General features: G+C 40.1%; 3 protein-coding genes and 1 long non-coding RNA gene across 11 annotated transcripts; all 4 read right to left on the reverse strand.

The window, feature by feature from the left end:
* Positions 1-249: 249 nt before the first annotated feature.
* LOC112431117 (nuclear GTPase SLIP-GC-like) lies at positions 250-31,775 on the reverse strand. Of its 2 annotated transcripts, XM_076883166.1 has the most exons (22): positions 31,629-31,775; positions 31,423-31,504; positions 31,020-31,132; positions 29,119-29,163; positions 28,974-29,003; positions 28,680-28,704; positions 28,478-28,549; positions 28,093-28,186; positions 27,451-27,667; positions 27,141-27,335; positions 23,126-23,332; positions 22,863-23,029; positions 16,251-16,320; positions 16,084-16,171; positions 15,810-15,931; positions 2,546-2,719; positions 2,307-2,455; positions 2,045-2,162; positions 1,733-1,841; positions 1,497-1,627; positions 918-999; positions 250-833 (listed from the first exon to the last, which is right to left on the reverse strand). In XM_076883166.1, exons 2-22 carry the CDS (start codon positions 31,487-31,489, stop codon positions 751-753), a joined length of 2,358 nt encoding a protein of 785 aa, XP_076739281.1. In that variant the 5' UTR covers positions 31,490-31,504; positions 31,629-31,775; the 3' UTR covers positions 250-750. The 2 variants fall into 2 exon arrangements, with proteins under 2 accessions (XP_076739281.1, XP_076739282.1); XM_076883167.1 differs by lacking the exon at positions 28,974-29,003.
* Positions 31,776-54,329: 22,554 nt separating this feature from the next.
* On the reverse strand, positions 54,330-74,354 carry LOC112431571 (nuclear GTPase SLIP-GC). 3 transcript variants are annotated; one of them, XM_076883168.1, is made up of 21 exons: positions 74,060-74,354; positions 68,060-68,610; positions 67,325-67,519; positions 65,257-65,281; positions 65,017-65,100; positions 63,932-64,019; positions 63,440-63,653; positions 63,122-63,343; positions 61,724-61,924; positions 61,474-61,646; positions 60,801-60,855; positions 60,625-60,712; positions 60,414-60,535; positions 58,468-58,644; positions 58,221-58,375; positions 57,985-58,102; positions 57,746-57,854; positions 56,339-56,469; positions 56,133-56,214; positions 55,976-56,045; positions 54,330-55,498 (listed from the first exon to the last, which is right to left on the reverse strand). In XM_076883168.1, the coding sequence occupies exons 2-21, from the start codon at positions 68,561-68,563 to the stop codon at positions 55,489-55,491; spliced, it is 2,823 nt and encodes a 940-aa protein (XP_076739283.1). In that variant the 5' UTR covers positions 68,564-68,610; positions 74,060-74,354; the 3' UTR covers positions 54,330-55,488. The 3 variants fall into 3 exon arrangements, with proteins under 3 accessions (XP_076739283.1, XP_076739285.1, XP_076739284.1); XM_076883170.1 differs by having other exon boundaries at positions 55,963-56,045; XM_076883169.1 differs by lacking the exon at positions 74,060-74,354 and having other exon boundaries at positions 68,060-68,665.
* Positions 74,355-87,492: 13,138 nt separating this feature from the next.
* LOC143418372 (nuclear GTPase SLIP-GC-like) lies at positions 87,493-114,455 on the reverse strand. Of its 5 annotated transcripts, none has more exons than XM_076883171.1 (20): positions 114,316-114,455; positions 114,156-114,200; positions 112,761-112,785; positions 112,459-112,545; positions 111,233-111,320; positions 106,054-106,273; positions 105,665-105,910; positions 102,255-102,461; positions 101,972-102,147; positions 101,173-101,257; positions 101,006-101,093; positions 100,742-100,863; positions 100,270-100,440; positions 100,029-100,177; positions 99,424-99,474; positions 96,586-96,685; positions 96,333-96,441; positions 90,084-90,214; positions 89,862-89,943; positions 87,493-89,732 (listed from the first exon to the last, which is right to left on the reverse strand). In XM_076883171.1, the coding sequence occupies exons 1-20, from the start codon at positions 114,316-114,318 to the stop codon at positions 89,668-89,670; spliced, it is 2,250 nt and encodes a 749-aa protein (XP_076739286.1). In that variant the 5' UTR covers positions 114,319-114,455; the 3' UTR covers positions 87,493-89,667. The 5 variants fall into 5 exon arrangements, 2 of the variants coding, with proteins under 2 accessions (XP_076739286.1, XP_076739287.1); XM_076883172.1 differs by having other exon boundaries at positions 114,156-114,232; positions 114,316-114,447; XR_013098356.1 differs by lacking the exon at positions 87,493-89,732 and adding an exon at positions 96,043-96,085.
* Positions 114,456-120,062: 5,607 nt separating this feature from the next.
* LOC143418514 (uncharacterized) lies at positions 120,063-122,877 on the reverse strand. Its single transcript, XR_013098504.1, has 3 exons — positions 122,727-122,877; positions 122,410-122,478; positions 120,063-122,318 (listed from the first exon to the last, which is right to left on the reverse strand). It is a non-coding gene; the product is annotated as an uncharacterized LOC143418514 (long non-coding RNA).
* Positions 122,878-129,510: the final 6,633 nt, after the last annotated feature.

The raw sequence follows: 129,510 nt of genomic DNA on the forward strand, positions 1-129,510 counted from the left end.
AGGGCTATCTTATCACACTGCAGTTGCCCAGGAGATACACAGGAGAAGGAAGGGGGACTCCCAGCAGTTGACAGCAGTGGCCGTATGTGTATATAGTGTTTAGTTTTAGTTTAAAATGCATATCTCAGATTGTGATTTAGTGTTAGTTGAAGCTTGCAACCTGTAAGTAGTTTTTATCAAGCAGCTTAGTTTTAGGGCAAGTAAAGGACAAGAACAAGGTTTGAAAAACATTTTCATCTTACAAAAACACTTAAATCAAGGTTTATTGAACTGTATACAAAATCAAATGTTTGCATGCATATACAGATTAGAAACAACAAAAAATAAAATTATAAACTAGTAGCTGAAGTAGAAGCTGATAGTAATGCTGGTGTATTATTATTCATGACACCCAAAGAAACCAATGTAATGCAGGAAAAAAATTCTGATTCTGAAATTGCAATAAAAAATATTGTGCTATATAAGGCTCAAAGATAAAACTGAAAAACATATCCATAAACTAATGGCTCTCATTTCAATGAACTAAGACTTAACACATGCAATTAAAACATTAGAATATACTATAAGATGCTAAAATGTGAAGCAGAAATAAATCAATGTCTTCTTCTGATTATCCAAATCAGGCTTGCCAGGGATATAAGTTCTAGTTTAGTAAAAGCAATATTTATGTAATTAAACACAAAACAGGTAATCAAAGCTGATTAATTTAAGTATTACAAAAATAATAATACCATTTTTATTTTTACCCAGCTACTGTTGTAACATTTCTTCATCTTGACCACCTTGAAGTTGATTATAATGTGTTGTCAAAGTCTCAAGATACTCTGAAACATCTAAAACAACAAAGTGATTTTATTAATAATACATACAGGATTCCTAGTACTCAACATGAAAGATTTACTTTATATTCTGTTTACCTGGGAGTGAGTAGGCAGCAGTCTTCAGTGAGAATTCAATGGCTTCCTTCATGATTTTCTGGAGCGTGAACAGCATGACTTTCTAATTTAACATAAGAGCCTTTATTAGTTTTCACAGTGCCAAATTATGAGTTAAAAAAAAGACTTGAATTACTGATTACATGTTTGTTTAGAGTGAGAATTATTAAAGTGCTGAAAGTAGCCTTTTTCAGTTTAAACTCTTCTATTGGAGTCCTAATTGTAACGCCCAGTACAAATTTAACAGCCACCTCACTAATGTTTTAAAAAAACAAAAAACAACAAATAGAAGAACTTGGTTTACATTCTCCTTAGACGGGGCAATAGTACTGATTCTGATATATATGTATTACAGAAATATAAAAGAAGCCTTTATGTGAACGAAGAACATTTTGCAAGATAACCTTAGACTATGTTTTTTTCTAATTTTCTATTTTGAACAAGTTTGATTCTTTTTTCAGTTTATGCTATTTGTATATGTACAGCACTTTGGGAACCCTGGTTTAATTTAAAGTGCTTTATAAATAAAGGTGGTATGGTATGTTATATAATGTGACAAACCTTCAATGCATCCATCTTCATCAACATGGTCTTTTTTGCCTCCTCATACATTTTCTTATTTGAGTACACATGTCTCTCAATAGTCTTCCTCATGTTTTCCAGTGCTCCAGTTCCCTCAACTTCTTTTACTTCTACAAGAAGACACAAGGTTTTGCAACAAAAAAGAACCCAAAACTTTTTATGCATAATTGCGATGAATGCCTACATTCACAATAAATGCAAATGTGTCAACTTACCAATGTAACATTTTGTCATGTTTTCCTTAACTGTCTCTGTTAGACTGGTGTAGATTTTCTTCTTCTGCTTCAGGATGAATTTCTCCATTTGAGCCTTCATTTTGTCCTCCTTAGAAATAGGAAACATTGGTAAAAATGTATTTAAAAAAAACAAAACAAGAGATCAGGGTAATAGAGATGATTCTATTTTTTTCTCCAAAAGTTAATTAGAGCAGAACATATTAATATTTACACATTCTATTTTTTTGTGTAAATATTAATCTTGATGGTAATGGAATCATAAACAGGAGAATTTACAATTAGACAGTGTACCTGTGTCTGAAGAAATATCAGCTGTAGTTCGACATCATTGTATTTTTGAATCAGTGAATTGGTGCCAAGTGAAAACCTGCTTATGACTCCTTTGAATGATCCACATTTAATGTCATTTCTGAAAAATGTGTTTCAGAATAATAGTGTTGATGGCAGCATTGACAAGTGAATAATGTGTATGATGTATATGAGAGAGAGAGAAAGAGAGAGAGAAAAACACTTAATATGATAACACTTTATTATTTATTCTGTTTATTCTTACGGGAAGGTCTCTCTGAACTTTTTATCAATGCTGTCAGTCAGGCATGAAGCCAACATCATGTTGAGGTCTATTTGCTCCCCGCGTTTTGTTGTGTGGATGCCGTCCTTCTTAACTACAGCCTGTAGTGTGCTGAAAAAACTGGGCTCTTTCTAAAACAAATCAGGAAAACATTTTTAAACGCATGCTCATAAAGAGTGCAAAATCTGCTGCTTTGATTTAATTATAATTAAGATACATACACGATCCAAAAAGGTCTTCAGTTTTTTTTCAGAGGTTATGAAATTTTTAATCCCTTCTGCGAGACACTGTTCAAAGTCCTTGGTTGCTTCTTCAACTGCTGTTTTTACTGTATTAAGTTGTTCCCTCATGTTTTTCTCAAGGACTTTACATACATCATCTGCTTTTCCAACACCCTGAAATAAAAAACAAATATGTATGTATGTATGTATGTATGTATGTATGTATATGTATATATATATATATATATATATATATATATATATATATATATATATATATATATATATATATATATATTGTTACACCCCGGCCTAGGCAACCGGGGTGCAACGTAGAAAAACAAAGATAAGGAAAATAAAACCACGAAGGCTCTCCACCAAAATCCCAAAACGAAAGTATCGACAAATCTATTTACAGCTATTTACAACAAACTATTTATTTACAACAAAACACCAAACTATTTACAACACGGGGGAGATCGCGACCATGACACACTGAAACACAGGGTTTAAATACATAGAGGGAGCAATCAGGAAATGGACCACAGGAGGGAAACACAGCTGGGGCAAATTAGACCTGACGAGACAGGGAAACGTAAACTGAAAACACTAAGATAACACAGACTTTCAAAGTAAACAGGAAACACATAACAGTCACGCCAAAAACAACACACTGACAACACCGAAACGTAACAGTTCCCCCCACCCAAAAATCAAACATTTAACACCAAGTGAAAAGTTTGATCCAGACAGATGAAGCCGATGAAGGCTGGAGCGGTCCCACTGACCCTCCAGCAGACGACGAAGGCTGGAGCGGTCCCTCGGACCCTCCAGCGAAGGCGGATGAAGGCTGGAGTGGTCCCTCGGACCCTTCAGCGAAGGCGAATGAAGGCTGGAGCGGTCCCACGGACCCTCCAGCAGACGACAAAGGCTGGGGCGGTCCCCGGACCCCCCAGCGAAGGCAATCCCGGACGAGGCCCCATATGTTACACCCCGGCCTAGGCAACCGGAGTGCAACACGAAAAAAGTAAAAATAAGGCAACAACACCCGAGAAAAACTAATACGGGCTTCCACAAATCATCCCAAAACGAAAGTATCAACCACTATTTTCCTTAAAGCAAAATATGATATTTATTTACAACACACCACAAGGCGCCAAACTATTTACAACGGGGGGGGGGAAGATCGCGACCATGACACACTGAAACACAGGGTTTAAATACATAGAGGGAGCAATCAGGAAATGGACCACAGGAGGGAAACACAGCTGGGGCAAATTAGACCTGACGAGACAGGGAAACGTAAACTGAAAACACTAAGATAACACAGACTTTCAAAGTAAACAGGAAACACATAACAGTCACGCCAAAAACAACACACTGACAACACCGAAACGTAACAGTTCCCCCCTACCCAAAAATCAAACATTTAAAACATGTAACCCCAAAGAAAATGTTTGATTCATGACCAGCGCATACGGCACCGGCTGCTGTTCTGCAGGCGACGCTGATGGCTGGACGGGCCCCTTGGATCCTCCAGTGGAAATGGAAGGCTGGAGCGGTCCCTCGGACCCTCCAGCGAAGGCGGACGAAGGCTGGAGCGGTCCCTTGGACCCTCCAGCGAAGACAGACGGACGGCTGAAGCGGTCCTCAGACCCTCCATCGAAGACAGACGAAGGCTGGAGCGGTCCCTCGGACCCTCCAGCGAAGACAGACGAAGGCTGGAGCTGTCCCTCGGACCCCCCAGCGAAGACTGACGAAGGCTGGAGCGGTCCCTCGGACCCCCCAGCGAAGGCGGACGAAGGCTGGAGCGGTCCCTCGGACCCTCCAGCGAAGACAGACGAAGGCTGGAGCGGTCCCTCGGACCCTCCAGCGAAGGCGGACGAAGGCTGGAGCGGTCCCTCGGACCCTCCAGCGAAGACAGACGGAGGCTGGAGCGGTCCTCGGACCCTCCAGCGAAGACAGACGGACGGCTGAAGCGGTCCTCGGACCCTCCAGCGAAGACAGACGAAGGCTCGAGCGGTCCCTCGGACCCCCCAGCGAAGGCAGACGAAGGCTGGAGCGGTCCCTCGGACCCTCCAGCGACGGCAGACGAAGGCTGGAGCGGGCCCTCGGACCCTCCAGCGAAGGCGGACGAAGGCTGGAGCGGTCCCTCGGACCCTCCAGCGGATCCCGGACGAGCCCCCATATGTTACACCCCGGCCTAGGCAACCGGAGTGCAACACGAAAAAAAGTAAAAATAAAGAAAAAAAAAACACACACACAAAAAACCCCACTAAAGCTCACCACCAACCTCCAGCGGAGACGGACGGCGGAAGCGAAGGCAGACGAAGCTGATGAAGGCTGGAGCGGCCCCACCGACCCTCCAGCAGACGACGAAGGCTGGAGCGGTCCCACAGACCCTCCAGCGAAGGCGGATGAAGGATGGAGCGGTCCCTCGGACCCTCCAGCAGACGACAAAGGCTAGGGCGGTCCCCGGACCCCCCCAGCGAAGGCAATCCCGGACGAGCCCCCATATGTTACACCCCGGCCTAGGCAACCGGGGTGCAACGTAGAAAAACAAAGATAAGGGGTCAGTGGGACCGCTCCAGCCTTCATCGGCTTCATCTGTCTGGATCAAACTTTTCACTTGGTGTTAAATGTTTGATTTTTGGGTGGGGGGAAATGTTACGTTTCGGTGTGTCAGTGTTTTGTTTTTGCGTGACTGTTATGTATTTCCTGCTTTACTTTGAAAGTCTGTGTTATCTTAGTGTGTTCAGATACGTTTTCCCTGTCTCGTCAGTTCTAATTTGCCCCAGCTGTGTTTCCCTCCTGTGGTCCATTTTCTGATTGCTCCCTCTATGTATTTAAACCCTGTGTTTCAGTGTGTCATGGTCGCGATCTCCCCCGTGTTGTAAATAGTTTGGTGTTTTGTTGTGAATAAATAGTCTGTTGTAAATAGCTGTAAATGGGTTTTGTCAATACTTTCGTTTTGAGACACTTTCGTTTTGGGATTTTGGTGGAGAGCCTTCGTGGTTTTATTTTCCTTATCTTTGTTTTTCTACGTTGCACCCCGGTTGCCTAGGCCGGGGTGTAACATATGGGGGCTCGTCCAATCGCTGGGGGGTCCGAGGACCACTTCAGCCGTCCGCCGTCGCTGGAGGGTCCGAGGGAGGGACCGCTTCAGCCGTCTGTCTTCGCTGGAGGGTCCGGGATCGCTGGAGGGTCCGAAGGGGGGACAGCTTCGGCCTTCTGTCTTCGCTGGAGGATCCGAGGGACCGCTCCAGCCTTCTGCAGCTGGTGGGCTGCGTGTCCGTGTGTGCAGCTGGTGGGCTGCGTGTCCGTGTGTGCAGCTGGTGGGCTGCGTGTCCGTCTGTGCAGCTGGTGGGCTGCTCATCCGCCTTCGCTGGAGGGTCCGAGGGACCGCTCCAGCCTTCATCCGCCTTCGCTGGAGGGTCCGAGGGACCGCTCCAGCCTTCGTCGTCTGCTGGAGGGTCAGTGGGACCGCTCCAGCCTCCATCAGCTTCGTCTGCCTTCATCCGCCTTCGCTGGGGGGAGGGTCCGTGGGACCGCCCCAGCCTTTGTCGTCGCTGGAGGGTCCGAGGGACCGCTCCAGCCTTCATCCGCCTTCGCTGGAGGGTCCGAGGGACCGCTCCAGCCTTCGTCGTCTGCTGGAGGGTCAGTGGGACCGCTCCAGCCTCCATCAGCTTCGTCTGCCTTCGTCTTCAGCCTTCGTTTGTCTGAATCAAACTTTTCACTTGGGGTTACATGTTTGATTTTTGGGTAGGGGGAAATGTTACGTTTCGGTGTGTCAGTGTTTTGTTTTTGCGTGACTGTTATGTATTTCCTGCTTTACTTTGAAAGTCTGTGTTATCTTAGTGTGTTCAGATACGTTTTCCCTGTCTCGTCAGTTCTAATTTGCCCCAGCTGTGTTTCCCTCCTGTGGTCCATTTCCTGATTGCTCCCTCTATGTATTTAAACCCTGTGTTTCAGTGTGTCATGGTCGCGATCTCCCCCGTGTTGTAAATAGTTTGGTGTTTTGTTGTGAATAAATAGTCTGTTGTAAATAGCTGTAAATGGGTTTTGTCAATACTTTTGTTTTGAGACACTTTCGTTTTGGGATTTTGGTGGAGAGCCTTCGTGGTTTTATTTTCCTTATCTTTGTTTTTCTACGTTGCACCCCGGTTGCCTAGGCCGGGGTGTAACAATATATATATATATATATATCTATATATATATATATATATATATATATATATATATATATATATATATATCACTTTTTTAATATTTTTTTTTTTTTTACATATTTTTTTTAGGTGTCAGAGTTATGCAGACATTTCAAGTTATACATTTTGTCATTATTACACTGAATAAAAATATAAACGCAACACTTTTGCTTTTGCTCCCATTTTTCATGAGCTGAACTCAAACATCTGAAAATTGTTCTATATACACAAAAGACCCATGATTCTCAAATATTGTTTTCAAATCTTTATAAATCTGTGTTAGTGAGCACTTTTCCTTTACCAAGATAATGCATCCCACCTCACAGGCGTGGTATATCAAGGGGCTGATTAGACAGCATGAATAATGTACAGGTGTGCCTTAGACTGCCCACAATAAAAAGCCACTCTAAAATGTGCACAGTTTTGCTTTATAGGGGTGGAGGGGCAGAAAACCAGTCAGTATCTTCAACACCATTCTTCCCTCGGTTCTAAAGGACAAGCTGGTGAACTCTGGAGTGGACCATCACCTCACCACCTGGATTTTGGACTACCTCACCGACCGACCACAGTATGTGAGGACTCAGGGCTGTGTGTCGGACAGGGTCATCTGCAGTACGGGGGCCCCACAGGGAACGGTTCTGGCTCCGTTCCTCTTCACCATCTACACTGCAGACTTCTCCCACAATTCCACCCAGTGCTTCCTGCAGAAGTTCTCTGATGACTCTGCAATAGTCGGCCTCATCACTGATGGGGACGACAAGGAGTACAGAGGTCTGACCCAAGACTTTGTGGACTGGTGCCAGCTGAACTACCTCCAGATCAACGCCAGTAAAACCAAGGAACTGGTGGTAGACTTCCGCAGGCACAAGCATTCTCCACTGCAACCACTGAACATCCAAGGTATGGACATTGAGGCTGTGGACAGCTACAGATACCTTGGTGTTCATCTGAACAATAGACTGGACTGGACTCATAACTCAGACGCCCTCTACAGGAAAGGGCAGAGCAGGCTGTACCTGCTGCGGAGACTCAGGTCATTTGGAGTGGAGGGCCCACTCCTGAAGACCTTCTATGACTCTGTCGTGGCTTCTGCTATCTTTTATGGTGTGGTCTGCTGGGGCGGCAGCATCTCTGCTGGGGACAGGAAGAGACTGAACAGGGTGATCCGAAGGGCCAGCTCTGTTCTAGGATGCCCTCTGGACCCAGTGGAGGTGGTGAGTGACAGGAGAATGGTGGCTAAGCTGTCATCACTGTTGGACAACATCTCCCACCCCATGCAGCAGACTGTGACAGCACTGAGCAGCTCCTTCAGTGGGAGACTGCGGCACCCACGGTGTGGGACGGAGAGATTTCGCAGGTCTTTCCTCCCCACTGCTGTCAGACTCCATAATAAAGACTTTAACTGATCAAACACACACATCCATACATGTGCAATAACACTAAGTGCAATAATCCTTTCTGTCATCGTTGTATTTTTACTCAGTTGTATATAGCATTTGTATTTGTATTCTATTTTTATCTTATTGTATATTTATTTTATTTTATTCTACTGTATATAGTATTTTATTTTATTCTATTCTGTACAGTTGTGTACTGTATTTATTCTTATTGTATCCTAATTTTTGCCTCATAACTTTTGCACTGTCCACTTCCTGCTGTGACAAAACAAATTTCCCACGTGTGGGACTAATAAAGGTTATCTTATCTTATCTGGTGTGGCCACCATTTGCCTCACGCAGGGCAACACCTCCATCGCATAGAGTTGATCAGGTTGCTGATCGTGGCCTGTGGAATGTTGGTCCACTCCTCTTCAATAGCCGTACGAAGCTGCTGAATATTGGCAGGAACTGGAACACGCTGTCGTATACGCCAATCCAGAGCATCCCAGAACATGCTCAATGGGTGACACGTCTGGTGAGTATGCGGGCCATGTGAGAACTGGGATGTTTTCAGCTTCCAGGAATTGTGTACAGATCCTTGCAATATGGGGCCGTGCGTTATCATGCTGCAACATAAGGTTTATGGTTGTGGATAAATGGCACAACAATGGGCCTCAGGATCTTGTCACAGTACCTCTGTGCATTCAAAATGACATCAATAAAATGCACCTGTGTTTGTTGTCCATAGCATACGCCTGCCCATATCAGAACCCCACCGCCACCATTGGCCACTCGATCCACAACGTTGACATCAGCAAACCGCTCACCCACACGACGCCACACACGCTGGCTGTGTCCCAATTCAGGGTCTGCACGCTTGAAGTACGCATTTTAAGTGCGATTACGTCACCGCCACGCGACGACGGCTGTCCCAATTCGAAGTGTACTTCAAATGCATACTCCAAATGCGCCGTCGATTTCCCCAAACAAGTTTAATGTTGAGAAACCTAAAGGACCTAAAAATAAATGTTTGTTTCAGTTCTATGAAGCTTTGAGTAATTTGGATTAGTAGTACTGCTTTGTTTGTTGCATCATTTTGCTGGAATTGTTTATATGCTTTATATATTCTGAGGTAGGTTGATCTATAGTGTTACATCATATTCTATAAGGATGTTATGTGTTTGTATACTTTCTGCCCAGTTTGACCCATTTAGCAGAAGTCAGCCTGTTTAAGGCTCTGATATCTATTCTGTATGACTTAAAGCAGTTATGACATGGTCTGATTTTCTCACCCAATACAGGAATATTTAATATATCAGTCTACTCTTCATTCTATGATAATAATAATGGATTGGATTTATATAGCACTTTTCAAGGCACCCAAAGCGCTTTACAATGCCACTATTCATTCACTCTCAGATTCACACACTGATGGAGGCAACTACGGTTGTAGCCACAGCTGCCCTGGGGCAGACTGACAGAAGCAAGGCTGCCATATCGCGCCATCGGCCCCTCTGGCCAACACCAGTAGGCTGTAGGGTAGAGTGTCTTGCCCAAGGACACAACAACCAGGACAGAGAGCCCGGGGATCGAACCGGCGACCTTCCGGTGACAGATACACTTCCCATATATGTGTATATATATACATATACACACATATATATATATATATATAGCAGCTGGATAGCATAGTGGTTAGACTACACGCCTTTGGAACAGAGGATCGCAAGTTCGATTCCTGCCTGGAACTGACCTGAAAAATAGGATCATGGCCAAGCTTGAAACCTGGATCCCCCGTAGCCGGTTACCAAGATTACGTGAAGTACCCTCAGAAGGTCTGCTAGATGATGTTAATGCAGCACTACGGACGATACCTACAACCACGATTACCGACACTAACAAGCTGATCTACAATACGGCAGCAGTGATCAGTGAGATGCTTGGCTACAAGTTGAACAGCCACAAGGGGCAGTACCCTCCATGGAGAAGGAGGCTAGAGGGCAAGATCAAAGTAGCACGGAGAGAGGTTAGCCAACTAACAGAGTTGCAGAAAGGTGCGACGAATAAGGTGCCTAAGAAATACAGCAAGCTGTCCATACCTGAGGCCTTGGAGACTGCCAAGCAAAGACTCACAGCCTTGGCCAGCCCCTTGAGGAGGTACACCAGAGAGATAGAAGGGAGAATAAACCAGCTGTTCTCCACAGAACCAGCAAAGGTGTACTCTCAGTGGCAAGGGAACAATAATAAGAGAACAGCACCACCAAGGCTGGAGACGGAGCAATACTGGAAGAGCATATGGGAGAAGGATGCAACCCATAACGGCAATGCTCAGTGGCTAGAGGATCTGAGGGCAGACCACAGCGACCTCCCTGAACAGGGTCCAGTAACCATCACAGTGGCAGATATCCAAGAAAGGGTCTCCAGTATGAAGAGTTGGACAGCACCAGGGCCCGACATGGTTCACGCCTACTGGCTGAAGAAGCTAACTGCACTCCACGAGCGTCTGGCAGCACAAATGAACCAGCTGCTAGTTAACGAGATACACCCGGAATGGCTAACTGAAGGCCGGACGGTCCTGATCCCCAAGGACCCCAAGAAGGGACCGGTCCCCTCCAACTACCGACCAATAACCTGCCTCAGTACTACATGGAAGCTCCTGTCAGGCATCATATCGGCTAAGATGAACAGGCACATGGGTCAATACATGAGCGGGACACAGAAAGGAATTGGCAAGAATACCAGAGGCGCAAAACACCAGCTACTGGTAGACAGAACAATCAGCCGAGACTGCAAGACCAGACTGACCAACCTGTGCACTGCCTGGATTGATTACAAGAAGGCCTATGACTCAATGCCCCACAGCTGGATACTGGAATGCCTAGAATTGTACAAGATCAATGGGACCCTAAGAGCCTTCATCAGGAATTCAATGGGGATGTGGCGTACAACACTAGAGGCCAACTCCAAGCCCATAGCACAAGTCACCATCAAGTGCGGGATCTACCAAGGAGATGCTCTGTCCCCACTGCTGTTCTGCATAGGCCTGAACCCCCTCAGTGAGATCATTAACAAGACTGGCTATGGATACTGGCTATGGAACGGAGCAGTTGTCAGCCACCTCCTGTACATGGATGACATCAAGCTGTATGCCAAGAGTGAACGAGACATCGATTCACTGATCCACACTACCAGGCTATACAGCAATGACATTGGAATGTCGTTCGGACTGGAGAAGTGTAGTCGGATGGTAACAAAGAGAGGGAAGGTAGTCAGAACTGAGGGGATTGAACTACCAGAAGGCAACATTGCAGACATAGAGGACAGTTACAAGTACTTGGGGATCCCGCAGGCGAATGGGAACCATGAAGAGGCCGCTAGAAAAGCTGCAACCACCAAGTACCTGCAGAGGGTCAGGCAAGTCCTGAGGAGTCAGCTGAACGGTAAGAACAAGATCCGGGCCATCAACACGTACGCCCTGCCCGTGATCAGGTACCCTGCTGGGGTAATAGGCTGGCCAAAGGAGGAGATAGAAGCCACTGACATAAAGACAAGAAAGCTCCTTACCATGCATGGAGGGTTTCACCCCAAGTCCAGCACCCTGAGGCTGTACGCTAAGCGGAAGGAAGGGGGCCGGGGACTGGTGAGTGTCAGCACCACAGTCCAGGATGAGACAACGAACATCCAAGAATACATTGGGAAGATGGCCCCAACTGACCGAGTGCTCAGTGAATACCTCAGGCAGCAGAAACCCAAGAAAGAGGAGGGAGACGAGGAACCAGCATGGAAGGACAGGCCCCTGCACGGTATGTACCACCGGCAGATAGAGGAGGTGGCTGATATCCAGAAATCCTACCAGTGGCTGGACAAAGCTGGACTGAAAGACAGCACAGAGGCACTAATCATGGCAGCACAAGAACAAGCTCTGAGCACAAGATCCATAGAGGCTGGGGTCTATCACACCAGGCAAGACCCCAGGTGCAGGCTGTGTAAAGATGCCCCAGAGACAATCCAGCACATAACAGCAGGGTGCAAGATGCTAGCAGGCAAGGCATACATGGAACGCCATAACCAAGTGGCCGGCATAGTGTACAGGAACATCTGTGCCGAGTATAACCTGGAAGTCCCGAGGTCAAAATGGGAGATGCCCCCAAGGGTGGTGGAGAATGACCGAGCTAAGATCCTGTGGGACTTCCAGATACAGACGATCAAAATGGTGGTGGCTAACCAACCAGACATAGTGGTGGTAGACAAACAGAAGAAGACGGCCATAGTGATCGATGTAGCGGTTCCGAATGACAGCAATATCAGGAAGAAGGAACACGAGAAGCTGGAGAAATACCAAGGGCTCAGAGAAGAGCTCGAGAGGATGTGGAGGGTGAAGGTAACGGTGGTCCCCGTGGTAATCGGAGCACTAGGTGCGGTGACTCCCAAGATAGGCGAGTGGCTCCAGCAGATCCCGGGAACAACATCGGAGATCTCTGTCCAGAAGAGCGCAGTCCTGGGAACAGCTAAGATACTGCGCAGGACCCTCAAGCTCCCAGGCCTCTGGTAGAGGACCCGAGCTTGAAGGATAAACCGCCCGCAGGGGCGTGCTGGGTGGTTTTTTTTTTTTTATATATACATATACATATATATATATATACACACATATATATATATATATATGTACATATATATATTAGGGGTGCAATGATACACAAAATTCACGGTTCGGTTCGATACTTTGGTGTCACGGTTCGATATTTTTTCGATACAAAATAAAATGTTCATGCCTTTTTAATTTGTCATTTATTAAAATTATAAATATATATTTTAACTCAAAAGTACAGTTTTTAAATTTAACCCTAACCCTTGTGCGTGTTTTTTATTTTGACAGCGAATGCGCACCTGTGGACCACTTATGTGCAGCCCTGGTTATATAGCTCGTCATATTGTAGCCACAGAAATTCTTTGTCCATGAAACCATAAAGCTGCACTTTCTTTTTGCCTTATAGTCTGATTTGTCATAACTTTTCCGTTTTGTGGTAAGCTTTTCTTTGGCTGTCACTTCTTCACCCTGACCTGTCTTATTTGGCTCAGCAGAACTAAAATATATATCCTGCTGCTTTTACACACGCACTCACATAAGCTCAGCGATTCTCTGCGCGATCAACCTCTCACATGTTTAAGCTTGCTGCGGGAGATTTCACTTGTCATGTTTGCGTAGTAAGCTAACGATTAATAAGACAATGTCAGAGGAATTGGTGCACAAATTATCATCACTCACCAATCAGTGCTGTCGCTCTCTATACACAGTTCACGCGATTGCAAAGTGAAAGCAAAAAACAAGCGCAAATTCAAACGCGATTTCAATATGTCACATATTGACAGTGGCTCACCGATGCCAATGACATAATTACCCAGCTACATTTCCGAAAGAATGCAAAAGCATTGACATATATTTTTCCTTCCTACAATAGCCGGACGGGCAGGGCAGAGATAGATTTTGGTAGCCCGACTGGAAAAATCTCTAGCCCCAGGACGTCGGGCTAGCGATTTTGCGAGCCCTGTATCTGATTGAGGAATCCCTCATCTTTGGAAAAGAGAGTTTATTACAGAGAAACGTCTCTTTCCAAAATAAAAGCTATACTATCCGCTTCTTCTGGGCTATATTCTCAGGAGCATATTAAACATATCAGGTCCCCATAAGGAGAATCATGTGCTAACGGCTGTCTAAATGACTCGGGTAAAGTTTGTAGCATGCATGCTTGTTGTTTTTGTCTTTGCACTAGGATGATGTCGGCGTAAATGTGCAGTCATATTCGTTGTGTTCCCACTAGTGCTTTCAGGTTAACCTCGTTAAAATGACCTTAACGCCACAACACCGCAAATCTCCGTTAACGAGCTACCCCTGATAGCCCCGTGCATGGGGCTAGACAGCCAACACGTTAACGAGCTAACTGCGCTAACACACTAGCTCCCACCCATGTAATTGAGCATTGCGTGGCACATCCAACATACTGTTTTACTTTAGTCCATGACGCGCTTACCTCCAGGGTCATACGTCACATGAAAACCAAAATAATTCCAAACGCCAGATCTGAATGAGGGTGGGGGAGGTTCAATTTGCCATGTTGCAAGGAGAGCTTAACTTCTGTCTCGCTAGCTTGCCCTGCGCTCTTCCTTCTGACTATGCTGTCTGTGTGGAGCGCTCAGTGGATCTGCGCTCGACAGTGCAGCCTAGGCGGAGTAGTCGAACGCAGATTCACTGAGCACTCCACACAGACAGCATCGTCAGAAGGAAAGTTGATAAAATAAATTACAAATGTTGTATTGTTCGATACATATGCGTACCGAACCGAAAGCACTGTATCGAACGGTTCAATATCGATACGAATATCGTTGCACCCCTAATATATATATATATATATATCATAATAATCTGACAATACATATAATATTGGCCATATTATATTTACATTACCACAGTGAGATGATTTTAGTCTCATGAAAAACATTAGCTAATTGTTATTTACTAACTACTCTTGAAATGACTGTTCAGTACAGAAATGAAGCCCAACAATCATGTTTTACAGTCCTGTGGTCTCAGCCTCAGATACTCAACTAATCACAGTGATGTCATGACAAAAATGAATGACCAACAAAACATTTTTTCTCCTTCATTTCTGTCAAACAATGCTGTATGTAACGTTTCTCGCGGTTAGTATCATGGTTGCTAGGCAACCTGAACAGCGTGACGAAGGCTAGACCGTCCCATTTCACAAGCCTCTCACTTCCGCACTTCTCGTACTTATAGTACGCACCGTACGTAGTACGCGTAGTGCACGTACTTCAAGCGTGCGGTCTCTTAATTGGGACACAGCCCCTGTCTGCCTAAACAGTGAAAACCGTGACTCATCTGTGAATAGAACACCTCTCCAACGTGCCAAACGCCATCAAATGTGAGTGTTTGCCCACTCAAGTCGGTTACAACGACAAACTGCAGTCAGGGCCAGACCCAGATGAGGACGACAAGCATGCAGATAAGCTTCCCTGAGACGGTTTCTGACAGTTTGTGCAGAAATTCTTTGGTTATGCAAACTGATTGTTGCTGCAGCTGCCTGGGTGGCTGGTCTCAGGCGACCCTGGAGGTGAACATGCTGGATGTTAAGGTCCTGGGCATGTGGGGTCACACGTGGTCTGTGGTTGTGAGGCCGGTTGGATGTACTGCCAAATTCTCTTAAACGCCTTTTGAGACGGCTTATGATAGAGAAATGAACATTCATTTCATGGGCAACAGCTCTGGTAGACATTCCTGCAGTCAGCATGCCAGTTGCACACTCCCTCAAAGGTTGCGACACCTGTGGCATCGTGCTACTTGATCAAACTGCACATTTCATGGTCGCCTTTTATTGTGGGCAGTCTAAGGCACACCTGTGCAATATTCATGCTGTCTAATCAGCCCCTTGATATGCCACACCTGTGAGGTGGGATGGATTATCTCGGCAAAGGAGAAGTGCTCACTAACACACGCAGACAGATTTGTGAACAATATTTGAGAATCATGGGTCTTTTGTGTATGTAGATAATTTTTCAGATGTTTGAGTTCAGCTCATGAAAAATTGGAGCAAAAACAAAAGTGTTGCGTTTATATTTTTGTTCAGTGTATATTTTCACACGTATATAACTTGATTTTACCTCTTTTCTGCGCCTGGCTCCTTCAATCAAAGACAGAATCCCATAAGCTCCAGTCACATAGTTACATGTCTCAGAGTGACAATCATTGCAATTTTGCAAGAAGTCTTGAAGTTTGGCTATTTCTGTAAATAAAAGTAAATTGAATATTGAATTAGATACTTTGGTTTTAATCTTACAATCCATTTCTGATTTATGAGGAAAAATAAAACAACATATGCACCGAACAATATATTTTCTTTGAATCACAAAACATCTTGAGATTCTGACTGCCTACCATTGACATCTTCTTTTACACCTTTTCTTTCTAGGAACTCTTCAGCACTCACTGTGAACACTTTGAAGCAGTCCTCACTGAAGTGGTCCTGAAAAATAAAAGAAAGAGTTTTAATCTTAAAGAAGCTTTGGCTCGCCAAACAATTTTTGGAATGTTATAAAACTCACACTCAGACTCTCATTCAGTTCCCGGAATTCACTCGTCACTTCTTTCTTGGCTTCCTTGTTTTTTATATCTCTTAAATGGGCAGGAAGGGAAATAGGATCAACATATAGCTTAATCACAAAGCAACATATCAAGAAAACAGCTGAGAGGTTTTGTTTTTGAGGATTTGCACATGGAGGGCAACATACCATGAAAAACTTTGAAAACCTTTACCACTTTCAACATGATCAACATTATTAAAGGACTGACCATTTCAGGCCCTGCCCTCCTGCTTTCTTTTTATGTTCTGATGGATCTTGCTTTCTATCCTGTAGATTTCTGTTTTCCTCATAATCTAACATCATACAGTGTAACAGCAGTCTGGCGAGGAAGGAGCGGCTAGCAGGTCCAGCGAGCATGTGGTGTGGAGGTTAGCCAGATAACTCGAAGCCAGTTGGTTAAATCAAACAACAGACCTTTATTCAGTGTCAGCAACATTACACCTTACGAGCCAGGTCTCCACGGCTGTACTCGTCCGTGCATACATGAATGGAGATCGGTATCGTACAACAGTACGGTTTTCTGAGAACAGAACACGAGCGGCATGTAATGGCTGCTGCTAAAAACACACACCCACTAGGAGACTCCCACAACTATTATAATAGTAGGGCAACCCCCCCCCAAGTGGTGCTATAACCCAATAAGGGTTGTTACAACAGCTCTGCCTCATCTGAACCTGCTCCACACAGAACAACTAGACTAGTACAGCAAAAAAGTCTGCTACAACAGATAGAGGTTAGTGTGAAGTAATTCAAATTAATTTGAAGTAATGTGAATTAACAATTATTTAATCTTATTGAAGTTTAATTAATTTGTCCTTGTATTAATTGGAAAAGTTAAAGGTAAAACCCAGATTTTATGTCTCAGTATTACCTAAAGATTGAATGTGCAATTAGAAAATTAAGTATTACAGTTTTTCTTTTGCGTAATTATCAAAGCAGAAAAGTAATTTTCCCTACTGAACTCCCAACCCGTAGTTCTCAAATCAGTAACACACTTCCTCACTCACTTTTGACATTCTCATTGTTTTTTCTACACATACTTTACTACTAAAAATATTTGTCACTATGTTGATATTTCCTACTTAAATCTGACAGCTTATAAAAAGAGTTATTTTTTCTTATATTTCGTGAATCTGTGCAAAATGTAGCCCCAGTTTCCTGTTTATAGCTAACAAGAGTTGTCTCAAATGTGGTCTTCTTTTGTTTTGTTATGTTTAGCGGGAAAATCCCAGTCCATCAACAACGCCTGAAATAATGACACCAGCCCATCTGACATCAACAACAGCGTAGTGTTCAATCATCTTTCTTTCTTATTCTAATGTTCAGTTTGAACTTTGCTTTTCTCAATTTAATAAATTTTGTACCATTACCAGAAGTTCCATGACTTTATTTTTTGTGTCTTTAAAGAGTAGTGAATGGTTTTTATGCAGTCATGGGTTTTTTTTTAAGCTATTTGGTCAAAGCTCACATACCTTATACTAAAAAACATGGTTCATTGATTGATTCATTATCATACAACTGTTAAATCTTAAGATAAAAAGTAATTACTGTAACAACTGTGTTGGGTTTAAAGAGCCTTTTAAAAAGTTGAAAATCCCTGCCCATGAAGTAACAACAAACACACATGTGACAGGGTGTGGCTCGAGGCTAAGATGCAGGGAAAGGGTGTAGCAGCCGATTGAGGGGGCAGGGAAGAGTGGATGTCACAGCTGGTTTGTATTAATTCCATCATGTGTCCTCTATTTGGAAGCATGCTGGGGCCCGGGCAAGAGAAGTTAAAGTGGACTGAGTAAGCTGTAAAGAGTGTGAGCACACCGAGAAGCTGAAAGGCCACACAACTGTTGCTGTACATAAAAGCACTGTGAATATGTAAGTTTTTTTTGTTTGTTTTAAAAAAAAGAAAAGCAGCTGGATAGTGCAGTGGTAAGTCTACTCACCTTTGGAGTGGGAATCGCAAGTTTGATTCCCACCTGGTATCCCGTAAGGGTCCTGGATAGACCCCCAATGCTAAAAAAAACAAGCCATAGAATGGCGTGGCTACGTCCGCAGCTTGGACACAAGCATTTCACTACATGTTGTACTCTCTATAATTGTGTATGTGATGGGAAGAACGGTGTTAATTTTTTCAGCAACAAGTAATCTAACTAATTACTATTTCTATCGGTACAACGCCGTTACCGTTATTAACAAGAAAATGCGCTTTACTATTTTTCAACAAACAGACGGTTGAAGCTGTCTTCAGCTTACCGCACCTTATATCATTTGCACGGAAGTAGCTGTCTGCGTAAGTAATCTGGGCGCTACAGTTTTAAGCAGTTGCGCGCGCTCCCGCGGACGGCAATCACTTTCTGCCAGACAATCACTTTTTGGCACCTAGAGCTAGGGGGCAAAACAATCTCGTGAGTGCTGCTGTTTGGCTGAGGAAGAATAAAGTAGTAGTGGTAAACCAATCACATGACCACTTCAAGATGCCAAAGTAACAAGGTGCTATATCACAGTTTTTAAATTGTGTTGATAGCCACGTAAAACCAGAGTCATGATAAACAATATATACGTGGTGTTTTTTCCTGAATACTTTCCTCATGTTTACTGTCCAAGGACAGCGCTAGCAAGCACTCTCTGCTTATGACCAAAAAATAAAACAAAACGAAAAACACCCATTTCGTGTTTGTGGAAAAATGTACAATGTCGACCAATTAAAAATGACATGGCAGCATGACATTTGGTTGTTTAGGAAGAGGGTGAGTTTTAGGAGTGACGGCGAGAGAGAGAAAGAGAAAGAAAGAGAGCTGAAAAAAAGAGAGCAAGTTTTGAGATGTGAGAGATTTGTGACGTTTAGCGTGTTTGGAGTGTGTAGTTAGTGTGTTGTCTTGTGTAGTTAGTGCGTAGTGTTGTGGATAGTTGTGTGTTAGAACAATGAGGTGACTGCTGAATGTTACAGGTGCTGCAAAAAAGGCAACAAAGGCAGATTGCAGTGTTAATGGTGTCTCCAGGTAGAAAAAAGGGGGAGTGATACATCTCCTCTTGTCAGACCTGCAGGTATCAGGCTTGTGATATTCTTCTTTATAGTGGACAGAAATTATTTTTGCAGTGGCCCAAATAATTTGTGTGGCATCTTCTTTAATGTAGAACACCTGATTGTTATGTAAATAGTTTGAAATGGTTATTTAAAAAAAAAAAAAAAAGGTAAATGGCTGCAAATTTGCAGCTAACTTGTGTCATGGTCCTGGGTCGGTGACCCAGTATTTTGAGTTTTGTGTCATTATTGAATTTTGATTTTGTCATAGTTTATCTTTTCTAGTCTTTCGGTTCCTGTGTTCCAGGGTCTGCTGTATTCCCTAGTCAAGTCTGCGTCTGTTATGTTTCCTGTTTTACTTTGGAAGTCTGTGTCCAATGTCAGTGTCTTTAGTTTCACTTCCCCTGTCCCGTCTTTAGGTTCATGTGTGTCAGCTGTGCTCCCATGTGTGACCACTTCCCTTGATCATCCCTTATGTGTATTTAGTCTCTGTGTTTCATTCAGTCTGTGTCGCGTCGTCTGTGTTCCATGCCCTATGTCATGTCAGGTTTCAAGTCTCTGTGCAGGTCATGGCTCATGATGCTTATTCTTATATTTCACAGTTCCCTCATGATCCGGCACAGTCTTGTTCATAGCCTCACTGTTATTAGTTTCTTCCCAGTTTAGGTTCCTGTTTAGTTGTTGTCCCTGTTCAGTTCTCGTTTAGTTTAGTTCATGTACTCCAGCCTCAAATAAAGGCTCTCCTTGTTTAAACATGCACCATGGTGTGGTCTTTCTTTGCTTGTGACTTCTTGATGTTGGTAAATACAATAATTGAAAAATACCACGTTACATATAATATATACATATAATAATGTACAACACATTATGGAGTATGCTTCTGCTGTGAGGTCTTGCCTCCATGCACGTATGCATTTAATCGCTAGACGGGTGTATTTATAAATAATATTATATTAGGGAAATTTTCCCAGACATATTTTTGACCTGGGGGTAGAATTGATTGAGAAATGGAAACGGAAAATGCTTATGAACTTGCAAATTAAAAACATGATGCATTTAAGGTAACCCTTTTCCATTTTTATTTAAAAAGAGAATTTGTTCTAGTGTGCGATGGCCGAACCTGTTCCTTTTCGTGGAGATAATTTCTCCTGCCTTAAGGAAATTCCCTTCACATGGCACAGAAGAGGCTGGAGTGCAGAGAAACTGGTAGAGATGCAGTTATACAGTCTACCTGGGCCCCACAAACTATCAGCTAAAGAGAATAAATAAATTCAATTGCTGCACATTTGGCAGACTAACATTTTCAGATTAATTAAACAATAAAATATATATTTTTACAACATTACATGTAAAGAATCAAGTGGAAGTTTTTCTAAAGTTATTTAATGATATTTATATTATGGAAGCAGATGTTTGACATTTTACCTTTTTCCCATTTTCAGATATAATAAACACGCACAAAACAAAAGCAAACAGCCAGAACACAAAGCTGGAAAACCCACCCGATTGACAAAAATCAACTCAAAATTCTCCCACACAAGAGAACCTCCTCTATTTCTCGCTGGCTCCAAATCTCTCAGTAGAATGATCAGTGGTTCGCTATCTGTCACCAGTGTTGGGGAGTAACGGAATACATGTACCGCCGTTACGTATTTAAAATACAAAATATGAGTAACTGTATTCCGTTACAGTTACCGTTTAAAAAGGTGGTATTCAGAATACAGTTACTTTGTTGAAATAAATGGATTACACTGCGGTACTTTCCTGTTTCATTTTGTCGCGGGTCAGGACTGTTTGGGTTTTGTTTGACAGCTACGTTCTGTTGTTCCAGGCGGCAGCGTTACGGTTGCCATGGTTACAGGGTGACGCTCTCTCTCTCTCTCTCTGCGACTGTGTGTTTCCTGGGTGAGAGAGCGCCTTTTCGTTGTTGTTGTTGTTGTGCTAAGCTAACAGGCAGAATGCTACAAGCATAGCTCTAAAGAATGTAGCATCATGGGCAGTGTAGTCCGTGTTGCAGGGAGAATGGACTGCCATACACGTTATGTGTCTGTGAGCGCGAGGAGGGAGAAAAAGGGGAGTGGAAAGGTACGAGTTGTCATCGAGGAAAAACGGGAGCTGGAAGCATGTAAATATAATAATAACCACTGCAGCCAAGAAGAGTGCCTGACGAGCCCAGTTGTAAGTAAGCTATTAAGACTCGACTGTACACCGTGTTCGTGTTTTCCTCCGAAAATAATAAGTTCCGTTGGAGCAGCATTTCAACGCCTCTCTCTGTCTCTCGCAAGAAAAGTTGACCCACACAACAAAGTAAAGCTATTTTTTGGCTACGAGCCGACAGGGACCCCGCCGTATTAGTCAGAGGTCCCTTTACTACAGTTCGGAGTCGCGGACCTTCAGTAATAGTAATAAATCACACAGCAATAGTACATTCACGTTGTTGTAAAAAGCATGATAATATATTAAGTAATCCAAAGTATTCAGAATACGTTACTCTCATTGAGTAACGTAACGGAATACGTTACAGAATACATTTTGGGGCATGTATTCTGTATTCTGTAATGGAATACATTTTAAAAGTAACCTTCCCAACACTGTCTGTCACCATCAAAACACTCCACAAATCCCGCGAATGATTCACCTGCTTATAAACCATTGAATCAGACACCGAAGCAGTTAGGTTCTAAATGAAGCTTCGGACGTCACTGATCACGTGACTCTGGCCAAACGAATCAAGCTTCGACACAGTGCTTCTGAAGCAGTGTGTTGATTTTTTTGACACACGCACCGGAGCTTCAGCTTCAAGCGGGCCATCACTACTCCACACGGTCAGCCACTGCGAACCGTTACAATTTGTGCATGGGATTTTAAGATTTACAATTTATATTTGTATTTAAGTTATGAAATATGATTCATTTAACATGTTTGTGGTTGTTACAGCATAAAATATGACTTTTTCTACTCAGATTTTATGTTTGGTTTTTTTTGTCTGATTTTTAGATCAGTTGTATTAATAGAGTATGTCAAAATGCAAACATAACTGTAAATTCAGATATGTGAGGCTGTACTGAAAAGAATGACACCAAACAAGGCAAAGTAAATAGTTTTTAATGGTGATATGTAAAGGTCAAATTAAAAGTAGTCGAAAATGGTCAATTATACCCGGGACCCCAGAAGGTTAAAATTTTTTTTTAAAGTAATGCAATAGTTACTTTTCCCAGTAATTAATTACTTTTAGAAACTCAGTTACTAATTTGGTTACTTTTTGAAAAATAACTAGTAACTATAATTAATTACTTTTTCAAAGTAACTTGCCCAACACTGGTGACAAATAAAGGTTGTTTGTTTTGTTTTGTTTTTTTAAAAATACACCATTATTCGCTGTGAGTTGGGTACTGACTTCACAAAGAATTTTACCAGTACTGTGTTAGTGTTGAGAATATTATGTGTTTTTAGTAAATATCTGAATGCAACTATTAAATATTTCTCCAACAAGATTGATCAGTATGTGATTTTAAATTTTTTTTAAATTATGCACTTTGACATCTTAATTCACTTACCGATTGTCTGAAGGATCAGACTTGGTGCAGATAAAGTGAATTTGCTCACACTGACCACCATTTCCAATGAGGCCATGTGCACTTTTTAGAATCTCCCAGGCCTCATTCTCTGATGCTGCCCGAGTAATTTCAGCCACAATCCACACAGTAGAACAATCTCCAACAATCTGAAATAAATTATAGCACGTCAATTATAAATAATTAATACAAAAGATGTTAAAACAACACCAGAAAAACAACAAGAAGTTGATGTGAAAAATTACTTGTCTCCACATTTCGTTCCTGCTCTTGTTGCGATCGCCATTTCCAGGAAGGTCCACAAGTGTGACATGCTGGAGAAACTTATTGTTTGGCACCCTGACAGTCACACACTTTACTAGTGGCCAGTACCACTGCTGTGCTTTATATCCATCTTCCTGCTTTGGAACATACTTTGTATATTTAAAAAGTTCTTCAGATAGCTTTTCAGCCTGCAATAAACAAGATAAATAAGATTAATACATTTACAATTAAATCGGTAAATTTAAAAAAGAAACCCAAATTGTAGACTAAATTTTTATCTTGGGAAACATTTTAGATTTTTTTTAATGTTTAGATTTAAGGATGATCAAACTTAGGCACATATATGCACACAGCATCACAGACGCATTTGTTAATGCAGCTTCCCTAGTGTTTTATGTTTACAGCTAACAGACGCCCTGTTTGCAGACCTATAGTCTTGTGATATCCAATGCAAATTGTTAACTTATTTGCACGAGCAGTTGAAACTGTTCCTGTTATACCCTTAAACTTTTACATTCATACATTTCTATCATCATACAGGCCTGAGAATTACAGTAAAGTGACAGAGCGTTGTGGTAATGGCTCCTAGACTCTGGAGCTCTCACCCACTGAGACGTGTGATTTGCGTTAAAAAGCAGCTAAAAACTCAACTTTTAAATTTTGGTTTTGTGTAGCTTTCTCTCTTTATGCTGCCAGCACTTTGGTTCTGAACTACATTGTAATATTTATTTCAAAAGTTGTAAAAAGGCTTACTTTTTACTTAACATTACAAAAAGTTATTACTTATGAAAAATTGACATTCTTCTGGAGAAAAAGTATAGGATTGACATCAGTAGCTAGTATTGACCCCTTTAATCCTAAACTAGAGATGGTACGATACCACTTTTTTATGACCGATACCGATATCATAAATTTGGATATCTGCCGATACCGATATGAATCCGATATAGTGTTTTTTAATCAATAAAAATGTTTTTTAATATCTTGTTGCATTTTGTATAAGTTCATACTCAAGTTTAAATAAACAACAACACTAAAGCTATTCTGTTATACCTGTATGTAAAAAAATACACTGCACCCAAAATATTTCATAGTTCAGCAATAGTGATCAATCTAATAAACTTAAACCTACACCATCCTTCCTATTCTGGTATTTTAAAGAGTACTTAGCAGAAAAATTAAGCAACCTAACTAATAGGGTTGCAAACTCCCAGCAAAAAAATAGGGAACCACCCTCCACCTCATGATGCTTAATCGAAGTAATCAACTTTAATTTGATGCAGTGTGAAAAAAAATGCACAGAATTAAATTATTTTTCAAGAATAATTAAATAGATTCAACATCTTTCTTCAACAAAAATGCAGACTGCACAGATGGTATCTTCCCAAAGGAAAAAGTAGTATAGCTTACTTGGTATATTAGACTTCACAGTTACTATATACAGTAATGAACTTCTATACATTTTTCATCAGATTAAAACTTTGGGTGTAAGATTCAGATAATTATTTATTAAAAGCTAGACATTTTAAATGAGAATAAGAAAGAAAAGTATGTCTTTGTGCCCCCTTTTCCCTGTTCATGCCCTATCGGCCCCCCCTGGCTAAACTTTGCTAGATCCGCCCCTGCACAGTTACCAGCCGTCAGCTGCGTAGAAAAGGATCCTGGTGTAGAAAGTAATATTAAATAAATTCTAACAACAGCTTATCAAGGTTAAACGTGCTGCTGTTGTTCAGCCGCTGGTTTCCTTTTTCTGGCGCGAAGTGGGCCAAAAACAAAGAAGAGAAACGGGAGTCGCGACAGAAAAGCCGATCAGCTGATCATTGATCAGTTTCATGATTGAAGTAGCAACAGGAGAGGGAGGAAGAGAGAAGAGGCAGTCCTCCATATATCGGTTGTTAAGCTTAACATGGGAATGCTTTACAAACATTCAGAGATAAACTTACACACTTGCTTTACTTCTCTCGGGGATAACATCCTCTGAGATGAAATGCTGGTTTGGTAGCGAGGCTACAATACACAAAGCCGCTCTATCACGTGACGCACACTGCTCTGACGTGCAACAATTATGAGGCGAGTTATGCCGTGTCGCAAGTTTTGTGAGGTGCTTTTTTGATATTTAATGGATCGGATTACATTTTTGCCCTATGACAGCTGGGATAGGCTCCAGCGCCCCCCGCGACCCTGAAAAGGATAAGTGGAAGCGAATGGATGGATGGATGGATTACATTTTTTATTTCTCTCCGATATCCGATCCAGTAATTTACGTCAGTATCGCACCGATACCGATACGTAATATCAGATCGGTCCATCTCTACCCTAAACCCAGCAACTTATGTCTTTTAAAATTATCCACCAATCTCTGACATTAACCTATTGAGAGATTTAACTACTCTGTTGTGCAAATATCTTTACAGCCATAAAATACTTGATTATTTTCTCAGTTACTGTTACAGTTACTGTGTGATTCAAATTTCAGTAGGATTCAATATTCACTAATAATAATAATAATAAGGCGGCACGGTGGTTGGCGCTGTTGCAAGAAGGTCCTGAGTTCAATTCCACCATCAGGCCGGGGTCTTTCTGTGTGGAGTTTGCATGTTCTCCCCGTGTTTGCGTGGGTTCCCTCCGGCTTCCTCCCACCGTCCAAAGACATGCAGCTTGTGGGGATAGGTTAATTGGATAATCCAAATTGTCACTAGGTGTGAATGTGCGAATGAATGTGAGTGCGAATGGTTGTCTGTCCCTGTGTGTTGGCCCTGCGACAGACTGGCGACCTGTCCAGGGTGTACCCTGCCTCTCGCCCTATGACAGCTGGGATGGGCTCCAGCGACACCCCCCCGCGACCCTGAAAAGGATAAGCGGAAGCGAATGGATGGATGGAATAATAATAATAATGGATTGCATTTATATATCGCTTTTCGAGACCGTCAAAGCGCTTTACAATCCCACTATTCATTCACTCTCACATTCACACACTGGTGGAGGCAGCTACAGTTGTAGCCACAGCTTCTTCGGGGCAGACTGACAGAAGCAAGGCTGCCATATCGCAAACTAAATGCTGTGGCCCCAGAAACGGAAACACTAGGAAACGTGGAACACGGAACCAGGAACGATTGAATAGGGACATATGGAGAAATTTAAACCACATGGGACAAGGCGACAGTGGGCAGAGGAAAACACAGGGCTTAAATACACAAGGGAGTAACAAGGGATTGAGACACAACAGGAGAGCACAGCTGGGAGTATTCAAACATGACGAGACAAAGGGGAAGCATAACTCAAAACACTGAACACAGGACATGAGGCTATCAAAGTAAAACAGGAAACACAAGACAGGCATGGAGAAGCAGACTTGACAAGGAGGTATGGCTGACAGGGAAGACAAAGCAAACATAGAGCACAGAAACAAGAGTAACAAAACATGGAAAACAGGGAAAGAAAGGTAACAGAAACCTAAAGACTAAAACTAAGAATATATTTTAATGTGTCTGGGAAAGCTGACCAACACAGCTAATCTCCATCAACTAATCATGCATCTGGGGTGCCTTCAGCACACGAGGTAGAACCAGTTGTCCAATAATCATAAGGTTGGTGGCTAGATCCCTCTAACTTGGGGCAACATACGCCAAGTTAGAGCTATATACGAATCAATCTCTCCTATTTAAGTAGGATGCTGGGACCTGACAAGGGAGCTCAGCTGCAGGAGGCAGCTGGAAAATGTAAATAAACATCCACGTGCCTTGGGTCCTTTTTCCACATCTAGTTTTCAAACCAGTCAAAAGCAGCACTGAAGTTTGATAAGGCAAGAACAGATTTGTTTTAATATTTTGGTCTGTACATTCTACTTTCCTTTTATATTGTTTTTTTCTTATTTTTTTAATAACAGAATAGGCTGTCTATAAATTATATCATATTATATCAATGCAAGCAAATTCCACTCATTGAAACAACAAACATGGAAAAAAAATGAAGTAATAGAATAGTATTTGAACTTACTGTGTCACAATGCAAAAATTTCCTCTTGGAATCTAAAAATTCTAGAATATTTTTGAAATACTTTTTTTCCAAGAGGTTTTCAGGGGATTTGTCTTTCCATTCTTCTCCATACAGGGCTGACAGCTTTTTAACCATGTCCCGATAATCATCACCTTTCTTAAGAGTCTTCAGTGACCATAATTCATCATGCCACTCCTAAAAGACAAAAATCATTGCATTTTAGTTTTATAAATTGTAATGTAAAGCAAATACCTGCTGTATTTTTGTAAATACATATACTGTAGCTTTAAATAAAATATTTAATTCTCACCTCCTTCGTAATGAACTCAATTTCTGCCTCATACTTTGGGCTGCAAGTGTTAGCCTCCACCTTTATCATGACTGTGGTGCATGCACTGATTATTCCAGTGGCCAAAAGATTCTTCTCATTAATGATGGTATTGATTAAAGAGCTCTTTCCAGCCCCAGTTCTTCCAAAGACACCAACAAGCTCTCTCTTGTCGGTTTCCAAATCATTAATTTTGTTCCTGTTGTACAAGTGGGTTAATTTATTCAACCATGAAATGTGTTGCAAAATGAGGAAGACACCTTTCTGTGCCCAGATTGTTAAATAATAATTTAAAAGTCATTATATTATTATATTATTATTATATTATACTTTTAAACGAACAGTAAGATGAGCTATGTACATATGTAATGTACATATGTACAGTATGTAAATGCTCACTGGAATTAGTTGGCTTGGTGGTTCATTCTTCTTGTGTGTTTAAAGTTTTACGATACAATATTTAACCTATTAATACTACAACAGTTTGGAATGAATGCTTTTGTTCTAATTATCTTTGTTCTAATAAAATCTGTATATGATTTTCTTTCACCATGATTGTTACTAAACTAAAATGTTTTTTACCCAGATGTTTATGTAACAGAATAAGGGAACGTTGATACTCACTTTAGGAAAGTACTTAGCTTGTCTTGGCCATGGAGACTGTTACTGACATCTTTCATGATGCCTTTCACTTCAGATAATATTCTTGTTTCTGTCACTGTGAGAGTAAAGAAGTGTTTAGCAGGCACCAGTTTAATGCACAATGTTATACACGGATAATGAAAAACTGGACTATATCACTTATTAAAGGAGCAGTGCATGGCAGTAGGTTGATTACTTCATTTAAATATTATTTTTGTGTATGCCAGACACCAGCAAACCAATAAGAAAGTATTTTCTGTTTCTCTGGTAAAGTCAGACACATGCAATACAGCAAAAGATTCACTGCATAGAAGTTTTACCATACAGTGCAGTGAAACTGTCATTCTTTGGAAACAAATGTAAAAACCTGAGTCACGTTGTCTTTTAGTTGGTGATTGCCATTTGTTGGATTGCCCCTGAAGATCTGATTTTCTTTTTCCTTATTAGATTAGAAAACACAAAAGGTTAGGTTTATTGTCTCTGTCAGTGGAGGTATTTGGTCAAAATCAAAGTGTTTCTGTCTTAAAAGATGAATATTATAAGTAATTCATATGTGACATCTGTCTCACCTTTTGAACTTGTGGATGGTGGAACCTGGAAATTAAAATGGACATTTAGTTTTTTTTTTTTAATGCAAAGAAATGAAAGCTCTTCACACAGGTATCATTTAACCGCATTTTTAAGAACATATGTCTGAACACATACTTCCGCAATCCACGCAGTGAAATGCAAATTTACTTTCTGTCTCATCTGGGATTAGAAATATTAACCCTTAAAAGCTAAATACAGAAAATGGACAATGTACATCAGCTGTATATGCATGAAGAATAAAGGCGTGTCTTGAAATTTAACATAATTCTGACCTGAACCAATTTTGTTGTTTCTTCATTCTCCTGTTTACAATAAAGATTAAACACACAGGTGCAAGATCATGTAAAATTTTGAGCAAACAGTGAAAGTATGACTCCTGGTAAAAAATCATAGCCAATCAGAAACTTCTTAACTTACCTGAGTGGAAAAATCGGGTGTTTCTTGCCTTATGCTTTGTTTACTCTAGCAAAAAGAAAATCCATAACTGTAAATGAGTGATACAATTCTAGAAAATGCTATTGTTGTCACAAAGATATAATCTCAAAAAGCTGAACGCAATTATTTATGAGGGCTAGAAGGATCACGTGAAATGAAGCATTTTGTGCTTTAATTAAATGTGCAGTTTATTATGGTTAGTAAATGTATTTGCAAATCCTTTTTTAAATTCTTTTATTTATTTAAACATTGCTAAACTCAAGTTTATAGAAAATTAAAAGGGTAATTGTAAATCCACACTTAACTGACTTATTAATTAATTAACAAATACTTAAAACTACAAGTGGATTTCACAAAATACAATTAAACCCTTTTTGAATTGAACCTTTTTTTGCCTCTAAAGAACACCTACCTGCCTGGTCTTCATGGTAATTATAAAATGTTCTCTAATAGTCATTGATTCATATGATCTGTTTCACAATGTCTATAGGTTTTACAGTTAAGCACCAAAAGTCACTACATGATTGAAGTACAAACTTCATGTCTCATTAATATATATTATACATTTATGCACACCTCACGCTTTTATTGAGCAAAAACAAACAGTTCATCTTATTTTTTTATTTTAGTAGACAACGCCGACACTTTATAATAGACAGCCAGTTAGCTGTTTAAAAATTTTTTATGTGAATTTTAATTCAGAAATGAGTATGGCATTCTGAAATTGATGCATCCTCAGGTTTTATTGCTGTTAGAGTAGCAGGAAGTGGCATTTTCAAAAAAGTTGGAGGTTTTTTTAACAACATTTGCGCCTAAAAAAAAGTTAATTTTGTGTAATAGAAATAGCAATCCTTTTTTTTTTACAGTTTAAAGTTATCTGCCATTGCTGCTTTGTGACTTTCGTATGAAATGCATTGTGGGACAATTGGCTGCACCAAGAAGTGTGGGTGCTTGTACCAAGGCTATTTGTTCTTGGGATTCACATCTTGGGATTTTTAGCTGCTGTAAGAAAGCAACTAAAAACTGTAAGAATCAGCACTGAGCCCTCTTAGAGCAACCTACAACCTTTAAAACATGTTTAAAATGCTGTCTGTAAACACATCAGTAGAGATGTTACCACATTGATTTTTAAAACTCTGAGTTAAAAGAATTGAGACAAAAAATCTTTTAAATAGATCATCAATTTTAGATATGAAGTCTTTATTTTTTCCAGACTTCTATCTGAGTTGGCCTGACAACATGCAGACGAATAAAGGTCATGTGTTAAGCTTATAACAGTTTCTTTAATACTGGTTTTAGCATCTTTGCATTCAACGTCTTTTATCAGTAAGAACGCAATCACTTCACTTTTTTCTTTTCTTGTATAAGCTGCTAAAATAAGAAGTGTTTCCCCCCTCTTTAATCCACCTTGCTCTGGATCAGGTCGAGAAATATCAGATTACCAGTGCAGTGTTCATGGCATCTAACAAAAGCACTTCTTACTTTCTTTGCATACATATAATCTAATTTGGATTGTAAACTGTCTTTATCTTGATAATTTAATACGATTTTATCACCGAATTTCACACGAATCACAGATCACATAATTTCTTGTAACAATAAAGCTTTCTTTGTTTTTTTTACTTTAAACATTTTTTTAGTTAACAATATTTAAAATAGACTTTTTTTAATTTCAGAAATTCCCATTTATTATACAAAGACATATAGAATAAAAAATAATTTGGAAATAAATTGACCAATGTTTATTTTGTTGCACAATTTATTATTAAACCACAAAACGCTTTATGTTGATGCATGTGACTCTTCTGCTCCTCCATATTTATATGAGATTTTTAAGACCAAATGTAAAATTACATAAGCAGACTTTTTTTTTTTTTAATTACCTTTAAGTCCTCAAGTCTCTTTCTGAATCTTGACCTTAGACCAACTTCAGGGATTAACTCAGTTATGTCTTCATTGGTAAGACAGAAAAGGCTTTCCTCTGTAACTTTGTTAGCTGTAATTAAATATTAAATCTCAGTTATAGAGATGCACACAATTTCCAATTTCATTAGAAATCCACTTCATGAAATAAAGTGAAATAGGCATGGTTATTTATTTTAAATGCCATTGAGCCTTTTTTGTAATACATTTTCTGTGATGACGGTGTAGAAGTGGCTACAGCTCTCTTTAAACACAGCGTAAAATACAAAATATTAGTGTTGTACAGCACAACCATATCAAGAGATTTTTAGTTTCAGAGATATTAAAATCTTTGTTTATGAAGAATTAGTTATTATAATTTACCTTCAAATCGTTCCTCCAACTCTCTTAGCCCCCATTCAAGCAGTTTGTTTCTTATGAAATCGGCCATGATCAAGAAATGAAACTGAAAAACGTAACATTTAACCAGACAGTACTGCTTTACAGATTAGACCTTCGTGATCACCTTCTGCCTCAATGCATATATAATCAGAGAGGCTAACATTAAATTTAAAGTTCAAACTGCTCACCTTTTGTTGAAAGTAATGCAGGAAAAGGCTGGTGAGGGAGATGCGAAGTAAGCAGTGAGACACAAACAGGTGGGAAAAAAAGAAGTCAAATTGCAAAAAAACCCAACACCACAAAAACACTGTATCCAAGGACAGATACGGTTAAAAACAAACTGGAACTGAGTGGCGAACTGAGAGAGAAAGGCAGGAAGAGCTGGTTTTGTGCAGGGCAGATGGGAGTGGCTGAGAGAGGGGTAACAACCTGCCCCGCAGCAAGTGTAACAAAAGTACTTGTGTTGTTCCCTTATTAACTAAAGGTCATCACAACAGACAGCTCCACATGTTAGGAATTTGTGCTGTGAACCAGGATAAAAACAGGAATCACTTGTTTCTTAGGAAAACAGAAAAAACATTACATTGTGGAGCGATTAACATTAGGCCAAGGCTAAGCTGGACTGGCCATCGGGCATACCGGGCATTTGCCCAGTGGACTGATGGTATTTTTTTGTTTTTATGAGCCGATGTTTTTTTGTTTTGTTTTTCGGTAACGGTATAAACAACGAAAGGTGGTGGATTGGCCAATTTGTCATGATAGACTCTGGGCTGGACCAGTTACAGCCGAGGTGGTTGGCTGCACCCTCCCCATTGCTTGGGCAAGAGCTCTGAAAGCAATCTTATCACAGACAAACAAAGAAAATGGTATTGAGGTGAAAAGAAACACAACTTGTCCAGTAGTTTAGCTAGAATAAAAAAAAAGAAAGACACAAAGCTGGAGTTATTCTGCATCTTTACGCTGTCAGCTGCCTCTTCTTCTTCTCTCATTCTCTCACCCTCCCTCTCCTGTTGATACTTCTTGAAACATGAAGTATCTCTCATGAAACTGTTCAATGATCAGATGATTGACTTTTCTCTCTTGTTTGTTTATCTTCTTTGTTTATCACTTTGCCGCAGAAAGAGGAAACCAGCGGATGTCGCGCTAAACAACAGCAGCACGTTTAACCTTGATAAGCTGTTGTTAGAATTTATTTAATATTACTTTCTAGTATCAGCTGATATTTGCTGGAGCCACAGCTGTAAAAGCTACAGGAGCACGTTCCGTGAGAGACTGAGATTACCAAAAAGCACCACTGAACAACACAGGAAGTCCTTCCTGCCCATGGCCATCTCCCTGTACAAGTCCTCCATCTAATACACTATATACACTGTAAACACTGCAATAGTTACAGCCTTTTTTGCACACGCTCTTTTCTACTCAGTAATGTTGCTGTCAACATTCACTTTGTTTTATAATCACCTCTGTCAATCCTTGAGATTTATTCAGTGATTTGTATATATTGTGCTATTTCTTAAAATCTGTAAATCTGTAACATATTGTATTGTTAAATAGTGTTGTTTGTTGTTTCTGTTACTGTATTGGAGCAACTGTAACCTACATAATATACTTAGGGATTAATAAAGTATTCTGATTTTGATTAGCGAGATAGCAAAAGAGAACGAGAACAGCACCATAAAACACAACCACCTGGGAAGGTGAGAAAATGAGTGACAGAAACACAGTAAACATTTGCACTGATCATACAAAGATGGGCTTAAACTGTTACCTGGATTCAGATTTTTTTTCTTTTTGTTTTACATATTTCAATTTGTATTTTCTTGTTTGATGTTGTTTCACTGTAATAGTTTAAAAGGCCGGGAGAAGGTGATTAGACTAGACCAGTGGTGACACAAACTGCTTGAAAGCATGGGAGTGATGCTTGCCATTGTAAAAATATACACTTTCTCAAAAAAAGTCCCACCAAGATGCACAAATTTACATAGTTAAAGACCAAATCATTGCACGTGTAACCCTGGTAAGATTTACAGCAATCAGAAGTACAGGGTTCTTTGAATGCATCGTAGTCCTTGTCTGATAGTTTAATTTCCGGGCTTGCCCTGAAGGCACCATCTGCAGCTCCGTGCGCGTGAAGGTGTGGTGTAGAGGAAAAAGGACGGCAAGGAAAAACTCCATGCTGCCGCGGAGCACGGTTTTTTCCAGTTGAAAGAGAGGAAAGAGGTTTAATTAACATTTGTGAGAGAGCTGTCGTTAGCGGTGAACCACAGACGGGTACCTACCTGAAAGGAGCCGGAGTATTTCTTCGAACTTTTTTGAACTATTCTGGTGAGTTAGCCTAGCTCACTTAGCACCGCTATTGCAGTTCAATGCACTGGAAAAAAATAACTAACCAGTCAGAATAGTAGTAAATGTGTTTAATGATGTTTAAGATGTGTTTTCATAGTATTGCAACGTTGTGACAGTTTTGTTTATTATGAGTGTCTAATGTTTTTACTTTCTTGGGCCTGCTAGTTCAGCCGCGGCCAGCTAAGTGGTTATGCGCAGTTCACGTGCAATAGCTGTGCTGTTACTGTAACTGCGGGTGATGCACAGTAATACGGTGTATTTACTTTTAATGTGTCACAAGATGCAGATTTATTTTAATATTTCAAAAGAACCAAGGACATTAGGAACAAGGACATTTAAGGAATGTGGACATCTAACATTCTGCGTATTTGTGTGCAGACTGGTTTTTTTTTTGAGGTACAGTTCCATGGGTGCCAAGTGAGGAGCTGGTATCGTGGGTCTAAGACACTGTTGCTGCTGTGGAGGCCTTCTCTGTGTCAGGACGCCGACACGTTGATGCCTGCCGTACCAGGAGGGCGGTAGGGAAAAAAACAAAAGGAAGCCCACCTGAGAGATACCTTATCATTTTCTTTGCTACTTTTTCTCCGCCTGAGATTCAGGTCGTTTTCAGTTCTTAACCCAGGACAGTGGGTAACTGAATAAACTGACACCATAAGGAACTGGACACTCACGTGCTATTTTCTTTTCTTTTTCCTTTTCTTTGGGGTGTTGAAATATTGTGTTTCTTGTCTTACATCTATTTTGATTGTTTCAATTATTTTTGTGATGCATTTGAGATGGTTACTGCATTTGAAGGTATCCCTACATTGAGGATGAGCAAAGGGAACTGATCCAAAAGGAAATATATAAAGCAAACTTTGTTTCATAAACCTGTGGTCGTGCGTGTTATGTGGGTTGGAAGTCTCATTGCTCTTACAGAGTTGCTACCGCCAATCTCCTTCCCAAACCTAGATTCGGATATTGTAGACATTGCACTTGGGCGAGCAGTATAGATCATCTCTTTATAGATAGAGGGACACACGTCCAGGTTACATAAAAAGTGGCGAGCCAGCCAGGAGATTGGTTAATAGTAGCTTTCTGATCTTCCACCCCACACTACGCACGTTTGAGATTTTTGACATTTGTTCCACCGAGTCAGGTATGGATATTTGCAACCGTTTTGAGGTTAATGGTCAAAACTCCCTGTATGTAACAGGTATAGGACCAGAATACACAGATGAGGAAATAACTGCTGTGTTCAAAGTTAATGGAGATATTTCTAAATTAGTGAGGATCCCTGACGAATCAGGACAACCAGAGGGTAGAGCCCTGGTCCAGTATGCATCTGACAGGTCTATCTCTAGAATCGACCCCATTACTTTGGGTACCGTACCAAGTCCAAAGGACCCAGCTGTGATGTGGTTTGCGAGGACCATTAGAGATGTTTGTCAGGAAGTGGTGGGGAGGGAGATAGCTTGCAGATACCTGGACGAACTAAAGTCTGTCGCAGGCAGTGGCAGGAAAGGTTTCTTGAATGTGCTTCAGGAGGAACTGCATGGGAACCAGGGCACATCACATGACGTACACAGTAATGCTACACAGCCCTATGCAGCTCAAAATGCTAACATACCTAATAATGATCAAAATGAGCCTGCAGAGCCCACACATGTTTATAGTGCATCTGCTAGTTTACCAACGAGCCCAGTCCACATCAGTGAGGATGTTTTTAACCCCCCCCAGATCCAGAGAGTGATTGTGGAGCATGTCATCCGAAGTGAGTCCACCACTTCACCATCCCCACAAATAAGGTTGCGCACCTTCTCTGGGCGGATGCCAAGGCCAAACGGTGAGGTGGACTACGAAACATGGCACACCCAAGTTGATCTTCTCCTTAACGATCCTTCCTTGAATGATGCTCACAAGGTGAGAAGGATTCTTGAGAGCTTGCTGAGTCCAGCAGCTGATGTTGTGAAGTCTCTTGGCATCTCTTCACCACCAAGTGTCTACATCACTCAACTTGATTCTGCTTTTGGTGTTGTGGAGGATGGAGAGGAGTTGTTTGCGGCATTTCTCGGCTCTAACCAAGATAGTGGAGAGAAGCCATCAACATACTTGAACAGGCTCCATAGCCTCCTCACAAGAGCAATTTCTAGAGGGGGAGCCTCAGCTGGAAATTCCAATGATCATTTGCTCAGACAGTTTTGTAGGGGCTGTTGGGATCAGAGCATCATCATCGGCTTACAGTTAGAGTGCAAAAAGGGAAATCCACCAACATTTCCTGAATTCCTCCTCATGCTGAGGACTGAGGAAGACCGCCGTTCCACAAAGCTAGATAGGATGAAAAAGCATTTAGGTGCTTCGAAAGCTAACATGTATGCCCACCATGTTTTTGATATGCCCTCTTATGACTGTGAGCCTGTCCCACTGCCTAACTCAAAGCCGAATGAGACATCAAAGCTTGAAAAGAAAGTAAATGAGCTAACTAAACAGTTGGAAAAGCTAAACAAAAAGCCACCGAGCCTCACTCATGATAGTAATCCTCCCCTAGTGGTAAAAGCAAAGCGAGATGAAACCTCTGATATTGAGAACAAGATAGCTGAACTGACAAAGCAAGTTGAAAAACTAGCACAAAATCAGAGAGAGAGTACTGAAAAGACCGTCTGCTTTGCAATCAGTAGTAGTAACATGAAGAGGGGCCTTAAGGTGCCTGGAATGCCGAGGCCGTGGTTTTGTTTTAAGTGTGGGGAAGACAACCACATTGCTGCTCACTGCTCCAATGAACCCAACCCCGCACTGGTTCGCAAGAAAAATGCAGAACTCCGGGAGAGGCAGGATAAGTTTTTAGCTCAGCAGGCTGCTTCCCCATTCACTTTAAACTAGTAGCAGCTCCTGTTGTGGGACGTCCAGGAGCTGCAGTTGATGATAACCCCTGTCCCAACAGATCAGTTGATGGTGCTGGAACACAGAAGAAAGTCATAACCCACACAATGACTGAAACCTACCGTTGCACAGAGCGATCTATACCTGCAGGGCTTGTAGGTCCTCGTTGTGCGGCTTCTGTCTTTCTTGAGGGTGTACAGTGTGAGTCCATAATGGACACCGGCTCACAAGTTACAACAGTGTCCGAGTGTTTCCATAAGAACCATCTGTCTCACTTACCTATACATCCAATTCATGCCCTTCTTGAAATCGAAGGAGCAGGTGGACAGCAGGTCCCCTATCTTGGTTACATAGAAGCGCGTGTCACTTTCCCGCTGTCTGTTCCTGGCAGGAAAGAGGAGCTAGTCGTGTTAGCACTTGTGGTGCCAGAGTGTCAGTTCAACAGCAGGACCCCCCTGTTGATTGGTACCAATGTGTTATTACGACTTTATGAACAAGTACTTGAACAGGATGGTCCAGAGGTTGTTTGCAAACTCTTCTCTAGAGATTTTGCAGTGATCTTCCAGCATATTGCCCAGATCCATGACCTCAACAACCATGCTCATCCTGTCAGGTTACATGGTGGAAACCCCATCACCATCCCTGCAAAACAAAAGTGCTGCATCACAGGTGATGTCAGGTTGAAAAGGAACAGTCAGACCACATTTGTGCTTGAACCCAATGAACATCACAGGTTGCCAGGTGGCGTGTTCCTTGAAGCTGCTCTGATGGACATTCCATTTAAGTCTAGCTGCAAGATCCCGGTCGTCCTGCGCAATCTTAGTGACCATGATGTTACGCTGCAGCCAAAATGCATCATTGCTCAAATATGTGCAGCTCAGCAGGTCACATCACTTGGACCAGTGAAAGGTGACTCTCATCACAATAAGCCTGACAGTGACAACCTCGAGTTCAATCTTGATGATTCACCAATATCTGAACAATGGAAAGATCGTATCACCACCAAGCTTAGATCTATTCCAGAAGTCTTTGCTGTGGATGACCTGTCATATGGTCACACCACTGCAGTGAAACATCACATCAGGCTACATGACGAGACTCCTTTTAAGGAGAGGCCAAGGCCTATTCATCCCAGTGACAGGGAGGCAGTCAAGGAGCATCTTAAAGAACTGCTTGATGCAGGAATCATTAAAGAGTCACAGAGCCCTTTTGCATCCCCAGTGGTCTTGGTCCGGAAGAAGAATGGTTCTATCAGGTTATGCATTGACTACAGGAAGCTAAATGCTCGAACCATCAGAGATGCATACGCTCTTCCGAACATTGAGGAGACCTTTGCTGCCCTTAGCGGTGCTAAATGGTTCTCCGTCATGGACCTTAAATCTGGTTATTACCAGGTTGAGATGGCCGAAGAAGACAAGCCTAAAACCGCTTTCACGTGTCCCCTCGGCTTCTTTGAATTCAATCGCATGCCTCAGGGTGTCACGAACGCACCAAGCACTTTTCAGCGCCTTATGGAAAGGTGTGTCGGTGACTTGCATCTCAATGAGGTATTGGTGTTTCTGGACGACTTGATTGTCTTTTCAGACACATTGGAAGAACATGAAGCACGACTCATGAAGGTGCTGAACCGTCTTAAAGATTTCGGTCTAAAGCTTTCTCCGGAGAAATGTCACTTCTTTAAGACGTCAGTAAAGTATCTTGGTCATGTCGTGGATGCACGAGGAGTTCATACTGACCCTGACAAGATATCCGCCTTGAGAGACTGGCCTCGTCCTTCAAATAGGAAAGAGCTTAAATGTTTCTTAGGCTTCGCTGGGTATTATCGGCGGTTTGTCGAAGGATATTCCCAGATAGCCAAACCTCTTAATAGCCTGACAGCAGGCTACTATCCACCAAAGAAAAGGGGCAAAGTGTACAAGAGGGAACGCTTCACGACTCTTGTGAGCCCTAATGCACCGCTCGGTGAGGAGTGGACTTCGGAGTGTGAGAGTGCATTCAGAACCCTGATCAAGAAACTGACGTCTGCGCCCATCCTTGCTTTTGCGAATCCACAACTACCATATGTTGTACATACTGACGCTTGTCGCGATGGATTGGGGGCAGCGCTCTATCAAGAGCAGGAGGGGAAGCTCAGAGTTGTCGCGTATGCCAGTCGAGGTCTTTCCAAGAGCGAGAGAAACTACCCTACGCACAAACTCGAATTCTTGGCCTTAAAGTGGGCCGTTTGTGAAAAGTTCAGTGATTTCCTTTATGGGTCAAGTTTCACTGTGCTTACCGACAACAACCCCCTCACATACGTCTTGACATCTGCGAAGTTAGATGCTGCTGGTCATCGCTGGTTAGCCGCTCTTTCTACTTACCAGTTTACCATCAAGTACAGAGCAGGGCAGGCCAACCGCGATGCAGATGGGTTATCCCGGCGGCCTCAAGGTCCGCCTCTTGAGGATGAAGCTTTCACTAAAGAAAGAGAGAGAATAGAGGACATGAAAAAACGGTTCATGGAAGCAGGAGATGACATGGATCATGAGGTGTTCTCTGCATTATGTCAACGTCATCTTGTGATGGTTAAAGATGAACGTCACCCTCATTCAGAGCAGCCTGTCATTGCGGAGTCTCTTGTTGTCGACCCTTCTGTAGTGCCTGATGTTTTCGATGAGGACACTTTACCATCCATGGCTAACTCTGACTGGTGTAATGCTCAAAATAATGATCCGTCTCTCTCACGTGTCATCACCTTTGTGAGGAGAGCTGTAAAACCCAGTTTCAGAGAGACAAACCTTGAACATCCCGATGTCAAACTTCTTTTTAGGGAGTGGAAAAAACTTGAACTCAGGGATGGTGTCCTGTACAGGAAGTGGTCTGAGCGAGGCGAACTGGTGTATCAGTTGGTCTTACCCGAACAGTTCAGAGAGAGGGCACTGCAAGGAGTGCATGATGATGTTGGCCATCTCGGTTCTGAGCGTGCACTTCAGCTTGCTCGTGCCAGGTTCTACTGGCCGAGAATGGCCAGAGACATCGAGGAGAAGTGCAAAAAGTGCGAACGCTGTTTCAGGCGGAAGGCTGTGCCTCAGAGGGCCGCGCCTTTGGAAAACATTTCTGCTACTTATCCACTTGAACTTCTTTGTATGGATTATCTATCCCTTGAGCCGGATGATAGAGACACGAGAAACATTTTAGTCATCACCGACCACTTTACAAAATTTGCTGTGGCGGTGCCGACTAGGGATCAGAAAGCCAGAACTGTTGCGAAGGCTTTATGGGAGAACTTTATTGTTCACTACGGGTTCCCCAGTCGTCTGCTCAGCGACCAGGGCAGGGACTTTGAGTCTAAGACGATCAGAGAACTCTGCACACTGATTGGAGCAGACAAAGTTCGTACCACCCCGTACCATCCCCGGGGAAACCCAGTGGAACGATTTAACCGGACCCTCCTTGGTATGCTAGGGACCCTGGAAGAAAGAGACAAATATCATTGGAGAGATTTTGTCAAACCTCTGGTCCACGCATACAATTGCACGAGAAACAGTACAACAGGCTATTCGCCTTACGAACTAATGTTTGGTAGGCAGCCCAGACTGCCGATTGATCTTGTCCTGGGAATCCAACCTGATATGGCAAGTCACAAGACCCACTCAGAGTATGTCAAGGGCCTTCGTCAACGCCTACAGGAGAGCTACTCATTAGCTGCTAAAAATGCCAAGAAGATGGGAGAGAAGAACAAGGCTAGGTTTGACAGGGAGGTCAGGGCAGCTGAACTCTTAGAAGGGGATAGGGTCTTAGTGAGAAACGTGAATATCAGGGGGAAACACAAACTGGCAGATCGGTGGGAACAGAAAATCCATGTTGTTGTCAGACGGATTAGCGACAGTCCTGTTTATGTAGTCAAACCTGAGACAGGGGAGGGGCCACACCGTACGTTGCATAGAGACCTTCTTTTGCCGTGCGGGTTCCTACCTGTAACTGAGATCAGAGAGCAAAGTTCTTCCACTGACGCATCGAGGAAAATGAGACTGAGGGGCAAAACAACAAAAGGCGTGCAAGGGGACACTGATTGTCAGGAGGACGAGTCGTACAGTGATGAAGATGAACTGTATCCTAATACATGGATGCCAGAAATCATCACGAAGGGTCCTTTCCTGCAGAGGGAAGGAGGCTTCAATGAGCCTCAGCCAGATTCCAGGGTATTAAACCCAGACACCCCTTCTTTTGTGCCCCAAAGTTCCGCACACTTACCTGAAAGACCTACTCACGAGCTTCAACCAGGAACTCCTTATGTTAGCTCTGAGAATAGTGGTTCAGTTACACATCCTACTTCACACTGTAGGACTCCGGACCATATTGTCATTGATATTCCTGAACCTGATGTGACACAAATCTCACCTGATGAAGAGAACACAGATCTCATCACCACAGACCCTGTAGTTGCAGACACTGACAATGTAGTATCTGAGAGTCAAGAGTCCGAGAACGCAAGTGTCCGGCATTCTACTAGGGAGAGACGTCCGCCTCGGAAACTCACCTACGATGAGCTGGGGGAGCCTTTAACCTTGGCCATTAGTTCATTCTTTCAGGCTTTAGGGGCTGCTATTTCACATGTGTCTGTACCGGTAGGGGCAGGTATGCATGCTGGGACTCATGCAGTCTAGAGGGGGAGAATGTAACCCTGGTAAGATTTACAGCAATCAGAAGTACAGGGTTCTTTGAATGCATCGTAGTCCTTGTCTGATAGTTTAATTTCCGGGCTTGCCCTGAAGGCACCATCTGCAGCTCCGTGCGCGTGAAGGTGTGGTGTAGAGGAAAAAGGACGGCAAGGAAAAACTCCATGCTGCCGCGGAGCACGGTTTTTTCCAGTTGAAAGAGAGGAAAGAGGTTTAATTAACATTTGTGAGAGAGCTGTCGTTAGCGGTGAACCACAGACGGGTACCTACCTGAAAGGAGCCGGAGTATTTCTTCGAACTTTTTTGAACTATTCTGGTGAGTTAGCCTAGCTCACTTAGCACCGCTATTGCAGTTCAATGCACTGGAAAAAAATAACTAACCAGTCAGAATAGTAGTAAATGTGTTTAATGATGTTTAAGATGTGTTTTCATAGTATTGCAACGTTGTGACAGTTTTGTTTATTATGAGTGTCTAATGTTTTTACTTTCTTGGGCCTGCTAGTTCAGCCGCGGCCAGCTAAGTGGTTATGCGCAGTTCACGTGCAATAGCTGTGCTGTTACTGTAACTGCGGGTGATGCACAGTAATACGGTGTATTTACTTTTAATGTGTCACAAGATGCAGATTTATTTTAATATTTCAAAAGAACCAAGGACATTAGGAACAAGGACATTTAAGGAATGTGGACATCTAACATTCTGCGTATTTGTGTGCAGACTGGTTTTTTTTTTGAGGTACAGTTCCATGGGTGCCAAGTGAGGAGCTGGTATCGTGGGTCTAAGACACTGTTGCTGCTGTGGAGGCCTTCTCTGTGTCAGGACGCCGACACGTTGATGCCTGCCGTACCAGGAGGGCGGTAGGGAAAAAAACAAAAGGAAGCCCACCTGAGAGATACCTTATCATTTTCTTTGCTACTTTTTCTCCGCCTGAGATTCAGGTCGTTTTCAGTTCTTAACCCAGGACAGTGGGTAACTGAATAAACTGACACCATAAGGAACTGGACACTCACGTGCTATTTTCTTTTCTTTTTCCTTTTCTTTGGGGTGTTGAAATATTGTGTTTCTTGTCTTACATCTATTTTGATTGTTTCAATTATTTTTGTGATGCATTTGAGATGGTTACTGCATTTGAAGGTATCCCTACATTGAGGATGAGCAAAGGGAACTGATCCAAAAGGAAATATATAAAGCAAACTTTGTTTCATAAACCTGTGGTCGTGCGTGTTATGTGGGTTGGAAGTCTCATTGCTCTTACAGAGTTGCTACCGCCAATCTCCTTCCCAAACCTAGATTCGGATATTGTAGACATTGCACTTGGGCGAGCAGTATAGATCATCTCTTTATAGATAGAGGGACACACGTCCAGGTTACACACGGCCTAGGGAAATAAAGGATGTGGCATTTTGAGATGGCACATCTCAGCTGTGGTAATAAGGCAGACCTGAAACATAGGATGAGAAAGAGCTCTCTCACATGAGGTGAGCACCTAGAGGTAGAGCTGGGTGATATGAGATTTTTTCATATCACGATATGTTTTTTTCATTTCAGGCGATAACGATATCTATCACGATATAAGCCAAATAACTATATTTGTAAGATTTAAATGTGCCGTTGCTCACAAGTAAAATGTGAAATAATCAGCAGCTTGTTTTTATTTAAATATTTATTTCCCATAATAAGTTCAACAGGGTAGATGTACTTAAGGAACATGAGACTTTTTCAGATAAATAAAGGCAAATATTGCAAACTACACAAAAGGCAGCCGCTAAAGCGTTTAAGTTTCAAAATAGAACAAATGAAACAGACTACTAAATTGTCAATTCCACTTAGAAACAAAGTATTAATTCTAAAAATAAATCTTAGTTTGTTTTGCAGAAGAACAGACAAAACTGACTAACTTTTGTCAATATCAAATAAACTGAGAACTAAAAGGAAATTCTCAATCTCTCCTTGTTGTATAGCTTAGCTTTTCAAACAGTTTTAACAGTTACTTTAGTCTGACAAAAGCCGAATGACGAATTAGCGCTTCCAGTCAGAGACTGAGGCTACGTCCACACGTACACGGGTATTTTTGAAAACGGAGATTTTCCGTTTTTGTTTTAAAAAATAATCCCGTCCACACATAAAGGCAGAAATGAAGGAAAACGCTGCTATGAACATGCCAAAGCAGCAGGTGGCGCTAGATTCCTAACCGTGCAGAAATGTTGGCCAATCAGAAGTCTAGAAGCCTCGGTGGGAAAAAGTAAACAAAGCTGGGGCATAGAAGCAGAACAGAGTCGTATGTGTGGACGGACAGTAACTGTGTGTATATGTAAGCATTTAAACACTGCAGAGAGTAGAATTAACAGTAACAGTATTGTAGAAATTCATTTCACCGAAACAATAACGTGGCGCACAGTGTGACGCATGCACCAGTTTATTGTATTTCCAGACTTGCTTTCGGCACAATTTACAGTGCACGCTACTCTGTTTTTTGTCAGACATGAAATAGCCGAAATACCTTCACACTACGGAACTTCTTTGGCTCTTCCGTTCGACAATCTCTCCGGCATTGGAACCATCATCTGTTTTCTCTTCGGTCACGCTCGGTTGATTTTTCTAGTCGGCACACTCATTTCCTCCATTACGCGCTGGCTCCATTACCCGCTGGCTGCTTCCCAAACAAACACACGTGCGGCTTGGCACTTGTGCTGTACGTAACAAGTCACGCGACGTGACGCTGATGGTTCGGCTCTGCGCTACTTAATTTGGATCGGCTGACCTTTTTTTTAAGAGGACAAGAGCGGCGAGGTCTATCGCGATAGCTTAATTTCTCTATCGAGTAAAAGTTATATCGCGATACATATCGTTATCGTTCTATCGCCCAGCTCTACCTAGAGGTCAGCAACTTTAACACCCTTCTTGTACACAGCATCACTGTTGGTCCTCCAGTCCAGTCTGTCATTCAGGTGAACACCCAAGTATCTGTTGTTGTCCACCGTTTCCAGAAATTTACCCCTGATGCTGATGGGCCTAATTGCAGTTTATTTTTCTACGGATGTCAGCCACCATCTGTTTTGACTTATATTTAGAAAGAGGAGATTTCTTCCAGACTATTCAACAAAGTTCCTTACCAGCTGCCTGAACTCTGACTTCTGCACCTCATAATACACCCAACAACTGCAGTGTCATTAGAGAACTCCTTCAGCTGGCATGTTTCACTGTTGTACTGGAAATCTGAGCTGTACGAGGTAAACAGGACTAGAAATAGGACAATCCTTAGTGGTGCCCAGTACTACTAAGCACCACATGAGAGAAGGTGTTCCCCAGTCATGCAAACTGAGGCCTCTCTGAGAGAGAGTCAGCAATCCAGGAGACAGTAGACGTGGTGACGCCTATCCTGAGCAGCTTCTCACTCAGCACAAGTGGTTGGATGGTATAAAAGGCATTGGAAGAATTAAAAAACATGATTCTGACAAAGCTAGCAGTGTCATCCAGGTGAGAGTGAACACACTGCAACAGTGAAACCAGCATCATCTACCCCTACATGAGGCTGGTAAACAAACATGAAGAGTGTCAAAGCCATGCTTCACCTACAAACTAAACCGAGCAAGAACCACCTCGGGCACCTTCATGACATGTGACATCAGTCAACAGGTTTGAAGTAGGCAGACTCTGGTGCTACGGCCAGGCAGGCCAGTGTGTTTAAAGTGGAGTGTGTTTAAAGTGCCATTTATTTAGGCTGTGTTGTGGAAGTTTTCCATTAAATAAAGCCTGCAGACGAGCGGTGAGTGGTAGCTAACATTCTTTAATCAAAACACAAAGAACAGACAACCAAGTTGGTGGAGAGCCTGCATGACCGCGGGGCAGACGGTCAGCATAGTCTCTCTGAGCTTAGCATGGCTCTCAGTTAAATACCTTCCACAGGAACAAAAGGCAGTACACAGCTGTTTCACACCTTAAGGTTCACACTCCCTTGCTGCCTCAAAGAGACAAAAGACTCTTCCTGTGGAGTTGTCTGCTTTCCCCAACTTCCTTACCCCCACCATTTGTCTTACTGTATGAGTGTGAGACATGTTAAAATCCAGTGGCACCAAGGCATTATACAATAAAATAATGTGATTAATACATAAGTAAAAGAAATTCCTATACAGCTGATAGCAAAACAAAACAGGGCGAGGCGAACTGAGGCAAAACTAAACCAAAATCTAAACTGGGAAGAGGTAAGATTACCTACGAAGACTGTGACATAAAAAATGATCATGAATCTCAACTGGAGCATGCAAAACCAAGACTTGAGGCAGTCAAAACATGAACCTGAACAGAAACATGAAAAACCCTGAGACCTGAAATGACATGAATCAAGACAAACAGATAAACCAACACTGAGCAGGGGGAGAGAGGACTTAAATGCACAAAAGGGTAATGAGGAAAGTGAAAACACCTGGGGAAACAGAGCTGACACAAATGAACCTGACGCCACAGGGGGTGCAAAACTAAACACTTCGAAACACAAGACTTTCAAATTAAAACAAGGAAAGGAGCATGAGAATGGGTAAGGGAGAGGCACGAGCACAACTAAAAGTTATACGTAGAGGACAAAACAAACTTACACAGAAAACAGGAAAAGACTCATAAACAAGCAGACATGGACGATGACATTGACTTGACTAAACCCCAACTAATATTAACACAATAACTTAACATAAATACAAAATAAACTCAAAATGCTGGGTCACAGACCCAGCCCCCTGATATCAGGTTGAAGAGAGACTGTAGGATGGGGTAGTGCAGTAGTAGATTGTTTGATGGATAAGGAGGTGTTTAGATTCTTGGTATGTGAGGAGGGCCAAGAGTGGGTCCTGTACTTGTATTTCATTATTTTTTAACAGATTTTGTGTTTTGTGTGTTTTTTCACTCAATGTAGCTTCCAGATGATGATTGTTCCCATGGCTATTTACATACATTCAATATTTCTTTCCTAGAGTGTTGAAGCAAAGCCAAAGAAAAAAGGTTTCTCCCCCAGGACAGTTTAACCATCAGGGGCAAGTCTGTACTGGTACATACTGTAAAACACCTTATAGGGCACACCCATTGCTAGGGATGGGTATCGAAACCCGGTTCTTGTTGAGAACCGGTTCCCACTGTTTCAATTCCTTGGAATTGTTTGCCATTTTTGCAAACGATTCCCTTATCAGTTCCAGTCGCCCCGAATGACGTCACCACGTTGCGGAGCGTCATTTACCTAGCAGGGCGCCTAAGCGGCTCAAACGCTAAAAAGTTTGGTTATACTTTACGAGAACGGATGACAACAGGGCAACTTGCAATACTTGCAAAGTAGATATTTCATTTAAGGGAGGAAACACTACGAATATGCAAAAGCATTTGCTCACAAAACACGCGATGACCTTAAATGAATGTTGTGTTTTTTATTCCACTCCTGACTCGTGAATCTCAACCAAGCAGCAGCGGTAACGTTTGCACGTCCTCTCCCGGTAATGCGGCAGATAAATAGCGCGATCTGCCTTATTACAAAACCTGCCATTACTGTGCGCTGCATTTAGGTGACCATGATGAGAGAGACAGACAGAGTCTGGCTGGCTCAGATGCTGGTAGTTCTCGCTGCAGTCTACTGTTAGCGTCTCCTTTCAGGCCAGGATAGACGAATGTCACCGAACAGTGACTAAGTTTGTGGTAAAAGGCTTGCACCCATTTGCCACAGCAGATGCCCCTGATTTTCGGTAAGTGAATGTGTTTAATTGTAGACAGGGACATTACTGGATATTCTTGTGTAATTGCTACAGTAGAATATTTATTTTATTATTTTACATTTACAATTTTTTTTCCTGGGGACCCTGTGAAACCCCATTGAAGAGCCATAGGCTGTGGATGTCTTAAGGTCTCACTGTTGGGTTTGTAAGGCCATGTTACTCCTAAATTTCTATCTTGTTCAAAGAGAAGATATAAAACAAAGTTTTAAGCTAATCGACCTTGGTGTTCTCCTTTTTTAAAAAGAATCGATAAAGAATCGATAAAGAATCGAATGGTTAAACAGAATCAAAAATGGAATCTGAATCGTGAAAATCTTATCAATACCCATCCGTTTCAGTTTTATTTATCATTATGTAAGTTAGCACAGGGTAAACATTGCAATGTCACTCAGCAGAATGGTACAGTAGAAAAAAATTAATAAAATAAAATAATAAAAAATAAATAGAAAAATACTAAAGAGCAAAATATTAATAAGATGTAGTAAAAGAAAAGAGATTTTCAGTTAACTGACTAAATATATATATATGTATATATAAATATATGTACACACTAGTGATTAAATAAAGAAAATCTTAAATAGGAATGTGAGGGGGGCGGGGGGCAGATGGGATATTGCACAGGAATTAGCAGCAATACAAACTAAACAGTACAAAAGTTTTTTTTGTGGCAGTTGTTACAGTATTGCACTTTTTAAAATATAAATATCAATAAAGTGGAGTGACCAGTGCAGATTGTACAGAGTACTTGTGAAGCTGCAGGGTAGCTTCTGAGTGCGTCCTGTGTAGTGTGCTGTGTGTGTTTAAGTGTTGTGGTTGAGGTGTCGTATGGCTTGATGGTAGAAACTGTTTTTAAGTCTTGTAGTCCGAGCAGACAGACTCCTGTAATGTCTGCCAGATGGTAAAAAGGAGAACAGCTGATGTGCTGGGTGGCTGTGGTCCTTGATGATGTTGTGTGCTTTACGGAGGCATCGCTGAAGATAAATGTCCTGAGTGGCAGGAAGCCTCATACCAGTGATGTGCTCTGCTGCCTTCACCACTCTCTGTAGTGATTTACGGCTGCTGGCAGAGCAGCTTCTGTACCAAACTGTAATGCAGCTCGTCAGCAAGCTCTCGATTGCACACCTGTAGAAATTTGAGGTGATGTTGGCGTTCATGCCAAACTTCCTCAGCCTCCACAGGAAGTAAAGCCGCTGGCGAGCCTTCCTGATAGCAGCGTCTGTGTGAAGGGTCCAGGAGAAGTCCTCGGTGATGTTGACTCCAAGGAATTTGAGGCTGCTGACCCTTCTGACCTTGACACTGTTGATGTGGATGGGCTGGTGTTCCCTGACTGGTCGTTTCCGGTAGTCCACTATCATTTCTCTAGTTTTGCTGATGTTGAGAGTCAGGTTATTTTCCAGACACCACTCGTACAGTGCCATCACCTCCTCTCTATAGGCCGTCTCATCATTGTCTGTGATGAGGCCTATGATGGTTGTGTCATCCGCAAACTTGATGATGATGTTGGACACGTGTTTAGAAACACAGTCGTGTGTGAACAGGGAATATAGGAGGGGGCTAAGCACACAACCCTGTGGCGTACCTGTGTTTAGGATGAGTGGTGAGGAGGTATGCTTACCAACTCTCACCACCTGGGGCCTGTTTGTGAGGAAGTTTAGAATCCATCTGCAGATCGGTGTTCCCAGCCCAAGGTCGACGAGCTTTGTGGCAAGTTTTGAGGGGATGATGGTGTTAAATGCCGAGCTGTAGTCGATGAAGAGCATCCTTGCATATGTATTCACTTTTTGCAGGTGAGTGAAGGTGGTGTGCGTTGCCAGGGCGATGGCATCCTCTGTGGCTCTGTTTGTCCGATAGGCAAACTGAAGAGGGTCCAGTGTGTCAGGGAGGGAGGAGCAGATGTGACCTTTGACCAGCTGCTTGAGGCACTTCATGATGACGGATGTCAGTGCAACAGGACGGTAGTCATTCGGACAGGAGACCACTGATTTTTTGGGAACAGGAATGATGGTGGATGCTTGGAGGGATGTGGGGACCACTGACTGCCTCAGGGAGAGGTTGAAGATGTTGGTGAACACCTCTGCCAGCTGGTCGGCACACACTCTGAGAAGCCGCCCTGGGATGCCGTCCAGTCCTGGAGCTTTGTGAGGATTGACCTTTTTAAAAGTCCATCTCACAGCTTCTGTTTTCAAGTTAAAGTTACAGCCTCACTGTCCTCCTGAGGGTAGAGGATCTGCTCTCTGTTGTCTGCGTCAAAACGAGCATAGAAGTTATTGAGCTCATCTGCGAGAGATGCAATGGGCTGAACACTGCCTGTGTTGTCCTTCTTTTAGTCAGTGATGCAGCGCAGTCCATTCCACAGTCGCCTGGTGTCAAAGCTGTGGTAGCTGGACTCCATTTTGTCCCTGCAGTCCTTTCTGGCCTTTTTTATGAACTTTCGGGGGTCATACCTGGCTGCTTTATATGCATCAGCATCCCCGGAGTTAAAGGCAGAGGTCTGCACTTTTAGCTTGGCGCGAACATCTTTATTTACCCAGGGTTTCTGATTTGGATATATGCAGACAGTGGTTTTTGTGATGGTATGATCCATGCACTTTCCAATATATCCAATGACAGAGTCTGTGAGTTCATTGATGTTGCCATCAGCTGCATCCACAAAATCTGCTGCATCCCTCCCCATTGCTTGATGTAATTTTCTGGATAACCATTCTTTCCCAGCTCAGTTTCCACAAAGCTTTAAATGTTTCTTTTTTGTTGCTGTTTGATAATTAATTACAAATCTAACAACATCTTAATCACATATTAATAAAAGTAGCAGTCTTTAGACAAACCTGTTTTCGACATATAAATAAAGATATTTGTTTACACACTGGCATCCTGTTACATTAATGTAGCTTCACACAAACACAGATGTACAGCAGGCCTTCAGTGTGGACTTTGTTTCAGAAATGGTCATGATATCGGTTTGGATATGTGGTGAGAGGGAAACATGAAGATGAAACCAGGAGGTGTCCTTACTGAATCATCAGAGCTGAACAGGTGATGGAGAAACAAGTTTACCTTTTAGGTGACATGAATGAGTTGAAGGGAAGTTGTGAACTGTTTCTGAGAGACAAATAACACCAGGATCCTCTGTAGCTGACAACTGGTAACTGTGCAGAGGCAGCTCTACCAAAGTTTTGCCATTGGGGACAGGTAATGCATTAACAGGGAAAAGGGAGCAAAAAGAAATACTTTTCTTTCTTATTCTCATTTAAAATGTCAAGCTTTTAATAAATAATTACCTGAACCTTACAACCAATGTTTTCATCAGTTGTAAAATGTATAGATATCCATTATTGTACATAGTCATTTTTTTCAGGGTCCCATTATAATTTCTTCAGAAGTAAGTACTGTATATGTTGTATATGTCCCACATTTTCTAGATTCTGTACCAGTACTGTGTGTAAAATGCCATCAAAAAGTCAATGAAGTGTTATTCTTCCTCACCTTCTGTCTCCTTTCACTTTTTAAAGGTTGCCATGTTAGAAAAAACATTTTGCCCTGCCATGCTGTTAATTGATGTGGTAAATAAATAGTTTATGAAAATATCACTAAATCTGTCAGTTATTATTTTTAATATTCAGTAATGATCATGTCTCACCTCTTAGTCTCCTCTGTCTTAATTTCAGGTTTCCACCATGTGTTGTAGATAGTTCAAGAGGTTAACGCGACCAAGCAGGCTTCGGGTTTCAGCGAAGTACTGTTTCGAATACCAGAATAGGGAGGATGGTGTAGGTTTAAGTTTATTAGACTGATACATATATACCAACAAGACAGTGTACATCACTGTGACAACGGTGTTTGTTTTCATTCAAAGGTTTTTATTATAGTGGTGGGCTGGTCTCTAATCAAAATGCCCAGGCTGATTTTTTGTCCCAGTCCAGCCCTGTATGCAGCTCATCTGCAGTCTGGAGTTACCTACATCTTCCTACTCGGAAGGCAGAATTTCCGAGTACCGAGTACAATCAAAAGTACCACGACTGCAGTTTCCGTGTTGGACGTAAAAAGCACACGTGATGCTGTGACGTAGGCTAGAATCATGGCAGAAGTCGACGACGGTCCAGGCCTGGGATTTCTCTCGTGGTAATATGCACATTATTTTTTCCTTTCTGTTGGTAGGTGGCACAGTGCAATTGTGGCTAGACAGTGCTAACATGTAAGCAAGCTAGAAGACTGGCATCCTTGCTGGGTATCCAGTTAGGGAAGCAACACATCAATACAAGAATTCTGAGTAAAACCAAAGTTACTTTCCCTAGTAACTAGTTACTTTGAAAGTACCGAGTAACTTGAAGTAACTGAGTTACTTTTGATAGAAGTAACTAGTAATGTAACTAAGTTATTAATTTAAAATAACTTACCCAACACTGGTTTTCAGTTCTTTGAGTCATATCAAAGTGTTTTAGTATTTGGTTAAAATGCCTTATGAAAAGGAAAAAAGATAAGATCACTGACATCTTCAGTATTCTGAATATTTTTTCATGAACTATAAACTACATTCACTCCTACAGGAGAAAGCCAAGTGCACCAAAGAGAGAGTGGCTCTTTCTGCTACCACACAGAGGTCTCTAGACAGGAAAAAGTAGTAAGACATAGAAATAGAAACACATGTTTTACATTAATGCTGCTGAGATCCAGTGATCAGTGGTGCATGTGGTACTTCTTTAGGGTTGGTGAATCTCCAGCACAGACTAGAAAGATGCAGCAGAAGCCAGATGCCCCGCTACCAACAGGTGTGGGACACGGCTGTGGGATTTTATTACTTTTTAATTCATTTTGTGTTTCCCTCTATGTAATTTCTGGATTATATTCCCCAGAAGTTATTTACATACATTTAGTATCCCTTTCCTGGAATCTTGAAGCCAAGCCAAGGACAAACAGTTTGTGCCCCCAGGACAACTTAACCGTCAGGGGCAAGTCTGTACTGGTCCAGATTGTAAAACAACTTTATAACACAACCATTTCCTGAAGTCATTTTCTAGATAATCATTCTTTCTCAGTGCATTGGACACCAAGATTTAAACGTTTTTTTCTATTAATTAATTAGAATTGTAAAATCATTTGTCACATATTAATAAAAGTAGCAGTCTTCAGACACACCCTGCTTTTGACGTATTTAAAGTCACCACAGTGTGACTTTTTTCTCTTAGGAGCTGGTACAGAAAGACCCCAGAGGAGAGGGTGAAGCGCACAGAGAACCTGAAGAAGCAACACTCGCTGGGCTAAAGCATGACACAACATGCCCCGACCTGTGACCTGCTAACCACATGATTGTCCTTCAGTTAGCTTTGGAAATTCACACGAATGTATTCACACACAAAAACACGATCACAGCGCTGTTGGTTTCTGTTGGTCACTGTTGCTACTCACCGAAATTATTAGTTTCAACAGCTGATTGTTATGATGAAGAAAAGAATAAGTAGCTGTAGTTAAATGTAAGCCACAAGAAGCTCAATTGAAAACACGTAAAAACATTTCTGTGCCTGAGTACTCTGCCTTTGTTGTCTGTCATGTTTTAGCATGCATATATTTAATATCAAGTGCTTATAGCTGTAAGTTGCACACAGACAGTCACATAATGTAGTTGTTCTGAAAATACAATATTTTAATGTATATGATTTATTCCTTCAAGGGCTTTAATTACCAGTTCGTGCATTGTTTTGTTCTTTATGCTAAGTGTACTATAAAATGTATAGTACTCCAAGTCTGAGTCGTATCAGGGTGTTTTAGTATTTGGTTTAAATGCCTAATGAAACGGAAAAAAGATAAATATCTGTGTTTACACTCTGGCATGCTGTTACATTAATGTAGCTTCACACGACCACAGATGCACAGCCGGCATTCAGTGTGGACTTTGTTTCAGAAATGACTGTAGAAAAATAAATTTACAAGACCAAGACATTTGGTCTTGTAAATGGACATTTTAATGAAATAGTATTTCTGAAATATTGTGTGAACTGATGCGTTCACTGCAGCACCACGCTGACTTCATATTTGTGCACTTGTAGCATTCAGCATTGATGTTTTTCTCCCACATTGCTGTGTGTGTCTTTTAAAGGATGATTTATTTCATTTAAAATGTCAGATTGTCTTTTTTCTTCAATGTCCAGAATAAAATCTGAAATTATTTAAATTTTCATTGAATTTAATTCACAATACAGTTAAATTATAACCTAGCTAAACTAACCTAACTATAACTTAGCCATAAGTTTTTGACATGAGCTTCTTTTCTGTTGTTTGCTTTACCGATGTTTCATGACCCAGTAAATACGTTCAGCATGGTTTCAAACAAGGATCCTACTTAGATATTAAATTCTCGCCTATGATAAGGTAATAAAGCCAAATATGAACAGCGGTTATGTTTATTTTTCAAAAATCTCTAAAAATAATTTACTGTATTTACACAAACTATGTAAAACATCATAAATAAAATATAATAAGGACAAAAATAAAATACTAATATACAGAAAAGGTCCTTAGTTTTAGATTGTAGAATAATTTTTGTGTAGTGTTTAAAACTACAGTAGTGTGAAAACGTATTTGTCACCTACCTGATTTTCTTTTTTTTTTTCTTGTATGTTTGTCACATTTTAATGTTTCAAATCCTCAAACGGGGGATTTAGGAAGGAACGCTGGTTTGAATGGGGAGTCGAGGAGGGCATTTACGTGAAAAGGCAAAGATCATCTCTGAATCGAGGAGGGGGAATAAGGGTACATCTTTTGCCATCTTACAATGCTGTGATTGTAGACATTCCCAAAGTCTGTGATTGGTACTCAAGGCAACTAATCAATGGTCATGACAATTTGCATATTAATGATCAAGAAACTGACCTCGCAGTCCATTGTTTATTCAGTGGGCTAGTTTCAGTCCTTGTGCAATGTGCTGTTTATAAGGTTGGAGAAACCTGCAGTCAGCTGAGACTGAAGAAGTCACTTGGATAAGGATGTTTCTCCCTCTGACGCTACGTCCAGATGAACAGAATCAACCTTTTGGGACCTTCATTTAGAAACTCCATTTTGTCTTTACTAGTATTATTTTTGTTTGATTTGTAAATTTGTTTGCTGTTCTGAAACACTGAAGTATGACAAACACAAAAATAGGAAATCAGGAAAGGAGTAAACACTTTTTCACACCACTGTATGTTTGTCACGCAATGCAATCAATTTTTTGGTGATTTTAGGGTAAAAAGATCTGGGTTAAAAACAAATTTCCTATCTAATGATTACAATAAATATTTGCTTGCACGTAAGATTTATTGAACAGTATACAATATCAAATGCATGCATTCTTTTAGAATCAGTACAGATGAAGCAAGAAAGCTAAATGATATACTAGCTGCATCACAGTGTGCTGCATTAATTAACATTTAAATGCTCTATGCAACAATCTCAGTTTGGTTCATCTTTTTCTTCAACAACTGTATGGTCACTTAAAATTATGAGATATAAATATCTTTGTATCACCAGTGTAATAAAGGAAGCACCTTAGTACCTTTTTGTAATGACATTACTAAGGTTACAGGAAACATGACAGTAAATGCTAAACGTGAATGAACTGTTACAGGAAGAAATAAAGTATGGTGGGTGGAAGAAACACGAGAGAATTACTGAAGACAAAAATCAAAACAGGAATTTAACAATATGCACAGAAGTAATTAAAATTTTAAACATTTAACGTAACAAAAAATAACAAAGAAACAACCTGAACCTAAACTCAAACTGTAATATATTCACCAATAATTCCAAACCCAGAAAAAGCTAAATGGCAGGGAGATGACAGAAGTAGCTGATGATTTCCTACAGCTTTACTTAGAGCCATTTCTCACTATTTGTCATGTACACATATTGTATAACTGCAACAAACAAGTATTTGTCATTAGAACTGTGATGTAAAATTGGTACCTTTTCAGTGCTGGATGAGGCTCAATGTTTAACTGATAAACACTTACATTAAAATAAACGTTCCCGTCCCAATGAACCAACAGTATACACGTCAACTTAAAACATTAAATTATGATATTTAAAACAAGCAAAAAAATCAAAATGCTTTTGGAAACCGTAATCTCAGACTCTTACAATTAAAACCATAAATCTCAGGTTTAAATGGAGAATGCATTACATGTCTTCACGCTCTGCTATAAGTGATTAAAAACTACAACAAATTTTTAAAAAGAAAGAAATCAAAACATGATTTAGACACTCGTGATTAACACCTTAATATTAGCAGTTTTAATTGATATCTATAATATTCAAGATGCTTTTTGTATAAAATTCATTAAAAAGTCAAAAGTACACATCAACACAACATTAAAAGAGAGCAAAACAAATATTACTGTGATAATATGTAAAGACCTCGTGTCTCTAATCAGTGTTTCCTCAGGGATGTCCTGTGGGTTATCAGGCCTCAGCTGTTTCTGTAGAGCAAATGAAAAATGGGTGCTGGATGGATCAGTTAAATTTAAATAAAAACCAGTGCTGTCACCGTTAATCTCGTTAACGTGAACTGATCCATGTTAACATGTCAAAACTGGCAAATCCCCGTTAACGAGTTAACGAAGATTAGTCCCTGTGAGGGGTTAGAAGTTCACGCTAACGCCGTCATCACGACTAACACGATTAATAATTAACTCATCTGGAGAACACTCTGACTCAAAATCCTCTGAATGTTTCTGTCAACGCATTTCAGGCAGTTTGTCCGAAGTTTGTCTATTCTGCACTACAGATGGGTTGAGTGCATTAAAAATGTTTATCGTGTTAACTTTGATGACGTGTATTAACATGATTAATGCTAACAGCACTAAAAACATTGTTCAAAATAATCAGAAAAATAGTTCATGATCACAGCCTTTTAAACAATTTGTGACATTTTAAGATTTACCCAGTGTGGTTACTTTTTTTCATCTTGATCGCCATTAAGTTCATCACAGTGTTTCTTCACCATCTCAAGATGTTCCAAAACATCTAAAAACAAAGTATTTGTTTTTATTAAATATTTATTGTTAGTGTTTGTATTGTGAGGATTCCTAACACTTTATATATTCTGTTTACCTGGCAGTAAGCAGGCCTCAGTCTTGAGTGAGTGTTCAATGGAATCCTCCATGGTTTCCTCCAGTGTCCTCAGGACAGTTTCCTAATTTATCATCAAAACATTTGTTACTTTTTAAATAGGCAACTATTGAATCCAAGAATAACTGGACAAGAGATAAATTATTGGTTTGATATGTTTCAAGACTGCTTGAAAAAAAACAAAAAACCTTCAAATCGTTCAACTGCTCCAACATGGCATTTTTTGCCTTTTCAAACATGTCCATCTTTGACTCCACATGTCTCTCAATAGTGTCCCTCATCCTCTTCAGGGTGCCTGGTCCTTCAAATGCTGCTGCTTCTACAAGGAGACAATCATTTTCATGCACAGTTGAATAGAAATACCGAATTTTTCTAACCATAAGACGCATCGGATCATAAGGCGCATTAAGCAAAACAAAACAGTAAGATAAGTCAAACTTTACTCAACTCATTCTTCTTGCTTCCTCCACTTTCGTATGTGAAATGTGAAAATGAAAATTACCTGAAGCGCCTCAATGCTATGCTTTATATTAACCAAAATGTCATATAACTGTATAGTATAGTATTAAGTGGACACGGCCCTGATAATAAAGGCATTAGACTACGTGTCCTTTAGTGGTAGAATGTTGGAGACTCTCGCCCACACTTGTCTGTAGAAGTAGATAACAGGGAATCATCTCTCAGTGGAAATGTACTAGAATACTGTGGTTTAGACTAGAGTGAGACAGACTGTAATAAAACTGTTAAGCGCACACTGCCATTTGGAGATTCACTGCAGTGTCATGTAGGACGCATCTCCCTTCTGGAAGTAATAAAAGTGTAAAATGGTCTAGTGAGCAGTGTGTTGTCTTCCATTAGATGTGGATGTGTTGGTTTATTTCATTGGATATTTTTGAGTTTATATTAGTTTAGCTGCTGCTGTAATATATTCAGTCTCATGGCAATTTATTTGTTACTACAGACTGCTGGCAACACTGAGCATCTGTTGGCGATAAAATGGCCGGCGGTGACAATCCAGCAAAGTGGAAGTGTCTTGTCCTCCTTCCTGTATCCTGACCGATACACCATCTTGTTAGCTGCTAAACCTAAAAGAACTAGCTCTCACCTAACACTTCTCAACATTCAGTAACCTTACAAAAGTCACTGCTGTTTAGTTTTCTCTTTTCATTTATGTCTGAAGTGATAGCAGAGCTGTACGTTTTAATTTTTTGAGAAATCTCTCAGTCAGAACATGGTATATCATATTTAGGTGGAAACTAGTGAGCTAACGTCCTGCTAGCTTCTAACCCAGTTAAATTTAATAAATTTTGTTTTCATGGATGTCTGGATGTTAAACGGATTACGACTGGGATTATTCTGACTATGGTAGCCGCAATGTTCCGACAATCCATCAAGGGGTGCGGCTTCCTTGCTTACCAAAGTCGTACTAAAACATTTTTTGACAGATTTTTGAATGCCGTGTACCACATGAAACGGTTGGAGGTCAGTAAGCACAACCAGAATTCATACATAAGGCGCACCGGATTTTCGAGAAACTAAAGGATTTTAAGTGTGCCTTATAATGCAAAAAATAAGGTAATTCACCTCTTTCTTACCTTCGTAGCATCCTTTCATGTTATTCTTGATTGTCTCTGTCAGACTGTTGTAGATCAATTTCTTTTGTGTGAGGATGATTTTGTTGAGCTTTGTCTTCATTTTGTTTTCCTTAGAAACATGAAATACAGATTAACATTATTTAAAACAGCATTAAGGTAAAATAACACAAGTTCAGTGTTTGAATGACTTTCTAATAATAGCTAAGCTAACAGGTTCATGGATAGGGAAGTTCTTTTACCTCGGTCTGGAGAAATGTCAGTTGCAGTTCGACATTTTTGTACTTTTCAATCAGTGAATCAGTGCTGAGTGAAAACGCATCAATGGCCCCATTGAAATTTCCACATCTTAGGTCGTTTCTGAATGGGGCAAAGATGTGGTTTATAATAGCAGTATTAGCAAGTTTATGATATAGTGCAATTTGGATACATGTATTGTTGTACATATTGATGCTGTTCAGAATTAGATTATTCTCACGGGAAGGTCTTTCTGAATTTTTCATCAATGCTTTCAGTCAAACAAGATGCTAATATCATGTTGAGGTCTTTTCGCTTCCCTTTTTTTGGTTTCTGGATGCCATCATTCCTAACTGCAAACTTTAGCGTCATGTGAAAAGCTCCGCCACTCGTTTTCTGAAACAAAACAGAATTTTTAAAAACTTTTTTTAAACACATGGTCACAAAGTATCCTTAGGTCTTGTTCCAGTTGTAATTAAAACACATACACTGGGGTATAAGAAGGACTTCAGTTTTCTTTCACACAAATTTTGGGATTTTTCAACTCCGTCACGTAGGTGTTGTTCAAAAGCTTTTGTAATGTCTTCAATTGCTTTTTTGACTCGATTAAGTTGGATGCTCAAGTTTCCCTCAAGGACTGCACACACCTCGTTTTTTTGTTCAACCTGAAAAACAAGAAAGATCATTATTTAAAGCAGCAAAACATCACATAATGGCTCTCTACTCGCTTTTGAGGCGGTCTTGACAAACCCAAGTTTACTCTAGACTCTAGTCCAATGATTTTTTTTTTTTTTTTGCCTTCTGCAGGCCAATCAGTCTCTATTCTCTGTGCTTTTATATGCTCTCTGTCATTCTGCCTTACAGACTTATCCATGCAACTCGCCTCCTCCCCATCTTCACCTCACTCTTCACTCAGAGCTAGGGCTGGGTATCGTCACTCATTTCTAGAATCGATTCGATTCCGATTCACAAGGTCCCGAATCGATTCGATCCACAATTCGATTCAATTCGATTTGATTCAATTTGAATCGGGAAATTTTGCCTCAGACATAATTCAGATCATGCATCAGTACATTTCTATATTTTTATATCTATAAAAAGAAATGTGACACTTGTGAGACATAATCAAAGGTGTGAGCGTCACAGCAGATGCCTTTGTGTCAAAGTAGTTGAGGATAAAACACAGAAAAACATGAAGGTGATTTTCCTGGCCCTAGATCTTATAAAAATATTCTGCAGTAGATCAAAAACGAAACAAAACCATTAATAACCATATGAACATTACGTGATGCTGCTGACATAAAGCAGAGATTTATTAGAGACACAGCTGAGCATTTTGCAATTTTGCATAATTTTAACAAGTTTAAATTTGTTCAGCATTCAACAGCAGAAATGAGGCTTTCTTTTCAGAAGTTAGGAAAAAACAGCAGCCGACAGCGCTGTAAACAACGGTAGATTTGTGCATAACAAGCAAGCGAATAATGCAAAAAAAAGATTTTTAGACGGGAAACTGATCTTGAAGTACAGAGAGAGAGAGAGAGAGAGAGAGAGCTGTGCATGTAGTGTGATTTTATCGAGGTGGCAGCATAACAATAAGAGGGAATTCATGACGATGTTTATATGAAGCGTAGTTTGCTGCTTCTTTTGCTGCTGGTTCGGTCAATATTGTTTGGAGAGAGATAAAAGCTGCAGCTTCAGAATCAGGACAAAAAGGGCATAAACACAAAGCGTGGACCCGCCGACGGATCAGAATCAGCGAGCTGTCGGCTTTCAGCCCCGACTGTGTCCGGGCCGTCGGGTGAGAAAGGCGACATCTCACTGATTCTGATCCGTCGGAGGCTCCGGGCTTTGTGTTTACGTCTTTGTGCAGAATTCGTGTTCCTGCTCTCATTTACTGTTTTAGCTGTTTGGTGGTTGTTGAAATTTTGTGAGGTTTAACCTGAGATTCTGGCATTTCGGGCAAAATAAATTTATATTAAAAAATCGATTCAGGATTTTAATGAATCGATATCACGTTATCCAAGCGAGAATCAATTTTAATCGATAAATCGATAATCAAAATCCACCCCTACTCAGAGCCCCATCCAAACTACCATCTTCACTACCCCAACAATCTAGACTCTCGGGGTCCTGTCCTAACTCCCATCATTTCTGTGCTCTCATTGGTTCACTGGAGTCTCATTGGTAAATAACTATTTAATCAAATTCTGTATCTCAATAAATAATATTCAGTTCTTCCAAATAATCTCTCCTCTTTCAATCACTAATAATAAATTACCACATATAGATTTATGATGTCCAGTATCCCACATTTTCAGTGAAGGTCAGCATGTCTTACAATATATGTTAGTAAACTTTAGTGAACATTTTATGAACATTTTTATTTTATGACCTTTAAGAAGATTATGAATGAGGCTTTATTGCCTGATCTTACCACTTCTCTGCTTTTGGCTCCTTGAATCAAAGACAGAATCCCATGAGCTCCAGACACATAGTTTGAGGTCTCTGAATGAGCGTCATTTAGATTTTTCAAAATTTCCTTGAGTTTCAGTATTTCTGTTATAAATTGAAAAAGAAATATAAATCTGAGCAATACATTTTCTGTTACACAAAAACATACCATCACCGGTAGTGACTTCACCTACCATTGACATCTGGATTTACATTCTCCCCTTTGAGGAACTCTTTGGAGCTCACTGTGAAGACTTGGAAACTATCCTCACTGAAGTGATTCTGAGAACATTTTTGTTAGTCAGTTTTTATTTTTGGACTGTTTAAGAAAATAATTGTTTTAGATTTTGCTGTCAGATTGTAAATTTACCGTAATCGTTTTCCGCTTTTTAAATTCCTTCATCACTGCTTTCTTGACTTTGTTTCTTTTAGAAAGGAAATAAAAATTGGATGTAAAAGTAATTTATTGTTAGTATTGTAATGGAAAATTTCAATTATTCTTATTTAAGGTTCAAGCATTTGTGTGCATACTTAGTTGTGGCACCGTAATGAAAACTTCCACTGAGCAGTCTAAAACTAGATGAACTTATTTCAGCCTCAGTAGTTGAAAAAATAACTCCTTTTGCAGGTGGTGATAATGCCAAGAGCACGAAACAGGATACGCATTGTTCAGTTAGGTTTCAGAGCGAGCTGCGTCACGTGCTGTATGATCACTTTCGGACTTCCTCACTTTTTTGGGGAATAAATAAAGGTGTGAGAGCTGCACGGCGCCTGACTGCGTGTGCTCTCTCTCATGCGCATGATAATAACGAATGTTCATTACAGCCGAATGTGTCTGTGGACTTTGTTAATTAAATTTCTACAACAGTATTTATCTAATTAAAAACTTATTAAAACACATATACATAGATTTTTTTTAAATGTATAACTTTTAATAATGACTTTTAAACAACAAAGCAACAAAAAAGTGAAGTGTATGGTCACCATGTGTATCTGTGCCAAACTTTCTTTGTAATTTGATTTTTTTTGTATATTTGACTTACATATCATCTGGTTTTTCATGATCTGACTTGGTGCAGATAAAATGAATTTGCTGACACTCGCCACCATTTCCCAGCAGGCTGCTGGCACCTTCCAGGATTTCCCAGGCTTCTCTTTCTGATGCTGCTCGAGTCATTTCAGTCACAATCCACACTGTAGAACAACTGGCAATAAACTGAAAAGGAAATGAATACATGTAAATTATAAATAAATAATGCTTTGAAGAAAGATAACATGACTTCTGTGAATTACCTCTTTCCACATTTGATCTCTGCTTCTGTTAAAGTCACCGTTTCCAGGAAGGTCCACGAGTGTGACATGATCAAGAAAATCATTGTCTGGCACTTTGACAGTCACACACTTCACAAGTGGCCAGTACCACCTCTTTACTTCTTCTGTCTCATTTGACTCACTTCTTGTATATCTCACAAATTCTTCAGACAACCCTTCAGCCTGCAAAAACAAACAAACAAGATAAATATAAGCCAATTGAATGTATGTGCCCATAACAAAGGTTTTAATGATTGCATGAAAAAGAAGATGGGAAATTAAAATAAGACATCCTATCTCAAAAATCTGAAATGAAAACCAGGAAAATAAATCCAAAGTAATTAGATTTTTTTATTTAAAAAAGAAAGAAAGAAAGAAAGAAAGAAAGAAAATAAACCTTTTTTATATTTTACTGTGGATCACAGTAAGTGGCCTGGTTCTTATATAGTGATTTCTTCTACTGCATGTAAACATTTGAAGCACTTTATAAAACTTGCCTCATTACCCCAAGCACTTTTTCTGGGTATGTTATTTCTAGCTAACATTTACACACATTCATTCTCTGATGGATGCATCGAAGATCAGCTTTACAAATGTGAAACTCTTCAACACCTCCACAAAGAAAACTGCAAGCTCCATGGTAACAGGATAATCAGACAGCAACAGGATAGTAAACCATAAAATTTTAACCACCACAATTTCACTTGTTTTTTGTTTCTTGTTTGATGGATGTCAAACATTTTGGAAATGAGGCACATCGACATATCGCCGACATATATCTGCTCAGCAATAAACTACAGCAACATCTGCTTCACCAATGCTTTGTCTCTGTCTGCACTCTCCATTAGGGTGGCATTACATAGCGTGGACATCTTCCTGCTGCAAAGGTGCAGCATCAGGGTAGCTTAACGCTGCTTGGGTAACTATTGACTGCTCATTATGTGATGTTCATAAGCCACACACTGTTATGTATCTCACCCAAACTGTGGTCTAATACAGTGGTCCCCAACCCCCGGGCCTCGGACCGGTACCGGGCCGCGAGAGTTGAGGCTCAGGTGTGAAATGTATGGTTTTCAGGGTTTTATCGGTTTTCAGCGTTATTTTGTTATCGTTTTTATCGTTAACTCGGTTTTCCTGGGTCTTTTCACGTGTGTTATGAATAAATCTTCTTTTTTTCAGTACCGGTATTAGTTTTATTTTGTTGTATTTATCCACAACACCTTAAAGGCCGGTCCATGAAAATATTGTCGGGCATAAACCGGTCCGTGGCGCAAAAAAGGTTGGGGACCCCTGGTCTAATATATGCTTTAAACTGCAAGTATTCCTTTGTTCTAGAAGAAGAACCAGATTTTATTTTGGTCTGTATTACTGCACACTTACTGAGTCACTTTCCAAAATTTTTATCTTGGGCTTTAGAAACTCTGGAATATCTCTGAAATATTTGTTGTCCATGAGGCTGTGAGTTGATTTTTCTTTCCACTCTTCTCCATACAGCGCTGATAACTTTCCATCAGGGTCAAGACAATCATCATTACCACCATCATCATCATCATCATCTTCTTCAAGAGCCAGTTTTAGGGACTGCACCTCATTTTCCCAATCCTAAAAAAGATTATATCTTAATTTTAGTAAAGCAGTTTTTGTATCTACATTGTAACACATTACTTCAAAAATCACCATATTCATATTTCATTCTACCTCTTTTGTAATGAACTCGATGTGTGCCTCATACTTTGATCCATTTGTAGCCTCCACCTTTATCATTACTGAGGTACATGCACTGACACTTCCAGAAGGCAACAGGCCCTCCTTATTTATGATGGCATTGATTAAAGAACTCTTTCCAGTCCCGGTTCTACCAAAGACACCAACCAGGTGTCTCTTTTCTGTCTCCAAATCTTTGATTTTATCCCTGTTGAACGAGTTTAAATATGGATTAACTGACCCATTCTCAGAAATATCAAACTGAAAATGCAGTAAAATCAGAAAAAAATTGTTTTTTAAAATGTGTTGAAAAAATTCAACTTACTACTGGAACAAACTACACAGCTCCATGCTGAGCTCTGACCGAGTTTAAATCTTTAGTATGTTTATTATACCAAATACCAGCAAAATGTTACAGACTGTCCCAACTTCCTGGGAAATGGTTGGAAGAACATCCAACAAAAATAGAAAATCTTTATTACTCACTTTAGGAAAGCGCTGAGCTTGTCACGGCCATGTAGTCTTTCACTGACACGTCTCATTATGTCTTTGACATCAGACAGTATTTTTGTTTCTGTCAGAGAAACAGAAAAAAACCCTAATAAGTAGGAACCTGGAACCAGTGTAATGCAAATATGGTCCACTGATATGCAAATGTAACCCATGGTTATTTTATTGCCAATTGTATTCTATTTTTATTCTAATTTTAAGTGTTACTGTTTTGTTAAGTTTTCCCATTTTCCCATGAATGCACCATAGCGCTGTGCGTGGTGACTTTCTTTCCCTGCATCCGCCTGCATGGAGCTAGATGCGCAAAGCTGTGTGGAGATTCAGTCCTGCAACGTGTTGCGCTACAGAATTAATGTTTTCTTTGAAGAATATCCTGGCTGTTTTTTTTAAGTAGTAGAAATCTGCTGCAAGGACCGAGCGGTGCCATCTAAGGACTGGATGCCACTAGAGGTGCCTAGAAAGGACGTTCTTAATCTGAAGGCCACCTGTTTCCTTGGAGAGTGGTAGGATACAACGATTTGTAATTTTTTTTTAAGGATTAACGTTTTTTAATGAGCTACTTTTTTCCTTTTTGGGTCAGATCTGATTCCACTTAACACAAAACCTGATGCACCAAAAAGCAAAACAGTGACTAAAGACAATTCAAATAACTTGAACACTTACCACATACTGAACACAAAGTGCACTGAACTGAAATGGACAGCATGCCTGACACATTTATGGACACTTGAAGTGATATGTTGTACATTGTTGAAGATAAAGGTTTGTTCATGTCTATGTTTTGGACCATTTAAATGTTGAATACACTCAAATCACTTTTTTCCTTAAGTTGTTGTCAGTGTCTCATTCTGAGTGGAAGGTTTTTCCCTCTTTAAGTTGAGTTACCACTGCCAGTCTCCTTACGATCCTAACTGAACCCAACAAGAGGAGATTCTGAAATATTGTTTTTTCCTTGACCTTGGATGACAGATTACTGTGGATTTGACTGATTTTGACTACTCAGTTAAAAATGGTGACACAAAGCAGGAATAAGTGTGAGGATTTCATATATGTGTGTGTACCTGACTGTGATCCTGCTGCAGAGTTGTCTTGTCGTTTAGGAGATGGTTGCCATTCACCGAACTCAAGTTCTGACTTTCTTTTTCCTTTTTGGATTTACACAAAATAATACAATTTAAAAAGAAAATCTGAATATTGAAACTTCTGATTATGGTGTATTTTAGATGTTGCAAAAATAATACTGTGAAAATAAATAAATAAATTAGATGTATTAAAATGAGAGTGAGATACATTTTTCTCACCTTTTTCACTTATGGATGGCAAATCCTGTGGAAGCATATAAATATTCAACTTTCACATTTGAAGTTAAATTATTATAAATTGTACATGTATGCATAATTGAATTTATAGAAGAAATCATTGCTCCTGTACAGAAACAATTTGTTCTTTAACAAACTGTCAAAAACATTCACATGCACTTTTTAAAATGTACACACTTATATGTACATATATTCTCAACTAGCACAGTGATTAAAAAAAAAAGGAAAACTTTTGCATTCTTGCCTCTCAGTAAACATGATCCCATGAGTCAATGTTTCTGCCTAATTCAGCACCAGTGACACAGACCTAGAGACCAGTTGGTGACCACCCCATCCCTGGCAACCACCAGCTGTTAGGGTAAAATGTGTATTCCAACATCAGGCAACTACATCAATTGTTTAGTGGTTGGTGGAGGTTGTAAGAACTTTAAGTCGCAGGGTGGTCAGGCTTGTGTGACTGGGGCTTTGCTTTGACTCAGGTCACCTTAGTGTATATTTATGAAGAATGAAGGCATGCTGCTTCATTATCTGATTTCCAATAACCCTTACCTGATCCAAATCAGCTGTTGCTATCACTATGTAGCAGGGTGTGGTTTTTGCAGGGTGACACGATAGGACTTTCATGAATTTCCCCCATGCACATTAGTGGTGTGAGATACTGCTGGATTTGGTATTCCTTTTATACTAAGTAAATAAAGGCCCAGTATCAACGATTCTGATACAGATACTAATGCTTTTTAATAATTATGGTGGATGGTGGATCAAACTGCTAAATCAGAATGAATTTTCATGACCTGTAAGTGTTTGGGGGATTTTCATGTCTTTGGATTATTAATTAAACCCAAGGACAGAAAACATATAATGAGAAGTCTGTATCACATCTACTTGTAGTTTAAATATAGTAACTGCACAGTATCCCTTTTACAGTTAACACAAAGGGGTTATGATATATTCGGGATATTTGTTTCAATCACAATAAATGTTATTATGACACTTGAAAGCAGCGGCACTTAGATAGAGGTTGCCCTTAGGTTGCCTCTTTGATGATTCTAGGAGTAACAAAGAAACAGAAACCAGTATCCCAAAAAGTTAATTCTGTTCATCTGGACTGTTTTCAGTGGGAGAAACGTTTCATCGCTCATCCAAGTGACTTCTTCAGTCTCAGCTAACTGCAGGTTTCCCCAACCTTATAAACATTTGCACTTTATATAGTTGGGAAAACTTGGGATTTACTTACCTGGATGATTGAGTATGTATCAAGACAGAAACTAATATCAGTCTCATTATGCTCCTATTTATCAATATCAAAACAAACTTTGGCATCTATGTTTTGGTTTGATCCGCCCACCACCAGGGCCATGCAGAGCTGTTTAAAGGGGCGGGTGCTCAAAGTTAAAAACAGGCACATAGAGCCAGGCTGAACAACAACACACATTCTTTAAGAATCTAATACGGAATCGCATCATACTATATCACTGTTTTACCTGATGGGGTACAATGTTGCTGTTGAGGAGTTTCTGCTGATCCTGCTCCTGATAGTGCAGGAGGAACGGGCTGTGTTGACTAAAGAGTACGCTGTACACCTACTTACTGGCTTTTGTTGCATCAGTCTCCTACAGCTCTGCACCGCTCAGACGGCAAAAAATGCGCGTGCTCTTTGCGAGTTCATTCCTGGTTCGTAACCAGCGCGCTCTGCCATCAAGGGCAATCATTGGTTAATGGTAGTCATGTGACTGATGGAAACCACATCCTTTTACTTAGCAAAACTATGATTAATAGTTAAATATTATTGTTGAGGGGAACAGACAGGACTCCACACGCACACAAAAATAAACAAAAAATAGTAATAAAAATAAAAAATAAATAAAAATTATACTCAAGAAAAGGGCACTTGGGGCACCCATCAGGAAAGGGGCAGGTGCTCAAGCCCCCCCCCTCGCACGTGCCTGCCCACCACTAATACACACATCTAACCTTCACCAACTCCTCCAACAATGAGTAGTCTGCGTGCAACCCCAATTCCCTGTCGTACAATCCCTTGGCACCTTACCAGAACGCTGTACATCCCTCCTCGACCAAAGTTGGGTGTAGACATCCCGGTAACACTGTACACCTGCTGCACCTCCATGGCGTCCTCCTGGCATTCCTGTTGAAAATGTCCCAGGTCCCCACACTGCTCACGCACCTGTCCCTGTGTCTGTGCAGCCACCAATGAGCCAGGTACAGCGCCTGTCGCTGCCAGGACCTGGGGATAGAAAGCAAAGAGGAAATGGTTGTTGGAGCGTAGCCAGTGGTCCTCGATGGTCAGTGTCGCTGGCACAGGCACGGAAAGTTTGCTCCTTGGGGCCAGTAGGGTACCAAAAAGTGATCATCTGCCAAAAAGGGGTTTCCAGCATTTGTCAAAAAGTTTACTGCAGGAATTTAAGCTGTTATAAATTACTTGTTGACTTAAAATCTGTCAAAAATATTGCTCATGATGAATATCAAGTAACTTCAAATCAGGGTAAAACGTAATTGACAATAACAATGTTTTTTTCAAGAGAGAGCTAGCCAAGAGGGCATCAGAAATAACAAATATAACATCACAGTTCTATAATCAAAAAGAACTGGATTGATGACAATATGGGTACAAATACGCATAAAGTCATAAAGATACTTGGAAGACAGATCATTTCTTTATTTTATATACAACCCCTTCATAAACCCTGTTGACTAAAGTGTATTTACTAACATAAGTAAAGATATTAGACAAAACATCAAAAATCACTCTTTTGCAGATGCTCACCTCCCCTGGCTGCGATCTTCTGGGGTTTTCCGTCCGCGCCGCCAGGTGTTCTTCAGCCAGCCTCACTGCCGCCTGCAGATTGGGTGGCTTGCAACACTTGACCCAGTCCGCCATTTCCCTTGGGAGCCCCTCCACAAACTGCTCCAGAACGACAGCCTCCAGCAGCTGCGCCTCCCCACTGCCAGGATGCAGCCACCTCCCCGCGTCATACCGCAGCTGCTGGGCAAAAGCCGAAGGCCCTTCTTGTGGTCCCATGCGGCAACCACGGAAGCGGCGACGATGGTCTTCTGGAGAGAGTTCCAGGTGGAGCGGATTCGCAGCGGCCCCAGACTGAGGCAAAAGGTTTAGTATTATCTGCGTCTGCCGCTGGTGCAGTACTGCCTGCTGCTGCTGCAGTACTGCCTGCTGCTGCTGTAGTACTGCCTGCTGCTGCTGCAAGTCCGCCATGTCGGCCAACATTTGAGCCAGTGCGCGAACTTGCTGTAGATTCTGTGGGTTTGACATGTCGTAGCGGCAAGCTGGGCACCACTGTATCACTCTGTTACTGATCTCTGTTATGACACACACAAGGAGACAGTTCTGCGTCACGTTTCACTAATAGTTTTTATTTAGTTCACAACTCGAAGCCACTCGTTTCACACCGTGGCAAGCATCAGCTCTTTCTCTCAGCCTCCCCTGCCGCTGTCACCTGAACTCGCTCTACCCCTCACCTGATGCTAAACCACAACCTGCCACAAAATGATATGTTGAAATTTAATGTAATTAAACTTCCTGACGGACAGGAAGCAGCATGTGAGGCTGGGAAAGAATGTCTCGGACTCCCGGACCATCAGCACCGGCTCCCCTCAGGGCTGTGTTCTTTCTCCTCTGCTCTTCTCCCTGTACACCAACTGCTGCACCTCCACCCACCAGTCTGTCAAGCTAATCAAGTTTGCAGATGACACCACCGTTATTGGACTCATCTCGGACGGGGATGAATCTGCCTACAGGAGGGAGGTTGAACGTCTGGTGTCCTGGTGCAGCCACAACAACCTGGTGCTGAATGCCCAGAAGACAGTGGAGATTATTGTGGACTTCAGGAGGCACACAGCTCCACTCCCCCCCATCATCCTGTCTGACACCCCCATCACCTCTGTGGACTCATTCCGCTTCCTGGGTACCACCATCACCCAGGACCTGAAGTGGGAGCCCACCATCACTTCCGTCATCAAGAAAGCCCAGCAGAGGATGTACTTCCTGAGGCAGCTGAAGAAATTCAACCTGCCAACACGGACGATGATGCAATTCTACACTGCAATCATCGAGTCCATCCTCACCTCCTCCATCACCGTGTGGTACGCTGGAGCCACTATCAGGGACAAACAGAGACTGCAGCGTGTTGTGCGCTCTGCTGAGAAGGTGATTGGCTGCAGACTCCCATCTCTGCAGGACCTGTACACCTCCAGGACACTGGGGCGTGCAGCTCGGATCTCAGCTGACCCTTCTCACCCTGGACACAGTCTGTTTGACCTGCTCCCCTCAGGCAGGAGGCTCCGGTCCATTCGCACCAGAACCTCTCGCCATAAGAACAGTTTCTTCCCCTCTGCTGTCGGACACATGAACAATAACCGTATGACTGTTCCCACCACTAACACATGACCCTACGCTGTGTTCACTGCATCATTCCATGTTTAGCACTGATCACCACCTGCACTCATGTATATATCATGTATATATCTATCTATTTAGCATTTTTAATTCTTATTCTTATTTTATATTTTTATGACAGTATGTTTGCACTGAAGCACCGCAGCAATTTCCTTATGTTGTAAACCTGCTCAACATTTGGCAATAAACCCTTTCTGATTCTGATTCTGATTCTGAATTAGCGCACCATAAAAGTTCTAAAACAAACTCACCTGTATGTATTAACGTAAGTGACACTTTTCAGATGAAAGATAAGAAATAACAAATTAATTTCACTCTGGGTCCAGCCAGGCATGGACTGGGACAAAAAATCCGCCCGGGCATTTTGACTAGAGACCGGCCCACCAGGTTATATAGGAAAAACCATAAAGCCTTTGAATGAAAACAAACACTGTTGTCACAGTGATGTACACTGTCTTGTTGGTATATATGTATCAATCTAATAAACTTAAACCTACACCATCCTCCCTATTCTGGTATTCGAAACAGTACTTAATGGAAATATTAAACAACCTAACTAATAGGGTTGACAAATCCTACCCCCCCCCCAAAAAAACAAAAATAGGGAACCACCCCCGACCCTCTGCCTCGTGATGCTTAATTGACATAATCGTCTTTAATTTAATGCACATGTAAAAACAAATGGACAGAAATCAATTATTAACACATTACAATAATGAAATAATAATTTCTTCAACATAATTGTAGACTGCACAGATGATACCTTCGGAAAGGAAAAACTACCATAGCTTAGAGTATATATTAGACTTAATATTTACTAGATACAATAATGGATTTTTATACATTTTACATCAAATGAAAACTTTGTTTGTAAGATTCAGATAATTATTTATTAAAAACCAGACATTTTAAATGAGAATTTCCCGGTTAATGCCCTACCTGGCCCCCCGGCAAAACTTAGCTAGATCCGCCCCTGCACAGTTACTAGCTGTCAACTACAAAGCATCCTGGTGTTATTTGTCTCTCAGAAACAGTTCATAACTTCCCTTCAACTCATTCATGTCACCTAAAATGTAAACCTGTTTCTCCATCACCTGTTCAGCTCTGATGATTCAGTAAGGACATTTCCTGGTTTCATCTTCATGTTTCCCTCTGACCACATATCCAAACTGATATCATGACCAGCAGCTTTTACAGCTGTGTTTGCAGCAAACATCAGCTGATACTAGAAAGTAATATTGAATCAATTCTAACAACAGCTGACCAAGCTTAAACGTGCTGCTATTGTTTAGCTCGACATCCGCTGGTTTCCTCTTTCTGGCGCAAAGTGGGTGTCAGGCGTTGTGAGGCGAGGAAGAAGGAACCCAAGCGCAGGACTCGCAGGTAGGTGCAGATTTATTATGAGGAGTGGATGAACAGAACAAAGGGAGAAAATGGCTGGCTGGCTGGACAACTGACTGGACAACTGACTGGAAGGGTGAATGGCTGGCTGGCTGGCTGGCTGGCTGGCTGGCTGGCTGAACGCAGACGGAAACGACAACAGAACATCACATGAACATCATCAATGACCCGACACTGAATGGGTAGAACAGAGGGCTTAAATACACAGACTGGTGATAATGATGATAATGAGAGACCGGTGAGTACACAGCTGAACATAATGAACTAATGATAATGGGAAGAGGACCGAACATAATACACACAGACCAAGGCTAACACAATAAAACAGGAAGTGGAACAGGCAGTAGATAAACAGTGAACGTGAACTGAAAATACTGGGTCACCGACCCAGGAACCCTGACAGTGGGCAAGCGAGAGAGACGGGACAGAAAAGACGATCAGCTGATCATTGATCAGTTTCATGACTGAAGTGCCAAACAGGAGAGGGAGAGAGAGAAGGAGAGAAGAAGAGGCAGCTGTGCAGCATAAAGACGCAGAATAACTCCAGCTTTCTGTCTTTTTTTTATTCTAGCTGAAGTACGGGACAAATCGTGTTCCTTTTCACCTCAGTACCATTTTCTTATATTTGTCTGCAATAAGACTGCATTCGGAGCCATTGCCCAAGCAAGGGGGAGGGTGCATCCAACCTCCTCGGCTGTAATTGGTCCAGCCCAGAGTTTATCATGACACTTTGGCCAATCCATGAACTTTCATTGTTTATACCGTTACAGAACAAAACAAAACAAACAAACAAAAAAACATCTGCCCATCAAAAAACGAAAAATCACCGCCTACTGGGCAAATGCCCGGTATGCCCAATGGCCAGTCCAGCTATGGTCAGAAACAAAGTAAAACCTGATCTGCCGATCAGGGAATGAGAAAAGCAGGAAGGGCTGACGAGAGTGGCTGGATGTTTGTCAAATGTAGAAACTGTCTTGGTTCATTGTTGTCTGTATGTCAAAGTTCAAATGAGTTAAAGGGGTCAAGTAAAGAAAGAAAAACAAAAAAAACTTTGCAAAAATGAATAATAATAAATTAAATAAAAATAACAAAGAAGAAAAAGTTACATCACTTACAACAGCAACAATGAGTTTGGTGACAAACAGAGGTGCTGTTTCAACTTATTCAGATTATTCTCATGTACTATTTCATCAGAAACACACATTGTTGACAAAGCAGAACAAGAGGATCTGACTATCCTTCTTCTGACAATAAGAGAAGTAAATTAAAAAAAAATGCAGGGAGGCACACACTGGAACAGGGTGAAAAGAAAAATCTAGCTAAAAGCAAAAGACCAAAAACAAAACTGAGACTCGGTTTTGCAAAAAGGTGTAGTTGACTGTTTGGCAAAAGGCAAGTGAAAGTGGATCTCTGCATATAACACAACGCTAAACCTAGACAGAGTAAAGTGGGTGTGCAGGGAAAAGCAGAACTCAGAAAACAAAAAAGGGGCTGGGGGAGATGAAGAAGTGGTGTTGATGCATGACTATCCTTCTTCCAGAGCTGTTTAGATAGATAGGCATAGTCAAAAGATGCTTATATTTAACTCTGTGACGATTAAACACATAAAATATGTAATAAAATAGCCTTGTCCAGATAACAGAAAAATAACTGCTATGGAAAGTCACACGTAAAGCAAGGTCAGGAAGCCTGCGGGAGGCAAAAAGTGTCATGTTCTTAATGAAAGAGTACGACAATAAGACTCACTTTCAGTTTCTGATAAAAAGGAAATGAAACTGAACTAAAGATTAAATCCTGCCATCTTTCCATTTACAGGTTTTCATACACAAATCTCTCTAATGCAAAACTTCCCAAAACCTAAATGCATTCACCAAATTATTTCTGGTTTTCTTTATTACCAGTGTTGGGGAGTAACGGAATACATGTACCGGCGTTACGTCTTTTAAATGTTATACCTCTGAAAACAGTCGTTTATTGCAATGAAAGTCAACATAAATATTTCACATTCTGTACTTCTCAATGTCACAGAGTGGAAGGAAAAGATAAATAATAAACCAAAATAATAAAGTGCTAACTATATATATATATATATATATATATATATATATATATATATATATATATATATATATATATATATATATATATCTGAGCACGTTCCCTCACAAAATGGCAGCAACACCTCAACTGAACATAATGTCACTGGAAACAGAATAAAAAATATTTCTGACAAAATACTTAAAGACTTTTGCACTTTAAGAACGGAAGGAGAGGAGAGTACTTTTTCTCAGACTTAAGCTGAGTTTGATAGAAAAGTTCTAACGGTCTTAAGTTCTCCGTTCTAAGACCTCCACCCATTTTGTGGATGAAAAAGTTATTTTAGCCACAGAACATCTGATATGATTTTCTTGGGTGTGCGGACCAATCAGTTTCAGTTTATACTGTTTATTCTTGTGCTCTGTGTACAGCTGGGTTTGCTAGTTCACAGACTTTATAGAGCGCATTAGATCATGACAAGAAGGAATGCAATGTACATTTTATCTCTTACACCCTAAACCTCCCCACCCCCAACTTCCTGGCACAACCCACGGCTCTGGAGAATGTACAAAATGTTTACATTGGACTGCAGAACAATGTTGCAGCACTTTTAGTAAAAGATTTTATGTTTCACAGTTAACATATCACAGCAGTATCAATATCTGTACCCATCAGGGACACATTTCAATACTTCACCTTCAAATCTCTTCAGCCACTTACTTAGGCCCAATTTTTTTGCACAAAATTATCCATATGCAAGAAACTAAAACTAAAAGATAAACTGTAATATTTAATTTTAAAAGTACTGCTTGAAAATGAGGCCTTTGTAATCAACTGCTCCTTAAATGCAGTGACTCTGATTCTATATTCAGATAAACTTTTATTCAATTCAGATTAAAAGTTTAAACTACTTACCTTTGGTTTAAAGTAATGCAGAAAAGACAGTTGACAATAAGAGAAGTAAATAAAAAAAATGCAGGGAGGCACACACTGGAACAGGGTGAAAAGAAAAATCTAGCAAAAAGTAAAAGTCCAAAAATAAACTGGGACTCGGTTTTGCAAAAGGTGTAGTTGACTGTTTGGCAAAAGGCAAGTGAAAGTGGATCTCTACATATAACACAACGCTAAACCTAGACAGAGTAAAGTGGGTGTGCAGGGAAAAGCAGAGCTGAGAAAACAAAAAAGGGGGTGGGGGAGATGAAGAAGTGGTGTTGATGCATGACTATCCTTCTTCCAGAGCTGTTTAGATAGATAGGCATAGTCAAAAGATGCTTATATTTAACTCTGTGAAGATTAAACACATAAAATATGTAACAGGAAAACAGGAAACAGGAAACAGGAACAGGAAACAGCTCAGGGTGTATGTATACATCTCACTTACACCCTGAGCTGTTTCCTGTTGTTTTCATTATGAGGCCCATGATCATGAGTTTCACATCCTGAGCACATCCTGTACCAAATTTACCATATGCAGTTACAAGCAGAAAACTTCTTTTAATACCCTATGATTTGCACATTTATTAACTTCTGGATTACTATGTATGTATTATATTACTATGTACTATATAGCTATATCTATCTATCTATCTATCTATATATATATATATATATATATATATATATATATATATAAAAACACCCAGCACACCCCTGCGGGCGGTTTATCCTTTAAGCTCAGGTCCTCTACCAGAGGCCTGGGAGCTTGAGGGTCCTGCGCAGTATCTTAGCTGTTCCCAGGACTGCGCTCTTCTGGACATATATATATATATATATATATATATATATATATATACATATACATATATATATATATATATATATATATATATATATATATATATCAAATTCTGAATATATAGAATGATCTTCTGAATGTATGGAATGAAACTTGATGTCAAGGAGGCGCTTGCGCCATCTAGTGTTTTCCTTGTTTGTAACTGCGAGGAATGGCACTATGAGCCAGTCCGCACGGAGTCTTGTGGCTCAAATTCTAAGTAATGAGGATCTAATTAACAACCTGGCAAATGCATGTTCTGGACAACCTAATATTTGTACTAGCATGCCGCACTGTACTACTTATTAAGAAATTTATTCACTTTTTCATCGTGGAACATAGCTGGACTGGCCATCGGGCATAACGGGCATTGCATGCCGGGAAATCGTGGCGAAACAAACCAAGTACCGCATCAAATGCAAGCATTTGCAGCACCGCAAAACGTTCATTCTCCGGTTCGAATACCTTCTTGTTTTTTCTTTGCCGCACAAAAAAGGAATGTACAAAACAAAAGGAGAACAATGCCGGTCCGTACAAAGACAGACTCGACGAAAAGACAAAGAAAAGATACGAGGAAAAATCAAAGGAGTGAAAGAGTCAGACCCTTACGAGCACACCGAGTGGACAAAATACGTTAGCGTGCTGCCCAACTTTCACCACGCTCATATTTATAATTATACGGTTCTTGGAGTGAGTGCATACACTCATGAAGTTTAGTAACTTAAGGTCACTGCAACAAGCCCAGGTATAGTTTACCGACGGATGGGTACAGGACCTTGAAATGCACCGTGTAGAACGAAAGACCATCGTACGAACAAAGGTAAGTTTACCAGTCTCACAAATCGTCGTCATAAATACACATTCGTTAACCGTTTATTAATATAACCTTTGAGCTCAACGGTAATTAATTAGTAGTGGAAATAATCTCTGGTAGCATTACAGAAATGTAGCAGTGACAATAATATTGTATGTTGTAATCGCACTGGACAATTAGTGATACAAAACAACTGTTTTATCCTGTGAATAAAAGTATATGTTTTTGTCAATGTACCATGGTAATAACAGAAGCGAAACACAATATTGTGTCAGGACAATTCACTATTTATGCACAATATGTCACGGTCTGCAGAGACAGGCCGTGCGGTGGTGTGTGTAATGGACCCAGGTGCGTATACAAGTGAGCAGACGGGAGTGAGCGTAACAGAAAGCGAGCCGTTTAATATGGCTGGTAGAAAAGGTACAAACAAAGGGCAAGGCAAACTGAAGCAAACATTAACACAAACCTAAACTGGGGAATCTAAACAAATAATAAGAAAAACCTAGACAAGAAACTTGGAAGCATGGCATGGGAAACATGGCGTGGACAACAGACCGGGCATGGAGATACGGAGGGTGGGAACACAGACGACGCGACACAGACTGTAAGAAACACAGAGACTAAATACACATGAGGGATGATCAGGGGAAGTGGCCACACATGGGAACGCAGCTGACACACATGAACTTAACGACAGGACAGGAGGAGTGAAACTGAATACACAGACAGTGAATGCAGGCCTTCAAAGTAAAACAGGAAACATGAGACATGAACCGGGGAGACGTAGTACAGGGGGAGGTGACATAACTGACAGCATGAACTTGACAGTACAAGACACACAGACATAAACACACGAAGGGCAAGGGAGACGTAATGCAAGGGTAACATAATTACAAATGAGCTGGAATAACTAATTGAACCTAAACAATCAATAAACATCAAAATAGACTAAACATAACACACTGGGTCACACGACCCAGGACCATGACATAATAAACAAAGGAGCATAGCGCGACAATTTCTGTTCAGCGCCAGACTTGCTTGTAACCTATATCACCAATTATGTTAAGAAAAATGACGTATTAACTACTACAAAACTCTGACCTTTGTGGGAATGCTTGGAGCAGACTAACATGTGAGCTGGAGTGTTCTGAGGCGTTATATTTGGTATATCCAAGTCATTGGTGCACAACAGTTGTTTAATTGTAGAAACAAGCAATTTCTATAATATTTCACATCCCGTAAGCTTAATCTGCAAACATTGTGTAAAAGCAAAGCACATCATTCAGTTGTTACAATACACAGTTTTTGGCAGTATTTAGTTTAATGAAACTTTTTTAAAGCAACAAAAGGACTCCGTGAATTCAAGAACTTTTTTTTATGTGATTGTTAAATTTCTCCACCCACCCATCCCACTATCTTCCATCATCTATCCATCCATTCATCCATCCATTCTCTTGCACTTATCCAATTCAGGATTCCAAGAGCCTATCCTAGCTACCATGGGGCTAGAGGGTGTTTATTAATGCAAATTGGACATGTGTACAGCATGGTGTATTTTTTTTTAAATCAAATATACTTCATTGATTGGAGGAGTGTGAGTATATTACATGCAGAAATGTTTACTTTGCCTTTATCCTCTATTAGGTTTCCAGCACAGCTAAACAGGTCACATTCTTTCACCAAAGAAGTGATTCTCTTGCAGGACCATCTAACTGCACATGTGCCAAGGCGTAACAAAAAAACTTGGCTTTTTGAAAATGGAAATTTAAAATCTGCACTGGAGTTTAGCTGTGACTGTGACTCAGAAAAATTAATGCAGGCAATAAGGACTGCCTTTCAGCCAGTTGTTGTAGGATGCAGGCAAGCTTTAGATCCTTTTTCATAAAAATATATTTTTTTGTTACTTAGATTATTATACTATTAAAGGTCAACTTTGGGTATTTCCAAAAAGGATCTGGGAGCACTGGTCGGATGACTGGATTGATATCTTTTAGAAACCTTTTAATGTACTGTATTGTATTGTAGTCTGTTAGCCTTAACAAAAATTTTAAATACACTATGTTTTCTTCCTCCCCTAGGCTACAGATTTGCTGGCATGCCACACCAAACTTGTTGAGCCATCACTCACTTCTAAACAGACTTCGAATGGAGACCTTGTGAAAAAACTGTTTCATCAGAAGTCAATTTATGTCAGACCTGACAAGGTCATCTTATGTGAGGACAATGAATCAGTAAGTAATCCTGAGCATTTCAGAAAAAATGTATGAATGTTCATAAAATGAGAGTGAAAAAGGCAAAGATGGATTTTAAATTCCCTTAAACATTGTCACTTGTATTATGTTTTAATACATAATACATAAACATAATACAAATGTTTTAATTTACAGACATATTCTGATGGAGAAAGTAGTCATACAAGCAGGCAAGATTTCACAGAAACTTTAAATTCTGACAAATGTGGTAAATATTCCTATCTAAAAGTCACTCCAAATGAAATGGAAAAGAAGTTGGTTCAGTGTCTGTTACTTTGTCATCTTAGGCATTGTGTCTTTGGTTAAGTGTCAAGTCTTTGTGAAAATTATATTTAAATTTAGTTTAACATTTTGAGCGGAAAGAAATGTACCCCTAAATACATGAAAAGTAAAAGCTATATATGTGGTTAGATGTTATTCAAAAGTTAAACTCCTGTTCTTTGTATTCTTACAGCTGAAATTTCTAAAAAGTTACCTCAGCCATTCCCATTGTTAACACACAGTCCATGTCTGTTGATGATGAGTTCATCTGGTGCCTTTGTACTGTTGAATCTTCCATCTCTGCTGACACCCTCACAATGTCCACCAATCCTTCTGTCATTGCTACTGATGAGTATGAGCCTTACTCCAGTGGAACATCTGCCACTGTCAGTGACAACACACCTGGCTTATCAGTGGGTTCTTCTGCCAGTATTACTGGTGACACATGTCTCTTCCCTAGTAACACCTCCAGTGTGTCCAATGGACCTCCCCAGCCAAGTTTATCCAGCACATCCTAAAATTATGTTTTGTACATGTTTGTATCCTTTAATCTTTTGAGCTGTATTGTGCAAAAGTCATGAGCCACTCCTCCTTTCATTGTTTTTTGCTGGAAAAATAGGAAATAAGCGCAGTGATTTACTGAAGTCTATAAAATGATGTCTACAAACAGACATGGAAGGGCAGTATATTAGCGTAGAACAAAACTTGCAGAATTTTAATGAGCATTTTTTTTTTGTCCCGTTTGGATCTTTAGCCATCAGAATTGCCAAGAAAGATGCCAAGCGGATTTACTTTACCAAGTGGATCATCATGGCCTTGCCATATTGGTCCATTTGATTGACCTTCATTATAATTATGCATTTATTTTATTTTATTTTCAGTTGTTACAGACAGGACAGACATGACTGGGGGATAGGACAGGGAGAAAGAATGAAAGAAAGAGAGGGAGAGAAAGAAAAATAGAGGGGAGAAGAGATGGTGAGAAAGGGGAGAAGAAAGAAAGAAAAACAAACAAAACACCTGGATCACCTGTATGGAAAAAAAAAACAGAAGAGAAAACAAACAAAAAAGAGCAACATAATAAATACACCACCATCACAATAAACTAGCTAGCAGTAGATACTAAATATAAATGTTATTGTGCAGCACACAAGATAGACAGCGCACAATGTGCTTTGAGGCAGCAGCCAAGAAAGGTGTAGTTTGTGTCTGTGAACACCCGTGTGTACACCTGTGTGCTGTGATATTATTCTGTTATCATATGGTACCTTATATATGTAATCAAAGTAGTTGAATTATGATAACAGCTGTAGGACATATATTATCCTTTAGTTTAGATGGTGTGCTGTGTATGTAGTTTAGTCCTCATTATACTTTTGGGTTAAAAGAATATAATCATTTTTGTAGTTCATTAGATAAGTATGCATCACTCTGTATCCTTGATCTGCGGTGAATGTGTTACACTGTTTTCTTGACATGCTTTACTGTTGAATCATAAAAAGAAGGTTGTAAGCGGAGACTTTGTGTCTAGGGCAGAAGAGATAGACCACATTCCATGCCCCCCACCTTACAGAGAGCAGAGGAGTAAGGAGTCGAGGCCATAACTTAGGCGCCGTAAGAGAGAAAGAATGTGAATGTTTAGGCTTTTACGACTAGGTGGGGGCCACTAGGAGCTATAAGAGGCTGTGAAATCCATCACCATTTTGAGACCTGTTGCGAACCCTCAGCAAGCAGCTCTCCCGTCTAGACGTTTTAATGCTCTTAAGTGATGAATTGTATGAAAATAAATGATTGTTGACTGAGCATTTATACACTGAGTACTGTCCTTCCTTCAGCCCAAAGATTCAAAGAATTGGGAGATCTCAACAGTGCATACCTGTGTGGATCAGCACTAGGGGTGGGTTTTTATAATCGATTCATCGATTAAAATCGATTCTGGCTTGGATAACGTAAAATCGATTCATTAAAATCCTGAATCGATTTTTTAATATAAATTTATTTTGCCCGAAATGCCAGAATCTCAGGTGACATCTCACAAAATTTCAAGAACCACCAAACAGTTAAGACAGTAAATGAGAGCAGGTACAGGGATTCTGCACATAGACTTAAACACACAGCGCGACCCGCGGATCAGAATCAGTTAGATGTCGCCTTTCTCACAGTCGGGGCTGAAAGCCGACAGCTCGCTGATTCTGATCTGTCGGCGGGTCCGCGCTTTGTGTTCACGCCCTTTATGCGCTGATTCTAAAGCTGTTAGTTTGATGTCTCTCCAAACAATATTGACCGAACCAGCAGCAAAAGAAGATCCAAACACTTCACATAAACATCGTCATGAATTCACTCTTACTTTTACTGTTTTGCTTCCATCACGATGTGCAGCTCTCTCTCTCTCTCTCTCTCTCTCTCTGTACTTCAAGAACAGTTTCCCTTTCTTCATTATTTGCTTGCTTGTTACGCACAAGTCTACTGTTGCTTACAGCGCTGTCGGCCGCTGTTTTTTTCCCTTTTACATTCTTCCGAAAAGAAAACCTCATTTCTGCTGTTCAATACTGAACAAATTTAAACTTTTTAAAATTATTCAAAATGCAAAACGCTTAACCGTGTCTCTAATAAAACCGCTGTAATGTCAGAGGTAATGTTCATATGTTGATTAATGGTTTTCTTTCGTTTTTGATGTACTGCAGAATATTTTTATAAAATCCCAGGCCAGGAAAATCAACTTCATGTTTTTCTGTGTTTTATCCTCAGCTACTTTGACACAAAGGCATCTGCTGTGACGCTTACACCTGTGATAAAGTCTTGCGTGTGTCAGCTTCCTTTTTATTGATACAAAAATATGTAAATGTACTGATCTGAATTATATTTCTGACTGTCAAAATTTCCCAGATTTAAATCGAATCGAATCGAATCGAATTAAATCGAATCGTGGATCGACTCGATTCGGGACCTTGTGAATCAGAATTGAATCGATTCTAGAAATCAATGACGATACCCAGCCCTAATCAGCACGCTTGTATTCCAAAGGTTTCTCCATGTAACAATCTGCTAGGGAGTGTGGGGAGCCATAGCCCCGTCCACCAGGGCATGAAGCAAGTATGGAGGAGATCCAGGCCCCAGACATCCAGAGGCCCCAGAGTACGAGGACCCAAGGAGGACCACCAAAGGGGGCAACCGTGCCACCCTCCTGGGAAGACCTGAGTGGAGCCCCAAATGAGAGGTCACCCAGCAGCCACGTTGCAGAGGCCAGAGGGGGTTGCAGTGGCGTGCCCGCAGGCTCTGCCAGGCCACAGGCGCCAGGCCCCGCCAATCGGCCACCAGGAGTGAGCCGGTACATACATGAGCGCCCAGCCCCAGTCGACAAGAACCACCAACACACCAACGTCTGAGGGCATCAGCCACCGGCAGGGAGTGTGGTGAGGGGAGATAGGCCTCCGTACTTTGGAGGGCCTGAGATGTTCCCAGAGAGGTCGAGTCTAAGACACAACCTGACATATAGACACAGACGAACAGGCGCACACAGACACAAACGTGCATTCCCACCCCCATATACACAACCAAATACTCGGCACTCACCCAACGTGTAGACAGACACAAATAGACACTGCACAGACAGCCACACTCCCTAAACATACTCTATATCCCAGGTCCAGGTACCCCCGCCCCCAGAGGGGCAAGCCGCACCTAGACCCAGGAGATGTAACCCTTCTCTCTGGGGTGGAGGCAAGCGGACCGCCTCCTTATCTGCAGTAGCAGGAAGGCCCCACATCCCAGACCCCAATCTGATGGCCAGCACCTCCTCCCAACCCCCCAGCCCTGACGGTCAACAGAACCGGGGTGAGTGAAGACCCCAAATCCCCCTCCGCCCGCTGATATGTAGTGTTGCTGTGTGCTGTTCTAAAGTGCATTTAAAACACAGGAGGGCATGGTGCTTCCTGCCAGAGAGCAGCACGGCTCCTTCCGAAAAAGGAAGAGGGAGGCAGCTGAGGAGGGGGAGGGGAGAAAGGGAGGGGCAAGCGACCCCTCCCTGGGGCCAGCTCCCCCGCTGACCCCAGTAGGCACCCCCACAGTCTGGAACCCACCAGGGCAAGGGGGCCCAGGCCCATCCGGACCGGGGCCCACAGCAGTAGCACCACCCAGCCCCACAGAGTCTGGGGCAGCCCACCCGACTCCATCGCAGAGAAAACTGCACCCACCCCATCATCCAATCATCTCCCAAACTACACAAGACAATAGACACCCAGGTTGAGTTCATTCGCTACCTCTCCTATATCTCTCCTCCACCTGCAGAGTGAGCCCCTGTAGAGAGGAGACCTCCTGCAAAGATATAACAGAATTTTAATGAGCTTAAAATTAAAAATGTCATATGAGCTACTTTAGTCTTCAACACAGATTGAACTCTCTTAACCAAGCTTTCTGGATGGTGATGTCTTCTTTTTATTGAATTTCTTTAAGCATGGTTCAGGAATAGTTCGCCAGGCTTTTTGTTCTGTTCTCTGTCAAGATGATCCCACACAACTTTAATAATGCTGAGGCCAATCTATGCATTGTGATAATGTAATTATGTCATCATCATTTATATGTAATTTAACTAAATAATTTACAAAACATTCTGGCTTTGCAGTAAATATCTTTGCCTGTTTGAGGAAGAATACCAGTCAGATGACCCCGAGCTCCAAGAAGCCATTTCAAGGTCTTTAGACTCAAGTGCAAGTGAAAGGTCAGTACAAGAAAAGCTTTTACTTGTCATGTTGAAAGGTCAACATATTAACCGTTATTTGATGTTTGTTGCAGAAAAGGAGTCACTTACTGGCTAGTTTTGGATCAGTTTGAATAAGCAAACTACAAACTGCAACCTGTGATTTGAAGATTACCAAGGCCATCAGATTAATTATATTTTACTTGATATATGTTTTGTTTTTTTACTTTTTTGAATGGTGGTTGGTTGTCAGTGTTGGATCTTGGGTTTTTTTGTCTTGTTCTACTTGTATTTATGTAGTGTATTTATATTTATATATATATATATATATATATATATATATATATATACATACATATATATATATATATTTATAAATACTAGTGTATTTATGACAAGATAATTTTTGACAAGATTTGTATCTCTTGTTTGTTAAATTACAGTCGGTGGTACCTCATTAGTCTGTTGGTGGGTTATTGCCATTGAAACAAGTATATTTCTTTACCGGTTGTGTGTGTGTGTGTGTATGTATATATGTACCTATACATCTCACTTACACCCTGAGCTGTTTCCTGTTTTTCTCGTTATGATCTTGAGTTTCACATCCTGAGCACATCCTGTACCAACTTTACCATATGCAGTTACAAGCAAAAAACTTATTTTAATACCCTATGATTTGCACATTTATTAACTTCTGGATTACAATGACACTTACTGAAATACTGCTACACAATATATATATATATATATATATATATATATATATATAACTTAACACCCAGCATGCCCCTGCGGGCGGTTTATCCTTCAAGCTCGGGTCCTCTACCAGAGGCCTGGGAGCTTGAGGGTCCTGTGCAGTATCTTAGCTGTTCCAGGACTGCGCTCTTCTGGACAGAGATCTCCGATGTTGTTCCCGGGATCTGCTGGAGCCACTCGCCTAGCTTGGGAGTCACCGCACCTAGTGCTCCGATTACCACGGGGACCACCGTTACCTTCACCCTCCACATCCTCTCGAGCTCTTCTCTGAGCCCTTGGTATTTCTCCAGCTTCTCGTGTTCCTTCTTCCTGATGTTGCTGTCATTCGGAACCGCTACATCGATCACTACGGCCGTCTTCTTCTGTTTGTCTACCACCACTATGTCCGGTTGGTTAGTCACCACCATTTTGTCCGTCTGTATCTGGAAGTCCCACAGGATCTTAGCTCGGTCATTCTCCACCACCCTTGGGGGCATCTCCCATTTTGACCTTGGGACTTCCAGGTTATACTCGGCACAGATGTTCCTGTACACTATGCCGCCCACTTGGTTATGGCGTTCCATGTATGCCTTGCCTGCTAGCATCTTGCACCCTGCTGTTATGTGCTGAATTGTCTCTGGGGCATCTTTACACAGCCTGCACCTGGGGTCTTGCCTGCTGTGATAGACCCCAGCCTCTATGGATCTTGTACTCAGAGCTTGTTCTTGTGCTGCCATGATTAGTGCCTCTGTGCTGTCTTTCAGTCCAGCTTTGTCCAGCCACTGGTAGGATTTCTGGATATCAGCCACCTCCTCTATCTGCCGGTGTTGGGTATCAAAGAATCCATAGGTCCCTCATCCTATTCGTGTAGCCCCTTCCGCTAGGGTTACTTGCGTAGTAGCATTTCAACAACGCCCTGTTTTCGTCTCTTGCCCACCGATGCCTCCTTGTTCCAGTAGCCCACTTGTCATCAGGGTGCCCTGGTTCCTCAACACCTGACGCGGACCTTGTTGGTCCGGGCGACGTCCGAGCCGGCATGCCTTCATATTTATCTGTCTCGCTCATGTCTGCGGTAGGCTCGCTTAGCATAGGGGGTCTAGCCTTAGGACCCTTACTGGATACAGACGCCCCAGGCAGGAATCGAACTTGCGATCCTCTGCTCCAAAGACGTGTAGTGTAACCACTACGCTATCCAGCTGCTATTTATAGATTCATAGATTACATTAGCTTAGATGAAACTTTATTTATCCCTCGGGTGGGTTCCTCCGGGAAATTCAGTTTCCAGTTGCACAGCACCGACAGAATGTGAGCAGAAATATACCATATATACACATATATAAATACAGAAAATACAAAAGGGATAAATAGAATAAACAGGAATAAGAATATACAAGGGAACGGCACATTTCAAGTATCGTGAGTCTATTACACCGTTGGTTATTAACAAAAACTATTGCACAGTGAAAAGGCACTACAGCTTACTTGTTCCCCCCTCCGTTGTCCCCGTTTCCCCTCCCTCTCCCCTCCAGCGAGGAGTTTAACAGTTTGATGGCGTGTGGGACAAAGGACTTTTTAAGTCTGTTGGTTCTTGTCTTTGGGAGAAGCAACCTGTCACTGAACAGACTCCTCTGGTTGTTTATGGCCATGTGCAGAGGCTGTCCAGCATGGTCCATAATGTCCATATTGCACCTTAATTTGTTTTTATATAAGTGCGTGAAATGAGTCTTCAGTTGAATGTTTTTTAATAGGCAAAAAATACTTAAATAAGTAAATGGCGAGTCGAAGTTTTGTCTTTTTTTTCTATTTTTGCTGATCCAATCCGTGACTTAAAACCGTGATCCGATCCGAACCGTGAGATTTTTGATCCGTTGCACCACTACTCGACACCACCGAACAGAGGCAGCAATATAACATAGCTAACATTAACAGTGCAGTGAATCCTGCTTGTGCCGTGATATTCAGGACTGCAAACCGAGCAGCATCACTGACTTTCAGCTTGTTGTGTTTGTGGATATATGACTGACTTTAATTATCCACAAAATCATCACATTCTCTGTAGGATTAAGGTCAACTAATGGACGGTGTATATTTTAAAGCAATTATTTTTGTTGCTGAGAATTTTAATTGTAATTTTTGTATTATTGTTTCTCAACAGTACTTGTTTTAATTTGTTTACTGGTTTGCATGCACTTTTTATTTAAGATTTGTCACCGCTACTGCACATCACTACCCCTCAGTCTGTGAGTGAGACGATAGATAGCCGTGAGGAGGAGAGTGTGAGTGCATTGCAAAAACATATGTTACCCGTACACGAAGCAGCGTCTGGCTGCAGTTTTAAAAAAGAAGCAGATACTAGCTAAGAGGAAAAAACGGATAAGCCCATCCAAGCTGAGGCATTTGATTTTTCTGAATATCAACCTGCACTGAGGACGTGCTGTTTGGCTAATGAGCTTGATTCTGTTTCAGTTCTCTGAATTTGTTTGCAGTGTTTTGTTTTTGTGTTAAATTAAAATGAAAAGTTTGATTAAAATATTAAACAAAAGTAAGAATGCCTGCTTTTGTAACAAAACAAATACACAAAATTAGGCAATAATAAGGCTTCTCATAAAAACACTAAATGTAAAACACAAAGCTTTCACATTTGCCAAGTAAAGCTAAAATATGAGGCTGTGGATGATAATAAATTAGGAGCCATTTGGGAGCCAAAAGAGCCAGCTCTTTTTTGGGAGCCGTGACAAAAGAGCCAGCTCTCTGAAAAGAGCTGAACTTCCCACTAAGTGGCTCTACTATAGCCCCTCCCTGATGGCTGAATTCCTCATCCTATCTCTAAGCTTTTTCATTTAAAATAAATATGAATAAGGTTATCACAAATCAATAGGGAATATTTCACAGTACAAACACACAATCTCTCATATTAAACTGGTGAGAAAATATCTCTGGGATGTTTAAAAGTTTAGGCTTTCTTTAGCTTGTTCCTAAAGCTCAGCCTTTCTCCGAATTATAATGAGTTAGCTAGCTTTAGTCTGATAAGTCAGCATCAAGACAGGTTCATCTGTGCTCTTGAATTAAACAAATAAGATTAAGTTGTATGCTTCAGTGGCACAATAAAAACCAATAGGATCTCCTTAGGTTAAGAAGGTGATCAGGTTAAGGTTTGGCTTATCCTTTCCTTTATCAAGGAGAATCCCAAAGATGTTTCCATGGAATCTCAAACCCCAGCTACTGATAAGTGACCAACAAGAAGGCCCCAGGACAAGAAATGAATAAGTTCCAGCATACCCATCAGTTTGTAATCCAGTCTTTTATCAAAACAAATCCACATAAATCCTAATTAAAACAAATTGTCCTTGTGGTATTATCTGATTATTTTAAATGTAAAACCAGTCCAGGACATTTTAAAGGCCATTTTCTCGAATTTTAACCGGCTTCAACCTACTGCAACTGTGTCCCGCATCCTCCTTTCTTCCCATTTTCTCTCTCTTGAATCTTCTTTTCTCTCCCCTTTAAATAGAAGAGCTGAAATCATCACCAATCAACTACTCCCTGTATTCATCTTCAAATAGCTGGCAGCTAGACTAGAGTGAAATGTCCACTCCCACATGGGTGTAGCCTATATCTCACACAAAAAACAAAAGCTTGCAATAATTAAAATAGAAAATAATGCATCCAATGTTTGTTGGGAGATTCTCTCTATTATTCCACCATGCCACTTTCCACTACATTACAACAAGGATGTTTTTGCATGAATATAAAACATGCCTTTTTCATGTTCATGGGATTAGAAAAAACGGTTCTTGTGACTACACATGCTTTTAAACTCAAGTTATATTTTATTATAACAGCAATACAAAAACGAAGCACATGCATACATTTAGAATTAGTATAGATTAGTAACAACAAAATTCAAAATGATATTGTAGCTTAAGTAAAAGTTGATAGTAGTTATTTGCTACCGTTTTATTAATCATATGATACTCAAAGTCTGTATTGCAGAAAAGATATATTTGTATTACAAATTGAAATTGTCATTCTTGTTCACAAGGTTAAATCCAAATACCTAAAAAAAAAAAGTACCCACCTAATGAAGCAAAACTAAACATAACATATTTAAACACAGTATAGGAAGTAAATGAAATAATTAAAATCATGAAGCTCTGGATCTTCTTTTGGTTTAGACCCTTAAAATTAAAACCACAACAGAAATACAATGCAAATATCCCTGGTTGACATGAACCAAGAATGTTTGCATCGTAATCCTTTTACCTTTTCATTTCTCTCTAATTTTCTATCTACCTCAAGTCCACAACTAATTAAAAAGCTACTACCACTACAAAAGCAAAAAAGCAATCAGATTTTAGATACAGTATTTCCATTTTGTTTTAGTTCTTTATGATTAAAACCTTGCCACTGCTGGTTTGAATTACTATCTAAATATGTCTTTATATGAAACTGTGTTGTTAAGCGATGGCATATGAACCCTGTTTCTGGGTCCAAACAAACACTGCGGCAATACTGAGAGTTAAAACTGTCTATATTCTTTCATCTTTACTAAAATTATCAGTGTGGCTGCTCTACTAAGTATGACAAAGCAGTTTAACATCCAGACATCCATGAAAACAGCATTTATGAAGTTTAACAGAGTTTGAAGATAACAGGAAGTTCGAAGTTAGCTCACTAGTTTCAACCTAAAGAAGTTATACCATATTCTGACTGAGGGATTTCTGAAAAATTAAAACGTAGAGCTCTGCTACCACTTCCGACATAAATCAAGACAGAAAACTAAACATTAGTGACCTTTATAGCGTTACTGAAGTTGGGATAGCTGGTATATGATGATGTGCTACGTCATAGGTGTCAAACTCTGGCCCGCGGGCCAAATTTGGCCCGCAGCCTAGTTACATTTGGCCCGTGAAGCCATACCAAATTATTATTAAAGCTGGCCTACTGGTATTATACAGCTAATATATATATTGTTTAGTATTAAGCTTTGCTTGTTCCATATTAAGTTTTTCAGCAAAACTTGTTTGAGTCCATAAGAAGAGATTCATTCTTAAATCTGGAGGAAGATTTTTTTTTACAATAAATATTAATGTTAGCCCGCGACCTTGTTCCAGTTTTGAATTTTGGCCCACTGTGTATTTGAGTTTGACACCCCTGTGCTACGTGGTGGCTAGCTACACAGCTATGGTTAGCATACTATAAAAACATTAGCACAGTGAAGCTGGAGGATGAACACTAACCTTCTTCCACTCGCTAAAAATTAACGCGAGGGTTCCCGATGGTTCGGGACAAATGCAATTGCATGGCAGGATGTTGTAAACTGACCAAACTTCAGTCAGGAGAACAGCTGAGATAATCCATCCACAATACGAGGTTAGTCATTAATGCACTGCTGCATGGGTTGGGCTGTAGTTATATCATAAGGTTTTAAAAAGTGCTGCCGATGAATAGGGCTAATAAAACCCAGAGACGGCAACAATGACCATCGACTTTTTTCAGGGGTTTGTTCAGATTAAATAGAACAAGATACAAAGCATGAAAACATGTTAAAACACAAGTGCCTTAATGAATTGGACCTGAAGCACAGTTTGTATCAGGAAACGGCTAATGACTTCAGATGTAAAGACTTGATTGAAAGTCAAAAGTAAGCATCAGCATAACATTCAAAGAGAGAACACAAAACAACTTGAAAAATGTGACTGAAGATATCACGGGTGACCTGAAATATCAGAAATAATTTTTTGAAATAATCAGAGAGATAAATGCTCAGCCATTGAGGACAAACAGTAAAATCCCCCTAAAATTTGCCTAAGAAGTGTTCATAAAAAATGTTCACACTAGTGTTGTTTTTGTGTTCTTCACAAAAAGTCAGCTTCACTAAAATGGAGCCGTATATACACCATGGATTTAGAGCAACTGCTGGGTGGATCAGTTCACATTATTTAGCACAAAAACATTTTATCAGTATTTACCCAGTTACATTTTTTAATGTTGACTGCTTAAAAGTTCATCATGATGTTTTGTCACTTTCTCTAGCTCTTCTGAAACATCTAAAAAAATAAATAGATAAAGGTTAAAACAAAATAAAGCATTATCATTCTGTATATATATTTATCGTTAACGATGTGGAGATAGTTAATGCTCAGTAATAATTATTTACTTTAACATATTCTGTTTACCTGGGAGTGAGTTGTTGTCAGTCCTGAGAGAAAATTCAATGGATTCTGTCATGGCTTTCTCCAGCTCCTCCAGGATGGTGCTCTAATTGAACATCAAAAATTTATTGCTTTCAGCAGAGACTAACAGGTCAAAAACAGCCAGAAAGAAAATAAAACAAGACAAAAATAGAACAGGAAAAAATAGCAACGACTACATAACATACATTTTAAAATGTGACAAACCTTTAAAGCATCCACCTTCTCCAACATGGCATTTTTTGCTTCCTCATACATTTCCTTATTTGAGCGTACATGGCTCTTGATAATGGTCTTCATATTGTGTAATTGGCCATTTCCACCACATTTTGCTGCCTCTACAACGATATAAAATTGGGCCAGAATAACTATAGGAATCATCATGATTGTTTATTTATTTATTTGTTTATTGTAAATATTCATTGTCTTTTTTGCTAAATCTCGATGCTTCTACAATGAGAGAAAAAATCAAGTAAAATGTCTATACACAATCAAGGTGAATACATTAAGAAGAAATAATTATTTCATTCTCTGCTGAATGAATAAAAGAAATTAACAGTCTCTAATTGTATGACTGTTTAATTTTAGTGGAAAGACAGAATATCAATCACAAATCTAGAAAAAACCCCCACATTATATAAAACATCTAAATTGATTTGGATGCCATCGAGTGAAATGGGTATTTGATTCCCTAAAACCCAGCCAGATCTGGTGCATGTTGCATACAGATTATAATTAATCAATTGCAAATACTTTTGATCTTAACTCATTATGTATATTAAGCACCAAAGGTGGAAAGTAACGAATTACATTTACTTGCGTTACTGTAATTGAGTAGTTTTTTTGTGTATTTATACTTTTTAAAGTCATTTTTCAAGTCGGTAATTTTACTTTTACTTAAGTATATTTTTTTAAAAAGTATTGTACTTCGCTACATTTTCAATCACACCTGTTACTGAGTAAATTAAAAGAACAAAAAAAAAACCCCAACATTGCGCTTCGGAAATACTGCAGGGAATGATGGGTAATAGAACAAACTGGCGTTGGGTCACGATAAAGATGGAGTCTGACATCGGTGGTACGGATCCAGCGAAAAAAGAAACCCTGTCGAATTCTGCTGACCCTGAACTCGAAGAAACCGATGTGAACCCCTGGCCGTATTTAAGGGACCATTTCGGCTTCAAGTGCAAGAAAGGCAACAGCTTTATTATGCAGTGTAAGCTGTGTTTGCCCAGAGAGACTGAGTTAGCAGCTTTTAAAAATTCCACATCAAACCTGCGCAAGCATGTAGAGGTAAGTTAAATGAAACTTGTACATTTATTTTAGCAAAAAGGCTGTCCTCAAGTTAATCACATTAAGTTAAGACATAAGCTGTTATTGGGCACGTTGTTGTCCACGCAACTTAAATTTTTTTTACTGGATTGGTAAATTGCCAAAAGAAAATGTGTTTACTTACATTTTTCCTGTTTGTTAATAATAATAATTTATTTTAAAAAAATAGTTAAATTAGACAGAAGACAGAAGCGGCTACTTTCTTACTCAACCCACACATGTTCACACTGCAGGCAAAAGAATAACATGTGCTATGTGCACAGAGGTGTTTTTTTCTGTTCTCAAACTGATCTCCCTGTTGGAGCTCAGTCTGGGGGGAGTTATTTTTTTCTCCTTATTTTTCCTCATGTTGTGCATTTTCCATTGTTATACCTCTCTGATCTGTCTTCCCCATGTGATGTTTGTGTAATGTATGTATGGTCAGAAGAGTAAGATTGCGCTGGCAAAGGTCAGCAGCCTTAACCCAATTTCCTTCGGGGTCAACCTTCAGGATCAATAAAGTTTTATTGAATTGAATTGAATTGCTCCTCAAAATTAACAGAGCAGGGCCAAGTTTAAAAAATTAAAACACATTTTTATAGCAGCTGCCGTACAGCTCAATTCAGTACTTGTTCTCTTATTTGACAGTTTAGAACACATTCTCATGTAAAAGAATTATATGGTTTTGACAGGTTGGTTGGTTTGGTGACCATTATCCATTTTGATGTATAGACTTGCAGTTTAACTGCCAGTGCACTTTAATTTGTAAAGTTTTTCTTTTAATTAAAAAACAACTACTTTGAGATTTATCCCATTGTCTTTTTTGCACTACTCAGAAGTAGGGATGGGTATCGAAAACCGGTTCTTGTTGAGAACCGGTTCCCACTGTTTCAATTCCTTGGAATTGTTTGCCATTTTTGCAAACGATTCCCTTATCGATTCCAGTCGCCCTGAATGACGTCACCACGTTGCGGAGCGTCATTTACCTGGCAGGAAACATGGCGGCTCAAACGCTAAAAAGTTTGGTTATACTTTACAAGAATGGATGACAACAGGGCAACTTGCAATACTTGCAAAGTAGATACTTCATTTAAGGGAGGAAACACTACGAATATGCAAAAGAATTTGCTCACAAAACACGTGATAACCTTAAATGAATGTCGTGTTTTTAATTCCGCTCCGGACTCGTGAATCTCAACCCAGCAGCAGCGGTAACGTTTGCACGTCCTCTCCCGTTAATGCGGCAGGTAAATAATCAACTAACAGTGCATATTATGTTAGTGCGATCTGCCTTATCTGCCATTACTGTGCGTTTAGGTGACCATGATGAGAGAGACAGAGTCTGGCTGGCGCTCGCTGGCAGTTCTCGCTGCAGTCTACCGGTAGCATCTCCTTTCAAGCCAGGATAGACTAATGTTACCAAGCAGTGACTCAGTTTGTGGTCAAAGGCTTGCACCCATTTGCCACAGCAGATGCCCCCGATTTTCGGTAAGTGAATGTGTTTAATTGTAGGCAGGGACATTACTGGATATTCTTGTGTAATTGCTACAGAATAATTTATGTTATACTTTGTTATTGCTACAGAAGAATATTTATTTTATTATTTTACATTTACAATTTTTTTCCCCGGGGTCCCTGTGACACCACATTGAAGAGCCATAGGCTGGATCTCTTAAGATCTCACTGCTGGGTTTGTAAGGCCATGTTACGCCTACATTTCTATCTTGTTCAAAGAGAAGATATAAAACAAAGTTCTAAGCTAATCGACCTTAGTGTTCTCCTTTTTTAAAAAGAATCGATAAGAGAATCGATAAAGAATCGAATCATTAAACAGAATCAATCGTGAAAATCTTATCAATACCCATCCCTACTCAGAAGAGGCTGTCCTCCTGCTGACAAAAAAGTAACTATGTAACTTTTACTCTGAGTACATTTTAAATGAGCTACTTTTTACTTCTACTTGAGTAAATTTTTAGACAGATAATTTTACTTGTACTTGAGTAAAATTTCAGCAAAGTAATAGTACTTTTACTTGAGTAAAATATTTTAGTACTCTTTCCACCTCTGTTAAGCACACCTGTCCACAGAATCAATTTTTTCTATTCCACTTTCTCCGTTCCTATGGACAAGACCAAAGAGCGGTCAAAGGACATCTGGGACAAGATTGTAGGCCTGCACACAGCTGGAACGAGCTACAAGGAGGTCAGCGAGAAGCTCGGTGGGAAGGTGACTATCATGGTTCGGGTGAGAGGATGTGTTTTTTCACTAAGCTGTGGTCTCCACTATGGATGGACCGATCCGATATTACGTATCAGTATTGGCCCGATACGAACTTAAATTACTGGATTGAATATCGGACAGAGATAAAAAATTTAATCCGATCCATTAACAATCACAGAAACATCTCACAAAACTTGCGACATGGCGTAACCCAGCTCATGACCTTAGCACGTCGGAGCAGTATGCATCACATTACAGAGCACCTGTGGCGTGCGAGACCTGTCGGCGGTCTGGTGGAGCATTTGGAGCCTCGCTATGCGATTCCAAATCATGGCATTTCATCTCAGAGAAAACTATCCTGGAGAAGTAAAGCAAGTGTGTAAGTTTATCTCTGAATGTTTGTAAAGCCATGTTAAGCTTAACAGCCAATATCAAGAGCGACTGTCTTTTTTTTCTCTCCCCTCCCCTCTCCTGCTGCTACTTCAATCATGAAACTGATCAATGATAAGCTGATTGGCAATTCTGTCGCAAGTCCTGTCTTTCTTGTTTGTATATCGCCCACTTTGCCCCAGAAAGAGGAAACCAGCGGATAAACAACAGCAGCATGTTTAAGCTTGATAAACTGTTGTTAGAATTTATTTAATACTACTTTCTACACCAGGATAATTTTCTACGTAGCTTATGGCTGGTAACTGTGCAGGGGCGGATATAGCAAAGTTTTGCCAGGGGGCCAGGTAGGGTATTAACAGGGAAAGGGGGGCACAAAGACATACTTTTCTTTCTTATTCTCTTTAATATGTCTAGCTTTTCATAAATAATTACATGAATCTTACAACCAAAGTTTTAATCTGATGTAAAATGTATATAAGTCCATTATAGTATATAGTAACGTAATAACTATTAAATCTAATGTACACCCTAGTAAGCTATAATACTTTTTCCCTTGGGAAGGTACCATCTGTGCAGTCTGCAATTCTGTTGAAGAAAGATGTTGAATCTATTTAATTATTGTAGAAAAATAATGCACATGCATTAAATTAAAATTGATTACGTTGATTAAACATCATGAGGTGGGGGGTGGTTCCTTATGTTTTCCCCTATGGGAGTTGGCAACCCTGTTAGTTGGGTTGGTTAATATTTCTGCTAAGTACTCTTTAGAATACCACAATAGGGAGGATGGTGTAGGTTTAAGTTTATTAGATTGATCAGTATCGCTGGACTATGAAATATTTTGCGTGTATTTTTCGCATACAGGTATAACAGAATAGCTTAAGTGTTTTGTTTTTTAAAACTTAAGTATGAACTTGCAGCAAGATATTTAAAAGTACAGTTTTATTGATTATAAAATACACTACATCGGATTCATATCGGTAGATATCCAAATTTATGATACTGGTATCGTGCCATCTCTAGTCTCCACCTCATCATCCTGCCTATTGTCCACACCTGATGGTGAATTAGTTGCCTTTACTTAAGACCAGCGCACTCAACAAGTCTTTGCCAGATCGGCTGCCAACCTGCATTAGTGTTGGGCTGGTAATGTTTCTGGAAAACTCATTGTCCCTCTGTTGCAGTGATTTAGATCAGCGGTCCCCAACCTTTTTAGCGCCACGGACCGGTTTATGCCCGACAATATTTTCACGGACCGGCCTTTAAGGTGTCGCGGATAAATACAACAAAATAAAACTAGTACCGGTACCGAAAAAAAGAAGATTTATTCATAACACACGTGAAAAGACCCAGGAAAACCGAGTAACCGATCAAAACGATAACAAAATAACGCTGAAAACCGATAAAAACCCTGAAAACCATACATTTCACACCTGAGCCTCAAGTCTTGCGGCCCGGTACCAAACGAGCCCTCTATAGCTCCCACTTCATGTTCACAACATCAAGCACCTGACTCCCACCATAGTTCGTGGTTCATGTCCAGAACTCTAAGTAAAAATGTTCTGATTGTTATTAAAGCTTTGTCATTAAGTCTAACTCAGTGCCTCTGTCTGTATCTGCATTTGGGACCACTTGGATCCTGGCTGCCCTGCTGAAGTTTTTCAGAAATGAAAGAAATATAAAACGGCCATTAACCACGCTCACTCTGAAGCTCCATGCAAAATCTTGCCTGGTGCACCAGCCCAAAACTGCAGAGGCACATGTTGATGGAAGCTTTGGGACCATAGTCACCAAGAACAGCATTAGTAACACACTAAGGTGTAATGGACTGAAGTCTTGCAGTGCTCACAAGGCCCTCCAGCTCTAGAAGACATATGCACAGGCCCATCTCAAATTTGCCAGTGAACATCTAAATGAATCAGAGAATACTTGGGAGAATATGCTGTGGTCAGATAAAACCAAAATAGAGCTCGTTGGCATTAAATTCAACCTATCATGTTTGGAGGAAGAGAAGCGTTGAGTATGACCCACAGTCAGGCATGGCAGTAGAAACATTGTACTTTGGGGCTGTTTTTCTGCTAAGGGTACAGTACAGCTTCACTACACTAAGAAGGCAATGAACAGATGGGATAATGTACAGAAAACTCTTGGACTAAAACCTGAAGCTTGGAGTTCCCAAGCTGCAGTCAAGAAATGTAGAGGATTTAAGGAGTTTCATTAAAGGTGAGTTGAGAAGATGTCTTACCGCTGTGCTTGCCAACAAAGGTTCCTTAATAAGTGATGTTTGGCTTGGGGATTAAACACATATTTCATTGAATGACATGCAAATCAATTTACAAATTTTATGTTATTTTATTTTTTCATGGATTTGTGGTTGATATTCTGTCTCTCTACATTATAATGAAACTGATATAAAATATAGGTAGTTCATTTTATTGTAATTAAAAAAAAACTTACAAGTAAAAAGTCAAATAATTACTTCCGAGAGTATATTATGAAATGTTTAAGTAGTGATACATTGACCTCCTTTCTTACCTTCATAGCATTCTTTCATCTTTGTCTCAATTGTCTCCAACAGACTGTTGTAGATCATTTTCTTTTCTATCCGGATGGTTTCGTTGAGTTTCTCCTTAATTTTTTCTTCCTTAAAAACATAAAAATGGATTAAAATGAGTTTAAAAAATCATTAAAATAAAAAAAACAAACAAAAAACAAATCAAGGCTATTTTGGGAGTATTTAGGTTCATCTGTTGACTATTCTGTTTAAAAGGAGAGTTTAGACTTTTACCTCCATCTTGAGAAAATCCAGTTGTAGTTTTAGATCTTTGCACTCAGTAGTCAGTAAATCGGTTCCAAGCGAAAATGCACTAATGGATCCATTGAATGGTCTGAAATATGTTAAATCACTTCAGAATGACAGTATTGAGATGTTTATTAAAAAAAAGATGTAACTTATACAAATGTATACCCCCCGGTCTGGGGTGCTGGCCGGGCCTTGGGAGCTTGGGTCCTGGCTGTTGTGTCGCCGGAGCAGTGGGCGGGTGGGTGCAGAGGGGCTCAGCCCCAGTGCAGGGGACCTCTGGTGCATCGGCCCTACTAGGGGGCTCTCTAACTGGTGGGGAGGTTGTTATATCTTGCAGGTGGTCTCCTCACTACAGGAGCTCACTCTGCAGGTGGGGGGAGAGATATAGGAGAGGTGGAGAATGAACTCAACCTGGGTGTCTATTGTCTTGTGTAGTTTGGGAGTTGATTGGATGACGGGGTGGGTGCAGTTTTCTCTGGGGTGGAGTCGGGTGGGCTGCCCCGGACTCTGTGGGGCTGGGCGGTGCTGCAGCTGCGGGCCCTGGTCCGGATGGGCCTGGGCCCCCTTGCCCTGGTGGGTTCCAGAGTGTGGGGGTGCCTACTGGGGTCAGCGGGGGAGCTGGCCCCAGGGAGGGGCCACTTGCCCCTCCCTTTCTTCCCTCCCCATCCTCAGCTGCCTCCCTATTCCCGCTCTACCACACCCACCCACACACGCAGGGCTTGGGGTGCAGGTATCTCACCAGGGTGCAGGGGAGGCACTCCCCCTCTGTCCCCTTCTGACCGCCTGTGCCTCAATTTTATCCTGCAACCTAGACATCCACATTACTCACACTCTCACATAACACATACATATAGGGCCTTGGGGGTGGGCACGTTTTACAGCATCCAGAGGATGGTCGGTGTACTCCAACCCACCTCTGGCGCTGGTGCCCTACCCTCAATTTTAAATGCATTTAGACACTAAAGGTTTTCGGGAAGAGCCGTGCTGCTCTCTGAGAGGAAGCTAGTACCATGCTCTCCTGAGTTTTAAATGCACTTTAGAAAAGCACACAGCAACACTACATATGAGCGGGCGTAGGGAGGTTTGAGGTCTTCACTCACCCCGGTTCTGTTAGCCATCAGGGCTGGGGGGCTGGGAGGAGGTGCTGGCTGTCAGACTGGGGTCTGGGATGCGGGGCCTCCCTACTACTGCAGATAAGGAGGTGGTCCGCTTGCCTCCACCCCAGAGAGAAGGGTTACATCTCCTGGGTCTAGGTGCGGCTTGCCCCTCTGAGGGCGGGGGTACCTGGACCTGGGATATAGAGTATGTTTGGGGAGTGCGACTGTCTGTGCAGTGTCTATTTGTGTCTGTCTACACGTTGGGTGAGTGCCGAGTATTTGGTTGTGCATATGGGGTGGGAATGCACGTCTGTGTCCGCGTGTGCCTGTTCGTCTGTGTCTATATGTCAGGTTGGGTCTTAGACTCAACCTCTCTGGGTACATCTCAGGCCCTCTAAAGTACGGAGGCCTATCTCCCCTCACCACACTCCCTGCCGGTGGCTGATGCCCTCAGACGTTGGTGTGTTGGTGGTCCTTGTCGTCTGGGGCTGGGCGCTCATGTATGTACCGGCTCACTCCTGGTGGCCAATTGGCGGGGCCAGGCGCCTGTGGCCCGTCTGGGCTCCTTCCGGGGGGTGGGATGCCCTCAGGCCTCTGGGCCTGAAGCTCGGTCCTCTCTGGCACAGCTGGCTGCCGGCAGAGCCCGCGGGCACGCCACTACAACCCCCTCTGGCCTCTGCTTCGTAGCTGCTGGGTGACCTCTCCTTTGGGGCTCTACTCAGCTCTTCCCAGGAGGGTGGCACGGTTCCCCCCCCTTTGGTGGTCCTCCTCGGGTCCTTGTACGCTGGGGCCTCTGGATATCTGGGGCCTGGATCTCCTCCATACCTGCTTCATACCCTGGTGGACGGGGCTATGGCTCCCCACACTGCCTAGCAGATCGTTACATGGAGAAACCTTCGGAATACAAGCATGCTGATCCACACAGGTGTGCACACAGGTGTACACACGGGTGTTCACAGACACGGACTACACCTTTCTTGGCTGCTGCCTCAAAGCACATTGTGCGCTGTCTATCTTGGTTGCTGCACAATATCGTTTATTATTTAGTATCTACTGTTATCTACTGCTAGCTAGTTTATTGTGATGGTGCTGTTTTTTTTATTATGTTGCTCTTTGTTGTTTGCTTTCTCTTCTGTTTTTTTTCTCCATACAGGTGATCCAGGTGTTTTGTTTGTTTTTTGTTTTTTTTCTCTCTTCCCCCCCTTCTCACCGTCTCTTCTCCCCTTTGGTTTTCTTTCTCTCCCTCTCTTTCTTTCATTCTTTCTCCCTGTCCTATCCCCCAGTCATGTCTGTCCCGTTTGTAGCAACTGAAAATAAAATAAATTCATACTTATAATAAAGGTCAATCAAATGGACCAATATGCCAAGGCCATGATGATCCACTTGGTAAAATAAATCCGCTTGGCATCTTTCTTGGCCTTAAGACAACAATTCTGATGGCTAAAGATCCAAACGGGACACAAAAAACAAAAAAAACAAATGTATATGTATATTTTTGTGTAATAGTACTAGTAAGTATTTTGTTTTTTCTCCATGCTTGAAAGATGGACAAGTTTTAAGCCCATATTAGGTCCTTCTTTTTTCTGTTTTTTGTATTGTACTTGTATGCTAAACACCAAAGAAATGGACAAAGACTTTGAGGTTAAACAAAACTAAATGCAAATAAGACTAGATAAATAAGAATAATTTAACTTAAAATGTGTGTTTGCGTGTAGTGTATATTTACTTGTATGTAACTGCAGGATTGATTCGTATAGTGTCAGACCAGGAGGCACACCTGATGGGAGAGAAAACAAGGGGAAAATTTTAAAAAAGTGCCAAAATAATCATATTGTTGTTACAGGCATTATTCTTTCCATCATCATCATCACAACTCCAAATAAATCAGGCAGGAAAAGTACTGTCACGCACAACAGTATAGTGAGGAGAGAACACATGTTGGATGGGTGGCAAGGTTAGTCATGGCACTTGAACAATATATAAATATGGATATGTATATATTTTTTTAATTTTCTTTGAATCAAGAATAAATGTACATCACGTAGGTATAAATTTTGTGCCCAGTTTTAAACCAAATTTTGAGTTGTTGTCTTAATTCTTATTGTCTGTAGATATTTTCCTTTGTTTAATTTTGGTTTCTTTATGAGTCTTGTCACGATCCCTGTAGGGAGCTTCCTCAAAAGGGTTGATCCCTTCAAAATTAGGATTAGGGGTAACAGTTTAATAAACCATATTATTATCTACCATTTATAGTACCATTGTTAACACTATGATCATCTTTTCCATTAATAAAAAGAAATTGAAGAAGGTATAAATATACAGGATTCTTACGGGAAGATCTTGCTGAATTTTTCATCAATGCTGTTAGTCAGGCATGAAGCTAATTCCACGTTGAAGTTTATTTCTTTCCTTGTTTTGTGGACGCCACCTCCCAAAACAACAGACTTTAATGTCCTGTGAAAACCACGGCCATCCTCTTTCTGAAACAAAACAGAAAACAAATTCCTGAACATAAGGCCATTTGAAAGGCAAAATAAGTAGTTTTAATGCAGTCTTTAAAATAAATACATACGTCCAATAACTTCGTCAATTTTTTTTCATCTTCTTTTTTGGAGTTTTCAACCCCCTTGCTAAGGCATTTTTCAAAGGTCTTGTAGACCTCTTCTATTTCTTTCTTGATTTGTTCATATTTGCATCCCAGGGTGTTTTTAAGTTCTGCACACACATTTTCGTTTTTATCACCCTGAAAATAAAAACATAATAGAAAAACAAAATTATAAATGCCAATACCTGATGGAAAATGCAGTTCTAGATTCAGTGTCAGTAAACTTATTTTAAGGTTTTTTGTTTTGTTCTTTTAGAAAAAAGTAAATAAAAAATACAAAAGCTTTCAGTGAAAAAAAAAAAAAAAAAAAAAAAAAAATATATATATATATATATATATATATATATATATATATATATATATATATATATATCACTTATTAACCTTTGCTTTTGATAGGTAATACAAATAGAAGAATTTTATTACTTGAGTATCTTACTGCTTTTTTGTGTTTGGCATCTTGAATCAGAGACAGAATCGTAAAAGCTCCAGACACATAATTTTTTGTCTCTGAGTGAAGGTTGTTGAGCTCTTTCAGAAGTTTTTGAAGTTTGGGTATTTCTGTTGATAATAATTGAATAATTCATTTTAACATTAATTGTAATAAAAATAGCCATTATTTGAAATTAAACTAGACTACAACAGCAGCATTTGATATCTGCTTTATGTCTAGTACATGCTCATATCAGGGAACTTCACCTACCAGTTTCTTCTGGATCTAGATGCTCTTTTTCTAGGAACTCACGGGAGCTCACTGTGAACACTTCGAAACAGTTATCACTGAAGGGTTTCTGGAGAAAATTGAATACATTTTAAAGCTTTCTTGCTATTGTTTTTGGGTTAGATTTTCACTCTACCTATAAAACTCACCTTCTTATTTTTTATTTTTTGCTTTACTTGTTCCTTGGCTTGTGTGTTTCTTTTAACTATGAGTTTATGGACTTCACCTGGCAAACTATAAGAATACATGTGTGTTACCCAGCATTAAATCACTGAGAGAAATGCCAGCACATTCTTGTTGGTCATTGATATACTATTTTTCCTAAAACTTTATAGACCCTGTACAAAGGCTATCATGCCACTGTCTGCCTCCATGCCTCTTTCTTCACTTTTTTCTCTTTTACCGCTCATTGCTCTCCAGCTGTTCCTCACCCTTGTCTTTCTTTCTCTCACTGAGTGTAATGGGAAGGCCACTATGAGGTTTTGGTGGCATGACCCCAGTCAGCTCTTGGCTGGTACACCTGCCTCCAATCTATGTACTGTGGACTGTCTGTTGCAGTTAGTCAAACTCAAAAAATCTCTGTTTTCTATGTCCTGGGCTCCCCTCAGTTAGCCAGACAGTCTGTTGCATATCTCTGTCACTCTCTTTGAATCAAACTTTCCCTTTGTAATCCATTCTCTGAGATTTTTTTAAGGAAATGTTTCCCTGCACTGCCATTGCTAACTTAACTCTCTTCTTGCCAAGGAATTCTCCACCCACTGGTTCAATAAATGTGCTAAACTTGTACCTGCCTCTGAGTCTGCTCAGTATTAATATTCATGTTTTTGAGATTTGTCTCATCTTTAAGGAATTACCCTGCACCTAGATACAACATGCTTTACTATCTAATTTCTTTTCTTCTTCTTCTTTTTTTTTTTTTTTAAATTCTTGACATCTTAATTTACTTACCGGCCATGTGAAATTCCAGTTACATCAGACTTGGAGCAAATAAAGCAAATACGCTGGCACTCGCCACCATTTCCAATGAACCTACTGACACGGCTCAAGATTTTCCAGGCTGTCTCTTGAGATGCTGCTCTTTTAATCTCAGTCACAATCCACACAACGCAACAATCACCAACAATCTGAAATGGAATAATAGTCATATTAACAATTAATCGTTAATCATCAATTCTTGACAAGATGTCATTTCTGGTTCAAGATAACAAAGCAGTAAAAGTGAATAAATGACCCTTTTCCACATTTCATCTCTGCTCTTGTTACAGTCACCACTTCCAGGAAGGTCCACAAGTGTGACATGCTGGAGAAGATCCTTGTTTGGCACCTTGACAGTCACACACTTCACTATTGGCCAATAGTACCTCTTTCCTTTTTTGCTCTGAGAAGGTAAAGGGCTATTCATTGTGTATGGGGTAAGTTTGCCAGATAAGTCCATAGCCTGCAATAAAAAAAGACATGAATGTATAGTGCCCCTTCAACATCACAATAACCAGGCTAACTGGTTAGAAATCCTGTAGAAATCCCAGAGAATGTCAGAGTGTTAGTATTTTTCAACAACAGGTCCTGAAACTATGTCAATAATCAAGTACTGCACTAATTGTAATGAAGATTTAGTTTCTGAAATTGAGTATGAGTTTCCAAATGCAGAGCACCACTGTAACTTAACCCAACACTTATCACCTTGAATTGTTTAAATATCCTGTCTAGGAAGTAAACCAGATTTTGCACAGCCAATGCTATCGTCAAGATAACGTCATAGTGATAATTTCCAATAATAAAACAGTCAAACAAAAATCTTCACTTAATAAACATTCCTTTTCTAATGCTGTTAGAGTCAAATTGTTGAATGTTGTCATTGTGTTTCTTAAATTTGTAAAGTCTTAGTTTAAACTGTGTGATCAACGACATTCCTTTGTCCCCCTCCCCAGCCTGTTAAGGGTTGGGGGGGGGGGGGGGGGGGGGGGGAAGCTGTAGTGTTTTATCACAGATACATCCCATGTGAAGGTTCTGTTTGATGTTTGGTAAGCTTCCTGCCCTTTTATGGCTTCACCTGTGTTGTGTATGGTGAACCAATACAGGAATTGAGCCTTAAATTGGGTGTGGGGGAGATTACCCTCTTTATGACCAAGGATGTTGTTAAAAACAGTTGTGATCAGGAGGACACACACACACGTGCTTACACATACACACACACATAGTGCCTTATCTTTGTAACCAAGGGAGGTTTTACAGTGGGAGGTGCTTGTGTCGTGTTATGTTGTGTAAATTGTAATGGAAATAAAAAGGCTACGAGGAGGGCTGCTCTTTGAAGGACTTGGACCAAGAAGGACTGACCAAGCTTCCCTCGTTAGCGAGTAAAGGACTGGTTGAAGATGTATTGTGTTGTTTTCGTTCTTCATGAGGAATAAGTCTCTAAACTAGTGGGGCCTGTGGAAACACAGACTCAACAAATGCCAGTGTGGTATATCATGATTATTGTGGGAGGTTGACCAGTCTGATTACAGTACACAGCAAATTCAAAAGTGTTAGATTTTTTGGTGTTAATAGTCTCCTTGCAAAAGTAGAGTTAATTTTACTCTAAGCAGAGTCACATTCTTTTAATGTAACTCTGAGGTGTAAAATGATAGTAGTTAAAATCGAGTGTTAAAAATGAGTGTTTCTCTGTCAAATCTGGAGGTGTTAAAATGGAAACATTAACTCTTGACCTCTTAACTCTGAACTCTTAGAGGGGCTATGACACCAACAGAGTAAATTCACAGACTCCGCCCCCAGCACGGCTCCAATCGAAGCTGAAGTGAAGCCGTTTCAGAACATTTTGCTCTACATATTTGAGTTGTTTGCCATGCTTGGTAAGTCATTTTTTCAAAGATTGTTTCAATTGTTATTATGAGCTTTTACTTCTGTGGCTCTTTGGAGTTGAGACAAAGCTGTGTGAAAGGCATTAGCCATGTTGCTCGCTGATAGCATAATATTCTGTTTTAGCTAGCTGAAAGGTATTGTTTGCGGGCAAATACCACAGCCTTGAAAAAAGCTTGCATGTGAATTTTCAGTCAAACGTTTGGTCAAATACACCTAAAACAATGTCTAGAATGTGAAATGTTGGTATAATGGTGCTACTTGAAGCCTGAAAACGATCGCCCATAAAATAAAATAAAAAACGAGCAAACAGCAGTAGCAGACGACCTGACTGGGTTCTACGTTAGCATAGATCCCTCCAGAGTTTTGTGCACACGGTTTAGGTAAAAATGAAAAAGGTTGAGGTTTTACATTTAGTTCAGTATTACCTGTTGCCTGTGTCTTTGTCTTTTGGGAAAATACTTTACACAAGTAATGGCTCAAAGAGGATTCCTTTTTTTTTTTTACTGTGCTGCAATTGTTTACTGGATTATTTGTGCCATTAATTGGTGTCAACTAATTTTTATTCGGTCTCCGCACAGGATATGCTTGTGAAGATGGAATATGGGGGAGAGCAGAAGTGCGCTGAAGTTCCACAAAGGGATGAATGAAGGACATGCATATTGTATTGAAGAAATAAGTGATGAGAATGCTGTTATTTGCATTTACCATGTCAGACCTTTTGATAAACAAAATTCTAATGAAAGTGAGAACATGTATACTGTTACATCTTTCAGAAAATGTTTTGAAATTGTGGTGCACAGTTCAGAATAAATGTTTTTCAAAAACCATTGCATCTTTTTAGTAAATGTTTATTTCCAAAAGAAATTTCTAGAAGTTCAGAACAGTAAAATTCCCGCTTTTTAGAATGAATTAGAAGATAACTCTTACGTAGTTAAACTAAAATGCTCTTTGAGAGTTAATATATAAACTCTTAACACCAAGTGTTAAATTATCAACTCCAGACAGATTTGGTGTTTAACACTAAATCAGAGTTAACGTACCAACTCTCCAAAAAGAGTTAAATTAACACTCTCTGGTGTGGACCCATATAGACACTTTAATAGTGTTGAAATCAAATCCGACAGTGTTAATTTGGACATGCTGGATTAGCTGTGTAGAGATTTAAAAATAGGTTCTTATGTGCATATACACTTTTAGTATAATTTCTAAACTGTTTAATCCACAAGACTCTAGAAGTCAAAAGCAAAGTAAAATTAAGTGATGTTTAAAAGTGATTTTAGAAAAAGCTGTCAAAAAACACTGAACATTAATGGAGTAAAATAAATTAGATATATGAAAAGTCACAGAAAATAAAACAGAAAATGAAATTGCTAGTACTAGCCAAACAAAATCAAGTTAAAGCACAAGGTAAAATAATTACTTTAAGAACAGTAAATATATACATATTATCTAATAACTAACTTTGAGGGTTTGGGCAGATAGAAACTGGCTCTGTTGTTTTTTGTTTGTTTTTGGATTTTTTGTTTGCTGGTTTATTTTCTCTGTGTGCTCTCAGGGCAGAGGTGAGGTATACACCCAGTTGCATTGGATCCCCCTCAATAAGACAGCATACCTAAGAGGTAGTCCGTGGGGCAGTTCTTCACCTGATTATTAGCTTATTAGCCTCCTAACTGAGTTCTATGTTATAAATGATTTTTATCTGTGATTCCTCCAGTTATCTGACTATAGGGAGAGAGATAGATAGAGAGAGAAAGAGAGAGACAGAGAGAATTTTTGACTTACAGTTTTACATGTGAAAGTCTTCGTCCCAGACTTAAGAAGTTCATGAATGTCACTGAAACATTTTTTCTCCGTTAGGTCTTTAGATGAATTTTTTTTCCATTCTTCTCCGTACAGTGCTGACAGTTTGTTCTCAATGTAATCATTACTGTCATCATCATCATCATCATCATCATCATCATCAGCTGTTTCTTCATTGTTTTTATCTCCAGCTGACTGAAGCAAATACCACAACTCATCGTTCCACTCCTAAAATACAACAACAATAATAATAACACTGGTTTTATTAAATAGAATTTATTGCAACTACAAACTGTCTTTTTGCAGTCGTAATGAGGCTCTTGGATTAGCATATTAATTAGCTCCAAGTAACAATAAACATATGACTTTACCTCTGTTTTAAGGAACTCAATGAGTGCCTGATACTTGTCGTCCACTGAGGCCTCCACCTTTATGATGACTGAGGTGCATGCACTGGTACATTCATCAGAAGAGGGCAAAAGATTTTCCTCATCAATGATTGCATTTATCAAAGAGGATTTTCCTGCCCCGGTTTCACCAAAAACACCGATTTGTACCCTCTTGTCTTTGTCCAATTCTGTTATTTTTTTCCTAAAGAACAAGAATAAACATGGGTTAATCAAATCAAATAAATACATCAAAAATGTAAATATCAATGTAATAACTAATTTTAAAATGTATATAGTAGAATAATAGCTATGCTTATAATGTGAAAACAATTGCAAAAACGTTCATGAGAAAAAAAACAATTTGTAATAGTATAGAAATATTTTGGTAACAGTATGAAAAACTGCTACAAGTAAAATTGCATTAGCTGTGCAGTATTTGGAATTTGGAGTAGTGCCTTAGTAGTAGGGATGGGTATTGATAAGATTTTAACGATTCCGATTCCATTTTCGATTCTGTTTAACGATTCGATTCTTTATCGATTCTCTTATCGATTCTTTTTTTTTTTTTAAAAAAGGAGAACACTAAGGTCGATTAGCTCAGAGCTTTGTTTTATATCTTCTCTTTGAACAAGATAGAAATTTAGGAGTAACGTGGCCTTACAAACCCAACAGTGAGATCTTGAGAGATCCAGCCTACGGCTCTTCAATGGGGTGTCACAGGGTCCCCAGGAAAAAAAAAATTGTAAATGTAAAATAATAAAATAAATATTCTTGTGAGACATATCACATATTGACGGGGTCGGGTTATGTTAAAAAGTATAAATTGTTATACTTTGTTCATTGGTTCAAAGGTACCCCACACTTCTTTTTTTGTTTGCTTGTTTGTTCTGGTGTATTTTTCATTTGAACTGTTACTCTGCCAGAGTACTCATATTTACAAGATGGCATTGAACGCCCCATTGGTGTATCAGGAAAACTATTTTGTACGTATGTTCCTTGAAGGGGATTGAAGTCGTTCTTTTTTCCACCGCAGCGAAGGGCTAGGAGTAGGAGAGGAGCTGCTGTATGTTTTTGTTATCGAATCGATCTGATTGTGAAATAAAGCATATGCAGTGAGAAAGCAACTCCAGGAGTCATCCCTGCCTTAAAGCTGCAACATTCTTCTGTAGCAATAACAAAGTATAACATAAATTGTTCTGTGGCAATTACACAAGAATATCCAGTAATGTCCCTGCCCACAATTAAACACATTCACTTACCAAAAATCGGGGGCATCTGCTGTGGCAAATGGGTGCAAGCCTTTGACCACAAACTTAGACACTGCTCGGTGACATTAGTCTATCCTGGCCTGAAAGGAGACGCTACCGGTAGACTGCAGCGAGAACTGCCAGCGAGCGCCAGCCAGACTCTGTCTGTCTCTCTCATCATGGTCACCTACATGTACAGTAATGGCAGGTCTTGTAATAAGGCAGATTGCGCTAACATAATATGCACTGTTAGTTGATTATTTACCTGCCGCATTAACGGGAGAGGACGTGCAAACGTTAGCGCTGCTGCTGGGTTGAGAGTCACGAGTCCGGAGCGGAATTAAAAACGCGTGTCATCGCGTGTTTTGTGAGCAAATGCGTTTGCATATTCGTAGTGTTTCCTCCCTTAAATGAAATATCTACTTTGCAAGTTGCCCTGTTGTCATCGGTTCTCATAAAGTATAATCAAACTTTTGAGCGTTTGAGCCGCTTAGGCGCCATGTTTCCTGCCAGGTAAATGACGCCCCGCAACGTGGTGACGTCATGAATCGATAAGGGAATCGTTTGCAAAAATGGCAAACGATTCCAAGGAATTGAAACAGTGGGAACCGGTTCTCAACAAGAACCGGTTTTCGATACCCATCCCTACTTAATAGCCTGTTAACAATAAGGTAATTAAATTTATATGTTAAATTTTTTATTTGGATACTATAAGCACATTATAATGCTGAAATAATCATTAATAATTCATTTGTATTTGGTAATAATGGCAATAAAATAGTAATTAACTGTAATGATGTAAATCAGGGGTTTCAAACTCCAGGCCTCGAGGGCCGGTGTCCTGCAGGTTTTAGATCTCAACCTGGGTCAACACACCTGAATCACATGATTAGTTCAGGCCTCTGGAGACTTGTGTTGGACCAAGGGCAGGATCTCTAACCTGCAGGACACCAGCCCTCGAGGCCTGGAGTTCGACACCTGTGATGTAAATATTATGTGCTGTGGTTTGTCTGTAGTAGTTTCTTGCCCATAAAACAGGGCTTCAAATATGAAATGAAACTGTTTCTATGTAACAGTTTTTAAAATTAAAAAAAACATTGTCAGTTTTACTGATGATAGCTTCATGTTTAACCATAGAGGCATTAGACTGAAATAAAATGTATCCACCAACTTGTGGTCTTTTTTGTTAGAACAGGACTTAAACACACACAAACAAACTTTATTTGTCACATAATTGTAGAGAGTACAACATGTAGTTAAATGCTCACGTCCGAACTGCGGACAGGCTGCGAATGTAGCCGCGCCATTCCGGGGCTTGGTTTTTTAGCATAGGGGGTCTAGCCAGGACCCTTACTGGATACCAGGTGGGAAACAAACTTGTGACTCCCACTTTAAAGGTGTGTTTTGTCTATTTGATTAATAAATAATTTTGATGGACAAACGTTCCTTGTTTAAACTTTTTCTTGTGACTTCTTCATGTTTTTTCTTGATGTTTTTTTTATCTATAGATAAAAGAATACACTATATATATTATACAACTGTCAGAATTAATAATTTAAGATTGTCATTTGTGCTAAGATATATACAACCATACTTTTATGTGTCTTAATATGGTTGTCATTATGTAAAAAGAGCTAGATCAGCTTTAGTTCCATTGCTTGTATGTGTGCTGATTAAAATACTAATGTAGCTTTGTGCAGACTGAGGATCAGTCTCAATGCTATAATTTTCCATTATAGCTTTAGAAACCAGAGTGTTCTCTTCTATTAAAGTGCAAGATTTCACACCTTTAAATGTTCATTTGAGATATGACCTGTTGCAAGTTCCTGTTTTTATAGTTTAGCGAGATGCTCACTTCTGCTGTTCCTGCATGACACACTCTGTAAGAGGGCAACTGGAGAGATTAATATCATGCTTTGTATGGTGTCAGGATGTCTCACACACACACACACACACACACACACACACACACACACACACACACACACACACACACACACACACACACACACACTGTGATGGCTGCACTTACAGCCACACAGTGGTAATACCCACCATGTTAGTGTAGAGGCTTATAAGTAACATTGCATTCACATGTCTTTCTTTAAATATAGGAATTAATTTACAGGACAATAAATAACTGGTTTTGGTTTAGAGTTAATTCACATATCCACATAACACTGCATTCTAAAATAAGTGCGCACATTTTAGTTTACACTGTTATGTATGATTAATTTTTTGTTTTCTGAGTTACCTTAGTTGCAGCTGTTCCAGTCCCTTGATTAAGGAGCCAAGAGGTGGAAAAGGGGCGGAGCGAGCTTTAAAGGAAGACTACAAATTGGTTCACGCCATAACTCAGGACCATGGGGAGGAATTGGAGTTCATTATGTTTGGTTTAGTTAGGTTTTGTGTGTTTTACCCCTTCTCCTGTTTTTGTGGGCTGATCAGCCACTATTTAAGTTTCCCCTTTGTCTCGTTAAGTTAGGTCAGTTTGTTTGAGTTGTCAACTTTGAGTAGAGTTCTGTTATTTTGACCTCTTTTATGGGCCCAAGATTTTGATTCTTTTTGCATGATTTAACCAATTATGTTTTTTGGGTTAAATAAAAAATAATTTCTTTGGACTTTAACCTGTGCCTAAGTTTCTTTCACTGATCGGTCCATCACACACACACACACACACACACACACACACACACACACACACACACACACACACACACACACACACACATGCACGCACACAGGTGTATGCTTTGCTCACACACACATGCCTGCTTAAAACTGTCACATGGTTAACTGAATTGTGTTTAACCTCTGTTGTCAATAAAACAGTGAGCCGGACGGAGAGGAGTGTGAGTTGCTTGGACAGGTGAGTGGCAACACTGCCCTCCGTGAAGCTCCCCTTGCAAGTGAAATGGACACTAGTGTCTGTGTGGCTGCTTTCAGTAACAGCTTCTGTTTACCAGCAGGGTTGAGTTAAACCCAACACAACACAATTTTATATTAGGTTTGGAGAATGCTTTTGCTTTGAGATCCCTTTCCTTCACGTGAAATGTAATTAACAGTGGACAGGTACATTTATATATAATATACTATAACTTATATCTATATGTGTAGTATATTTCTTATGCAGGTGTCAGACCTGGGGTTAGAATTGCTTATAAACTGGTTTTTATTTATGAAAAAGTATATAACATTCTACTTGAATTAACTTATAGACATTCTTTGTTTAAATGCAAAAACATATTAATGTAAAATCACTGTTAATGTACAAATATCTTACATAAAATTATTCAGAACGTAATCATGTGAAATCCAGTTTTAACTCACTGGGTAAGTCACCTATTGCAATGTTCAACTGTTTCGATTTAATGAGAACTGGAAAAACTACAACAAACACACAAAAATAAACATTAGATTCACTACACTACAAAAATAATGAGATATACAGTAGTATGAGCTCAGCATTGTAAAAAAAAAAATAGTATCATAGTATATGTAAAAACATTCACTGTTAATTTATTATTGCGTTACAAATTAATGTCCCTATATTAAAATGTTTAATTTCAAATACTGCACACAATATTGTTAAATATTTCTACACTATTTCAGTTAGTTTTGCCTCATGGGTTTTGGGAAATGTTTTTCCACTTACTAGTCTTTGCTTTTATTAAGTTACATAAATTCAAATCTTTTATTTTATCACTATTCTATAAGGGAAAAGTCTAGATGCTGGTGTCATTGAATAAAACTTGATTACCACTAAAACATAAAGTGTTACAGCTATTCTATTGTTTGTTTGTTTTTTATTATTTTGTTTTGTTGCCAATTTCAGGGAAACTTTTGAACAAAGTAACAACAACCTCTTAGGGAATGATTCATCTAACATAGAATATACACAAGTTTATACTCACTTTAGGAAAGCACTTAGTTCATTTTGATCTTGTAGTCTTGCCGTGACCTCTTCCATAATGCCTTTAATATTAGGCAGTATCACTGCTTCTGTCAATGTAAAAGTAAAAGATTAGAAACCAGTGGAAGATGTGAGGTGCCATTGTTTAGAGCAGGGGTCTCAAACTCAAATGAGCCGTGGGCCACTTCTGGTACCGTCATCTCATTGGAGGGCCACTTTAGTGTCCAAGTAGTACAAAAAACCAAACACGAAAACACCCTCTAATATTTTCCTAAAATGTAGTGTTTTGTTTGTTTTATTTAATTCCAAATATTGTGTAACAAGACAAAATTGTAAACATGAATGAATTTTTTTTCTCACTCTTAACTATCTGAAGCCTTTCAGTTTAAGTTTCATTTGTCATATGCAAGTTAGCACAGGGTCAACATTGCAATGAAATGTATTTGACGAGCAGAAGACAGTCACTCAGCAGTATAGTACAGTATAGTAGAGTAGTTTCATTGAACTACCAAATAAACAGCTCTTTCTGGCCAGACACATGGAAGCACTTTTGCTACAATTTTGTTTGTATTTAACAAAATAAAAATGCAGGTATAAGCATACACATTAGTTTTCGACTGCAAGTGAAAATTGTTTTCTTTCCAAATAAACCTCTCACTGAACTAACACAGCTCTCAACATGTTTGCGCTCTCTTGTTACCTCGGCCAGGTCCGCGGCTCCGAACCTTGGTAAGGAGACCTCTGGCTTATACTTTGGGTTCCATGTCGGGCTCGTAGCTGGGAACTAGCTTTACTGTCTGGGTCAACTTTGCTAGCGAGAGACAGAAAGAGGCACTGAAAGGCTGCTCCAGCAGAACTTTATTGTTTCGGAGGAAAACACGAAAACAGTGTACAGTCGAGTCTTAATAGCTTACTGGGCTCATCAGGCACTCTTTTTGGGACTCATCAGACTCATCAGACTTTCCTTTTTCTCCCTCCCTCAAGCTCACACTGCGGGAGGGGCGGTCCCACACGTTCTCCCTGCAGCAAGGACTACACCGCCCATGAGGCTACAGTCTTAAAGCGCCAAGCATGTAACGCTCTGCCGTCGTGTTAAATCATTTTTCGTATAATAATTAAAAAAAAAACAATTTCTTCATATCAATATGCAAGTAGAGGTGACGTGGGCCGCAAATGGCCCGCGGGCCGTGAGTTTGAGACCCCTGGTTTAGAGAAAAACTAAAATACCTGAGTTTTTTCCTGGTGTAGACACACGCTGTTGTTTAGCTGCTGGCTGCTTGCTAGATTTGCCCTGAGGATTGGGCTTCCTCTTTCCTATGTGGATTTAAAACAACAACGAGGACGACGATGACAACAAATAATAAATAAATATTAAAAATACAAAAAAAAAGAGAAGAATGCATTGAAACTTTCAGTAATGAAACGTGTTGTCAGCAGATTTATTTAGTCCAAACAAAAATATTACTGCCTTGAAAACTTGGATGAATTTTAGATCAACAAAACTAATTAACACTGTACATGTATCTCACCTTTATTAGATGTGGATGGGAAAACCTGAGGACAAACATAAACATTTGACTTTTAAACAGTATAGAAAAAACACATTAGTCTTTAAAAATTGTGAGGCGTTTAATAAATCCCTACCTCATGCTCTGAAATGTAAAATTTCAATCCAATCTGTGATGAAATTGTCAAAATTCTGATTTTCAATTTATAAAATCAGCTTTTTGCTTTTCAGTAAAAACTGTATTAAAATTTGTTAGACTTCAGTTACCCCTGTACAGGAGGTCTGGACCCACTCTCCATCTAACGGGTCAGAGTCTTTATATCACTATGGGTATTTTATTAGGTGAACTGAGACTGGTTTAAGACGGCAGTGAGGAGGACTCGCTTAACTTCTAACTGCTTTAATCCAGGCGCCCACCCTGCACATCCTCTGACTCTGGGTACCCACCAGCAACCCTTAGTGAGACCCAATTGACAGCCACATGTTGAAGGCAGCTCTCATCTAGATCTATGGCACTTGTTATTTGCTAAGTATATTTTAGAGACCCGGACAGACGGTCCCAAGGGTGTGTTATTTATTAATTGACTAGAATAACCCATAAGAACTCTAAACTGTTATCAAAGTATAACCTTTTAATCTTGGATGAGAACCATACAACGAATGTCCACAAATTTAACTGCAGATAGGAATTTTATTTAAGCAAGATTTTAGCAGGGTCAGCTCAATTACAACACTTAAAATCACTTCATACTTAACCATCCTACAATACTGTACTCTCTCTATCCTGTTGCTAAATATCTACGACTTTGTTTGCAGTGGGTTTTGGAAAGGAAGAAAGACCATCCTGGCCACGGATAAAATCATCTTCCTCCTGGGCTGGAAGGAATCCAACTTTAAGAAATTGTGCAACCCTGTACAGGGCTCCCTGACTTCCTCTTCTCGACTCCAGTTTAGGTCAGAAAACAATGAGCAGGAAATCCAAATTCTATCATCAAATTTATACATTTCCTGTTGTGTTCTTTTCTGACAGTTCCTCTTTTTACCACACCCAAACGGTCACGGTCTAATTTCCTCATTATGTAATCACTTAAACACTGAGATTAAAAATACAGACAAAATAATTTCTCAGGATGTATTTCTTTTTAACTCCAATTCATTTTCAATATTCAATACATTATTCTTATGACTCTGTGTCATTATTCTTATGACACAGAGTCATTATTCTTGGTTTTACCACCCATGGAGTTATACCAGGGAATCTCACACTCATCTGACAAATTAAATTGAACATGCCTTACCTTGTCCTGTTTCCTTTAAAAAACTCTTCAGGGCAAGACCATGTAAAATGTTCAGATTTTGAATGTGTAATCTATGTTACAGATAATATGAAATCAGAATAAAACTGCATTGAACTTACTTGAGTTGCAAAACTGTCCATTTCCTGACTTGTGTATTGTTCTTCCTAGCAAAATGGAGACAGTTTCAAATCCATAACTGTATAAAATGTATAAATTCTAGTAAATTATTTTTTCAAAATTATAGTTTTCAATAATACATAGTTTTTAGTGTGTGAATACCATGATAACTTTGAAGTCAGCAGCAAGGTGCCAATCAGTAACACGTAGTAAAAACAAAAATAAGGCAAAGTCCAAATTCAAGCTGGAATGGATGAAGCCCAAAGGAGTTGTCACGGCCGATCAGGGGATTTGTATGTGTTGAGAATCAAGTGTTGAGAAAAGTAGGAAGGGCTGGTTTTATTGCAGGGCGGATGGGAGTGGCTCACAGGCTGCAAAAAGACAAAGAAAAAATGCCTTTGTGAGAAATAGAAACAGAATTTCTAATGAATGAAACTAATGAAACTATGTAATTTCTATTCTGCATATGTCCAAGTCAGCAGACTGTGTTAATTATAAGGCTGAAGAGTTTACAACTGAAAGGAAGCTTTAATTCTGCACATGGTTATTTGTGGTTGTTGATCTTGATACAGTTGCAGTTTAAACCTTTCCATTTTCACCAAACTAATTCTGTGGTTTTCCTTTTCTGCTATGATGAGCTCTGTCTTGACAGGAAACTGATGTCAAAGATAAGACAAGGCAGTTTAAGGAGTGCGTTATGAAAGTCATTCCATATCAGATTACCAAGATGTGAATAAGTAAACCCAGCAATATTTTCCCACTAGAAGTGAAGACACATGATGAATGTACTACTGAGAATGCGTCACAGGGACACACATTCATGAGCTATGTTGTGATGTGTAATAAGAAACAAGGAGGACGAACAACAAAAAAACATGGGTGTTACAGAAGGAATTAGGGTTTTCTTAGTCATTTTCGTCTCTTCTGTATACTTGTCTTCCTCTCTCATTTGAAATGTTTCGTGTTTCTTAAATTTAAAAGAAATGTTAATTAAATTTTTTATATACAAAAAAAAAAAAAAGAAAAAAAAAAAAGAAAATACTAGATAGTTTAATGCAGTTTAGTGCAGGCTAAGCTGGTTAATTTGCAGTTCTGTGATGAAGTTTGTCTAACTGGCTGTCATTGCTGTGAATTTCCATGTAACAACGTATCAGACATCAATCTAAATTTAAGCTGATGATCCACCTTTATATTTGCTTGATAGCTCATGTAATATTTGCTTGTATCTTGTTGAATTCCAGTGTGTAAATCCACAATCAGGAGTAAATCCCAGATCAGCGAAGATAAGCTGATCACATACTGTAAAATTCTACTGGACATCCCAAAACAATTTATTGTGACTTAGTTTAAGGTAATTTTGATTTTTTTTTCTTTACACTACACTGCCACACCAGGCATCTCCCATTTTCACCTCTAGACTTCCAGGTCATATTTGGCACAAATGTTTCTGAACATATGCCGCCCACTTGGTTATGGTGTTCCATGTATGCTATGTCTGCTAGCATCTTGAACCCTGCTGTTATGTGCTGGATTGTCTCGGGGACATCTTTACACAGCCTGTACCTGGGGTCTTGCCTGGTGTGGAAGACCCCAGCCTCTGTGGATCTTGGGCTCAGAGCTTGTTCCTGTGCTGCTATGATTAGTGGCTCTCTGCTGTCTTTCAGTCCAGCTTTGTCCAGCCAGGATTTCTGGATGTCAGCCACTTCCTCTATCTGCCGGTGGTACATACTGTGGAGGGGCCTGTCCTTCCATGATGGTTCCTGCTCTTCCTCAAATAACACCAGGATCCTTTTCTAAGTAGCTGACAGCTGGTAACTGTGCAGGGGCGGGTCTAGCAAAGTTTTGCCAGGGGGGCAGGTAGGGCATTAACAGGGAGAGGAGGGCACAAAGAAATACTTTTCTTTCTTATTCTCATTTAAAATGTCTAGCTTGTAAAAAATAATTATCTGAATCTTACAACAAACGATTGATAGATTGATGCATATATACCATCAGAACAGTGTACATCACTGTCACAACAGCGTTTATTTTCATTCAAAGGCTTTATGATTTTTCCTATAATGGTGGGCCAGTCTCTAGTCAAAATGCCCGGGCCAATTTTCTGTCCCAGTCCAGCCCTGTATGCAGCTCATCTGCAGTCTGGTGTTGCCTACATCTTCCTATTCAGAAGGCAGAATTTCCGAGTTCTGAGTACAATCGAAAGCACCACGACTGCAGTTTTTGTGTTGGATGTAAAAGACGCACATGACGCTGTGACGTAGGCTAGAATCATGGCAGCAGTCAATGACGGTCCAGGCGTGGGATTTCTCTCGTGGAAATATGCACATTATCTTTTCCTTTCTATTGGTAGGTGGCACAGTGCACTTGTGGCAAGTAAGCAAGCTAGAAGACTGGCAAAGTTATGGAAGCAACACATTAACAAGAGAATTCTGAGTAAAACCAAAGTTACTTTCCCTAGTAACTAGTTACTTTGAAAGTAACGAGTAACTTGAAGTAACTGAGTTACTTTTGAGAGAAGTAACTAGTAATGTAACTAAGTTACTATTTTAAAGTAACTTACCCAACACTGATTATAACACACCCATTGCCTGAAGTCATTCTTTCTCAGTACATTGTCCACCGAGGTTTCAATATTTTTTATTATAATTAATTATAATTATAACATAATTTGTCACATATTAATAAAAGTAGCAGTCTTCAGACACAACCTGCTTTCGACGTATAAATAAAGATCTTTGTTTACAGACTGGCATGCTGTTACATTAATTGTAAGGGGCAAGTTTGTACTTGTCCAGTAATTATTGTACCAGTATAGTACCAGTAAACATTGTAGTCATTCTTTCTTAGCTCAGTGTCCGCAAAACTTTAAACATTTTTTGTTTTTTATAGATAATTAATTACAGTTCTAACATTATTTTAGTCACATATTCATAAATGCAGCAGTCTTCAGACGCACCCTGCCTTTAATGTATTTAAAGTCATGCCCTAACTGGAGTTTTTACTCTTTTAATGCAAACCTTTCACCACTAAGACTTTAGTCAATGCTGCTAACCACACGATGGTCCTTGAATTAGCTTTGAAAATTCACATGAATGAACTGTTGCTCACCGAGTAGAGCCGTATTGTGAGAGGGTCACCATGGCTATTAGCCAGGCCAGCTTCTGGGAGAAGGGTTCTGGCCCCTGTTTTTTTGTTTACAGTGTGATGATGTGAGGGGAGCCGCGGTGGAGCAATGGACTCCAGGATGAGATGGGGATAGGAGGGTTCTCCTCTTCTGCCTGGGACGAGGCTGGTCTGGACCCTGCTCTGAAGGAGGAATTTCGGTCCTGCTTGTGAACACCTAACAAACATTTATCCTTTGTTGTGGGACAGTTACATTGTGGGACAGGGTGGGAGTTTAGCGAGCATAGAACATTGTGTTTTATATGTTTTTTTGAAATTGGGATTATTTATTTCTGGGGATTTTAGTACCTTGACAACATTTTATTGCTTGTTTTTAGAATTGTTTTTCATTCTTCCTCCCTGGTTTGGAAATAAGCTGTTTCTGATGAGACTTACATCATCTATGTGCCCTGGGTTTCTGACTCGCGCACTCTCCCCTTGTATCTAAAGAACCAGCCTGTATAGTAAGACATTCGCACCAGCGTGTCTACATATTCACGAACAAAAACATCACAGTGCTGTTGGTTTGACTGTTGCCACTCGCCAAAATAATTTGTGTCAACAGCTGATTGTCAATGAAGGAAAAAATAAGTAGCTATAGTTAAATGTAAGTCAAAAGAAACTAAATTGAAAACACTTAAAAACAGTTGTGTGCCTAATTACTCTGGCTTTGTTATCTGTCATGTTTTAGCATGCATATATTTAATATCAACTGCTTATAGCTGTAAGTTCAGTTTTATACAGACAGTCAGACAATTTAGTTGTGGTGAAAATACAATATTTAAGTGTGTATGATTTATTAATTGCATTTTTTTCTTCAAGGTTAATCATCAAGGTAAGTAAATCCCAAATGTACTGTTTGGGAAAACCTGCAGTCTGTTGAGACTGAAGAAGTCACTTGGATGAGTGACAAAACATTTGTCTCACTGAAAACACTATGCGCAGATGAACACAATCAGCCTTTTGGGCTATAGTTACCAATTTGTACATTGTTTCCTTCTTTATCTATGCTGAGTTTTCAGTTCTCTGAGTCATATCAAAGTGTTTTAGTATTTGGTTTTAATGACTTATGAAAAGGAAAAAAGATACAATCTCTGACATCTTCAGTATTCTAATTATTTTTTCATAAACTATAAACTACATTCACTCCTACAGGAGAAAGCTAAGTGCCCCAAAGAGAGAGTGGACCTTTCTGCTGCCACACAGAGGTCTCTGGACAGGAAAAAGAAGTTTCTTTAGGGTTGGTGAATCTCCAGCACAGACTAAAAAGATGCAGCAGAAGCCAAAAAGCCCCACTACCAACAGGTGTGAAACACGGCTGTGGGATGTTATTACTTTTTTGTTCATTTTGTGTTTCCCTTTATGCAATTTCCAGATTATATTCTCCAGAGGTTATTACATACATTCAGCATTCCTTTCCTAGAGTCTTGATGCCAAGCCAAGGACAAACGGTTTGTGCCCCCAGGACAGTTTAACCGTCAGGGGCAAGTCTGTACTGGTACAACGGACTGTACAACTTTATAACACAACACTTTCCTGAAGTCAATTTCTAGATAATCCTTCTTTCTAAGCTCATTGCCCACCAAGGTTTAAACAATTTTCTCTATAATTAATTATAATTCTAACATCATTTGTCACATATTCACATAAAATGTCACATAAAAGTAGCAATTTTCAGGCACAACCTTGTTTCAACGTATAGACAAAGATCTTTGTTTACACTCTGGCATGCTGTTACATTAATGTAGCTTCACACGATGCACAGCAGGCATTCAGTGTGGACTTTGTTTCAGAAATGACTGAAGAATAAGAAATTGATGAGACCAAGAAACAATATAAGACATTTATATAAAAAGTATTTCTGTAATATTGTGTGAATTGATGCGTTCACTGCAGCACCACGCTGATTTCATATTTGTGCACTTGTAGCATTCAGTGTTGAGTTTTTTCTCCCACACTGCCATGTGTGTCTTTTAAACAATGTTTGATTTAATTTAAAATGTCAGATTGTTTTTTCTTTTTAGTTTTAGGTCAACTTACAGCATCAGTCTATATACGAGCTTCTTTTCTGTTGTTTGCTTCACCGATGGTTCATGACCCGGTAAACATGTTTAACATGGTATTAAACAAGGATCCTACTTAGATATTTAATTCTGGCCTATGATAAGGTAATAAAGCCACATATGAACAGTGGTCATGTTTATTTTTCAAAAATCTCTAAAAATTATTTACTGTATTTACACATCCTTTTTTTTTTTTTTGTTGTTTAGGAACGACACTAAAATTTGAATTGACTCTGAATAGCAGCACAAATCCAGAGTGAAGAAGGAGGCCAAACAGATTTTTCAGGCATATTTAAAGTAATAAGACTTTAATTATAATCATTTTTATGTAGCAGGATACAAACATTCTTGAGCAAATAAATCTGTATTATATTCAATAGACTTGCACACATTGCAACATTAAACAGAATAAGTCTCATCAGCCATTACACAATAATATGAGGTAATATGAAGCTTTATGATCTGTTATCTCAGTAATAGCAATCTGTATCAGGATGCAGTAAACCACATTGATCCACTCACCCCGGATTTTTAGCGTTAATTCACAAAATGTTTATGTGTCACAATAATTTGCATTTCAGTTTGAATAGAGGTAAACTGACATGTATGATAAATACGTAGTGAATACAGAGTTGGGAAAGGCAAGCTTTTGGCTGTTTACCAATCACTCCATAATTTCCTCCATATACAGATAATACACATACAGTACTGAGTGATATAATCCTACATTACACTGGCTACATTATGTCCACACTGTCACACCAAAAGAAAACGTAAGCCACAGATCTCGCACACATATGAACAAAATGACTCCAAACTCCTTTGAAAAAACTTCATCATCGTTCATTTTTCCAAGATTTTCACTGTAGTAAAAACAGCCATGTGCCATGATATACAAGACAGAGAAAGCACCTTAGCTGTGCTGGAACTTTAATATCTTTCATATGAGTTTGGTAAAGGCACCAGCCAACCATCCACATACATGCATTTACACCTAACATCCCTCAAAAAGAAGGCTTTGAGCTGAGTTATCCTTTCCACTTTCACAAAGATAGTCCTTGATGCACTGTCAGGAATCATCCTGCTGTCCTCTGCATCACGTTTGATATAAAATAGCTGGACCACAATGACTGAAATAGTCGAGCACACACAGTTGGATGTGCAAACACAGTTCTCTTTAAACCTGACGATGAACTGTATTTCTCCATAGCAGCCATTCTTGAGTTTTATGACACAGTCTGTTCTGTCTGCCTCTTCATGGTTTACAGAGTAAACAGTATTTCTGTTGATGAAGCTGTCAAAGGCTTCCACTGATCTGAATGAAACAGGTCGATTTAAGAGCTCTTCTATTGCTAGTTTTATGGATCCTGTGATATCCAGATGCCGTGAATTTCCAAGCAGATTGTAACAATCAGTGGTTTCATTTACTGGTGAAATTCTGGCTAACGGAGAATTTCCGTTAGAAACAAGGGAGCGAAGGTGACTCGGCAGGCGCTGCCAACGGAGAAACTTGTCTTGAATTTTTTGAGGATTGTAGTTTATGTTGCTAAGCAGTGCCCTTAAATTTGCGCTGTTCTTCTCAAAACTGAATGCTGATGTTGCCCAGAGAGGCCCCCAGTTACGCACACAGTCAGCTAAGTGGATCAACTGATGGCAGTTGAATGAAACGTTTTCTTCACCATAGAGTTCTTCCATGTTTCTAACAAAGAGTACCAAGTTCTCATGGGCCAGCTGAAGGTCATTTTGGGAGACTGATTCTTGTAGCAGAATGTGAATGCTGATCGACAAACAAAAAAAATGCTGGAGAAATGAAGGCTGAAGGATGCCTGGTAGGACACTAACAGCATAAAATAAAAGGAAAGCTCGCCACTCAGATGCTTTCCAAGAGTCCCGACCCTTCAGTGACTGTAGAGATCTGCTCATTTCTGATGGAGGCTTTAACATTCGGAGATAAGAGTCCATCTGTGAAATCTGTTGACCTACATACCAGGCTTTCTTGGAGTTCTCTGAGTTCAGCCACAATCCAATAAGTTGCTTAGTCACACCAACTAAAACTGAGTGCATATATTCTGGTACAAATCCAAACACAATGTCAAACAAAGGAAGTCTGGAAAGTAAGTACATTCCTTTTACACCATACTCTGAGGTGTTTTCAACAAACATATTTTTTGATCTTGATGCTTGTTTAGTTTCATCATATCGGTATGACCTCACAGAGCCAGAGCCTTTTGGTACCACTGTGCCAGGGTGTAAACACCAGTCACAACCATATTCTCCATTGAATTGTTTGCAATTCCGGAGAAGTGGCCTCGCCACAGCGTCAGAGGAGCAAACCAAGCAGAAGACTTTTGATGAATGAAGAGTGCCTCTGCTGTCTCTCCACTGAAATGGATTTTGGGCTAAATCACAACATTCATCCACAAATGGTTTCAGAAATGTGTTCATATGAGGTTTTCCTTGGCCAAACCAAAATCCAGCAACTATCATATTTTCCTGTCTTTGTGTGTAAGGAAGTTCATTAATAACAAACTGAAGGGGCCAAATTGAGTATCTGGTTGTGCTAAAAATTGGTACTTCATCAAAATTCCATGTCAGTGTGAGATCATCTGCAGCTAGTTTACCCTCTCTGAGGAGATTCTGGTACATCATCCCATCCATCACATCTTTGATGTTATCATGCTCATCTTTAACTGTTTTAGGTAACAACTCAGTGCTGTAGTTCTCAAGGATACCTTTCAGAAGGTTTTTCAGGGATGAGTACAGAAAGAAGTTTCCATTTTGAATGCTGCTTGCTTTGTTGAACACTGAGGCACAGTGAGAACAACAAGAATCAGGATCGTTTCCCATGAAGTTTTTACACTCTTGACAGTAAAACATTGTAAATGTGGTTGGACTTTGTCCTTGTGTCACTGTTGCCCAGGAGCGAATTGGTTCGTTACTCTGAAAAGACAAACAAACATGTGTTTTATATACACAAATAATATTGGGATAACAACATGACTTGAGGAGAAACATCAATATTCCTTCTTACTGTGTCACTGCCTCTGTCAACTGCTGAAGCAGACTCCAACTGAAATGGAAAAATGTTGTGGTCCTGCATCTAAAACAAGGCCAAAACATCAGCCAGGCCTACCTATACTCTTAATATTTCATATTCACTTGATGAAGGTGCATTTCAGATATTTATATTAAACTAATTTGAAGCAGTTTGCATTTGTTAGCTTCATTATTTATTGCTCCTCTTAATGCAGCATTATGGAGACAAAATGTTTGTCTGCAGATAAAATCATTGTAAATCACTGGATCTTCAACCAGTTTAAAAATATTTTTTCTGACTTCCTTTCTTACCGTGTCTTTGCCATCTGTTGTGTCAGACGCTGAAGAAGATTCCAAATGTTGAGGAAAAATGTTTGGCTCCTGCGTGAAAACAAATACCAAATAATTATCCAGACAAGGCACAGGCCTTCATGTTGTTTACTCACTGTCATGATTCGGCCGTGTGGCAGGCAGGATGAGGACCCAAATTGCAAACTCACAGACACGGGGGATAAACTCAAAATGCAGCTTTATTGCTGACAGGTGATAAACAATAACGATGATACAAAAGCAATACAAAACTACACTAAACTGGGAAAAGCTAAAGTAACATATACCGGAAGACACGGGGAGAACCACACACGGCATGAGGGAGAACGCGACGCCGAACAGAGGGAGACTCAGACAGAAATACACAGAGGGTAAACGAGGAAAGTGGGCACACACGGGGAACACAGGTGATACTGATAATCATAACGAGACAGGGCGGGGTGAACTGAACATGACATGTACAGGCACAGAGGTTCAGACAGGAGGAGAGAGAGCACGGGGAAAACAGACATAACGGGCTGGGGAAACATGGAATAAAACATAAGGAGAGACGAGGGCTCACAGATACACAGAGGGGCACACAGGGGGTAAAAGCCATGAAGGGAAAACACTTAGGGAACAACACAACAGGGCAACTCAGAAAACATGGCCTAAATAAGGAACGAAATACAAAAATACAAGGAACTAAGAATACTGGGCCCACATGGCCCAGGACCATGACACTCACAGTTTGTGAAAAACAGTTGAGCTGTGTTGGAGAATTCTGCAGAGGACTTAGGTAAACAGCTAACCTGGTTCACTTTGCTCATATTGACACCTGTTTTACTCTAAAGATATGAGTCCTTGAATCAATCAAAATGTATTTTTATTAGTGCTGTCAGCATTAATCTCTTTAAAATGACGTTAACGCCATAATGTCATTTTAACTTAATGGCGTAAGCGGTTAGCCTGTTATTGTTTAGCGGCGTCCAGCTCCACGCATGGGGAGCTCCGCGGTAACCAGCTAACGTAGATTTGCTGCGTTAATGCGGCTATGGCGTCAATGTCATTTTAAGTCTGACATCATGTCAAGTTCAGGGTTCATTTTAAGATTATAATCATGACCTATAGGGCCCTGCACGGTGTAGCTCCAACTTACATCAGTGATCTTCTTCTGCCTTATCGCCCCAGCAGGTCCCTGAGGTCTTGTGACCAGGGACCTGTGATAATAGTGTCACAGGACATTCACAGACACATTTACACCTAACACCTTTCTAGAAAAAGGCTTTGAGTTAATTTGCCCTTTCCACTTCCACAAAAACAGTCTATAAAGCACTGTCATCTTGTTGTTATTAATACATTGTTTGTAATATATAGCACCTTTTCACCAAAGCAATCGTCAGATAAGATATTCATTTTTGACAATCTAAGACTTTTTTCAGTATTATGAATATGTTCTCATAAATTATAAAGTCTAAGGAGCTTAGAAAGAAAAGCATCTGGACTTCTTTAAGTTGCTTGAAGACATTTCACCTCTCATCCGAGAAGCTTCTTCAGAGTCCCAGATTTAAGACCAATGGGAGTGTCCCCCATGGGTGTAAAGGGAATCAAAACTGGATTATAGATGGCAGACAGTTGTAGACCGTGTCGTAAGCCACCGCCTCTGTTTACCCTCTGCTTTACCCTCTGTTTACCCTCTTTGAACAGAGGCGGTGGCTTACGACACCAATTGTCTGCCATCTATGATCCAGTTTCTAGATCCCGTGCCTATGCACATCCTGGTTCTTCTGACTTCAGGAGATCACATGATAGGGTGGGGCTTGGTTTCACAATGAGTTCACCCGAAACTTTGGCTGATTGTGACCAACACCTGTTTTCACACCTTGGCTCATGTGATTAGGTAGAGGATCAATAAGGGGTCCATGTCCATTTTAGGGGATACTCCAATAGGGCTTGAATCTGGGACTCTCCACCATTTGACCCAGGAATGAGAGGTGAAACATCTTCAAGTCCAGACGTTTTTCTTTCCAAGGTCCTTAGACTACGATGACCTGGATGGCTGAGAACCCCCACAGACATAAACTATATTCGCTCCTCCAGGAGAAAGCTAAGTACCCCAAAGAGAGAGTGGCTCTTTCTGCTGCCACACAGAGGTCTCTGGACAGGAAAAAGAAGTAAGAAATTAAAGGGAAACACATGTTTTTATGGTAATGCTTTTTAGATCGAGTGATTAGTGGTGTATGTGGTACTGGAGTTGGTGAGTCTCCAGCACAGACTAGGAAGATGCAGCAGAAGCCAAACTGCCCCACTACCAACAAATATGATATTACTTCATTATTACTTTTAATTGATTCTAAATTTCACTTGATGTTATTTCTAAATGATTGTCCTCAAAAGTTATTTACATACATTCATTACTCCTTTCCTAGAGTCTTGAAGCCAAGCCAAAGACAACATGTTTGTGCCTCAGGACAGCTTAACCGTCAGGAGCAAGTCTGTACCGGTACAGATTGTAAAACATCTATTATAACACACCCATTGCCTGAAGTCATTCTTTCTCAGTACATTGTCCACCGAGGTTTCAATATTTTTTATTATAATTAATTATAATTATAACATAATTTGTCACATATTAATAAAAGTAGCAGTCTTCAGACACAACCTGCTTTCGACGTATAAATAAAGATCTTTGTTTACACACTGGCATGCTGTTACATTAATTGTAAGGGGCAAGTTTGTACTTGTCCAGTAATTATTGTACCAGTATAGTACCAGTAAACATTGTAGTCATTCTTTCTTAGCTCAGTGTCCGCAAAACTTTAAACATTTTTTGTTTTTTATAGATAATTAATTACAGTTCTAACATTATTTTAGTCACATATTCATAAATGCAGCAGTCTTCAGACGCACCCTGCCTTTAATGTATTTAAAGTCATGCCCTAACTGGAGTTTTTACTCTTTTAATGCAAACCTTTCACCACTAAGACTTTAGTCAATGCTGCTAACCACACGATGGTCCTTGAATTAGCTTTGAAAATTCACATGAATGAACTGTTGCTCACCGAGTAGAGCCGTATTGTGAGAGGGTCACCATGGCTATTAGCCAGGCCAGCTTCTGGGAGAAGGGTTCTGGCCCCTGTTTTTTTGTTTACAGTGTGATGATGTGAGGGGAGCCGCGGTGGAGCAATGGACTCCAGGATGAGATGGGGATAGGAGGGTTCTCCTTTTCTGCCTGGGACGAGGCTGGTCTGGACCCTGCTCTGAAGGAGGAATTTCGGTCCTGCTTGTGAACACCTAACAAACATTTATCCTTTGTTGTGGGACAGTTACATTGTGGGACAGGGTGGGAGTTTAGCGAGCATAGAACATTGTGTTTTATATGTTTTTTTGAAATTGGGATTATTTATTTCTGGGGATTTTAGTACCTTGACAACATTTTATTGCTTGTTTTTAGAATTGTTTTTCATTCTTCCTCCCTGGTTTGGAAATAAGCTGTTTCTGATGAGACTTACATCATCTATGTGCCCTGGGTTTCTGACTCGCGCACTCTCCCCTTGTATCTAAAGAACCAGCCTGTATAGTAAGACATTCGCACCAGCGTGTCTACATATTCACGAACAAAAACATCACAGTGCTGTTGGTTTGACTGTTGCCACTCGCCAAAATAATTTGTGTCAACAGCTGATTGTCAATGAAGGAAAAAATAAGTAGCTGTAGTTAAATGTAAGTCAAAAGAAGCTAAATTGAAAACACTTAAAAACAGTTGTGTGCCTAATTACTCTGGCTTTGTTATCTGTCATGTTTTAGTGATGCATATATTTAATATCAACTGCTTATAGCTGTAAGTTCAGTTTTATACAGACAGTCAGACAATTTAGTTGTGGTGAAAATACAATATTTAAGTGTGTATGATTTATTCATTGCATTTTTTTTCTTCAAGGGCTTTAATTACCAGATGCATGCTTAATCATCAAGGTAAGTAAATCCCAAATGTACTGTTTGGGAAAACCTGCAGTCTGTTGAGACTGAAGAAGTCACTTGGATGAGTGACAAAACATTTGTCTCACTGAAAACACTACGCGCAGATGAACACAATCAGCCTTTTGGGCTATAGTTACCAATTTGTACATTGTTTCCTTTTTTATCTATGCTGAGTTTTCAGTTCTCTGAGTCATATCAAAGTGTTTTAGTATTTGGTTTTAATGACTTATGAAAAGGAAAAAAGATACAATCTCTGACATCTTCAGTATATTCTGATTATTTTTTCATAAACTATAAACTACATTCACTCCTACAGGAGAAAGCTAAGTGCCCCAAAGAGAGAGTGGCCCTTTCTGCTGCCACACATCGGTCTCTGGACAGGAAGAAGAAGTAAGACAAGAAATGGAAACACATGTTTTGCATTAATGCTGTTGAGATCCAGTGATCAGTGGTGTATTTGGACTTCTTTAGGGTTGGTGAATCTCCAGCACAGACAAAAAAGATGCAGCAGAAGCCAAAATGCCCCACTACCAACAGGTGTGAAACACAGCTGTGGGATGTTATTACTTTTTGGTTCATTTTGTGTTTCCCTTTATGCAATTTCCAGATTATATTCTCCAGAGGTTATTTACATACATTCAGCATTCCTTTCCTAGAGTCTTGAAGCCAAGCCAAGGACAAACGGTTTGTGCCCCCAGGACAGTTTAACTGTCAGGAGCAAGTCTGTACTGGTCCAGATTGTAAAACAACTTTATAACACGACCATTTCCTGAAGTCATTTTCTAGATAATCCTTCTTTCTAAGCTCATTGCCCACCAAGGTTTAAACAGTTTTCTCTATAATGAATTATAATTCTAACATCATTTGTCACATATTCACATAAAATGTCACATAAAAGTAGCAATTTTCAGGCACAACCTTGTTTCAACGTATAGACAAAGATCTCTGTTTACACTCTGGCATGCTGTTACATTAATGTAGCTTCACACGACCACAGATGCACAGCAGGCATTCAGTGTGGACTTTGTTTCAGAAATGACTGAAGAATAAGAAATTAATGGGACCAAGAAACAATATAAGACATTTATATAAAAAGTATTTCTGTAATATTGTGTGAATTGATGCGTGCACTGCAGCACCACGCTGATTTCATATTTGTGCACTTGTAGCATTCAGTGTTGAGTTTTTTCTCCCACACTGCCATGTGTGTCTTTTAAACGATGTTTGATTTCATTTAAAATGTCAGATTGTTTTTTCTTTTTAGTTTTAGGTCAACTTACGGCATAAGTCTATATACGAGCTTCTTTTCTGTTGTTTGCTTCACTGATGGTTCATGACCCGGTAAACATGTTTAACATGGTATTAAACAAGGGTCCTACTTAGATATTTAATTCTGGCCTATGATAAGGTAATAAAGCCACATATGAACAGTGGTCATGTTTATTTTTCAAAAATCTCTAAAAATCATTTACTGTATTTACACATCCTTTTTTTTTTTTTTTTAGGAACGAACGAATTTGAGTAATTTGAATTGACTCTGAATAGCAGCACAAATCCAGAGTGAAGAAGGAGGCCAAACAGATTTTTCAGGCATATTTAAGTAATAAGACTTTAATTATAATCATTTTTATGTAGCAGGATACAAACATTCTTGAGCAAATCAATCTGTATTATATTCAATAGACTTGCACACATTGCAGCATTAAACAGAATAAGTCTCATCAGCCATTACACAATAATCTGAGGTAATATGAAGCTTTATGATCTGTTATCTCAGTAATAGCAATCTGTATCAGGATGCAGTAAACCACATTGATCCACTCACCCCGGATTTTTAGCGTTAATTCACGAAATGTTTATGTGTCACAATAATTTGCATTTCATATTGAATAGAGGTAAACTGACATGTATGATAAATACGTAGTGAATACAAAGTTGGGAAAGGCAAGCTTTTGGCTGTTTACCAATCACTCCATAATTTCCTCCATATACAGATAATACACATACAGTACTGAGTGATATAATCCTACATTACACTGGCTACATTATGTCCACACTGTCACACCAAAAGAAAACGTAAGCCACAGATCTCGCACACATATGAACAAAATGACTCCAAACTCCTTTGAAAAAACTTCATCATCGTTCATTTTTCCAAGATTTTCACTGTAGTAAAAACAGCCATGTGCCATGATATACAAGACAGAGAAAGCACCTTAGCTGTGCTGGAACTTTAATATCTTTCATATGAGTTTGGTAAAGGCACCAGCCAACCATCCACATACATGCATTTACACCTAACATCCCTCAAAAAGAAGGCTTTGGGCTGAGTTGTCCTTTCCACTTCCACAAAGATAGTCCTTGATGCACTGTCAGGAATCATCCTGCTGTCCTCTGCATCACGTTTGATATAAAATAGCTGGACCACAATGACTGAAATAGCCGAGCACACACAGTTGGATGTGCAAACACAGTTCTCTTTAAACCTGACGATGAACTGTATTTCTCCATAGCAGCCATTCTTGAGTTTTATGACACAGTCTGTTCTGTCTGTCTCTTCATGGTTTACAGAGTAAACAGTATTTCTGTTGATGAAGCTGTCAAAGGCTTCCACTGATCTGAATGAAACAGGTCGATTTAAGAGCTCTTCTATTGCTAGTTTTATGGATCCTGTGATATCCAGATGCCGTGAATTTCCAAGCAGATTGTAACAATCAGTGGTTTCATTTACTGGTGAAATTTTGGCTAACGGAGAATTTCTGTTAGAAACAAGGGAGCGAAGGTGACTTGGCAGAAGCTGCCAACG

This window comes from Maylandia zebra, linkage group LG4 (assembly GCF_041146795.1).
Source record: "Maylandia zebra isolate NMK-2024a linkage group LG4, Mzebra_GT3a, whole genome shotgun sequence".
Lineage (NCBI taxonomy): Eukaryota > Metazoa > Chordata > Actinopteri > Cichliformes > Cichlidae > Maylandia > Maylandia zebra.

Excerpts from the sequence above, each read along its gene's own strand:
- LOC143418372 (XM_076883171.1), bottom strand. Across the intron at positions 101,258-101,971 it reads ACTGGAATTTCACATGGCCG|TTTGCCAGGTGAAGTCCATA; the intron begins GTAAGTAAATTA and ends GTATTCTTATAG. Across the intron at positions 99,475-100,028 it reads AAATTCAGCAAGATCTTCCC|GTGTGCCTCCTGGTCTGACA; the intron begins GTAAGAATCCTG and ends CTCTCCCATCAG.
- LOC112431571 (XM_076883168.1), bottom strand. The coding sequence starts at position 68,563 with ATGTCAAACCCACAGAATCTACAGCAAGTTCGCGCACTGGCTCAAATG. Across the intron at positions 67,520-68,059 it reads GAAGATCGCAGCCAGGGGAG|GTCCTGGCAGCGACAGGCGC; the intron begins GTGAGCATCTGC and ends TTCTATCCCCAG. Across the intron at positions 60,536-60,624 it reads TGTAAATCCAGATGTCAATG|AAATACTGAAACTCAAGGAA; the intron begins GTAGGTGAAGTC and ends AATTTATAACAG.
- LOC112431117 (XM_076883166.1), bottom strand. The coding sequence starts at position 31,489 with ATGGCCGATTTCATAAGAAACAAACTGCTTGAATGGGGGCTAAGAGAG. Across the intron at positions 23,333-27,140 it reads AATTTTTGCATTGTGACACA|GCTGAAAAGCTATCTGAAGA; the intron begins GTAAGTTCAAAT and ends TGTTTATTGCAG. Across the intron at positions 23,030-23,125 it reads GGAACGAAATGTGGAGACAA|ATTGTTGGAGATTGTTCTAC; the intron begins GTAATTTTTCAC and ends AATTTATTTCAG.